Source organism: Lacerta agilis, chromosome 6 (assembly GCF_009819535.1).
Source record: "Lacerta agilis isolate rLacAgi1 chromosome 6, rLacAgi1.pri, whole genome shotgun sequence".
NCBI lineage: Eukaryota > Metazoa > Chordata > Lepidosauria > Squamata > Lacertidae > Lacerta > Lacerta agilis.
Window position 1 is genome coordinate 3,934,460 of NC_046317.1, and position 143,961 is coordinate 4,078,420.

A 143,961-nucleotide genomic window follows, 5' to 3' on the forward strand; every position below is an offset into this window, starting at 1 on the left:
GCTCTGGTTCGCCAGAAGCGGCTTTGTCATGCTGGCCACATGACCTGGAAGCTGTCTGCGGACAAACGCCGGCTCCCTCGGCCTATAGAGCGAGATGAGCGACGCAACCCCAGAGTCGGACACGACTGGACCTGATGGTCAGGGGTCCCCTTACCTTTACCTTTTACCCTACCTATTCCAAACCCTTCCAATCTGGATTCCCCCAATGCAACTCCATAAGTGGCTGGGGGGGGGGAAATTGGTGAGGCTTAGCATAACTAACTAGACCCATAGGACTCTCTGGCACAACAGCGAGCTGAGGTTCCAATTGGGGCAGGTCTGCGCTCCAACTTGGGAGGATTTGGATGCAAGGAAATTTGGTAACATCCCTGTAGGACACATTAAAGTGTCTAGGCAATAACTCCTGATCAACTCTCAAGTTCCTGCAGCTGCCTGGTTTCTATTTTCCTTCTTAAACACCTCAATTGTTTTATGAGGATTTTGACAACTCACATTAGATTCTATAATCAAGACAAACTAGTTATTTAAACAAGGGCCTTGCAGACAAATCCATACTCTGGAACTTTTATTTGCCATCTTCTTTCTCCAACCCCCCCCCCCCGTTGATTATACATATTTTTCCCATTATAATATCTTCTCTCTGCCTTGTCACCTGCACAGCCCATTTAATCAGTTTTTGATATATCATTTGTCACCCTTGCCATCCCTAGTGTCCTCTCTGAAACATGCATCATCACGCAGCGGCAGTAATAAAGTAGGCGATTTTTTTGCTCCCCACCCCCACCCCGGCATGATTATTATACAAACCGATCACTTGCTGGTGGGATAACTAACTCATTGGGTGGTATTCAACTAAGTTTTACTCAGAGTTAGACCCATTGTGGCTTGTGAAAGTGGTTTTTACCTGGCTCCAATATCAGCATAGAGTTTCTCCTTCTATCTCAGATCCACAGTAGCCCATCAGTGCAGACAGGAAAAATGTCACTGTTGGGCCACAACCTTTTTGCACCTGTACCTGACACTGTGTGGCCAAGTTCTCCTTGCAGCTTGGCAGGATAGGAAGGTCCCATTCCCACACACACACCCTTCTCTGGCAGTGCAGGATTCGTTTCTCCCATGGGGCAAGCTCATGTCGCAGCAACAGCCGTGTGTGTGTGTGAACTTCAGAACCACATGCAAGAAATGCATCCCCTCTGCCACCCAGCTGTTACCCCAGGGCTCAGCAAACTTTTTCAGCAGGGGGCCGGTCCACTGTCCCTCAGACTTTGTCGGGGACGACGACTATATTTTGAAGGGGGGGGGGAATGGAAAAATTCCTATGCCCCACAAATTACCCAGAGTTGCATTTTAAATAAAAGGACACATTCTACCCATGTAAAAACACCAGGCAGGCCCCACAAATAACCCAGAGATGCATTTTAAATAAAAGCACACATTCTACTCATGTAAAAACACCAGGCAGGCCCCACAAAAAACCCAGAGATGCATTTTAAATAAAAGCACACATTCTACTCATGTAAAAACACCAGGCAGGCCCCACAAATAACCCAGAGATGCATTTTAAATAAAAGCACACATTCTACTCATGTAAAAACACCAGGCAGGCCCCACAAATAACCCAGAGATGCATTTTAAATAAAAGCACACATTCTACTCATGTAAAAACACCAGGCAGGCCCCACAAAAAAACCCAGAGATGCATTTTAAATAAAAGGACACATTCTACTCATATAAAAACACCAGGCAGGCCCCACAAATAACCCAGAGATGCATTTTAAATAAAAGCACACATTCTACTCATGTAAAAACACCAGGCAGGCCCCACAAATAACCCAGAGATGCATTTTAAATAAAAGCACACATTCTACTCATGTAAAAACACACTGATTCCCGGACCGTCCGCGGGCCACATTGAGAAGGCGATTGGGCCGCATCTGGCCCTTGGGCCTTAGGTTGCCTACCCATGTGTTACCCGGACATGGATATCATAGAATCATAGAATTGTACAGTTGGAAGGGGTCCCGAGGGTCATCTATTCCAACCCCTGAAATGCAGCAATTTCAACGAAAGCATCCATGGCAGTTGGCCAGTACCGTGCTAGGACACAACATGCATCGATATTTGTATAAATAGGGAATATGTCAATAAGAGCTAGGCGGAAAAGCAGAGAAACCATATAAAGCAGGGGGGACTATCCTGTGGCTATCTAGTCCCAACCAGCTCTTGTTTAGTGGCCAAGTATATTGAGAGTCCAAGCATGCCTGGAGCTCCACAGGTTATCTACCCCAATATACAGATATGAAATACTTGCTTTCTCATTAAGCAGCTTCAAACCGAGAACATCTGTTGATGTTCAACATCACTGTTCAAAGAAGATAATTTTGAAGATCAGATTCGATTCAGATGTAACTAGTTCAATAACTGGAGCAGCAGGTAGATTTAACATAACTTTCTTCTGCATTTTAAAGCTTGGACCCCCACCCGCCATCAAACTTAGAGCATCTCATGTGTGTTCTAATTCATATACATTTATGCATGCAAAATAGGTCATTGTAACTTCAAAAGAGACACACACAACTTTTAAAATATTAGGATGGATTAAAAACCATCCTGGGTATGGGCTCTTGCTTTCTACCCTTCAGAACAGTAATCCCAGAAGGCAAATTTGGAGCACACTTATAAATGATTGGAAGGGGGGGGATAAGGAAAAGCCCCCATCCCCGAAACCATTTCAGAATGCCCTCCAACAGCTGTGGCTATTGAGATGCTTTTGCATCCTGTCACCAAAATATAAAATCGTTTGCATAGTGAGATCAGAGGCTAGACTTCAAAAGCTCGGCACTGCAAGACTGATTTCTTGTGGGGGGGGGCAGGTGACTCATGCAATTTGCATGCCATGTGTGATGGTAATGCAGACTGGATTTCTGGATACTCAGCTCACACACAACACATTGTTCTGATTGTGCCAAGGGCCTAGTCCTAACCACCAACACAAGGAAAATGTTGCCGTGAGCCTGAATGCCTGGCGCCACCAACGTTGTGGAGCCAGATGAACCAGGATAGCAGAGCATGGTGAGATCAGGCACATGCGAGGGTCCTGTTGTAAGAAAAAATTCTGCAAAGTCCTCTTGCAAAGTCCTCTGCAGGTTCTCCATTGGTAGGAGTAAAAAACAGAGGCCAACCAGAGAAAACTGAGAAGCAAAGCAGCTAGTAAGCTTGATCTTTATTGAAGCTGTTGCAACAGCGGTGATTTTCAGGGGGAAAGACCCAGAACAAAGCAAGCATGCTCTTATAAAGACATTTCAAAATCCCTCCTGGAGTCTAGCCCACCCCCAGAAACATCACCCAATCACAGAAGAGGTTATCCCAAGACCACCACCACCCCAGATACATCACCTCCACAGTGTCACCATGGTAATTTCACACTTGAGGTCCCTTGAGGGTTGCATGGATTACAAGTGTTGTCCAACACCTAGATATTGGGCTTTAGTTCTTCTACCAGGTGATCTAAGAATAAACTCCCTCTTAAAGCAAGAGCTTCTCAGTTTCCTGCCCCAATGACCAAGGATTAAGCACAAGAAGAGGAGCATTCTTTTCTTGTTGCAAAGATTTGTCGTAACAGCCACCAGAAAGCTCCAGGGCATTTGACTATCAGAAGCTAGAGAAGACCCTGGGGAGTGGCATGCTGAACTGAACATCTCTTTCCTGTTTGTGCTGTAGGGAGGGTGTGTGTGTTTTTCTACCACTAGACGCTAGTCCTGCCAAATGTATTAGAAAAGAAGTGAAGGCCTTTCCTCTTTCAACAATATGTTCATTCTACTGGATTCGAGTTTTTAACCCGATCCCTTTGAAAAGCAATGTGGGTGTACACATGGTCAGTTGGCCTTTGGGAGAAAAGATACGCATTTCCTTTCAGGCCAGGTGAGGCCTCTTTCTCTCTCTACTTCATTTCATCCTGTAAGGAATTGCTATAAACTCAGCTTAGCATCCGTGCAAGATTTAGGGCACAGGTGGGGAAGCTGCAGGCTGGCTTCATTTTCTGCAGGCCCTTAAACCCCCATCCTTCTACCTTCTCTCCTGTTCCTTTCCCCTTAATTTTTCCTGCTTGGCAGGGGGTTGGACTGGATGGCCCTTGTGGTCTCTTCCAACTCTATGATTCTATGATTCCTAAAGTGTTTCTCCCCCTCCCCCTATGTACTTTCTGAACTATTTTGGTTTAAATTATATTTTCCCCCTGCCAATGTGGATTGGGAGTGGGGAGCTTTCCCACTCTACCCACACTGTCTTTAAAATCAGAAACTACTTCCACTTGCTTTCCAGAACACCAAACCACAAAACAAACAAACACCCCTATAGACTTACCTGAGGCAAATGCATCAAAATCCAGTGGATCCTTTTTTCTGATCTTGGGTAGCCAGGGTGGAGATTGAAGCCCTCTTTATCTGGATCAATCCAAACCCTTTTGTCTCTGGCTTCTTCCGTTGGCCCCTTGGCCCCGAGGGAATCCAGCCAGCTCTCAACAGAAAAAAGCCCCCCTCTCTTTTGTGCATCCAAGGCCACCCCTGATATGTTGGAGAGGCTGTCAATCAATAGGGTCATATAAACATATATGGTGGGATTGCTCTAAAGTTTGGGTTACAGGTGGGTAGCCGTGTTGGTCTGCCATAGTCAAAACAAAATCGAAAATTCTTTCTAGTAGCACCTTAGAGACCAACTGAGTTTGTTCCTGGTATGAGCTTTCGTGTGCATGGTATCTGAAGAAGTGTGCATGCACACGAAAGCTCATACCAGGAACAAACTCAGTTGGTCTCTAAGGTGCTACTAGAAAGAATTTTCTAAAGTTTGGGGTTGGTGGTTTTGCTGAGATTGCTTGATGCGGAGTTGGATTGTCCTTGTTTTGCTTTCATGGAATCAAACTTGGAAGGGACCATGAGGGTCATCTAGCCCAACCCCCTGCAATGTGATTCTTTTGCCCAATGTGGGGCTCGAACCCATGACCCTGAGATGGGTACCAACTGAGGTATCCTGGCTCACCAATTGTTTCATTTGGAGGCTGAAGAGCAGGCTGCTAAACCTCTTAAACACCAACAGATATATTTGTGCAACTTCCATTTGCACATGTAACTACAAATGCGCAGAAAAAGGCCCTCCAGCATGTTTGAGTCAGCTGTGCTGGAGAATCGGCTAGATAGAAGTGCCTAAAGAAACATTTAGCAGTGGAGATGGATGAGGCATAACAATACACAGAAATAAAGGATCCAGGTTGTCTCCAACTCAACACTATTAAGTCAGGCTCCAAACATGATGCGCATCGTGGAAGAAAACAGCATCCCATCAACTTCCTTTTTGCTTGCTGCTGTGTATTGTTAGAGTGATTAAAGGCAGTCAGGAAAAGGAGTGGTAAGATACACAATGGAAGTGGTGACAGAACCAACTTCCCAGTAATTCTCTGTAGTCTTTTTTTGTTATTGTTAAAAAATATTTGAAAACAAAGACAGGCAGACCTTCATTCCCATTCAGTGATTGTCATCTCTTTTATCATTATCCTAAGTTTTGGGAATTCATTTGGGTAAGGGTGTAGCTTTCGTTGAGATGGACAAGAGGACCATCATTCCTCTCCAAAGAAATAAAAATAAAAATCCTCTCCGTGGAGAAACTAGCAATAGGAGTATAGCATCTAGATCAAGGGAAGTAATAGTACCACTGTATTCCGCTCTGGTCAGACCTCACCTGGAGTACTGTGTCCAGTTCTGGGCACCACAGTTCAAGAAGGATACTGACAAGCTGGAACATGTCCAGAGGAGGGCAACCAAAATGGTCAAAGACCTGGAAATGATGCCTTATGAGGAACGGCTTAGGGAGCTGGGTATGTTTAGCCTGGAGAAGAGAAGGTTAAGGGGTGATCTGATAGCCATGTTCAAATATATCAAAGGATGTCATCTAGAGGAGGGAGAAAGGTTGTTTTCTGCTGCTCCAGAGAAGCGGACACGGGGCAATGGATTCAAACTACAAGAAAGAAGATTCAACCTACACATTAGGAAGAACTTCCTGACAGTAAGAGCTGTTCAGTGGTGGAATTTGCTGCCAAGGAGTGTGGTGGAGTCTCCTTCTTTGGAGGTCTTTAAGCGGAGGCTTGACAGCCATCTGTCAGGAATGCTTTGATGGTGTTTCCTGCTTGGCAGGGGGTTGGACTGGATGGCCCTGGTGGTCTCTTCCAACTCTAGGATTCTAGCATGAGTAATGCATTCTAGCATTTTATTCTGACCTTATCTCTGCAAGGAACTGATTTTTATGGAGGAGCACTCAGTGCTGGAAGACCCCCAGCCTAAAGTCATACAGATCAATGTAGACAGTTACCAGCCAGTGAAAATTACTCCTAAGCAAAGATTGCCACCTTCTGTTTACAAAAAAATAAAAAAAATAAAATCCTGGGACTTAAGGATGAGTGACTGAACAGGAATTGGGAACTGCTGGCCTGCCAGGGGTCTGAATTTGGCCCCTGGGCCCTTTCTTCCCCCGACATACTAGTCCTAATTCCCATGGGGGGCTGATCCCTGCCAAGAGTGCAGCTTGCAGTTGGCACCAAGTGCAAGCCTGGGACTGGATGAATCCCAAACCGGAATTAAGATTGCCGGAAGAAATATCAACAACCTCAGATACGCTGATGATACTACCTTGATGGCAGAAAGTGAGGAGGAATTAAAGAACCTTTTAATGAGGGTGAAAGAGGAGAGCGCAAAATATGGTCTGAAGCTCAACATAAAAAAAAACTAAGATCATGGCCACTGGTCCCATCACCTGCTGGCAAATAGAAGGGGAAGAAATGGAGGCAGTGAGAGATTTCACTTTCTTGGGTTCCATGATCACTGCAGATGGTGACAGCAGTCACGAAATTAGAAGACGCCTGCTTCTTGGGAGAAAAGCAATGACAAACCTAGACAGCATCTTAAAAAGCAAAGACATCACCTTGCTGATAAAGGTCCGTATAGTTAAAGCTATGGTTTTCCCAGTAGTAATGTACGGAAGTGAGAGCTGGACCATCAAGAAGGCTGATCGCCGAAGAATTGATGCTTTTGAATTATGGTGCTGGAGGAGACTCTTGAGAGTCCCATGGACTGCAAGAAGATCAAACCTATCCATTCTCAAAGAAATCAGCCCTGAGTGCTCACTAGAAGGACAGATCCTGAAGCTGAGGCTCCAGTACTTTGGCCACCTCATGAGAAGAGAAGACTCCCTGGAAAAGACCCTGATGTTGGGAAAGATGGAGGGCACAAGGAGAAGGGGACGACAGAGGATGAGATGCTTGGACAGTGTTCTTGAAGCTACTAACATGAGTTTGGCCAAACTGTGAGAGGCAGTGAAGGATAGGCGTGCCTGGCGTGCTCTGGTCCCATGGGGTCACGAAGAGTCGGACACGACTGAACGACTGAACAAGCAAGCCTGGGATGCACAAGGAAGAAGGATGAGGAACATTCTTTTGAAGTTTGAATCACCTGATGTCAGGTAGATGACCCCCAGCTACCTATCAAAAGTGACCTGGGGAGACTTGGGGATAGTATTGCTCTGATCCGGAAATCAGTCATGACATGAAAACTCTTATTGGCTCCATCTTCTTTTTCTTCTTGTTGTTTAATTGAATTGACTGCGGTGGTCAGGGTGGATAAAAATAAATGATCTGCTATAATGTTATTGTTTTAGTTAAATAAATTGTTTAAATTGTTATCAAAGAAATGATTATTTTTCTCCTTCCAATGAAGTACAGCAGAAAAGCTGTCCAAATATAAACAATTAACCTGTTAAACCTCACAATAATTTCATAATTATCTGTCTATGTATTTCTAATAGTATAACCAAATCAGTAATTTTTCATATAACTGTAAAAACTACTCTGAAAGTTTATTATTAATTTTATCATTCCAAAAATGAAACCTTCATCTGGTGGTAAATATTAAGCTTTTACCAGCAATAATGAGTCTTTATGTTAAAAAAATGTTTTAAATCAAGTATTACTGACTAGTGATTTAAATCAAATCCACTCTGGTGGTGGTCCAAGTAATTTTGGCGATGTTACAATCTTCATGATGTTACAGAATCACATGGGTCATAATAACTAATCTGATTTTACAGCCATGTGAGCAAATATGGGGGCAAAGAAGAAACGTGGTAATGCCAAGCTGGGAACAGAAGGCTGCTGAATGGCATCAGAGCAATGAAGGTAGTTTTGTAGCTTGTTCTTCTACAGACATGCTGCTTTTAAAGTGGATTTTTTGCAATAAAATAGTTGACGCAGCTGTGTTTTAAATTTAAAGGACAACTCACTCTCAGGCTGGCTGGCACCACTAGTAGAATGAAAGCCACCTTTTAAAAATTGTGAACTTTAAACACAGAACAAGCTGAGGACCGGCACCTAAATACAGGTGAAACTCGAAAAATTAGAATATCGTGGAAAGGTTCGTTTCTTTCAGTAATTCAACTTAAAAGGTGAAACTAACATATGAGATAGACTCATGACATGCAAATCAAGATACGTCAAAACTTTATTTGTTATAATGTGATGATTATGGCGTACAGCTGATGAGAACCCCAAATTAACAATTTCAACTTTGGGGTTTTCATCAGTTGTGCGCCATAATCATCACAATTATAACAAACAAAGGCTTGACATATCTCGTTTGCATGTCATGAGTCTATCTCATATATTAAACTCCAGTAGCTAATGAAAACAATTGCTTACATAAATGGACTTTTCCACGATATTGTAATTTTTCGAGTTTCACCTGTAAATGAGAGAAAACTGATGCTACTCAAGAGAGATAATCATGAGACAAAACTGGAACTTAAAAGAACTCTCACTTTAACCTATCACAAAAACTGCATTAATGAATGATTTCTAGTGACATAACAGCGTTGTAAGCATTGGGGGGTTGGAGATTAGGCTGTTTGCCCAAGTCCCTTCCAATTCCATTGCTTGACTAGTCAGGCCAGTGTCTTGGTAATGGCCTACGTATGGGTTGTTAAGGCAACAAAGGAAATGTCTCTGTGCCAGAGAAGAAATGGGTGGACTCCCCTCCTTCAACTGGCTGGTAGTTAGAAGGACCAAACGCTAGGTTTGAGAGGTGTGTGCTAGAAGCAGGTGTCAGGCTGAAGCCTGCGAGGGAAAGACATGCTTGGTTTCTGCTGGAATCCAAGGTTGTGGCTACGGGAGAAGCAAGACCTGGAATACTGTGTCCAGTTCTGGGCACCACAGTTCAAGGAGGATACTGACAAGCTGGAACGTGTCCAGAAGAGGGCAACCAAAATGGTCAAAGGCCTGGAAACAATGCCTTATGAGGAACGGCTTAGGGAGCTGGGTATGTTTAGCCTGGAGAAGAGAAGGTTAAAGGGTGATATGATAGCCATGTTCAAATATATAAAAGGCTGTCATATAGAGGAGGGAGAAAGGTTGTTTTCTGCTGCTCCAGAGAAGTGGACACGGGGCAATGGATTCAAACTGCAAGAAAGAAGATTCCACCTAAACATTAGGAAGAACTTCCTGACAGTAAGAGCTGTTCGGCAGTGGAATTTGCTGCCAAGAAGTGTGGTGGAGTCTCCTTCTTTGGAGGTCTTTAAGCGGAGGCTTGACAGCCATCTGTCAGGAATGCTTTGATGGTGTTTCCTGCTTGGCAGGGGGTTGGACTGGATGGCCCTTGTGGTCTCTTCCAACTCTATGATTCTATGATTCTAATACCTCCATGGGGTGTTAGGGCTGTGAGCCCTTCCATCATAGGCTATGTGCCAATAAGCCACAGATCATGAAGACCCCGGAGTCTCCGCTGTCCCTCATTCCGAGGAAACCAAACCCTGGGGAAGGGCCTGGGACCCCTGAAATCTTGCATCTCTCGGAGATTGGGGTGGTTTGCAACAATACATTGATTGCACCTAAAAGGAAAGGGAATTAAAAGGGAATGCAGATGAAGACTTGCCACTTCTTAAAAGAAAAAGTTGTCACTTTGCTCAGGGAGCGCTGCACTTCTAATTACAACCAGGCACTGAAATTTGCATGTAGCTTGACAGAGAACAGAAATGTATTAGAAATTAAAGCAGCTTCCCATTTAATTTTAATTTGAGGAGCTTCCTCAGAACACACTCTATAGCTTTCATCTTCTTCCAGTATCTGTTTTGTTAGAGTAATTGAGAATTAAATAAAGACACTAGCGGTGCAAAGATAAAGATGTTGCAGAGCTGGAGAAACAATTGCGAGCTTATCACACGCACAAACACGGAAATTTACTACTATGAGAGCCAAGAAGCACACATTGTTATGCTCCCAGTGGAAAGCTTGTTGAGGAAAAATGGGAAGGATAGAAACACGTTGGCAAAAGTAAGTTGCAGAAAACTGGAGCAGAGCAATGATGGTCAAGTCTCCACACTGAGACTGCTTTGCCCATTGAAGATGGCTTAAGGCTGGCATCTAAAGTCATGAAGGAGAAAAAGAGAGAGGTGAGAAAAGTCTTGGTAGACCACAAACTTGACACGAGTCAACAGTGTGATGCAGCAGCTAAAAAAGCCAATGCAGTTCTGGGCTGCATCAATAGGAGTATAGCGTCTAGATCAAGGGAGGTAATAGTACCACTGTATTCCGCTCTGGTGAGACCTCACCTGGAATACTGTGTCCAGTTCTGGGCACCACAGTTCAAGAAGGATACTGACAAGCTGGAACGTGTCCAGAGGAGGACAACCAAAATGGTCAAAGGCCTGGAAACGATGCCTTATGAGGAACGGCTTAGGGAGCTGGGTATGTTTAGCCTGGAGAAGAAAAGGTTAAGGGGTGATATGATACCCATGTTCAAATATATAAAAGGATGTCATGTAGAGGAGGGAGAAAGGTTGTTTTCTGCTGCTCCAGAGAAGCGGACACGGGGCAGTGGATTCAAACCACAATAAAGAAGATTCCACCTAAACATTAGGAAGAACTTCCTGACAGTAAGAGCTGTTTGACAGTGGAATTTGCTGCCAAGGAGTGTGGTGGAGTCTCCTTCTTTGGAGGTCTTTAAGCAGAGGCTTGACAGCCATCTGTCAGGAATGCTTTGATGGTGTTTCCTGCTTGGCAGGGGGTTGGACTGGATGGCCTTTGTGGTCTCTTCCAACTCTATGATTCTATGATTCCAAGTCACAAAAGGTGGCAAGAAACTGAAAGATTTGAATTGCTATTTTGCCGAGTGCTAGTACCATATAGCAGATGGCTGAATTTGTGCTTGGTGAAGTTTTCTTGAATATCCACACAACTGCTTTAACGAGTAATTGCTATTTTACTATTCTGCAACTCAGTCTGTAGAGCTGGTGGTTTTCAGATTACAAGATGTCTGATGCACTAATCATCCACATTTTCCAGACTGCTGGAATCGATATGCTAGAAAATTCTGAAATCTGGTGCCATTTCAAAGGACTACCATGGAGAAACAGTGTAAAGAATGAGATGTTTCCTTCCAGACTGACACCCATTGCTTGGCTAATTGAACCTTGAAGGCAACTCTGAAATTAGAATTTCTTCCTTGTGAACGGGCTTTCCTTTGCTGATCATCTAAATGTATTTCTTAATTTCAAGTTCATACATGGATGGTCACACCTCATACCGAAACCCAGAAAAACTGAGAAATGCAAAGGGTGTTAAATGTCATCTGGGTCAAGGTGGTCTTGAGAATCATCTTTCCTCATAAGATGTGGGGGAGCAAAAGCATTAAAAAGACAAGCAATTTTCATTCATTCCATTACACATGTTCAAATCAAGATCTAACCCTTGTCCCAGTCTGGAAGCTATGAACACTGCAACTAAGTATCATTAGGGGCACTGTTATACAGTGGTTCCGCTCCTTCCTCCTGGGCCGTGTTCACAAAGTCGTGGTGGGGGGTGAGTGTTCAGACCCCTGGGCTCTCACTTGTGGGGTGCCTGAGGGTTCTGTCCTCTCCCCCATGCTTTTCAACATCTATATGCAGCCACTGGGAGAGATCATCGGGGGGTTTGGGCTGTATATTGTATGGGTTCATCAGTATGCGGATGATACCCAGCTCTACCTCTCTTTTAAATCAGAACTAGTGAAGGCGGTGAAGGTCCTGTGTAAGTGTCTGGAGGCGGTTGGAGGATGGATGGCGGCTAACAGATTGAGGTTGAATCCTGACAAGACAGAAGTACTGTTCTTGGGGGACAGGAGGCAGGCAGGTGTGGAGGACTCCCTGGTCCTGAATGGGGTAACTGTGCCCCTGAAGGACCAGGTGCGCAGCCTGGGAGTCATTTTGGACTCACAGCTGTCCATGGAAGCGCAGGTTAATTCTGTGTCCAGGGCAGCTGTCTACCAGCTCCATCTGGTACGCAGGCTGAGACCCTCCCTGCCTGCAGACTGTCTCGCCAGAGTGGTGCATGCTCTAGTTATCTCCCGCTTGGACTACTGCAATGCACTCTACGTAGGGCTACCTTTGAAGGTGACCCGGAAACTACAACTAATCCAGAATGTGGCAGCTAGACTGGTGACTGGGAGCGGCCGCCAAGACCACATAACACCGGTCTTGAAAGACCTACCGTATTTTTCGCTCCATTGGACGCACCGGACCATAGGGCGCACCTCATTTTTAGAGGAGGAAACAAGGAAAAAAATATTTTTCTGGTTTTCCTCCTCTAAAAGCCCTGGGTGTTTTTTTTTTTTTTTGGTTTTTTTTTAAGGATCAGCTAAAAGTTTTGCAGCTGTTTTTGCAAAGGCAAAAGGCCTTTTTTTGGATCAGCTAAAGGTTTTGCAGCTTTTTTGCAAAGGGAAAAGCCCTGGGTTTTATTTTATTTTTGTTTTTTGAGGATCAGCTAAAGGTTTTGCAGCTTTTTTGCAAAGGGAAAAGCCCTGGTTTTTTGTTTTTTTTTTTAGGATCAGCTAAAGGTTTTGCAGCTTTTTTTGCAAAGGGGGAAAAGCAAAGCTCCTTTTGCAAAGGGGGAAAAGCAAAGAGGAAAAGCCCCATTTTTATGGGGTTTAACTCACATTTCTGAAAAACATCTTAAGGAAAGGGAGCCATTTCTACTGTTTGCAGACAGATAATCTAATCAGCCAGTCACATGTCCTGGGGAAACAAACAACCTCCCTCTGCAGCACATTCAACAAAGGAGGGCGTGGCTGAAAGGGAGCCGGGACTCTTATCTCTCTCCCGATCTCTTGCTGATCAGCTGCTGAGCGGGGTCCTTTCAACACTCCCCTTTCTCTTTGTAAAATAAAAAGCACAATCTGCTTTTGGCCCCTGGGCAATTCAGCTCCAGGGACCATCATTCGCTCCATAAGACGCACAGGTATTTCCCCTTACTTTTCAGGAGGAAAAAAGTGCGTCTTATGGAGCAAAAAATACGGTACATTGGCTCCCAGTACGTTTCTGAGCACAATTCAAAGTGTTGGTGCTGACCTTTAAAGCTCTAAACGGCCTCGGTCCAGTATACCTGAAGGAGCGTCTCCACCCCCATCGTTCTGCCCGGACACTGAGGTCCAGCGCCGAGGGCCTTCTGGCAGTTCCCTCGCTATGAGAAGCCAAGTTACGGGGAACCAGGCAGAGGGCCTTCTCGGTAGTGGCACCCACCATGTGGAACACCCTCCCACCAGATGTCAAAGTGGAAACCAACTACCGGACTTTTAGGAGACACCTGTTTAGGGAAGCTTTTAATGTTTAATAGATTATTGTATTTTAACATTCTGTTGGAAGCCGCCCAGAGTGGCTGGGGAAACCCAGCCAGATTGGCGGGGTATAAATAATAAATTATTATTATTATTATTATTATTATTATTATTAGGTGATGAGGAATAAGTGAGTATTCAAATGAGATCTAATTGTTGCTGTACCTCTCTCATTTGGCCACCGGCCTCTCCCCCATTACCTGCTTACATTATCATTACTGCATCACGCACAGTGGAATAGTTGTTAGTGTACTGGACTAGGACGAATCATGTTCAAATCCCCACTCAGGCATGAAGCTGGAGAACCATGGGCCAATCACAGACTCTCAGCCTAACTTGTCTTACACAGTTGTTTTGAGGGCGAAATGGGGGCGATAACCCTGTACACCACCCCTTGGGCTCCTTGGAGGAAGGGGAGTATATAAATGTAACGAAATAAATAAATGATAGCACGCTTTCAGTTGGAAAGAATACCATAGTGTTCTCTGTCCTTGGTTAATCTTTCACTTCTTCCAACTCTTTGGAGTGGCAGCCAGAGATTCTCCCATGTTGCTATGTCTAGAGAGATTGAAAAAGCAGTCCCCCCAAGTGACCGATGGCAACAACAGAAGGGAGTAGCGTCATGGGTAGGCTATCACATTTTGCAAGGCTGCAATAGTTCAGTCAAGATGGCCATGGCAGTACCATCAACACAGCACCCTAGTTTCCACTCCTGGATTTTTTTTTAAATCAGAATTATAAAAACTGATGCTTTCATTAAAAAAAAAAAAGTTCACATGGTTGAAGAGAGAAAAAACTGAATCAGCTATTTGTAAGCAATGATGATGATAATAATAATAATAAATATACCCCGCCCACTCTGGGTGGCTTCCAACAGAATATTAAAATGCAATAATCTATTAAACATTAAAAGCCTCCCTAAACAGGGCTGCCTTCAGATGTCTTCTAAAGGTCTGGTAGTTGTTTATTTCTTTGACATCTGGTGGGAGGGCGTTCCACAGGGCGGGTGCCACTACCGAGAAGGCCCTCTACCTGGTTCCCTGTAACCACAATTTGAGCATGTGGTTTACATGGAAGTAATGCTTTCATGTATGTGACAAATACCAAAGAAATGCTGGAAGACACGTTGAACTTAACATCATGTGAAGTTATTTGTTCCAAACGGAAATCCCCCTCTACCCCCAGAAAGCCAGGTCAATATCGTGACGTGAAGGTGGCCTTCTCCTCCTCTGAGTAAGGGTGGGTAGATGGAGTGGAAAATCACATGTAGAAAACTCTGCCGTGACCATGAGAAAAAGCCCGTTTGTTTCTAAATGAAAGTTGGGGTTCTCTGGATTCCTGGCCAGGAAATGAGATTTCAGTACAGCATGCTGTCCACATGCTGCCATGCCCTTTTCACCAGAACTGCAATCCAGCTAAAGAAACTGGAAATAAAATTGGCAATCAGATTAAATCATGTGTTTTGGTCAATTTGTCCACCAATTAAAGTTCCATTTCTTAAGCAAGAAGCATATTTTTCTTTTTTTTCCAGGGAATACACACATGGCTTTGTGTGATTTATTCCATGCAACGCGAGAGAAAAGGTGAATGCCTCTTTTCATGTTTGCCATCTGCAGTTTTTTTTATATATATAAATGCTTACATGAAAAAGATTGTTTGGAAAAATCTGCTACCCAATTAACTGGAAACCCTTTAAAAGTTTCTTCTGATTAAGCCGACTAATTAATTAATTCAACTATAAAACAATGTAGCCCTATTTTTTAGGGGTGTGAAGTCTTCCGAAATGCCAACCCCACCACCCTCCCCAAACAAACAAGCCTTCATTTTTTTTGGCTGACAAATTAACAATATGGAACATTTGAAATCACAGTTTATTTCCCCATTCTCTTCACTTGTACAATTAAGTGTATGCATGGTTATTAAAAAATAAGGCTACCATAGCCTGTCCCCAAAATATATTACAACATTCAGAATGCTTGGCTTCTACAAGTGACACAAATGGGGGACGGGGTGTTTAGTGGCAGGGAGGGGTTGAACAAACTGGACCGTATGTGGACAGGCTTTGTGGCCTTTCATCTCCAGTTAAAGAATTTCAATATAATTCAGATCAGAAGGGACAGAAAATCATCACCGACAGTTTGGTGGCCTGTCAAGGAGATAATGGTGTCAAATCTGCTCCCAAACAACACATGTCCACACCACTGATGGCACCCTGATTTAGCTGGCAGTCCAGAGAAGTGGCCCTGCAGAAAGTGGGCTTGGAGACTGAGCTGCTTGAGTGGCCTTAGAAGTGGTCCCCTCACATCAGGATAGAGGAATTAATGTTTTGTTAAACAGACTGCTCTGGTAGGCTTCAGCGTTTGGAAAAGCAAACTTGCCCCAACTCATAAATCATTTCAAAAACAAAAGCAACTAAACCAATTTATACTTGATGGCCTCAAATTAGAAAGACACATGTCAGGATAACAGACGTTTCCCCGCTTCGTGGGAATGGGGAGTGGGGGAAGAAAAGAAAAAAGGACAGACGTGGCGATCCAGAAGGTGGCTCCAAAGCACAGCCCTTGAAAAAATCCTGGCACAAGGGCAAACCTGTCACCATTGTCTATCATCAGAGGGCCATCTGCTTCTATGTGTGGCTCAATGAACTTTTGACTATTCATTTTTCAGCATCCATTTTTATTTAAAAGAATCCGCCTCTCTCTCTCTCCCATCATAAAAATTAGACAAGCAATAGAACCAGCAGCAGCAAAGTCTGTGGAGTTAATGTTGGTGGTACTGAATTCCCAGGTGCTTCCCAGATTCCCACAGTGTCCTAAGAGTGTCCCATACATGAAAACAAACCCCCCAAAATGTGATCACTCTGAGACGGAAGAGCCGTTTTTGTGCCCCAGTGAGAATCCCCGATGAAAGCAGGATCAAGTATTCAAAGCCTTGAGAGAGGACATCTTTCATACTAGCTCCAGTACCTGGTTAAAAGAAAAGTAGGAAACAATTAATAAGGGAAAAGCAGACACCATTTTATTGCCTTATTCACAAACAACCTTCTAGCTTAGGGCTAAATTTGAGGTGGTGCAGGCAACCATATTTGTTGCTTACATGGCTGCATGCATTAAGTGGGAGGCAGGTAGAAAATCAATTTTTATTAACAAGACACAGATAAAATGGATGAACAGAGGTAGACCCCGATACCACATGATTGTGCACACACACACTATTTCTGGCGCACCTCCGGGTTGGAGGAGCACTGGAAACAGCTTGTGCGCATGCGCACAGGCCTCCTCCGACCCAGATGTGCACCGGAAATAGCGTTTGCGCACAAGCTAAGTGGGTCCCCGTGCCGCACCGTGCCGGTAAGAGCGGGTGGTGGTGTGGTGGCCTCCGAATGCCAAATAAACGAGTCCCTCAGGCCTTATCCGGCCCCCGGGCCATAGGTTGGTGACCCCTGGTCTACTCCCTTTCATTCTCATGTCATTTAGTACTGCAATACATGAAGGTATTGCTTAAGGAACCTTTGGCACAAGGCAGAAAGTGTTTCTATGTACAAAATGCACATAGGGTAGAATGTTACAATCTCAGTCTTTCAAAGGTTCCCTTTAAAGAATGTTAGAAATGACAGGTGGTAAGCTCACAACCAGCTCTCCCACCAAAATCTGTACTGACTTCAGGCTTAATATAATTACTGCAAACCAGCAAGTTGAAGCTGGATGACCATCTCCCAGTACAGATTTGCACAGCAAATATGTGACAGCCTTGTGGACTATAAAGGGAGAAACTCGAAGAATCATTTAAATGGTGCTTAATAAGAATAAAAAAGGGAGCACTTAGGGCAACCCCATTCAAGGTTGTTTTCAAGCTCTGAGCTTCTTTTCCATAGCTACTTTAGGGATTTGTAGCTGGCCAGAAGAAAGACAGATTATCAGCAGGGAAATAACCTAGCTTTTAGCTCAATTTCCTTTTAGTCTTATAATTTACCCAGCTAACCAGCTCAATTATTCAAATTGTATCTAGATGCACTGTAACAGAGATGGAGTCAGCTTCTGAATTTTTGTTTCCAATTTAAATGAAAGAGGAAAGACAAGAGATCGAACAAGTCCAGAAAGGGCACAAGAGTGCTCACCAAGGCAATGGGATGCCAAGGTTCAAAGTGCTGCTGCTGAGTGGGGTCGTCATTTTCTCAGATGGTCTGGGAGTATCTAGCACATTTCCAGAACTCTAAGCTCCAGAGTTCTTAGCTGTGTTGGTGCAGCATTCTTCATGTGCAATTTGCACAGAGACCATCAAAAAAAGTCTCACATGAAATGGAACAGTCTTCTCATGTTTCACTGGCTTTCTGAGAGGCCCTAAATGGCCTTCTGGACACTGTTACACTCCACACCTTTTTCTTATTTAGGCATATTTGATCTCCAATCTCACTCTATTCCCACACCCCTAGCCTACAGCAGATGTAAATAAATCATTTCACATTATAAACACTTGGAGTAAGGAAGAACTGCAGGAATGGGGTTTTCCAATTTTCAGTTACCTTGTGGCTACCAATGTTCTTTAAAATTGAGTACAGCAAAACAAAACAAAACAACACCACCACAAACTGGCTAGTAAATATAAAACCAAATTTACTGGAATAATAGCTAGAATAGAGATAGGCTAGTAACCATTCAAACATACTAAGATGCCACGTGCAAATCAAGACCTGGAAATACTGTAAACACGGAATGGATAAAACTACAAATATATCTAAACAAATGACATGCCCAGTAAATGTTATACAGACTGGATTAATGAACCGTTCAACAAGTAGTGTGAGTCCAAACACGGAACGGCAACCCAGTGCCGCCACAACGGTGAGGGTAGCACATAAAAGGTAAAGGGGCCAATGACCATTAGGTCCAGTCGTGTCTGACTCTTGGGTTGCGGCGCTCATCTCGCATTACTGGCCAAGGGAGCCGGTGTACAGCTTCCGGGTCATGTGGCCAGCATGACAAAGCCGCTTCTGGTGAACCAGAGCAGCACACGGAAACGCCGTTTACCTTCCCACTGGAGCGGTATCTATTTATCTACTTGCACTTTGACGTGCTTTCGAACTGCTAGGTGGGCAGGAGCTGGGACCAAGCAACGGGAGCTCACCCCATCGCGGGGATTAGAACCACCGACCTTCTGATCAGCAAGCCCTAGGCTCTGTGGTTTAACCCACAGCGCCACCTGCATTCCGAGGGTAGCACATAGGAGAATATAAAAAATGTTCAAAGCCGCTTATCAAAGCTGAACTAGATGAAATGTTCTTCAATGGGTCTTGTGTTGGAAACACAAAGCTGTATATATGCATCTATCATGGGAAGGTGAATCAAAGCCACCACACTGATGAGAATAACACAGGTAGGCAAAAGAAGACCTGTTTTCCGAATATATTACAGGTTTCACTACACGCTTCATCAGTCCAAAAAGCCAATCATACAAAACAGTTTGCTCAGGATAAAGAAAATATTCACAGGCACAGCTTCTTTAAAATTGAGTAGCATAGACTAACTTACCTTAATTGTACCCTGACTGTTAGCAGCAATCAGCACATTGGACTCCTGCAAAACAAGAAAAGTCATCAGGGTTATGCTGCAGGCACTAGGACTTGTATACTTAAATCACTTTTGATTCTGCAATTCAAACTTTAAGGAGAAGTTGATTATCTGACTTAGCTTTTAAAAACACTGCACCTGAAAAAGTTAGGAAACCATTTAGAGAAAAGCACAATGTATTTCAAAGTAACATACAAATATGAAATCACAACCAGATCTGTTTGTGTGGGAGCTAAACAAGAAATACAAAGTTTACTTTGTTTTTTAGCCACCAGTACAAAAGTTCTCAGGTGCCTTGTCTAATCTCACCAATTGCCAAACTTAAAGAGATGCTTTCAAAATTTACTGCAACAGAACACAAAACAGCATAGAAAATGCATGCAAATAAAATGATGCTATGACTTCTAATATACCAACGATTCCTTTACTGTTCTGTCAGAAGCCAGTCACTTTATGCCTCAATGAAGCACTTGTAACTGTTTAGGTAGATTTCAGTTTATTCATCCAACTAGTAACGGACCACATTTACCCAGAGACATGGCCCTCCAGGTGATGTTTGTTGGACTGAGTCTGTCATCTGAACCTGAGTTCATCATTCATTCAAGAACAAATGTTGGATAGATTTCAAAGCTAAGGAGGACACAACCACAATTTCATCTTTCATTCAACTGAGAAACTTTTGGCTTCCACTTTTAGATTTCTCAAAAGTCTAGCTCATCTTCACCTTCCTATTATATTCTAGCCTAGGCATATCATGAATTTAATTTGTAGTTAGGCGCAAGATCTCTTGTCATATCAAACATTATAAATTTCCCTCTCCTCTTTCAACTTATGCCTGGCATGCTCTTTTTGAATGTATTTGTCACTTTCCCCCCTCTTCCTTTAGAAATGGCTCAAAACACGTCTGCTTTTCCTTCTAAAGCTTATCTTTTGTAAAACATCCCTGCCTAATCGCATTAAAGCGATTCTTGTACACCACAAACAACCAGATGAGTGGCTATGAACTGATGTTAGGAGCTTCAAGAAATAGTGAATTGACTGATCTATATTCCTTTAATCCAAGCTTCTAACAAAGCTATGTTGGACCAGTTTGAATACGTACATGTGTGTGTGTGTGTGTGTGTGTGTGTGTGTGTGTGTGTGTAATAACTCAAGGATGAATCTTTTGAGACATTCCTAACTTGGCCTATGAGCTAAAAATAAATCACAGCTTTGTAAATTTTCCATATTCTAGGATCAGTGCTGTCCATACGAGTAAGATGGATATCGCAACTTCTGCTTTTTGAATTAGATATTGATTTAGAGGATATTTTAATGTCCCATGTACAAACACATTAACTTAGAATGTGATGTGATGGTTTAATAATATTCAGTTTAAAAAATTTCTAGCATTTATATCCCTCCTGTAGATTGCCAATGTGCCTTATAAACTGTAAAATATTATAGAATAGTGAAGTTATGGGAAAATATTAAAAGAAGTAACCAATTAAAAAAGCAGTACCCTGAAAGCTCCACTGTGATAAAAGTTTCACTGCTTATCTAAAAACAAACAATGATAGGGTCAGACATACTTCTCTAACCTAGGGCTGCCATATTTTGAAGAGCAAAAATGAGTACACATTTGCCGACTTTTAGCTATGGATTGCTATGATGACTCTACCTATGAAAAAGAGGATGTGTCTTGGAAAAAGAAGACATCTACCCCCCTTTTTTACCAGGGTAAGGGAAGAAGAAGAAGAAGAAGAAGAAGAAGAAGAAGAAGAAGAAGAAGAAGAAGAAGAGGAGTTTGGATTTGATATCCTGCTTTTCACTACCCGAAGGAGTCTCAAAGCGGCTAACATTCTCCTTTCCCTTCAGAGAAGTGTGACTAGCCCAAGGTCACCCAGCAGCTGCATGTGGGGGAGTGGAGACGCGAACCCGGTTCCCCAGATTACGAGTCTACCGCTCCTAACCACTACACCACACTGGCTCTCAGGGAAGGGGCTATCCCTATACCCTGTGCAATGTGGTAACTTCATTTCAGTTCGTGTTTTTCTCCTCTACAGATTTTCTTTCTAGGCTGCAGAAACCACACCTCAGTCATGTAAATGATACTCTTGTAATGGTTATCCAGACTATTTGTGAATATTCTCCTTTCCTCTTCTCTCATAATAAACAATATTCTCTTGTATAACCCTCTCCTCTTCTCTGAAAACCCGGAATTTTTCTACCCTTAATTCACTAAACCTGCCCCCACCCAGCACAAGGCTTTACCAACAGCATTTCTTCCCGGAGTTTTATTTTTTACTCCTACAGATTATCCAACCAGTCAGATGGGTGGGGTACAAATTACTACTACTACTACTACTACTACTAATAATAATAATAATAATAACAATAATTTGTTTCACCTAATTGTTCTTTAAGAACACTCCCGATTCTATCACTTGGCCCTCTTGTCTCAATTTTCCCCTCAGGGAAATCTATAGCTGCTGTTTATCATCCTCTCGTTCCTTTCTGTTATTCCTTTAAGCTATGTGTGGGAACCTTTGGCCTTGCAGATGTTGCTGAACTACAATCCCCATCATCACTGGCCACTGGCCATACTTGCTGGGGTTGATGGGAGCTATAGTACTTCTCGGGGGCCAGCCAGCATACTGTCCTCTCTCAACTTATTTCTGAAATTCTCAAATGTATTGTTGCTTCTTAAAAACTCTAGTTCTCTTTTTGACCCCTTTTAGAGCCATACTAGAGTGTTGTGTAGTGGATTAGTGAATAAGACCCCCCACTTTAAAAATGTCCAAAAGGGGTCACTGATCAATTCTTGCCATGTAATTATCTTAATCTGAATTATCCTCACTCTGAAGATGCCCTCTGGGTTAAGTTTAAAAAGTTGGAGATGCTATTCATGAATTTCCTGAGTCATGTCTAGTTTGGTTCTCAGGTCTCGTGCATGCAGCAATGAATACAGAACAAAAGCAGGGTGCCCTTGACCCAAGAACACTTTTCAGCATGTCTGAAAGCATCACATTTCAAAAGCATGAACTGACTCATATTTGAGATTATATCACTGTTTTCATTAGCTATCAAGTTCTTTATTTTTTCTTACCTGCTGACGTCATTTTTAGAATCTCAACGAGACCTATGGAACCGATCCTGAGTTTTCCAAATGAAACATTGTCAGGAAACCCCCCTCCCCGCGGCAGGTAGCATCCCGGGATCGTTTGCAGTACAGGGAACCACCCCCTTTGTTCACCAGTTCGTCATCCCCCTCCTCTGGAGGAAGCGAACGTTCCACCAGTGGGGAGGGGGAGTTGGAGGCAGGAAGTCGGCGCAGGGGCTGTGAAAGGATTGCAGAGCCTGAGCACCAAGGGGGAAGCGGGGAACAGGGACAGGTTCCCGCGCCCCGAGTTCGCAGACAGGAAAGACATGGAAGGGGGAGGCGGGGGTTCAGAATCCCGCGCTTCTTTTGCTGGACCAAGAACCGGAAGGGTTCATTCCCGGACTCTGCGGAGGGATGAGACGGACGTTTGAACTTTTGCTCCACTGTAAATATCTGCACAATAAAGAACTTAGTTTTTAGAAGTTCTGCGTTCGGCTGATTTCTCATGAGCAACCACTGAACGTCCTTACAAGCATTCAATTTGTTACCAAGCCCTGTTGGCCCAGCAGAAACTCTTAGTTGTTCCCACGTCTCTTTTTATTCCCCTGAATATTCCATCTACCCATGTGTTAAAATGCAACCTTTCATTCTAGCTGCCAAGCCTTATTGATTTTTTTTAAAGAAAGAAAAACCAGCTACTGTTTTGCGCAAGTTATAAAATAGTACTGAAAGCATTCAAATTGTCTCTATAAATAGGCAGCATTTCAACATTCATACTCATGCCCCTGAGTAAATGGCTGCCATTTTCCCCAGTGGGAATGCAGTCACAGACTGCTCTCAGGAAAAGAGCAAAGCATTAGCAAAACAGGAGCCTTATCTATAATGCCTATCAACACCGGAACCTGCTGACAGGCAAAAAAATTGTTCAGAACACAGAACCAAATGGTAGAAACACCATATATTCATGCAGAACAACTGTTTTAACCTTTTAAAAATCTGCTTAAAAGCATTCACTCACTCATTGTACAAATGGACCACTCTCTCAATAAAAATTAAAAAAGGATTTTTATTATGTACAACAAGGACTAAAATCCCTAATGGAGTTGGCAGTAATATCACATAGCCTATCACTAAAGGAGAAACCATTATGTTCCACAGAAGTGATGTTACCATGCTGTGGGGAGTGATTAAAGGGCTTTCTTTGTTGCAATGCATGCTGTTTGAGCATTAGTGAATAATTGAAGGTATCAACCTAGAGTACAATAATTCTCTTTTGGATGAGTTGCATAAGGGAGATGAAATAAAGACACTTCTTCTTTAAGGAGATAGAATGGTTGAGATAGTTATCAAGCGAAAATTCTAAGTCTGATGGCCATAGGATTTCAAGAACAGTCTTTTCAATTCAAGGTAATGGAGAGTTAGGGCAATTCTATTTATGAAAATGCACAATTAAAATAATTGTGGGAAATGCCTAGTGTTTCAGTTAGTGAATCAGATGAAGGGATAATCTCCATATATATCCTCTGAAAAACTCTTGCGAGCCCCACCACTGATATATTTCACCTTGGGGTAAATCAGATGGTCTGCTGATCTGTGGCACCCAAATATTCCTGAACTACCTGATGGAGGCCCCTCTACATGGCTGAAATTCACAACGTGGGTTTTGGATTCTCTCATGAAACACACTGTAATAATTTGAAGCATTGTTTTTTTCTGATTGGATAGTTAATTAGACATGCACATATAAATGATTTATTGACATGATGAGACTGAAATTTAATAATGTGAAGTATTAACGCCAAGGTTAACTCAATTGAGAACCTGCACCATCATCCTCATTATTGGATGGAACGTGAATTGGAACGAAGGCAATCAAGCTAAAGAGGAATTAGAGGAGACAGTAAAGGGCATGCATTGACACCATCTGCCTATTCTTCCCACACACTTGGTGACACTAACCCAAATGGTACCAGGGCAGACTGGAACTTAGTTAAAATAAACATCAATTCCCAATGGTGGCAGCTAACATGCCATAAAATGCACAGACAAGGAGACAAGTCTTCGACTGGTACCATAACACTGAAAGCATCGGTGTCAGATATGCTTCCAGTGGGAGGCCCTCAACAAAGAAGAATGTAGATTTGCAAATTGGGGGGGGGGGGGGTTGGCTAAGCAACTGGAGTTTGAAAGAAGCTGTGCATTTACTACCTTCTAACACCCATTAGATTTAGTATAATTAGCAGTAACTCTTTTCTGAAAGAACATTACCTCTTGATACATCCTTTGCTTTATCCACTTTGTTCTGTTAAATAAAACTTTCTTATTTGTTCAACTTCTGCCTGAGTCTCCAAGTATCTAAGATCCCTCACACAAAACCCAAAATATAACCTGTGCTGGTTATTATAGAGTGTTATATGTAGTTGGGATCTGCCGCAATTGGTATAGAGCGGGGGCATCCACTACCGTATGCCATGAGATTAAATATCCCCTCCCATTCATTAGGCAAGGATGTTTCACGATTAGAAGGGGAAATGACACTTTCCCAACTATCCAGCCAATAGATAGGAAACATTCTGGTTCTGGGCTACAACCAACCCCAAACCTGAGTCCTCTAATGTTGCATAGCTCCCTGCTTCGGGAATGCTCTTCCCAAGGGACATGGCTGGCACTCATTCTCTGTTTTAGGTGCCAGGCAAAAACATTTTACCCAGGCTGTCAGTCCTTGATTGGGAGGGTAATTGGCTATGTATATGGCCTCTTTTGTACACTTCCTTTTTAATTGGATGGATAAATACACACTTTGGATGGGTACTTTAAGTCTTTTGTTGCTGTTTTTTTACACTGGGTTTTAATCTTTCATGCCATTTAGATTTTCATTCTGTAAGTTGCTCAGAGTTACTTTGGTCTAGGTACTGATGACAGGCTATAATATTCTGTTGCAAGTTACATTTGTTATAATGTAATACAATGGAAACCTCGAGGATGCTCAGAGTTAGAAAATCTGGGGATTTAGTTTAAAGTTTTCTGACTATTCCAGACTATTAGCTGAAATACTATAAGAATTCTGTAGAAAGAAATAGGAAAGTCATGCCACTATGATGATGGCATTTAAAAAAAGCTAAAACCAGCTATACTTAGCCCTTCGCATGAGAAGAGCAACGTCTGCATGGTTCTATTCTGCTGTCCTCAATGCCAACACATCACTGCAGACCAGGCTATAACAATGCCTTTAGAAACAGGGATTGTGCAGAGATTTTAAATATACATAAAGGGGAACAATCTGAATCAGTTGGCTCTGCAAAACCAGGCAGAATCCTTCATTTTACTCAAGGAAGGCTGAAAGTGTAGACAAAAGACATTTTGTTTGCCCATGTTGGAGGTGTATTCAGCTTCCAATTTTACAAAGAGCCATTATTAAGAGACCCTTTATTACATCCCCCTTTGCATCCCAAGCTCCTGGCTGCATTACACCTTAAATTAAACACATGTTAATGCATATAAAGAAAGAAACGAAAGGAAAATTAATTAAAAGGCAGGTTTAATCCAGGTCAGAATTATTGTTAGCTCAAGCAGAAATTTTATTTTTAAAGAACACACAGAGTGCAGGTCATTTAAGGGCTTCTGCAATTAAGTTAATTTAGGGAAAGCTTGTTTAATGCAGCTTGGTTGTTCTTGAGTAACTTCTAACTGAACACTAGCTTGAAACTGCCCACCACACAGATTCCAAGTTGGATTCAAGAGAAATGTTATTCCTGGTTACAACAAAATGTTGTAGTGTAGGGTCTGCCTCTTCAGGATACTCCATTTCTCCTCTTTCGTGTTTTTCCATTTCCTACCATTAAGGGTCAGTCAGCATTCTGTGGTCACTGAGCATGCTCAGTCTGCACTGGGCTGTTTTGGGACCCTTCCACTTTAGAAACATTTCTTCTAAACTTATTTTGTACTTTTGCAAACCTTGAGGTTCTCCAAGTCTGCTGACATCTCCTTGTGTGTGGACACAAGGACCAGCACTTGGAGAATCGGGTTTGCTAATATAATTAGAAATACAGATTCCTACTGTTAGGAGGGAAAGCAGAATTCCATGCAAAGTTCTGTGACCTCATCTCAGGGGAGTCATGTAGCTTCAGTTACGAACCTACCGTATAATTTTGATTTATTGCTTGAACTACACTCAGCATCAACAGAACTGGTAACAGCTTATTACTATTTCTTAACAATGCCATGGGTAATGGATTAAATAATAGAATACCAAAGCCACAATAGTACAGGAGGAGGGGGACTTCGGGGATACTATACAACGGCAGGGAGGGATTTGGGGATTGTTACAAGAGTTCTGTAAGAACTAAGAACTCTCTGTCACACCGCTAATGGCTTCAAAGCTAGCAGTGAGGATCAGAAACATGACCTGACATTGCTTCTAAGAGAAGTTTTGGAACCTATGTTGAAAAAAAACCTGTGTGTTTTGAACATGGCTCACTTGATATTATAAGATACACGAATTAACCCCATGTATTTTAGAAGAGAGATGGTGCCCAATGCGCACATGCGCGCACGCACGCACACACAATATGATAAAGATGTTTATTTATATCCCGCCTTTCCCCCTGCCTGAGACCTTTCATCAATTAAACCATGATATCTGACTTTCATCTAACAGAATTTTTCCAAAGGCTATAGGCATTGTAATTTTCTTCCACTTACGTCCCTAATTCCTTTATCTTGCTAACTGTGCCTCAACAGGTTGCATTGCAGTGGCAATATTGTAAAACATAACGCTGATTCTTTCCCCAACCCCTCAATATCAACAGATAAACAGGAAAGCATGCCTACTCATGGGACAGCTCAGTAGGACACATGCCATATGGAGAAGCACATGGAAGCTTTTAGAGATGTCATTTCTCAACACTGCCAAGTAAAAATAGCTTGACAACATCAGACACTGAATGAGGTTGCCTCATGATTTTCAGTAATGAAAATAGGGAAAATAACTCTTTTCGGTGTTCTGGGATGAGTGCATCTTCACACCAAATTTGCAGGACAAGGCGAATGAAGCGTCCTATGGGAATTATAGAATCTTACCAGAAAGCATGTCCTCTCACAAATAGCCTTGGACAAGCAAGTCTAGATCTGATTTTTATTTTTTATTTTGTGGATTTCAGGACTGTGGGAACCACCCCTCTTTAATGGAATAATTAAGTGCTTCCAAGACCCATCCAGATAGACTTTATGCAACCAAGGTGGGCAGGCATACAGCAGGTTGGTCTCGCATCTCCCTACCCACAAGCTCCAAATCAGCGAAAGCTTTTCTACCTTCAGATCATCAGCATCCTGCCCTGTACACACCACCAGGATGGAAGGGTGTGTGTATCTGACTAATGGAATGGGCCAATTATAATCTATGGCATACACAACAGACCTTTAAAGCATATACCCATCTGCAAAGAATCATGGGGACTGTAACTATAGCTTATCGAGGGCACTAGGAACTCTAGGTCTGTGTGGGGTAAATTACAGTTCCCAGAGTTCTTTGGTGGGTGGGTGTATGCTTTGAATTTGCTTTAATGGTTATCACAGGGAGGCCATCAAATCTTAAGCCATACCTGACACGGAAGACTTGACCTCGATGCTAAGGTCTCCCAAAACAATGGTGTCGTCAATGCCACCTCTGAGACTTCCTTGTAGACCATAAGCTGGAGAGCCTCATAACTTGAGTAATTGCTCTAACCTTTTCTGAAAATCAAATTCTCTTTGCATTTTTCAAGTATTTATTTGACCCCATAAAAATTCTGGTTATACTGCATGCTTCATTGTTCCTAGTGCATTCCACTTGTCATAATTCAAGCTCTTCCTCTTTCCTTTTAGTAGTTTCCCCAATATACCATGGAATTCTACACCATTATGACCTTTTCATCCAATATCCATGGCATTTTAGATTCTCTTCTTACAACTGGGCCCATCTGCAGGAGCGTGATTGGTCATCCCAAGTGAGTGAGGCTCATCTGACAGCAACAAGAAACTGAGGCATCAGTATCATCAGTCCAAAGATTCAGCAGGAGTCTTCTGCTTTGACCTTTAAATGACTGTGGACATTCCTCTGTGCCACAAAGCTTAAGAGGGCAATTAAGAAAATGTCTTTCTCTGTTTTATTTTATGCTGGTTCTATATATGCATTAATTAATTATTTAGTAAATCACTTTGAGGCTTTTTGGGGGGGAAGCAACAAATATGTTTAATAACAATTATAGTATTTCTGTTTTCACAGAATCATAGAATTGTAGAGTTGGAGGGATCATGAGGATCATCTAGTCCAACCCTCTGCAGTGCAGGAATCTTTCACCCAATGCGTGGCTTGAACTGACAACACTGAGATTAAGAGTCTCATGCTTTACTGACTGAGCTATTATTCCTGTTTGTTCCATCATTCTTGTTTCTTGATTTTAAAAATTTACATGGTTTTATTTTATAATTATATTGTTATAAACAATATTTATGAATATTTCTCATAAATAAACTTTGAATCCTCTCTGATTACAACGTCTGCAATAGAGCCGGGACAAGAGTACATGGTCTTAAGGGTCTGGGCTGAAAGTTTTCTACATTTCCCAGCTTTGGAGTGAAAGTTTTCTGTGTTTCCATTTTTGTGGATAACATTTAATAATACTGTTTATTTGAACTTAGTACCGACCTGCTGCTTTCAAAGAGAGATCCACAAAAGGAACCTCCTGCACAAGCCCAATCAATGGAAGAAGCAGAACTGCAATATTTAGTTACATTGCATATATGTACATACATACATACATACATCCCACACAAAACATACATACACATCCAATGGCATAGAACTGCACCACAGTGAAACTCATAGCACACACAGAAAGATATGTTTATTTTGATATTGTTGTATCAAATTGTATTTCTGGCATGGTTAGGTTTATTCATACCTTTTTAATATCATCCTGAAGGGCTTTTTTTCTTCATAAATAAGAAGAGCATAGAGACTCTATGTGAATTCATTTCAAGAGAGTTTATACATAAGACATGCCTGATCAATTGTGCCCTGTGACTAATAATTTCCCCTGCTTGACAAAAGCCAATTCAGGAACCCCGTGCTAATTAATACTAGTTAAGCTCTTCCACTTGCCTTGGATAAAAGGCATTTTACATCTTGCATGCTTTCTAAATTTTTCACTCTCTGCATCCCTTTCAGGTTTATTAATTAACAGGACAATATACTAATAAGATAAAGTAAGTGATTTCCATGGCGGCAGGAGAATGTATTTTACTATCTTGAAGGCGAGTGTGACGCTGGGGGCTGGTTGGCACTACAATTTGGGTCAAAACAGATCTGAGGCCCCTGAGACTGGCATGGATTATCAATCTGAATTGGAGAAAAACAATTTTAACACTAAAGTCCATCAACAGCAATTTGTGTTCAACTAGTGTTTTAATCCAGGTAATTACTATTATAATGATACAATTGCTGATAAGTGAAACACAATGCTCTTGAATCTAGTTTATAAATATATGTCTCAGAAAACGTGTGTGTGTGTGTGTGTGTGTGTGTGTGTGTGTGTGTGTGTAGTTACTGCTTTAGATGTAAGCACATATGGAGTGCGGCTTAGGACCCTCATACCTAAGGGACCGCCTCTCCTGGTATGTCCCGGGTAGGACGTTAAGGTCATCAATAGATAACTTTTTGGAGGTCCCGAGCCACAAGGATGCTAGGTTGGCTTCAACTAGGTCTAGGGCCTTCTCAGTACTGGCCCTGACTTGGTGGAACAGTCTATCACAAGAGACCAGGGCCCTGCGGGATTTGGCATCTTTCCGCAGGGCCTGCAAGACGGAGCTGTTCCACCTGGCCTTTGGGTTGGTTTCGGTTTAACCCTGATGTTTCATTCTTTTGGTGTGATTGGTGGGCTACTTAAAAATGAGGCTGCAGTATAAATTAATTTTTAAATTGTATTTTAATCTGTATTTTAATGAATTGTTTTATGTTTTTGTTGTGATTTTATTGGTGTTAGCCGCCCTGAGCCCGGTTTGGTGGGGAAGAGCGGGGTATAAATAAAATTATTATTACTATTATTATTATTATTATTTGCATACCGACATTTGCATATTATTTTCTGAATTGGATGCGAGAAGAAAATCACCTCTCCAGAAAACTCACATTTTAAATTGCTATAAAAACTGAGTACTACTTCTGCTTCATTGACTATGCAAAAGCATTTGACTGTGTCGACCACAGCAAACTATGGCAAGTTCTTAAAGAAATGGGAGTGCCGGATCACCTCATTTGTCTCCTGAGAAATCTCTATGTAGGACAAGAAGCTACAGTTAGAACTGGATATGGAACAACTGATTGGTTCAAAATTGGGAAAGGAGTACGACAAGGCTGTATATTGTCTCCCTGCTTATTTAACTTATATGCAGAATTCATCATGCGAAAGGCTGGACTGGATGAATCCCCGGAAAAAATATCAACAACCTCAGATATGCTGATGATACTACCTTGATGGCAGAAAGTGAGGAAGAATTAAAGAACCTTTTAATGAGGGTGAAAGAAGAGAGCGCAAAATATGGTCTGAAGCTCAACATCAAAAAAACTAAGATCATGGCCACTGGTCCCATCACCTCCTGGCAAATAGAAGGGGAAGAAATGGAGGCAGTGAGAGATTTCACTTTCTTGGGTTCCATGATCACTGCAGATGGTGACAGCAGTCACGAAATTAGAAGACGCCTGCTTCTTGGGAGAAAAGCAATGACAAACCTAGACAGCATCTTAAAAAGCAAAGACATCACCTTGCCGACAAAGGTCCGTATAGTTAAAGCTATGGTTTTCCCAGTAGTAATGTACGGAAGTGAGAGCTGGACCATAAAGAAGGCTGATCGCTGTAGAATTGATGCTTTTGAATTATGGTGCTGGAGGAGACTCTTGAGAGTCCCATGGACTGCAAGAAGATCAAACCTATCCATTCTCAAAGAAATCAGCCCTGAGTACTCACTAGAAGGACAGATCCTGAAGTTGAGGCTCCAGTACTTTGGCCACCTCATGAGAAGAGAAGACTCCCTAGAAAAGACCCTGATGTTGGGAAAGATGGAGGGCACAAGGAGAAGGGGACGACAGAGGATGAGATGGTTGGACAGTGTTCTCTAAGCTACTAACATGAGTTTGGCCAAACTGCGAGAGGCAGTGAAGGATAGGCGTGCCTGGCGTGCTCTGGTCCATGGGGTCACGAAGAGTCGGACACGACTGAACGACTGAACAACAAAAACTGAGTATACTTGCCCTAGATTATAATATATATTTGTAAATGTCAGAAAGATACTGTATACACTACATCCCACCAGAAAACAATATGTAGAAAGTCAGGTCACATGCCTTGTTTTCAGCGCTACTGATGTTAAAAAGGTGGGTAATTAACAATTGGCAGACTTGGAAGAGGCAAACCCTAGCGAGGGGAGACTACAATTAAGATCAATGCCAACATACATCAACCACAATTTGCTTTCAACTTTGGGTACTAAAAGTCAGGTATTTGAATGAATTTGCAAATTGTGGAGAGGTGGGTGAAAGGGTGGGAGAAATATGCTACAATCCAATCACAATCTCATATTCGTACTTAAGGAATAGGAGCTATGACATCTATGATGACCAAAATAACCATCTGGCATACTTAAAACATATTTTGTGACACAGGCAATAAATCTGAAAAGCTGGATCGACTGCACAAAAAGAAATAGCATGGTTTCATATATCACAAGTGGTGGCAGTTATGCCATTCTGAAAGAACTGCTGTTGGGCTTTGTCTTCCCCAACCCTGCAAAACAACAACAAAAAACCCAACTACTGCCTATCTATTTTACCATATGCAGTCTTGGTTGACTCTGCTTTTTAGCCTCCAGATATTTCAAGCCCATTCTCAAATTTAAGAAACAAATCTCATTCGCCTCTGCCCGACTATATCGAAGGTATAATAGTAAGAAAACAAATCATAACAGGAGTGAAAATCAGGACCCAAGCTTTTAGGAAAGCTGTTTTCTAGTAATTTTCAAAAAATGAATGGATGGAACATTAAGCAATATGGTACTGCACAGGGCAATAAAGGCACAATTGTTTTCTCTGATATAATTTTAAAAAACCCAAAAACAAATCATAAGCATTGTGGCTGTCCCTCTGCCAATCTCACAAAGTTAAAAGACAATTAAGATGTGGTTGGTTTTGTAATTAAGACTACGCAGAAGCGTGCTGAAGAGTTATTCTGCAAACTTGACTTCTGAACTCTAGAGAAACATATACCTGCTAATTGCAATAATACCACACAGACTGAGGAATGGTGGCATGGGACGTTTTCCTAGATCTTCTTTATGTTAGTGAGAAACAATTTCCTGGACAAGAATCTCTAGAGAGCCCTACCTGTGGTAAGAAGGTAGCAAATGGGAATTGTGATGAGCCTGCTAAAAAAGGATTCAAAGGAATTCTAAATCCTGCACTCTGCATAATCACATTATCCAAAGGGCCTTGCAGAAGGACTGAAGTGTCAAAACACTGAAATTTGAGTCGGCAACTGTGCCACTAATAACAACACCATGGCAGGCTCATGTTGATTTCAAGAGTGGGACTCCTGAGGTGGTAATAATGAGTAAAGAGTTGCTACAGTCAGCTGGGCACCTTTTCCAATTATTCACATAAGAAACAGCATCCACTGTGGGGATCTAGAAGGTGATAGGAACCGTACTCTTAATAAGTATTATATGCAAATACACACTGGCACAATTTGCAATTCTTTTAAGAAACTGTGACATTAAAATTACTTGGCACAAAACATCACTCTTTTTCAGTAGCATGCACTTGCTTGTAAATGTTACACGAACGGCTGAGCTTCTTTGTCTAACTCATAACAGGCTAAGCAAGTCTCTTCTGCTGTTTAGGGACAAAACTGAGCAGGAAAGGCAGTCCAAGTGCATACTGGCATGACTGCGATACAGAAAACTTTTCACTGAAAGCAGACTGCACAGAAGGAAAAAAATGCAGTGACCAGGTACCGCATGTCCCATCTAAAATCAAAGGAGCTTAAGAGCAGTTAACTTCAGCTGAATAATATAATATAAATGTAGCAAACACAATACTAACGGCCACAAACATTGGTGACATAATTCTGATTGTCTCAGACATTTTACGCAAATTGTACATCAGAGGTCAAGGGAATAAACAACTACCTGACATTCAGAAAATACCTGAAGGCAGCCCTGTTTAGGGAAGTTTTTAATCTGTGATATTTTAAATGCATTTTAATATTTGATGGAAGCCACCCAGAGTGGCTGGGAAGACCCAGCCAGATGGACAGGGTACAAATAAATTATTATTATTATTATTATTATTATTATTATTATTATTATTATTATTATTATTATTATTAGCATTTTTCTAATTAATAAAATTTTAAAGCTGAGATGACATTTCACATATTTAATAAAGTAAGGCGTTACCGTTAACTATCTACGGTCTAGTGCTACATGCCTTGAAGACATTCAAGTCATCCCCAATTGAAAGGATGAAGAGGTCAGAATAGTTACAAGCCTCTAGCCTTCTCTGGGATTTTGAGGCCAGTTTCATCAATGAGAGGGATGATTCTACCATTTCCCTGTGGCTAAATTCTTTCTAAAGCGATTATCCTGGGTAAGATGCGGATTCAGAGTGTGACTTAGAAGTCAACACATGGGAGGTGACTAAACCTATTTCCCCCAAATTTACAGTAATTGATCTTGGAACTATCCATACGATGTATTTTAGAATATCCTTTGCCATGCCACAAAGCAACACGCACTTATGATAAATAGCACAGTATGTCAATTAGGGATAGGTGGATCAGTCTCCACCTTTGTTGGTTCCATGCACCTTTTCACGTTAATCTGAAATCCCCCTCCCCCAAATTTACATATATACACACCTAAACACAGCTTCATCTCAAAATATGCATTTCCAGTGTTTTGACTGAGACGAGAACTGCACTGAACATTTGGGAAGTGTGAAAGTTGATGGATAACTAAGTTCATATCTGCACATTGGTCTGAGAAATGCGATCAGGTCAGTTCATATCAATCATCCCCAATGCCAACTTTCCAACAACAGTGAAAGCAACATAGGAAATTGAATTCTGGATCTATTTCGAGCAACAGGTGCTAGGTTTGGCAGCTCCAGGATACGCTAACGGCACACAACCACACAAATGGGGAATGGCACTTCAGCTCCAGTTTCCTGATTTACTTGGATATTCTCACAATGCCGCACAAAGACTACACAATTAATTGTTCTTGATGAAGGCAAACCGGCAATTCTGGCCCCATCAGCAGAAAGCTAGATTCACGAGCTCTTCACAATCCTCTTATATTGCTACTATTTCCTGGCTTCTCTCTGAAAAAGATTCTAGGTTTTTTCCATGGCTGATTTGCATTCCATTTTCTCCCAACATCCAGAAGCCTCTGGCTTTTCTACATGGCATTTCTACTTAGCAAGTCCTTTCCAAGCCAACCTACTTATATACCAAAATGAACACACACAAACAGGCATGAAAAGAAATGGCTTCATTATAACAATACTGGTAGATCGAGACCATGCTGCCTAATCTACATAATCAAACTGTGTATGAGTCCACAAGCAATAGCTTTTTTTGCTTTCCTCTAAGTAAGTGCTATTACTAGCTTCCAACACTGTAGCTGAGAAAGTGTCTAATACTGGGGTGGGAGAGCTGAGAAAAATGCCAATATATTTCAAATCTGGCAACCAATGTGCCACTTTGGTTTTAGATAGTATATGGGTAAAGGTAAAGGCACACCTGACCGTTATGTCCAGGTGCGGATGACTCTGGGGTTGCGCGCTCATCTCGTTCTATAGGCCGAGGAAGCTGGCATTTGTCCGCAGACAGCTTCTGGGTCATGTGGCCAGCATGACTAAGCCGCTTCTGGCGAACCAGAGCAGTGCACGGAAACACTATTTACCTTCCCGCCAGAGCAGTACCTATTTATCTACTTGCACTTTGACGTGCTTTCAAACTGCTAGGTTGGGACCGAACTACAGGAGCTCACCCCGTCGCAGGGATTCGAACCGCCGACCTTCTGATTGGAAAGCCCTAGGCTCTGTGGTTTAGACCACAGTGCCACCCGTGTCCCTTGGTCTAAAAAACCTGGGACAAAATTTTCATGGCCCTCTAGCAGCTTTGTTGTTGTTGTTCAGTCGTTCAGTCATATCCGACTCTTCGTGACCCCATGGACCAGGGCACGCCAGGCACCCCTATCCTCCACTGCCTCATGCAGTTTGGCCAAACTCATGCCAGTCGCTTCGAGAACACTGTCCAACTAGCAGCTGTGGTGGCTCTTTTACCAGAAGTAATGTATTTATTGTTAACTCTGGAAGTGTTACTTCATTCTGAACAAGCTAAGCCACCTAGAGCAAAATATAAATCAGTATTTTGCAGCTGTTATTCTTTGTGGCCACTAGGACTAGTTTCTTTGAAGGAAACAGGAGTAAAAAAATCTGTTTGATTACATGTTCCCAAATCTCCATCACCTGCCTCTAAAACTTGCATTTTTATTTGCTTTAAATACTTCAATACAGAAGGTCGGAGGTTCGAATCCCTGCGACGGGGTGAGCTCCCATTGCTCGGTCCCAGCTCCTGCCCACCTAGCAGTTCGAAAGCACGTCAAAGTGCAAGTAGATAAATAGGTACCACTCCGGTGGGAAGGTAAATGGCGTTTCCGTGCGCTGCTCTGGTTCGCCAGAAGCAGCTTAGTCATGCTGGCCACGTGACCCGGAAGCTGTACGCCGGCTCCCTCGGCCAATAAAGCAAGATGAGCGCCGCAACCCCAGAGTCGTCTGCAACTGGACCTAATGGTCAGGGGTCCCTTTACCTTTTACTTATTATTCTCCCTTTGACATCCCTTATCTGTACCTATTGGTCTTCACTGATGCAGAAGCATCCCTGCCTTCCTTTGCATTGTGCTTCCACCAACTTCCACTGGCAGCTATTAGGTGATCAACCTGCAAGGTTTACTTTTGCTTACTGGTTGCTCTCAACTCACCAATTCAATATAGGTGAGCTTCCAAATTAGATTTGAAGAGTTGTGAATGACCTCCCCTTATTTCCTGTTAAGTGCCAACTATTGTTTGTTGTGATATCTAAATCTTCAAACGGATCCTTTATCGAGTATCAGAAGCCAAATGTAAATAATGATTGTGATTCTGGTCTGTAAAGAAAGTCCTAAACACAATTTGCCAATTTGGACACTGCAATATTCAATGTTATTTATGTATGGAACACATTTATATAAACTTCCTTCACTGAAATTGGTACCAGGAGTTTACACAATTATCGTATTTTTCGCTCCATAAGACACACTTTTTTCCTCCTAAAAAGTAAGGGGAAATATCTGTGCGTCTTATGGAGCGAATGGTGGTCCCTGGAGCTGAATTGCCCAGGGGCCAAAAGAGGACCGTGCTTTTTATTTTACAAAGAGAAAAGGGGGTGTTGAAAGGACCCCACTCAGCAGCTGATCAGCAAGAGATTGGGAGAGAGATAAGAGTCCTGGCTCCCTTTCAGCCCCTCCCCCTTGCCCAGGCCTCTTTTGTTGAATGTGCTGCAGAGGGAGGTTGTTTGTTTCCCCAGCGACATGTGGCTGGCTGATTAGATTATCTGTCTGGAAACTGTAGAAAAGGCTCCCTTTCCTTAAGAAGCTGCAGAAATGTGAGTTTCCCCCTTTGCAAAAAAACTGCCAAACCTTTAGCTGATCCTAAAAAAACCAGGGTTTTTCCCTTTGCAAAAAAAGCTGCAAAACTTTTAGCTGATCCTCAAAAAAACCCAGGGCTTTTCCCTTTGCAAAAAAGCTGCAAAACTTTTAGTTGATCCTCAAAAAAACATGGCTTTTCCCTTTGCAAAAAAGCTGCAAAACTTTTAGCTGATCCTCAAAAAAACAGGGCTTTTAGAGGAGGAAAACCAGAAAAATATATTTTTTTTTCTTGTTTCCTCCTCTAAAAACGAGGTGCGCCCTATGGTCCAGTGCGCCTTATGGAGCGAAAAATACGGTAAAATAAAACAACAGAACAGCACAAAACCACAAGCTAGCAGTTAAAACAGAACTGATAAAAAGACTGAAAATGTTTAAAACTTAAAATCCCAAGAAAAGAAAATGGATTTCAACTGGTGCCTATAAAAAGGCAGTGTTGGTGACAGGTATAATTGTAAGGATTTTCCCACAGTCATGTCACCCTTCTCAGCTCTGACAAGGAAAGAACGGAGAGAAGGACCTTGGCTGATGATCAGAGAGTTACTATTAACCTGGAAGGTGAAAGAAAGCTACACTTTGGGGGGGGGGCTGCACAAGCCCATGGAGCATTCCAAGTCCTCCAAACAACGGTTGGGAGCATTGCCTGAACTGAGCCACTATTTGGAAACCTCTAATTGTGAGCAGGATTTTCTGCCAAATGATGTGAAATGCAGTTTTACGTCAGCATTTCAAGGAGAAGAAACATCATCCTTTGGCTCGGTGGCAATTAAAAGCATTATAAAAATAGGCATGCTATGGCCTAGTGCAGGGGTCAGCAAACTTTTTCAGCAGGGGGCCAGTCCACTGTCCCTCAGACCTTGTGGGGGGCCGGACTATATTTTGGAAAAATAATAATGAACGAATTCCAATGCCTCACAAATAACCCAGAGATGCATTTTAAATAAAAAGCACTCATTCTACTCATGTAAAAACATGCTGATTCCCGGACCGTCCATGGGCCGGATTGAGAAGGCGATTGGGCCGGATCCAACCCCCAGGTCTTAGTTTGCCTACCATGGCCTAGTGGCATGACACATGTTTCCAAATGTGTCACAAAGTGTTGCTAGTGTAACACGCAGAAGAGGAAGGTGGTTGCTATAATTGGAGGCCAAGACAGAGTAGAAATAACAGAACAGTCTTTCCTGAACCAAAGAAAGATGCTCAGGGTTTTTTTGTTTTCATACATAAGCTGAAATAAGGTATGCTGGTTGTCATAGGGAAAACTGAAAAAGAAAAAAAAGCCTAACAGTGAGCCAGGAAAATGGGAAGAAAGCAATGAAAAGCAAAACGAAACAATGAACACCATTGACCAAAACAATATTCTCAAAACTGGGCATGAGGCAAAGCTTGCACTCTCACCAAGCTCCAATTATCCACATGCTCCACAGAAGAGGATGTGTTTTGCATGGTGAAAGTCCCAAGGATTGCGCCCGGGTCCTTTAATTAAGAGAATACCAGACAGGAGGTCTGGAAAAGACCTCTGCCACTGGCAATCAAAGCAAACATCACCTAGCGATATGAACCAACATCTTACACAGTGTAAGGCAGCTTAATATTTGCTTATACAACCAACTTCCACAGGATACACATTGTGGATGACTAATACAGTCTCCATAAAAATGCAGTGAATTTTGCAGCACCAGTAGTTTAGCAGCCCTGGTGAATGTAGTAGCCTCCAGATGAGGCTACCACAGGACAGGGACACAGCTCATGTTGTTGCAGTAACCCAAATTTTTGTTGCTTCTTTACCCAAAAAGGGAATCTTTCGCCATCTTTGCCACATCTTTACCTTTTTAACCACTGGACCCAGATAAATGACCTGCTAAACCCACACTAAGATACAACAAGAAGGGAAAATGAGCAAAAAAAATGTTTACCCCGTCTGGCAGTGCCCTCCAACACACAGCACTGACAAATTCATTTGTATCATCTTCCTTACGGTCCTTGTCCAGGACGCTTTTGACAGTGTCAAATTTGAAGGTTAGCAGTGTCTTTGAGAGACCCTTGTAGTACAAGTAGAGGGAATTATTTTCACTTCCTGCAATCAAAAGCAAAAATAAAGAAAGAGGAGGCAGATTGGCAATGTGCAAGGATTCTTAAATATCTGTTTCAGATAGCTTTTGATGGGGTATGTAAGTGTGGGTTGGAGGGTAACTGTTACAGCTATAGCAGAGAACTCCAAGGTAGAAGTAAGATCACTGCATTGCGTAACATTACGCTTGCCAAACACATAAAATTCAGGTAGTGTAGAAAACAGTGCAAGGCAGTGGTTCTGAAGGCTAGTAAGAGTTTTTAACTGTACTGTAGAAACATAAGCACTATTTCCAAGATGTCCTATTATCACTCTACCATGCAGTGGCGGGACTTCATATAAAGACTTCTGTGCTCTGCTCCAGGCACCAAGAGTTCAAGAAGAATGGTAACAAATTGAAAAGGATTCAGAAGTAAGCTACAAAGGTGATAAAAGGTCTGGAAGGGACATCCTGTGAGGTAAGACTGAAGGATTTGGCTTATTATTCAGCTACAGGAAAGCGTGGCAAGGGGCAGCTATGCCGACAGCTTTAAAGAATCTCAGAAGAGGGGAGAGATAATCACTCACCATATTCCCCAGTGCTTTAAAAGTTTTCAGTTTTTATAATTGGGGTGTAAGTCACAATGTGCTGTGGCAAATCAGGTGCTTTAATTTCATTGTGCCACACAAGCATGTGCTGGACCCTCATACAACTTTGCAGGCAGTACATGTTGGCCCCATAGCTGTCAACCCTCCCTGCTGTTTCCCAATGCTATAATAAGGGAATTTCCTGCGAAAAAGGGAAAGGTCAGCAGCTATGGTTGGTCCCCTTTGCTGAACAGTTGTTTCACTTACCGCAGGCAATATAGTCTCCATTGGATGCCAAACCCACAAAATTTTTCTCATTGATGTGACCCTTAAAGGAACGCAGACAGTGTGGCTTTCCTACATTCCATAGCTTTAGCTGACTGTCTGTTGACCTGAAAAAAAGATGGATGAATCACTCATAAGTCATTAGTTTGCACTGTATGTCAAAGTGCTAGGAAGGCCCTCCTAAGAAGACATGGACATTTGTCAGGGCGGGCAAAACCACTGCACAAGTGGGTATCCGTGTGTGGCTTGAGCAGCCAAGAAAGCAGATTCCCAACATGATCTCTCAATAGAGTAAAACAAGGAAGACGCATTCCACAGAACTGGCCTAGCATATATCCACCAGGGTACACAAAGTGCTCTTTCTGCTAACCAGCCTAAATCAGATTTTTAAAATGTAAGTTGGATTTTGGTTTATTTTAAACTTCAGCTATATTAAATGTCACTTTAAAGCTAACATGTCTTAAAATGAAATCTGAGTTCAATGCAAGCATGTGAAGTCTATTTGTACACTGCTTTAAAACTGCAACTACACTACGGTAAAACCAAGGTTTTTAACTTTTTTTTCCTGTAAAAACTCAAAATGAGGAACATACCAAACTTTTGTGGTCAGTAATCATCAATAAAACATGTCATAACATACTGTGTACTATTGAGACAAATTATGAAAATGTTTGCTACTTCAGTGTTTTTCAACCTTTTTTGGGCAAAGGCACACTTGTTTTATGAAAAAAAATCACGAGGCACACCACCATTAGAAAATGTTAAAAAATTTAACTCTGTGCCTATATTGACTATATATAAAGTAATTTCCCACGGCACACCAGGCAACATCTCGCGGCACACTAGTGTGCCGCGGAACAGTGGTTGAAAAACACTGTGCTACTTCAATCAACTATGGACATATGCTCTTGCTTCTGGAAAGATAAGGGAAGAGGCAGACAAGTCAATGGGACCACCTAGTACAGCCTTTCTCAACCTTGGGTCCCCAGATGTTTTTGGCCTACAACTCCCATCATCCCTAGGTAGCAGGACCAGTGGTCAGGAATGATGGGAGTTGTAGGTTGAGAAAGGCTGACCTAGTAGGTGGTATGTACTTGAAATGTGTAAGCTATAGCTTCATCAAAATACGGCTTTCAGAGCATAGAAACTTAAAAATCTATAAATACAATATGAAACATAGCAATATTGTACAATTTAGAGGAATAAAACGATTTAACTAGCTAAAAATACCATAATTTTAAATGCCTAGATCAAGAAAACTGATGAACCCTGGTAAATGTTAAAAGTAAAGGGACCCCTGACCGTTAAGTCCAGTCGTGGACGACTGGGGTTGCAGCACTCATCTCGCTTTACTGTGGCCTGGAGGTCATGGGGCAGATTTAATCGATGTGATCCATAAAACAGCTTACATTAGAAAAAGCAAATATTTTCTTACAATTTTTAAAAATTGCAGTTAACCACTGATAAAGCTCTTCCACTGACTGCAATGTTACAATACAGCACACTGTGTTGGGAGGGAAGACGGAGAGAAGAGAAACCAACATCTCTGCGCAGCACACCCTTGCCCAGCTATTGCTTCATCTGAATTGGACAGCTCTGTCAATATAACCTAGGGCTATGGAACAAGCATTTTCAAATGTCTGCCTCTCAAGTAGGACAGGCCTCTTTTGTCCTTTCAAGGTCCAACACATGACGTCGCCATCTAATTACATAGGCAAAATGCTATGTGGTTTTGACACTGCCCATGGTTTAACCATTCAGTTTAATATAAATAAGTTTGACAAGCACTGCTTCTCTTTTAGTTGCCAAACCTCTGTAACTTCAGTACAGAAATTGTTTAAAGTATGACTTCAGTTAATCTCAGGTGGAAAAAAATAGATCTCTTGTGTCATTTGAATGGCAGGAGAGTTCAAGTTGGCTAAGGAAGATATATCTTTTTATATTTTTGAAATGAAGCAATATTTTCAATTTAGTCCAACTGTGGGTGGGCTAAACTTTGAGGACGCTTGTGAGAACAGTACCATAATGTAATCCCCAGGGACAGTGTGTGTCAGGGATTGCCCGGCTCCTTGCAAGGAGAGGGAGAAAGGAGGCACTACTCGGGAGGAGAGCCGAGGCAAGGGTTTTCCTTGGGAGGAGCAAGGGGAGAGAGGTCCTCCTCTCGAGGAAGAGAGGGACAGGAGGACTACTTGAGAGGAGGGGCTGGTTTGAGGTCCTGCTCGAGAGGAGGACTGGCAGCTCTTTGCGAGAGGGGGGCTCCCTACGTTACAGGGAACCCCAGCCGCTTCTGTCGACAGACTCCTCCTCCTCTCCCAGCCTCTCGCCTGAGCTCTCTCCAAAGGAGGGGGATCTGTGAAGGCTTGGAGACTCTGGGCAAAGACCCAGCACCGCCAGCCAGAGAGGATCTGAGGAAGAACTGCCGCTTCTGGAGCCAGCACAGCATCGGGGGGTCAGGGGGTACCGCAGACGTCGTTTTAGGGTGCTGAGACTTTGGTGTTGGGCGGCAAACAGGAGAAGGGCACTTCCGGATTCTGCAAGTGACTGAGCGGTCATGTTTTGAACGAGCTCTACACTGTAAATAGTAATGCACAATAAATAGTCTTAGATACTGAAGGCTCTGTCGTTGCTCATGAGCAACACTTGGGAAGATCCTGACAGTGTGGAAAGGGACACTTCTAATATGGCTGGAAAAGAAGGAGTGGGCTCTGTGTTCCTGTTCATCAAGGAAGTTTGAACCATAACTCCCATAACCCACCCCAAATTGATGTATGTATGTATGTGATTAAGAAGTCCTAGAGTAGCTAATGCTTTGAGTAAAGGTAAACGGGTTACTGGCCAATTTAAACTGTCTCCCATGGTTCTGGTACCTATATCTGCCTCTGGAGTAGCTCCAGCTCCCAAATGTTGTGTTCTCCTCATGGGATTTTATGATTCAGGATTTGGGATGAGGACCTGCTGTGCCAAAGAATATGGTCCCCTCTTTCACCAGCTCTCTTAGCATGGTATTCCAGACAACTATAACTCTGTACATGACCCAAGACTGTGAGATTTGCCTTTGCTCTGAGTCTCTGACAGTAAAGGATCATTAAGGTGGGCAGGGGAAGCCCTAGAACGTATGTCAGAAGCAGGAGATTGCACCAATTAACCCCATAATCCAGGATCACATCTAATACAAGCAATTATTTAATTCAGTAAATTTTCCCTCACCGAGAATAAAATGAATACCAGGCATAAAGCAATAACACATCCTAATTAAGTATCCCTCCACCCAATCCTTAGAAGTCAGTCAGCCTCCTTTCAGCAGGGTGAGGGCACATTGCTAACAACATCGTGGAAAAGCACTCCTGTTGAGATAGGGCAGGCACCCACTACCTGCACTTTCTGGAGGGAATGAAGACATTTTTGTTCCAAAAAGGTTACCCAGCTAGAGGAATGGGACTCTGCCATGGGCGCACATTTTGCATTGCATTTTTTAAATCTCCAGATTTAAAATGCCCCAGATTAAATGCCCAATTTTGTTCTAATAATAGATTTGCTAGTCAATGGTGAAGATCACTGCTAGTCTGAATAAAGGGTAAGATTTTGGAAGACTCTTAACCCTAAATTTATTCCAGATATCAAGCAAGTTCTCTCTCCATTACTGGTTCTCCCTCTCTGATTAGATGAAATGACACTCCATAAGCAGCAAAATGGCAGCTGTATGTTACCACCAGGGGACACTCCTGCAGCTTTTGCAACATCTGCCATTAAGAAGAATCTTGCATTGAAGCAGAACATGAGGTATTAAATAGAGCTGGGTGATATCTGGTTTTCAACATGGCAATATATCACCAGCTAAACATCATGATAAATCAATAGATCATGATGTCTGAAATAAGGATGGAACTATGGCAGAGATGAACAAGTATTACTGTACCGCCTTTCGATTATCACCTTCACATCTGATCAAGCTTTTTCAGAACTTAGTGTTTGTTTCAGCATGCTCTCTGCTCCTCCTTCTAAAGAGACTGCTAAATACAAACTTTACAAATTTACAAATAAATTCAGGTAGGTAGCCGTGTTGGTCTGACGCAGTCAAAATAAATAAATAAAAAAATTAAAAATTGTCCAGTAGCACCTTAAAGGTAAAGGGACCCATGACCATTAGGTCCAGTCATGAATAACTCTGGGGTTGCGGTGCTCATCTCGCTTTATTGACCGAGGGAGCTGGCGTATAGCTTCCGGGTCATGTGGCTAGCATGACTAAGCCGCTTCTGGCGAACCAGAGCAGCACACGGAAATGCTGTTTACCTTCCCGCGGGAGTGGTACCTATTTATCTACTTGCACTTAGACATGCTTTCGAACTGCTAGGTTGGCGGGAGCTGGGACCCAGCAACAGGAGCTCACCCCGTCACGGGGATTCGAACCGCCGACCTTCTGATCGGCAAGTCCTAGGCTCTGTGGTTTAACCCACAGCGCCACCCGCCTTAGAGACCAAATAAGTTTGTTCTGGGTATAAGCTTTCGTGTGCATGCACACTTCTTCAGATGCACTGAAACAGAAGTCACCAGACCCTCTATATAGTGGAAGGTGAAAACTATGGAGAGACCTGGTCTGAATAGAGATACTGGATTCTTGTCTCATTACATATGGTCATCTGCATACTATCCCTTGGCTTTTCCTGTAGGACTAATTGCAGTGGTTAACAGTGCCATTGAGTCAATCACCCATCTCCTACTACCCTTCTGAGAAAAAACCCACCCCACCCTCCCACCCTCTAAGGTGCTAGTGGACAATTTTTAAATGTATTTTACAAATAAAGCAAATGTCTGTTTTAGCTATTTTTTTCTTGGACTCCTTTGAAGCCATAGGCTATGGAGCCAAGGGAGGTGTGAAATTGTCCTTTATTTTTGTTCTATCAAAAGCACAACTATCTGTTTAGCAGGATGATACTTCATAGCAACACATGGTATGTGCATGTACCCCCACCCACAAGCCATATATTTTAATGTCTTTGAAAATGCACCAAGCAGAATCAGTAAGCACAGAGGTTTTTCACAAACATCAAGGAAAATACTTACGCAGAGACTATTTCTTCTCCACTAACGAACTTTGCATATGAAACAGCCTTGCGGTGCCCTTTGAAGACCATGATTGGTTGCTTAGTGTTCCTAAGGTCATAGTAGTGAACACAGTGATCTAGGGAGAGGTGTGACAAAGAAGGAAAAAAATAAATCTGTGTATGCAAAGTGCTACTAATACTGCTCAATTATTTGTTTATCAAGCACCTTAATACAAAGAAGTATGGAACATAATGCCCAAGATCAAGAATATGACTATTGTTCTAATCAAAGGCCTGCTAGTCAGGGATGTGGATCTCAGCTATTCATTGATCTGGCAAGCAAGGAGCTTTGGGGGCTGCTAATCCCACATTAGGGATGCGGGTGGCGCTGTGGTCTAAACCACTCAGCCTCTTGGGCTTGCTGATCAGAAGGTTGGTGGTTTGAATCCCCGCGACGGAAGTGAGCTCCTGTTGCTCGGTTCCAGCTCCTGCCAACCTAGCAGTTTGAAAGCACGCCAAAAAGTGCAAGTAGATAAATAGGTACCACTCTGACGGGAAGGTAAACAGTGTTTCCGTGCACTGCTCAGGTTTTGCCAGAAGCGGCTTAGTCATGCTAGCCACATGACCCGGAAAAACTGTCTGTGGACAAACGCCGGCTCCCTCGGCCTGTTAAGTAAGATGAGCGCCGCAACCCCAGAGTCGTCTGAGACTGGACTTAACTGTGAGGGGTCCTTTACCTTTAATCCCACATTTGTTCTAGTTAACAAGCAAGCTGCACAAGTGAATCCGCTAATGCAAAAGTCCCCAATGAAGAAGTGTTCTGTTTTCCTACATTTGAACTTACTGCCAAGTTCACTACCATATGAAGAAACCAAATGCCACCAGAAACTAGCAGGGACCAGTTAGCTGTTTCAGATGCAGAGCAGCACCCATGGTTATGAGACCAGGAAGGACTGGGAGTACACGGCAATCCCCATCTCCTTGGAATAGCTCTTGCCTTTCTCCTTCAGAGTTGTACTATTATGCTTCCACGTGCCAACTGTGCTTATTTTTTGAAATTAGGGTATCAATATATTGTTAAACCAAGGTTTGAAAACCAACTATGACTAGCTTAAACTTCAGTGCAGATACAACGCTATACCACTCTTAATTATGTGGCTTATGGTAGTTGGTATGTGGGCTGCACAACTAAGTAGCCAGCGAAGTGGAACCAAATCCTATTTAGGTCAGAGTAGAAAACACAAGGAACACTAATGGGGGGGGGTCTCCTCAATCGAAAAGTTAGGAAAGCTTACTATTGCAGGCTAGCAGCAGAAAATATGGTGTTTGCATATATTTAAAACAGATTTGATGGTCTCAGAAAGTATTGTTTAATTGAGGACCATGGATTTCTCTCCTATTACAGGTGTTTAATTAGTATAGTAATGCTACAAATTGCTGACAGCGTAATTACCGGTACTATTGTAGGAAAGGTGTTCTTCTCTTCTATAAATCTGAGTTTTGCACAGGAAACCTGTACCTCTAGTATTGCATGGATTTGGGGTCTCACTGCTGAGGATAACACTTCACATATCTGACAAAGTGGACTCTAGATCATTTAAGCTTATACTTTGGCAAATCTGCTAGAATTGTAGTATTACAAACTATATTCTTGCTGCAATAGACTAAACCTGACTACCTCTCTGGAAAAAGGTTGTATTAGTAGATTGTACTGCAAGATAACAGTTGATTGAATTCTTTTGAAAACTGCAGCCTTCTTTCAAGCTGGAGCGCTTCCATCTATTCAGTAGGCACATTTGGAATGCTGCAGACTTCAAGTATCAACAGAAGAATGATGAGAGGAGGGAATAGATAAGAAACTGGATTGCTACAGACAGGGAAAAGGTTGCAGCGGGGCAGAAGCATCTGCTTTCAGCTTTGAATTCCCCTTCCAAATTCTGCAGTAAACAACTCCAAGCCTGATAGCATATGGCCCCATCACAGCAGGCCTGCTTGCATAGCCTATGCGATCAATCAACTTCTGTTTTGGTCAGTATGAGTCCAGGAAAACTGTATGGCCCTTGCGTTCTAAAATTAGCCACTTAATAACTGATTATTACAGAAACTATTGTCTGTGCCAATAGAGGACTCATTATTATTTTCATTAATTCAAACTTGCATTGTTTAAGTAGCTACCTCATGTCTAATGCTCATCACATCATTAATGCCTGAACAGGTGGCCATGTTCCTAATTAAAGAGATTCTCTCTCCCCTTCTCTTTTTCAGACCATATGGACCTTCACAGAACAAGATAAAGTGCTACCAGCTAAGGAAGCCAAGATTAAACCGGGCTAAGTGAGAGGAATAAATATCCCAAGTACCCAGGCAGAAGCCTCTCAAATTGATTTATGATGGACTGAAACTGCTCACAACTAGCCATGCTCCTGGCAATCCTATACATCTTGGACTCTATATTTAAAGCACTCTAAAGAAGCCAGACAATTCCTCAAATAATGAGCACCAAGAACAGACCAGAAGAACAATGATAGCTTTGCAATACCCCTTGAGTCTAGCCTATTAGTCTTCCTGCCAGGCAAGCAAGGAAATATGACTCAAAGAACATTCAACCCTGACTTGCAATGACCTCTTGATACCCCAAAATCCAAGGATTATAGGAATCAAATATCTTGAGAAGTACTATACAATAGGGAACCAACAGAGAAAAGTTTTGAGATACCCAAAACCAAAGTTCTGCTAGGATTTGTAACATCTGTCCATCCTAATTTCAACCGAAGATTTATGTACTTCTGGTAACCACAGCTCTATGGAATCTGTAAAATACTATATATTCTGGCGTATAAGACTACTTTTAAATCCAGGAAAATCTTCTCAAAAGTCGGGGGTCGTCTTATACGCAGGGTGGAGAATCTGCGATTGAGTATATCTCAAACTCTATATTTTAACTGGAAAAGTTGGGGGTCGTCTTATACGCCCAGTCGTCTTATACGCCGAAAATACGGTATAAGGCTTTTGCGACTGAATCAGGGTGGGGCCCTCCTTATAGCTAGTGCTAAACAGAGAACAAGAGGCACCGCCTTAGGTCCCTATATTCCAAAGCTGAATATCTTTAGTGGTTCAGCCGTTCACCCTCTTCCCTGCACAATGAATAGAGACACAAGCTATATATTGAAAAGTAAAATGGACTACCAAGCACCTCAACACATACCGATCATACCTTTATGGTCTTAAAGCCCCAGCTCTGAAAAAAAGCAGGGCTCCACCTGGAACTAGCTTTTCAAAAGAGTTGTTCCACTGGTGAACTAGCAATCAGAATGCTGCAAAAGTATTGTGCATCTTAAAACACACACAGTACTAAAATATTGGTAATCCAGCTCATGAAGACACTGAGTGAAAAGGTAACAGCCATTTTAAAGGTAAAGGTGAAGGGACCCCTGACCATCAGGTCCAGTCGTGTCCGACTTGGGGTTGCGGCGCTCATCTCGTTCTATAGGCTGAGGGAGCCGGCGTTTGTCCGCAGACAGCTTCCGGGTCATGTGGCCAGCATGACTAAGCCGCTTCGGCAAACCAGAGCAGCGCACAGAAACGCCGTTTACCTTCCCGCTGGACGGTCCCTATTTATCTACTTGCACTTTGATGTGCTTTCAAACTGCTAGGTGGGCAGGAGCTGGGACCGAGCAAGGAGCTCACCCCATGGCAGGGATTCGAACGCGACCTTCTGATCAGCAAGCCCTAGACTCTGTGGTTTAACCCACAGTGCCACCTGGGTCCCAAAACAGCCATTTTACAACAATTAAATAACTATGTCAGTTCCACAACGTGATATGACTACTAGTAATCTGTCTGCAATGATGGTTGAATATTACCTATAGAACATTCATTAGAAACAATTAAACAGCCTTACCATATATCCATAAAACAGATCAAAGTTGCTTTTAAGGGAAGTGTAACTCTTTTGATATTAGCAGCGGTTTGACAAAGAAGACGTCAGTAAGAGGTCTTCCATATTATCAAGACCATGTACTTATTTTCGCTACTGAATTTCATTTTTATTTTTACTCACTTTCTTTGTATTTGCAGGATAGGATTCCCATGAGAAGTTCCTAAAATAATTTGAAAACTGTGTCTTCCTGCAATATTCAGGGGAATCTAAAAATGGGACTGAGTTCATCAGTGTAAGCACATCGGAAGTGCATGTGGTAGAGAAAAGAGCCATTCCTATCTTTATGTACATGCACCCATATATTGGTATATCATATGATTGGGATGGACAGCTTGCATGTCATGAATACACATTTTGGGTGCCTTGACTGTCACCATTTTGCAGGAGGGATTTAAAGCACATACTGGAATTTAAGATTTGCCCGGTTAAAGCGGAATAAACGACGCTGTTGCTCTGGTGAAACAATTCCACTTTTTAAAAAGGATGAGAATTTCTGTGGTTTGGAATGATGAGGAAATGAATTTAAAAGTGTGGGATGAACAAATGACTATGGGAAGACGTGACAAGCAAACCAGGATGAATGCAGGACAAATGCTTATGGCCTCGCAAACGAATCAGAACAAATGAAGACCAGATAAATCTAACCCCTGTGGAAGCATATCAGGCTGAATGATGAATAAACAGGCTGTGTGAAGGGCCCTTCATTTTCATGTACACGATTAGAAATGTAATGAGTATGCAAGATAGTCCAAAGTTACAGTTTAAGAATGATGCACATTTATGAAAAACTACAAGGAACTTTGTAAGCACTTGACTGTGCCAGAGTCCTTGCTTTCAGGGGCCTAGGGAACATCCATGACAAAAGTCAGAATAAAAATCCAAAGATTCTGCTGGAAGAAAAAAAAAAAAAAGACTAGATTTCTGTCTGTCTGGTTCCTGGTTCTCTCCTGACAAGATCATAATCTTGCATTCCGAAGGATCTTTTCACTTATGCTCTTCTGTGGAGCAAGGGCTTGATCCCACACCAAGCTCTTCACAGCTATTTCAGCATTATTTTTATCAGCAGTTTACTGCATTATTTTTAAGTGGCCATTCAACAATAACATTTCTGAGTGGATTTATTACTCCCTGTGCAGCATTAAACAAGGGGGAATAACAACGAAAAAAACAAGTGCTAGCCTTTTTTCTATTTAAAAAAAACCCCTTTGCATTGAACAGTCTCTCTATGGCTTGAGGTTACAGATACATTCATCAGGATATGGGGGACAGCCTGCACATGCCAGGGACATTTTATTGACTTTTCTAAAGCTTGTCATGGAGCAGCCTGTAAAGGCTCCATGAAATAAACTTCTACTGCATATCTCATTCAAGAACTTAATCAGTTTGGGTAAAAGAACCAGTTGAGAATGAGTGGAAGAGTGAATGAAAGGTAATTTTTAAAGTATGTACAGTGGTACCTCTGGTTAAGAACTTAATTCATTCTGGAGGTCAGTTCTTAACCTGACAACTGTTCTTAACCTGAAGCACCACTTTAGCTAATGGGGCCTCCCGCCGCCACCATGCAATTTCTGTTCTCATCTTGAGAGCGTTATTTTCTGGGTTAGCGGAGTCTGTAACCTGAAGTACCACTGTATGTGAATCTGCTATTCGTTATTGTAAAGAAATGGAGTCTGAAGACAGATACACTGAAGTCAGCTATGTCATCTGTGCAAGTGACATATACTTTTATCAGTACGTAGGTTCTTAGGATCATGGGATATATTTGGCAAAAAAGATGGACAGATCCACATATAATATCAGAAATAAATTTTCCTTTAGCCAGTGTAGTCATTAGTGTGGCACAATGGGCCAGTGTGTCTGGCTCGAAACCAGAAAATTGGTGGTTCGAACCCACCCAGGGATAGCTGTGGTCAGGAGTCCTGCATTGCATGGGGTTGGACTAGACCAGGCACGTCCAACAGGTAGATTGTGATCTACCGGTAGATCACTGGTGGCTGCAGTAGATCACTGGTAGATCATTGGCTCCCCCCAAAGATGCTGAACAACTGTGGGTCTCCTAAAAAAAGCTCAACATTTCACCTCCTCCCTGAAAAAACTAAACAACTTTGATCCAACCCCCCCTAAAATGGGCCTTCCTCCTTCCTAAAAAGCTCAACAACTTTGACCTGAACCCCCAAAAAGGAGGGTAGATCACTGCCAGTTTTTAACTCTGTGAGTAGATCGCAGTCTCTTGGGAGTTGGCCACCCCTGGACTAGACGACTGTCAGGATCCTTCAAACTCTGCAATTCTATGATTCTAGGGCCACTGTGGAATCTGGCATGGGTGTGCTAAAATTGGGATCACCAGAGGAAAAACAGGGAGGTGGTCTGTTGCTGTATATGTAGCTTATATTGATCACAGACATTCATCTCACACTAACATCTATGCTGTAACTCCCGTTTTTCTACCAAACAGGGTAAAACAGGTATATTCACTTTTTACCTGTTCAGATCAGTCTGCACAAAACTCTTCCTGAGCTGCTGTAAATCTTAAGGAACATTTATCAAGGTAAAACTAAAGGCACGACACAGGGTATCAAATTATGTAACAAGTTTATCTCTCACACAAGCACATACAAAACTAAATAAATCACCTACTTCCCTCAAGAGCAGGCATAGGCAACCTCGGCCCTCCAGATGTTTTGAGTCTACACTCCCATCATCCCTAGATAACAGGACCAGTGGTCAGGGATGATGGGAATTGTAGTCCAGCGCCGAGGGCCTTCTGGCGGTTCCCTCACTGCAAGAAGCAAAACTACAGGGAACCAGGCAGAGGGCCTTCTCGGTAGTGGCGCCCCGCCCTGTGGAACGCCCTCCCATCAGAAGTCAAGGGAATAAACAACTGCCTGACATTCAGAAAATACCTGAAGGCAGCCCTGTTTAGGGAAGTTTTTAAACTGTGATACTTTAAATGTATTTTAATATTTGATTGGAAGCCGCCCAGAGTGGCTGGAGAGACCCAGCCAGATGGGCGGGGTACAAATAATAAATTATTATTATTATTATTATTATTATTATTATCCCAAAACATCTGGAGGGCCGAGGTTGCCTATGCCTGTTCAAGAGCATTGAACTGCTATAATAGGAAATATTGTGTCATTTATACCAGATCTACACTTCTAATAACATGAATTCTATTTTACTCTTTCAGCAGTTATAAGATAGCCATTTTAATTCCTCCTCCACCTGCTGAACTTTCTATTACTCTCAACTCTTTGCTTTCCTCCAAATTTGGACTGTGAGAGTCAGGGAGACTGTGTGCTTATGAGCAAGCATGAGAGGCGCATGCATGTCTACGACTTTATATGTTGTGCATTGAGGGTATGTGTGTGCGCACAAGTGTGAGTGTGGTCACCTTGTATATTCTCCCTGGTAAGGCTCCCTCCTGTTAGACAGCAAACAGCATCAGACACGGAGAAAGAGAGGCAATGTGAAAGTGAAGATCAATATCAGAACCAGCAGGACGTAGCTGAGGCGGAAGTGGCAATGACTGTAGCCTCTACTTGTGTACTGCACCATGCCTACTCATCAACCATTTTGCGATTGGTGCCCACAGCACTTTCTCTCAAAATTCTCTGATCCAAAAAGGTTGACAGCCCCTGCCACACGCCCTAAACAGTGTTTACTATATAAAGAGATCAAGACGGTGTGTGATAAAAAGCTCCTCTGCAGCAAAACAGGCAAAAGGCAAATGCTCTTTCATTTCAGGGGGATGGGGACAAAGTTCAGTGTCCTGCTGGAGCAAGTCAATCTCTGGACTCAGCTTTATCTTCCTAACTCACTGCACTTATCAGCATCATCTAAGGCTTAAATTCAAAGCCAGCTACCAACATGTTGACTTGCCCACCCCCTGCTTTACTACTTGTGGCAACTTTTATTTGTGGATTTGTCCAACACAACAGCAAGCAGCAGCAGCAGCAAGTGAATGATGCAAAACCCTTATATGAGGGGTGCCCAAACTTTTTTCAAAGAGGGCCAGATTTGAAAGTGAACATGGCATGAGGGCCAACCAAAGTTGTTGAGCTTTTTTTAGGATTTTGCCCCAGGACGTATACTGCCATGGGGGCCAGATTAAATCAATTGGTGGGCCAAATTAGGCCCCCAAAATGGACTTGGACATGCCTGCCTTATATATTTGGGGGCTGTCACATAACTGTGGTTGCAATGATTGTAGTCCCTGAAGGACCAGGCCCGGGGAGAGGATCCCCCATTTCAACCCAGGGAAGTGAATGAGAAGCACGGAGAGTGACAACTTTTGTGGAACTGGTGTTGGGGCAAAGTCCACCTATACCAAGATAAAGACAGCTGCACTTGCTGTTTGTGGTGGATCCAGATCACAGAGGGCAGTGTCATAGCCAAGGCAGAGGAGACACCCATAGTACCAGTGACGGATATGCAAGCAATCAGCCCAGCCATCATTAACATATCAGTGGAACCAAGGCCTGGATAGCTCAGTTGGTTACCTTGGCTGATAATGCCAAGGTTGCAGGTTCCATCCCTGCATGGGGCAGCTGCGTATTCCTGCATTGCAGGGGGTTGGACTAGATTATCCTCAGAGTCCCTTTGAATTCTACGATTCTATAATGCCCACGGGGCCTTTGGTCCCCCCCCCCAACTCCTCTGCCAAGATACACCAGTGAAAAATGAACTCTGAACAACCACTTGAAAGAATCATGGACTTCAACAATTCTTCCCGACTCCAAAGTAACTTGCTCAAAAAGCAACCCTGATATTTATCAGATTTTTACCTTTGGACATTATTTATTTAACAGCCTTCATGTAAAGCCAATTTTGCGCCCTCAGGGCAACACAAGTATTCCAGATATAAAACACTGTCCCACAAATTTTTAGCTTGGGGCATCAAGAAAAAAATGCAGAAAAGGGGACTCTTGCTCCAGTGCCTTTTATCTATTCCTCTGAATGAAAGGTGAATGCCTAATACAGCAGTTTAAGATATAAGAAATCATTATAATAAAAGGGGCTTTAATATATTCAGAATGTTATAAGAAAACCACAAGAATAGAATGAACACACAATGTTCTTTGTTGCAGGGTGGGTAGGAAAGACAGACAGATGAATGTAGAAATGTACTTTCTACATATTGCATAGAAATACAGGCATGAATAGAACAAATGCTGAAGGTCACTTTCTGTAAGGAGGTCCGGACTGCCAATGAGCAGAACTGCTAGGGTCTGGTCCAAAAAGAGAAGAAGGAGGAGGGAGGAGGAGGAGGAGTTTGGATTTGATATCCCGCTTTTCACTACCGAAGGAGTCTCAAAGCGGCTCACATTCTCCTTTCCCTTCCTCCCCCACAACAAACACTCTGTGAGGTGAGTGGGGCTGAGAGACTTCAGAGAAGTGTGACTAGCCCAAGGTCATCCAGCAGCTGCATGTGGAGGAGTGGAGACACGAACCCGGTTCCCCAGATTACGAGTCTACCGCTCTTAACCACTACACCCAGAGCTAGGGAGCCAAAATGCAAAATCAAATATATCTGTATCATGCAATACTACCTGTTCTATTTACCAAGATTCGGAATTACCATATTGTTGTGAAGAATTAGGACATTCCTTGATTTAATGGGCAAATATGGGATTCAACCACCACCACACAGAATTAAGGGCACAATCTTCATGTGTAGACTTAGGCAAGGCCAGCCCAATACATTCTGGGGTGAACCCCAAATCTGCCCCCCTCCCAGTAGGGAAGAAGGGGTAAATCTACATCGGGAACAAGGGGGAAAGGAAGACAGACATCTGTATCCACTGCCCCCGTGGATCATGCTGCCTGAGGCAGTCACCTCACCTTGCTTCATAGGTGGGCCAGCCCTAGACTTAGGGAGTCACCAAAGTTTGGGTTAATTCCAGTGTGTCAGATCAGCCACAGCTTAAGATGAGGTGTAACAGTTTGACAGAGATGCATAGCACAGCAGAGAAATGGGCTGGGACAATGCTCAACTGGAAATAGGACTTCCCGAAAAATTGAAGATACTTAGCCATTGCAACACCACAAATCTACCTGACAAATTAACACATGATATATGTGAATGTCCTATGTGAGTGTCTGGAGGCTGTTGTAGAATGGATAGCGGTTAATGGATTGAGGTTGAATCTCAACAAGACAGAAGTACTGTTTTCTGGTGGGTGTGGGGGACTTCTGGTCCTGAGTGGGGGTAACAGTGACCCTGAAAGACCAGATGTGCAGCCTGGGAGTCACTTTGTACTTACAGGTGTCCATGGAGGCACAGGTTAATTCTGTATCCAGGGCAGCTGTCTACCAGCACCATCTGTACGCAGGCTGAGACCCTGCCAGCTTGCGCACTGTCTCACCAGAGTGGTACATCCTCTGGTTATCTGCCGCTTGACTACTGCAATGCATTCTATGTGGGCTACCTTTGAAGATGATGTGGAAACTACAACTAATCCAGAATGCAGCAGCTAAGACTGGTGACAGAGCAGCCAGGATCTATGACACCGGCCTTAAAGAATCTACGCTTGCTCCTGGTATGCTTCTGAGAACAATTTAAAGTGTTGATGCTGACATTTAAATCCCTAAACAGCCTCGGTCCTGTATACCTGAACGAGTGTCTCCTCAGCCCAGACACTGAGGTCCAGCTCCAAGGGCCTTCTGGCGATTCCCTCACTGCGAGAAGTGAAGTTACAGGAAACCAGGCAGGGGGCTTTCTCGGCAGTGGTTCCCTCCTTGCGAAATGCCCCATGATCAGATGTCAAGGAGATGAAGAACTACACAACTTTCAGAAGACATCTGATGCACCCCTGTATCAGGAGGTCTTTAATGTTTCTTTTTTATTGTGTTTTTATATGTGTTGGAAGCTGCCTAGAGTGGCTGGGGCAACCCAGCCAGATGGGTGGAGTATAAATGATGATGACGATGATGATGATGCTCTGTGTACTTTTGCAGCTACGAACAATTCTTAAGAACGGGGTGTTAAATGAGTCTTTTATTTAAGCACTGGACTGATAACCACTGACAACCAGAAATTCCATGCAGAAATCTGAGTGGAATTCCCTTCAGACGAGTCAGTTTGTGAAGGAGGGACAGAGCACAGTTTCTCCTACTCCAGTCTGCTGCACTTCTAGTTTGCAACACATTTACCTTTCTGTATTTTGCATTATATATTTTTCTAGAAGCCGCTGAGAGTGGCTGGGGCAACCACCAGCCTGCTTTTTACTCATACTCTTATGAGTAAAAAACAGGCAAGCAAACTTTTTGCAGGTTTAAGTAACAAGGCTGTGCTAAACAACACATTGAATGCCAAATAAATCAACGGATGCATGGCATAAACCGTTAGTACTGGATTGTAGCGCTAATCTCCACTCAGACATGAAACTCTCCATGTGGGAGGAGAAGTGGAATAAAAGTGTAATAAAAATTCACTTGTCTTGGGAAATGCTGGGATGCAGGCTGCATTTACCATGCAAAACTAGCTTTTATTATTATTTATTATTGTTGTTTATTGAATTTATATACTGCCCTATACCCGGAGGTTGTAAGAGCTGGATAATGTTCTTATATTCCAGGAATGAACCAGATCAGTGCTCTATCACAATCTGCTATGGAAAATCTCATAATTTAGAAAAGTGATCTGCTATGCAACATGTAGGGACTGGAACTGGCATTTCTCAAGTCCTTCTTGGGCACACGGATTCAGTTACATGGTTCTTTGGACTGCAGCCCTAGTCATGCATGCCCTAGACATTTAACCCAACAGGTTTGTTCCCCAGAAAGGTGGGGAATATGCAGGCTCACCCACACTGCTAAAGCAGATTTATAAAGATACTTTCAGAATGAAAAGTTTTCATCTTGAAACAATAGTCATTACCAGCATTTTATATTCAGTTGTGATTACAGTTTATACTAAAGAATGCTCCAACTCTGACAGCATACCAATAGAAAGCTGTAGGCAAAACAATTTCCATTTTATTTTCACAGCTGAATAAACTTTGCAGTCAATCCTTAAGTTTCAGCCTCCAATTCGATGTGATGCAGTTTTCTCCTTTCTACACCATTATTTGTTTATCCATTTTTAATATGAAGTGTAAGGGCTCTGAGATACAACCCTTTCGAAAAGTTATCACAAACATTTCCATTTGCCTCTCACAATGTGAAACGACTACAACTAAGCTCCTGTTTCCGCAAGTTGGGAACAGCTGCTGGCCTGACCCAGGAGTGGCGAACCTGTGAACCTCCAGATGTTGATGGAGTAAAATCTCATCCTCCCTGACCACTGGGAAATGATACCTGCAGCTGAGGGACCCCTGGTACAATTTAAAGTTAATGTGAAGCCAAGTATGCTACCTTAAGAACTGACATTGAAGTAAGGTCCTTTGAAATAAATTGACCGTAGGTCTCAGCTCAGTTTCCTGGATGTCATAGCAAATTAGATTGGCTTTGGGGTACCCAGATAATGCATGCCCAGATAACCAAAGATCCCCATTTCAGTTTCCTTTCTATGTGGTCGCATAATCTGGGGCAGGGCTGCATTGCGGGAGGGTGGGGGGGTGAGGCTGAAAGAATGTTGTTGTTCAGTCGTTCAGTCGTGTCCGACTCTTCGTGACCCCATGGACCAGAGCACGCCAGGCACGCCTATCCTTCACTGCTTCTCGCAGTTTGGCCAAACTCATGTCAGTAACTTCGAGAACACTGTCCAACCATCTCATCCTCTGTCGTCCCCTTCTCCTTGTGCCCTCCATCTTTCCCAACATCAGGGTCTTTTCCAGGGAGTCTTCTCTTCTCATGAGGTGGCCAAAGTACTGGAGCCTCAATTTCAGGATCTGTCCTTCTAGTGAGCACTCAGGGCTGATTTCTTTAAGAATGGATAGGTTTGATCTTCTTGCAGTCCATGGGACTCTCAAGAGTCTCCTCCAGCACCATAATTCAAAAGCATCAATTCTTCGGCGATCAGCCTTCTTGATGGTCCAGCTCTCACTTCCGTACATTATACCAGATGGAATTAGAATTAGGGAATATGAAGACTGACTTTTTTAAAGCATGTGTGGACCGGTTACACATGTGAAAACCACTTGGAACACCAGTTAATTAGTGCCTCACCCCTTAAGCATCCAAACACATTTTATAAATATTGCTAAACAAAACATTCACTCTCAGAAGTTCCATTAGCTTCTCCCACTGACTATATTCTTGGCTGTCACACGCATTACTGCTCCACACCTTGTTTCCTTTTATGCTCCCTCTAAATCATTGCCACCAAGAAATACAGACAATTAATAAAGATAAACACGCAACGAGTGCTGGTAAAGCACGGAGGTAAAAGGCTTATAAATAAAAAATAGCATCACTCTCTTAATTCCAGAAGCTGGGCAGACAAAGCTAATATGCGGGAAAGTGCCAAATTATTTCCTATTTCCACTTGTGAAAAAGAATACATTACTTGCTCATTTTCCACTTTCCCTCCCACTATGTCTGCAGAGATATAGACCTAGTTCTCACTAATGTGGTAATCCTTTGTCAAGACTGCAACCACAGGCAACGGTTCTCATTGCATATAGAATCATAGAGTTGGAAGAGACCACAAGGGCCATCCAGTCCAACCCCCTGCCAAGCAGGAAAAACTAGTCTCATTCCTCAACATCTACCGGTAGTTGTTTGCGCTTTGTATCCAACTAAGTTCTTATTGAGCTCTACCATTCCATAACTGGCCCTGCATACCCTTGTGAACCTCTGCCTATGCGCTGAAGATTTTCAAAGAGCTGCTGTTAAAAAAAAAAATCTCACTCTTTCCACGTCACCAAATGGGGCAGAAAAAAAACGAGCCCAGTATGGAAGAAAAATTGAATTCTCTATACTAAAAAGATGCAAAAGTTAATTGTGATGAAAGTAGCAGTATGGCCAACACATTTCAATCAGACAGGAACAGTAGCTGTTGACAACTCTAATTGAAAATGACAGTGCCAAAGGGTTTTCTGCCTGGCTCCTGCTCAGATGTCAGCCCTTCAAATCCAATCCTTTGATGGATGCACGTATCACATTGTTTTCTGTAATGTCCCTTCTTACATCAAAGATGCAAGGAAGAATCTCTAGTTTTTAAGAACATTAACTCTCAAGGACCTTTGGGACCTCACAAATGTTAAAAATTAAAACTTCTCCAAAGAATGGTGTTAGCAGTTTAGGGTGGGGTGGGGAGTTAGCATGAAAATCTATTAAAGCTTATGCCGATACATCCATTCCATGATCTGACTCAATAAATTTAAAATGCAGTATGTAAGGTTGTAAGATTGAAGACCTGTTACTTTCGTGTATGGATACATGAAATCTAGTACAGCCGTACCTCGTGTTGCGTTCGCTGCGGGTTGTGAACGCGCCAAACCCGGAAGTGCCGGCGGTTCGCACATGCACAGACGTGTCAAATGACGTCACGCGCATGCGCAGAAGTGCCAAATCGCAACCTGCGCATGTGCAGAAATGGCGCTGGGGGTTACGGACTGCTCATGATGCGAACGGGGCTCCGGAACGGATCCCATTCGCATCCAGAGGTACCACTGTACTCACTACTATTACTACTTGCTAAATAAATTGAGAACTCAGTCCTAATAGGGAGCTCAATACCTTCCTAGGGAGGTATGAGCAACAATGAGGGAGAGGATCAATCATCTCTTTATCCTTTTCCAGAGCATCTATCTTGATTACAGGAATGGCTCAGTGCATTATGCAGCCACCTCATGTCGCAATGGAGGCAGTATACAAGAGCTTGGCTTTCTGTTGCATCAATGCTGAAGACTGAGGAGGCAAGAATGTCTTGCAAGTTTTTTTTTTAAATTCTAAGGGCCCACCCTTCAGGAATCTTAAAAGCATACCGTATGACAGGGATGGGGAACCTCCAATCAGCTGACCAAATCAGGCTTGCCAGACATATTAATTTGGCCCAATAGCCTATGATTCCAAGCCAGGCCTACCTGCCCTCCATTGGAACTCATACAACATCAAATGTGGGGCAGGTGAAAATGCAGCTGCAGAGGAACAATCAGAAGACTTCTGCAAGTTAAAAGGTGCATTCAGCACCTTTTAACACTGCCATCAAATGCAACCCTCACTGGAATCGGTTCCATGGGAGCCAATCCCTGCCAACATCAGGACTCATAGCCAGTGCTAAATTTAAGATTTGCACCACTCAGGAGGAGCCACTATTGGGATGCTTTGCTCCCAGCTCACCAGCCCTTGTGTTCCAATGGCATGTTGGGAGTCTAATTCTTCAGTAGATTTGCTGATTCAAACAGGAAGTGTCAGGAGGCTTCTCTTGGATTGCAGCAGCCTGCCTCTTGTGCAGGAAAGGTCGCTGCAAGCACCACTGCTGGCAGAAATGTCTATAGCAGGCACGTCCAACAGGTAGATCACTGGACATCTGTGGTAGATCACTGGCTCCCCCACAGAAGCTCAAAAACTTTGGCTCCCCTAAAAAAAGCTCAATTTTTTTTTTGCTCTGCACCCCCCCAAAACAGGGGGGTTTGTCCTGAATGCCTAAAAAACGGGGCTTTCCTCCTCCCCAAAAAAGCTCAACAACTTTGACCTGAACCCCCCAAAAGGGGGTAGATCACTGCCAGTTTTTAACTCTGTAACTAGATCACAGTCTCTTGGGAGCTGGCCACCCCTGGTCTATAGCGTCTCCTACCAGTCATGCCACTACTTCTTTTTCCATCCTTTCCCAACCATAAGGATCAGCATGCAAAACCGAAGAAGTGCTGCTTCCACAATGATCCCAAGCTGCTGCTCTCAGCTACTGGGAGGGGGTGGCATTAGTGATCTGCGTGAAGCTTCCACTTTCCAGTTATTTGCCAAACCAGCTGGAGAAAAGACCAAACTCACTGAACAGAATGGGATTTACTTCCAGATAAGTCTGCATAGGATTTTAGGCTTGTATACATGCTCCTGCACTATCCTGTTATGACAGGGTGTGGGCAGGCAGAAGAAGCTTTGACGGCTTCTTCCTGCACAAACCCTATTGTTGTATATTCCCAAACTCAGCTCCTTTTCAGGAGAAGGGAAACCTCAAAAGGGGAAGTAGCTGCACCCAATGACACTCTGAAGAACGCTGCAAAAATGCTGTTCTCTGACCAAAAGACAGGGCTGCAGGAGTATATAAAATCTGCCCTCTGGTCACCTGGGAGAGATCAGAGTTGCTGCATAATTGGACCCCTGATCACAGCTTGGCAATAGACAAACAGCCCAATTAGCAAGTGCAGTCTGGAAACACAAGTGATTCTGCCCTTTCACACAAAACGGCAGTTCATACACCTACCTGCACAACCAAAGGCCAGATGGTACCTAGATGATGGGCTGAATTTCACACAACATACATTTGCCTTGGCCTCAATACTAGCTACTGAATTGTCCAGGTTGGTTGACCACAGCTTCACTGAAGAAAAAAGAGAGACACAAACAAAATAGACAGGTTAAGCTGCAGTGGGTTTCCTATAAAGTTTATTTAGCCCTTTGGTTCTTTTACCACTAACTAGGAATCTAACAGTAGAAATAAATGACACCTACTACTAATATTCTAAGGCAGGCAGAGGGAAACTTGGCCCTCCAGATGTTTTGGGAATACAACTCCCATCATCCCTGACCACTGGTCCTGTTAGCTAGGGATGATGAGAGCTGCAGTCCCAAAACATCTGGAGGGCCAAGTTTGCCTATGCCTGTTCTAAGGGCACACAGCAAGTATTCTGATACACCCATCCACACAAAAACAGTCTAAGAGGTTCACAATTAGAAGGCAAGTCAAAACATCAAATCCCAGTATTGAGATGTTGTGCCACGTTTATCCCCAAATCAAGTTCTGCTAATATGCTCATATTTTTTTTAAAAAAATGATTGGCCATTTAACTCACAGGTATGATCAATACACATTGTGTTTATTATCAAACGGAACCTGTTTTATACTTGGGGGGGACGACAAGCTGGCAGGAAGATGGAGACACCCCACACACACCGGAAGAAAAGAAAGAAAAATTAATGTTGTTGTTCTAAAGGCATGGGAGAGGGTGGTAAAAGTATGTATACATGCAGGAGAACGGGACGAGATCAGGGGGAAAGAAACACAAAAACAATCATCAGGACACACCAACACTTAGAATGGAAGAGGAGAGGCCAGGTTTTTGTTTTAAAGGAAAGAACACTCAGAGGAAAGGCTCATGCAGAGATTTTCACAAACACAAAGGAAAGACCCAACCAGACAGAACCACAGGCAGGGTAGGTCTGGATGGCAGGACAAATCCTCCCCCTTGAAGAGCCAGCAAAAGTCTTTGAAGACCCTGCCTACCAAGTCCAGTAGGAGGAATCATCTTTACAACCGAATGTCCTCCGACCGAATCTGGCAAACGGAATCTGGTTTATATTTCGAGTGACAGAGATTCCACCTTACAGTAAACACATTGTGGATTGAACACACTTCAAGCCTCTATTCTAAAATGATGGGAACCTTTCCCAGGTGCATAAATGCATTTTAGTGCCGAAGGATGCCTGGGGGGTGCTAAATTCAGACTTCTATAAGCAAGAGCAATAGATCCTTTGTCACCCAGCTGGATTCTGATGCACTCACACAAGTTGATCTGCCAGCACCTTACCAATTATTCATAAGAACGTCAAACTCTGCTAGGGAAAACTGGCGTTTTGAGCCTTCATTTCTGAAACTACATAGGATCCTCCATATGAATTTAGCCTAGGCATGTTAACTGGGCAGGGTGGGAGAACGCAGAAAGAAAATCAGAGTCATACCTTTTGCATCATCAGAGCCTGAAGCCAAAAGTTTAGGATCCATCAAATTGAAGTCCACACTCCAGCACCTTTTCTCATGCTCCTGTTATTAGGTATAAATGAAAATATGTTTTGGTTAAATTAATATAGATGAAACTTTACTATACTTACTGAGACTCAAATGGAGTATTTTTTCTACTCAAACAAACCCAAACAAACTGCCTGAAAGCAGCTCCCAGAGAGGGAAGCTAGAGAGCTACATATATTTTGATTTATTTTGAACAGCTGCTTATTTGCATTTTGAGAAATGAGAAGCTCAGATTATTCTCACTGTGAAAGTATGTGATTTGCCTTGTCACTGCTCTCTAGTGGGCTTTTGTCTTTTTTAAAATAAAAAAAACCCAGAAAAATCCATAAATGCTAAGTATCTATAGTTGATTCTAAATGTATATATTAACCTCCTTGTAGAACGTTCAAAGCAATATGCTGTTCTTTAGATACCAGTATTCTCAAGAGCTAGAAGAATCCCATTTAATTTCTGCTGAAAGATCCATTTCCACAACTCTATTCTTCTCTGAGCGTTGGGCACATATATTTAATTCCATCTAGTTAGAAACACACTCTGGAGAACTGAGTTTTCAACTCAGTACAGAACAATTTAAAATGGTTGGGACAGTTATGGCCAAAGAACTGAAGAAAATAATCTAAGAAGTGCTCCATATCCTCTGCATATCAGGCATTTCAATCAAAATCAAAAGGAAGTCCCCTACCCCCACCCCAACCCAAAAAGGGAATCTTGCTCCCTTCCAAAAAGTTGGAATCTTACCCAAAAGCACATCTACTCAAAAGTAAGCACTCCAGGCAGGCATTTCAAGCAGCAGGCCATTATATGCCTACTCCAGAGATGCTCAGGAAATGATTTCCAACCCTCTCTGTATGGCCCTTGGGACTCTCACAAGGCCACACCTCCTGCCTAGTCCACACCCTGGACCTGCTTGAAGCACTTCTTGAGTGTTTTTTCCTGGCTATGATGCAGCCTTGCTTGCCTGGATGGAGAGCCTGTGTAGAAACCGCTGACTTTGGTGTGGCTGTAATGTAGTCCTTCTGGCCATGGGTTAAGAGTCACAGCTGTAACTCCAGCCATTCCCCCCCACCCACCCACACTTTGCTGCCATGCAGCCACCTGGATCATGACCCTCAGGTTGAAAAAGGTTCTGCACTCCTGATCTACTCCAAGCACACTCACCTGCCCCTAGTTGCAACTCCTGCTCCTACATTCATGTATTATTTGCAGGTCATCTACTAGCCATTTATGGAACACATGAACTAGCTTATCTGCAATTGCTTGAGAGAAGTCTTAATATATGGATCAAAATGTTAAAAAAACCAACCCCAAAATTACTTCCCCATTTCTCTCCCCTATATTGGTAAATGACAGAAAGGTACTAATAGTCATTTGTTGAAAGCCCACGGTGGTCTTCTGGTAAATGTTTGAAATGGCTGAATTATGAGGCTAGTTTTTTGCCCTTACCCCAGGGCCAGGAGAAATGTCACCCTCTATCGTCCATCATTAATAGCAGAATAGTAATTTACTAAAGACATTTCATTTTCCACTGGAGGGGGGGGTAGAGAGGAATGAGACTCTGATTTTAATTTTTTTGCCTGTAAGTATCTACTATTCTGACATTTATCATATGATATATAATGAAAACCACAAAACAAGCTGTTGTATACAAATCAGGAAATCAAATTTCCCTGAGATCGGATTTTAAGAGACTCACAGCACCATATAATTCTACATCTGCTTTTAGTTAACCCAGTCCAACAGCTCCGTGCACCTGCAGAAAGCCTAGTACTCGGAGCTTCTACATGCAGAAGAGCTTTCGCAGAGACTTAGAGGGTAAAGGCCCTTATATGCATATTTGTCATGCATTGTCAAAGTAAATGGGGAAACCTGCACCCATAGAAGATCAAGTGTTTTTAATCAGAATAACTATGGTCTTAGCCACTTCTAAGACAGGAAGGACTATAGAAAACAATGGAACTACACTGCCTTTTTCACAAATTATTGACTTCAGCAGCATTTACAAATAAATGTTGACAAAGTTGCAATGAAAAAGAAATTGACTAGATCCTTCTTTAGCAAGAAACTTGCATTAGGTGATGGCAACCACTGTTTTTCGGAATCAAAACACAGAATTTCTTTACCTGGTAGACTTTTGAACGTTGCCCTGTGAACCCATCCCACAAGATGACGGTACCTTCATAGTCACTGCTGGCCAACAGGTTTTTGTGGTAACTACTCCAGCTGATACAGCTGTAAGAGAGAAATAATCCCCGAATAAGAAAGCATCTTCCTTTAAGCTACAACTACGTGGATGACAAAATAAGTATTCCAATATAGGTCAGGGTACTTTATTTATCAAAAACAACTGTTGCCTACTTAAGGCAATTTTCACTACTTATGTGCTGATCATTCTATATTCCAAATTCTTCTTTAGGCCAATTACATTCTAAATTCAAGAAGACATAAAGCTATAACTAAACAGTGAGTTCCACTTAACTTTTATCGTAATAAACAACAGAAACTGAAGCTGAAGCTTTTCTTTCCTCATTAAAAACAAAACAAAACACAGAAATTACTTTTTAGTACATTAAACAGAACTGGTGAAAAAACCCTATTCACTCTCATAAATCTGTCTGAAGTGACAACGCCATACCACTGGAATGAAAGGTACAAAATCACCCCCAGGGTCTGCATGTGGAGACAGTTCAGTTTGCAGCTCATTTTGAAAAAGGGAGTGCTGCTCATAGAACTGCCCATGATCTGGCAAGGTCAAGCATCTCAGCAAGACACCGATCCTTGCTCCCTACCTATAAGCTTGTTCTTATTGCCAACTGACAGACCCCACTAACCAGAGTCACCTGTCATTTATCCGTATGACAGGAAACTATGTGTCATATGGTCTTGTATTATCCGTATCTGAGATTTCAGAATAGAGACATTTAAAGAGTAGGGAAAATAAAATTGAATGTACGGGTAAGGTGTGGGTCAGCGTAATTTAAAAATACAATAAAACAAGGAAAAGCAAAGGTGACATTTCAGTTCTTCATTGGGCAGCACAGTAAAATCAATGCAGCACTGCAATACCAAGGAGAGCAAGTAAGAAAGATCTTTATAGCTATAATGAAGATCTTCCATAATCCTTCCGTTTTACTCTTCCCAATAAAATTGTTTGGTAAAGTGCAGACATAAGAGCGTCTTTGGAACTTTTAAATCACAAAATAGAGGACAGGGTCTTTCCTACAAGTCCTTTTTCCTCTATCGCAGGTGCCATTCCGCAATGGGCCACCCCCTCTCTGTGGGACGAGAGGATAGGCATGCAGCAGAAATCTAGAGGCGGAAGCCAAGTCTCTTTCCTTCACATACTGAGTAGTTTCCAAATAGTATGCACTGCTATCAAGATATATTTCCATTTCCTAACAACAAAATATTAACTATTACAGTTTAAAGCAATGTGTCTCAATCACCAGTGGACACAGGAGATCAATAACCCAAACTATTTTCAGGGGGAAACTATACTGATTAGCACCTCCCAAGTCAGTATCCCCATTTCCCCAAGGAGGTGTGTGCCTGCAAGCTTCAATGATTCATTATTCCAGCAGAATAGACTAGGGTGGTATCTTCAGATGAAGTTCTTCATTCTCTCCTCCTTCCACATGTTTCCTCTCAATACTGAATTTTACAGTAGCAGTCACCACCTAGGGTGGGATGATTAAAAAGAGGCTCTTGATCACCCTACAGGAACCAGCAACTGGGTCACAAACAAACAAACAAATAATTTGTACCCCGCCCATCTGGCTGGGTTTCCCCAGCCACTCTGGGCGGCTTCCAACAAATATTAAAATACATTAAAAAGTCACACATTAAAAACTTCCCTAAACAGGACTGCCTTCAGATGTCTTCTAAATGTCAGGTAATTGTTTATCTCTTTGACATCTGATGGGAGGGCGTTCCACAGGTTGGGCGCCACTACCGAGAAGGCCCTCTGCCTGGTTCCCTGCAGCTTTGCTTCTCGCAGTGAGGGAACTCCCAGAAGGCCCTCGGCGCTGAACTCTCAGAACGATGGGGGTGCAGACGCTCCTTCAGATATACTGTTTTCAAGAACAGCTTGAAAAATGCTACAGCCAAAAACAAGCTCTGCTGAACCAATGGTTCAATATTACAAAATACCCATCAAAGGTAAGGGAGCCATGTAGGCCTCAGTAATGCACCCATTGGTCCACACAGAACTGGAAGACATGAAAACAATCTCTTTTATTTACCCCCACCCCCATTAACCTTCTCCTAAGGGATGGGACAAAGAGAAGGTGGGATGAGTTCCCAAGCCCCACGAAAACATCTACAGTGGTGCCCCGCTAGACGAATGCCTCGCTAGACGAAAAACTCGCTAGATGAAGGCATTCGTCTAGTGGGAGGCTGCCCCACTAGACGAAAAAGTCTATGGGGCTGCCTCGCAAGACGAAAATTTTTCGTCTTTTTTTTTCATCTAGCGAAAGCGCGGTTGTCATTGCCGCTTCGCTAGACGAAAACCCCGCTAGACGAAAATTTTCGCAAAACGAATTATTTTCATCTAGCAGGGCACCACTGTGCTGAATTTTTGGAGAACCAAAAATGAGTAACATTGGCTTTTGAAATAATGCACAAATCTAAACTGACAGTGGGCTTAGAAACCAGAAACTCCTAGCCATGGTAACAACCACCAGAGACCAATTCAGGCACAGAGATGTGGGGAGATTGCTGGTAAAGGTCTTGAGCACTACACATTTTGGTTCCCACAGTGACTAATGCACCATTGGAGGATAAACGAAGCAGATTTCCCTTAATAACCCAAGAATGTGCAGATGCAATTATATCTTGCCTGTCAAATAAAGGGGGAGGGAGAATCCTTCTTGTGTGTACAAGAGCCAATACAGTAGCCTAGTTATCTTTATGTTTAAGAGATTGATTTCAGGTCTCTGTCATCTTTCAAAAATGCTGAAATAGGCTTAATTTAGCCTTAAGTATGGATGGAAGTATGTATGGAAGTGAGAGCTGCACCATAAAGAAGGCTGATCGCCGAAGAATTGATGCTTTTGCATTACGGTGCTGGAGGAGACTCTTGAGAGTCCCATTGACTGCAAGAAGATCAAACCTATCCATTCTGAAGGAAATCAGCCCTGAGTGCTCACTGGAAGGACAGATCCTGAAGCTGGGGCTCCAATACTTTGGCCACCTCATGAGAAGAGAAGAATCCCTGGAAAAGACCCTGATGTTGGGAAAGATGGAGGGCACAAGGAGAAGGGGACGACAGAGAACAAGATGGTTGGACAGTGTTCTCAAAGTTACTAACATGAGTTTGGCCAAACTGCGGGAGGCAGTGGAAGACAGGAGTGCTTGGCGTGCTCTGGTCCATGGGGTCACAAAGAGTCGGCCATGACTAAATGACTAAACAACAACAAATGCCTTAAGTAGATCAATATTTTCAGGTGCACACCAGACAGGCAAACTTAAGGCAGGTAAGAACCATACATTCTATTTGTGGGACCTCTGCACACAGCTCTCAAAGTGTCAACTATTTTGAGAGTTAGCCTAATGATACTGCACTATAGAAAATTTGTTGTGGGGGGGACCATAGCTTAGCAGGAAGCCACATGCTTTGCATGCTGAAGTTCTCAAATTCAATTCACAGTATCTCCAGTTAAAACAATCTCAGGCACAGTCAATCAGAGCAGATAGCCTTAAGCTATATGAGCTACTGGGTCGATGTGGCTGCAAAAAAGGCTAATGTAATTTTAAGCTACACTTAAGTTTCCAAGTATTCAGCACGAGTCAGCCCTCATCTGGAGTACTGTGTCCACCATGTTGTACAACGTTGTAAAACAACAAGAAAAGACTTGTGAATGAGGCAGTGCTTCATGTCTTCGAGGCAGAGAGTTGTGAAGAAAGGGAGTTACTTTCGTGGTTCAATGTTTGCTCCTAGTTCCTTCTCGAATTTGGGACAATTTCTCCCTCTCACAGCACTCTTACGACAGAGCCCAGAATATGGCAGGGAGACTGCTGACTTTTCAAGAGAAGCTTTGTGGATAGCACGGGAGAGAGGTTTGGTAGAGCAACCCAGGGTTTTGTATTGTGCCCTCCCAAATTTCATATCCTGACTTCTGGGCTATGGTAACTGTCTCTCTTTAGAGAACGGTCAGGTGTTTGACCCAAAATTGAGAATTATACCCTTAGATTCATTACAATACTTTTTCTAAGCAAAGCCAAGATATTAACTATGTTTGTTGCCTTGGTGCATCCAAACATATAGGCGTTCTGAGACTTAGTTCATGTAACAGCTTTCTAATACATGTTGCCAGTGAAAGTGTAAAGAACTATAAAGCAGTATAATGTGGTTCACTAGCAGCGATAAATGAAACTCTTTAAGAGGTTAGGGCTCTGCCAAGATGAACACAGATATTTTTATAGCAGTGTACAGAGTGTTCCTTCCATGAAAGAAGGAGCAAGTTTTAAAGAATATAATGGGTAAGGAAGCATGCCAAAGGGAAATACGCAGGATTGCTAAGCACTAACTTTCAATTGATTTCTGTGGTCATTATACTTAGCTATTCAGGAGAACAAAGCAGTCTGGTTCTTGTTTTCTTACCAATAGCATGTGAGCAATAATAACTAGCTTTCTGCTGTGGCAAGTGTAGTCCAGAACTATACTTTGCCAATATTGATTTTGTATGCCGCCATACCCAGTTATTGCTTTCATCACTATATCATCAAGAATTAGAGTAGAATAGTGGGTAGCTTAGAAGGACAGATCCTGAAGTTGAGGCTCCAGTACTTTGGGCACCTCATGAGAAGAGAAGACTCCCTGGAAAAGACCCTGATGTTGGGAAAGATGGAGGGCACAAGGAGAAGGGGACGACAGAGGATGAGATGGTTGGGCAGTGTTCTTGAAGCTACTAACATGAGTTTGGCCAAACTGCGGGAGGCAGTGAAGGATAGGCGTGCCTGGCGTGCTCTGGTCCCATGGGGTCACGAAGAGTCGGACACGACTGAATGACAACAACAAGTGGGTAGCCAGAATGGAAGAGTACGGGAGCATGCCAACTCAGCCATGGCGTCTTTAAGCCCTTCACTGGCATCTCCACCAAAGCCCCAGACTCTGACCTTGCATTTTTAACAAAAGACCGTCTCTAGATCCCTCCAGAAAGAAAGTTATGCAGCACAATGTGCAGCTGCCCTTCTAAGCAATTTCTGTGAAATGAGTCAGACTTGATGCTCCTGCCCGTTAAGTGTTTTTAGCCAATAAGTGAAGTGACTGATAAATGAGTTGTTTGGACAACTGGCAAAAGGAATCCCTGGGGGCCTAAACAGCTTCTGTATTCTCCTCCCATTTAGCGGTTTAGGGTTGACACTTGGGCGGAGGAGTTTTTATGCGTTTAATAGCTGTACAGCAGTCAGAAATTCAACAGGCTACAGCTTTTCTACTACGGAAATACAATTATGGGGAAATGCTCAGGTTAGTACAATTGATACTTACCTGAAGAATGGATTTATATTGAAATTAAAAAAAATCACTGGGTTTGGTTCTGGCTCAACCTGGTAGTCAACAACAGGAGAAGAAATGCTCTGGCAGCCTAAAGATCCAGCATGTGTTTATGGACAGTGTGCGGCCATACAGAGATGTTTGACCAGCTGAAGAGGAAAAAGGGCCAGCCGCCTATCACCATGTTCCTCCACAGGACACCAGCGCTTCTGACCCACAGCCAAGCACTTTGGGGTACCGGTCTATCCCCCTTGTTGCTGTTTCCACATCACCCTCCAGCAATGAGGAAGACAGAGCCACCACTGCCGCCAGACTGTCAAAGAAGACAAACAAATAGAAGGCTGGAGAGCCCTTTTCTGTTCTTCCCTTGGGAGATATGCATACAGGGACGGATTTGCCCATTTCTCTAAGCTACTGATTGTATAATGCTTGGTCTTCATTGTACAGCTCTATGATTAAGCCCCTTTGTGGGAAGAAACACTTGATTGTACCAAAACAGTGTCTGGGTGTTGACTCACGAGTTGATGTTGCTTCTATCAAATACACGAGTGATTGTAAAGAAAAAGACTACATCTGTGATTTATTAGTTTGCTTGTTTATACTCCTTATTGTGGAGAAGTCGCCCTTGGTGATATCCTTTTGTCTGACTTTGCAAACTGTTAAGTGCTGCTGGCCTTTTAAAAGGTTTTTGCAAGGTTTTCCAGAGGTTTAGAGGGTGTTTGCAGGCTTTTCCAATGGTGTTTCAAATATACGCGATTTCACTGACACACGCAGGCTGCCCTGTCCTGTGAGGTTTTGTTGATGTGTAGTTGCTTGTTGTGCATGATGGCCCACTGGTGAGGTAGAAGGGCCCCATGGAGTAGTTGAGCATGATGCTTGGCCAATGGGGTTATTTGAGATGCCAACATGGACAGCCCTAGGTTCCTTTACATGAGCTTTTCTTCTTGCAGGAGAAAAGTAGCTTGGCTGCTGTTTTCATCTTTATGATGTGCTCTGGAGAGAGGGAGATCAGACTCTGGTATGTGTCTATGAAGCCAATGAGTTAAGCCAGTTGACACATTGGAACAAGTTGATTCTTCTCTCAATAGGTTACAAAGCCATGAGCTTCCAGGGCTGCTATCATGCTGGTCAGATGCTGCAGTGCTTCTTCCCATGTTGGAGACTGGATGAAGAGATCGTCCAGGTATGGGTAGATGTGGATGCCCTGGAGATGGGCACCAGAGCAACCATGAAGAGGAGGCCAGACCAAGCAGGAGGGCTTTATTTTGAAAATGGCGGTGTCTGACTGCTTCTCTTACAACTGTCTGCCAGTATTCCTTTACACCTTTATTATCAAGACTTAGAATGTTTGCAAAGATATCATGACACTTCAGCATTCCAGAGAACAGGTAAATGAAATGGAGGGACTTTTACACAAGCAAGCAATACAATGGTTCCCAAACCTTTTTACTCCACAGACCATTTGGAAATTCAAATTCTAATACAATAAAATACAAATAAGCAACGATACATTTAAAATCAATGTATTTAATGGATACACACCAAGGACCACCTAATCAAAACTTTAGACCACATTTTGGAAGGGAGCTAGAGAAAAGTTTTAAATAACTAAAAAGTCCCCAGAACTTTGGCAAAGGCAAGAAGAAATTGCTGGATGAGCTATGAAGCAAGCAATAGTAATAGGGAGGTCATAGCTCGGTTCTCTAGGAGCTAACTTCCAGTTGTAATCTTGATGTCACTGACAGTACATAATACAGGAAAAACAGACCAATGGTCTGACTTCAGAAAGGCAGCTTCATATATTCAAAGAGTGGTAGCAGTTCCTATGAAAGTACACCCATTCCCCCTCTCTCCAACTAGAACAGCAGGAAAAGAAGAAGGGGGGGGGGAGAATGGGAAAATAGTTCTTTCCCACCTGACTGTATCATGAGGAACAGCACTCCAGCAAGATAGAACAGCTGGAGAGCTCAGAGCAGGTGAGGGGGGGCAGGGCACAAATATGAGATAAATGTCAGGCCCTTGAGAACAGTGTGTTGGCATCCTTTCACGCAGCTTTATTGTTGAGACACAGACTGCTCAGGTGAAATTAGAAAACATCCAAATTGAATATTGTACTTTGTAATCACTAAGTGGTCCGTTAACATCTATTCAAGTCTCTTCACACACCATAAACCTTTAATACTGTTTTTAATTCAAATCAAATTATCACAAGACTGAAACAGTCTCCTTCCTGTTTACTGATCTTTGTCAACCTTCAGCCAACTAAAAGTGTTTGTAACATGCAAAAACAAAAAACCAGAAGCCACATTTCCCCAAAGAGCATACTGAACAGCTTGCATTAAATCAACACTACGAGCCAAAAGATACAAGCTACTTTTGTGTTAAAAGTACCATTTAGCTTAGAAAACATGCTCTGTAATGCTATTATTGTAATGCTAATAAATAGGACCAATTTAATTCTTTAGCAGGTGCACTGCATTTGCCTAATCACTACTTGTCACATTTTACTATCACGTAAACAGAATCTTAAAAGAAATGAGATTACAAATTTTAATAATTTTAATAATACTACTACTAATAATAATAATATTTTACTCCAGTTTAAAGTAATAAGGTCCTAATTTGACTCCAAGGCTGTTTCTCCCAAAGCCGTGCCCACTTGCCCCACCTGACCTAACACTTCCTTTTACCAGTTATGGCTGGTATGTCAACTATGTCAATTCTGGGACAGGGACAGTCTGGCCCCAGTGATTCATGTACTGGTAACCTCAAGACCAGATTACAATGTGCTCTATGTGGGACTACCCTTGGGGCTGGTCTGGAGGCTCCAGGTTCTTGTGTTCCTTAATGACTTAGGTCCAGAATATCTCAAAGGACTGCCTAATCCTTTCTATCCCAGATCTTCAGTGAGTCAATGTTAGTGGTGCCGCATGGGTGGAATGAGCCTTGCATTCAGTATTGCAGGCCCAATGGTATGGAACTCCCTCCCAGTTGAGGTCAGACAGGCCCCCTCAGTTAAACTTCTGGCACCGGCATTGTGTTTCAGCAAGGACCTAAGTTTTAAATTATTTTTACCCTTTTCTGCTTAAAGATGATTGTAGTTTAAGTGTATGTAAACCATTTAAATAAAATAAATAAAAGGTACTTTCTAGGTATGCAGGCTGTTTCTCTCCAGCAGGGGAGGGTACAAAACTTTGTTTAGCTTACACTCTTTGGCGAGCAGAAGGATGCAAGCACTAGGGCAAGTAAAGCTGTCTTACCATTCATTTCAATTGCTTTAACTTACCTTGGAACTATTAGAAGGTTGTAAAAAGTTTGGTATCACCGTAGCATTATCCAGGGTCTAGGGCAGAGGTGAGCAACCTGTAGTCCCTAACACAGGCATAGGCAAACTCGGCCCTCCATATGTTTTGGGACTACAACTCCCATCATTGCTAGCTAACAGGACCAGCGGTCAGGGATGATGGGAATTGTAGTCTCAAAACATCTGGAAGGCCGAATTTGCCTACGCCTGCCCTAACACCTGGTTGCACCATTGTTCCATCTCATCAGAATTCCTTCCTTCCCTCTTGTTTATGTCCTCCTGATTTTCCTTAGCTTTTAAATGTGTTTCCCCCTACAGTGGTACCTCGGGTTACAAACTTAAATTCGTTCTGGAGGTCCGTTCTTAACCCGAAACCATTCTTTACCTGAGGCGCGCTTTCACTAATGGGGCCTTCCACTGCTGCCACTGCGCAATTTCTGTTCTCATCCTGGGGCAAAGTTCGCTACTTCAAAGTAACTACCGTATATTGCGGCGTATAAGACAACTGGGCGTATAAGACGACCCCCAACTTTTCCAGTTAAAATATAGAGTTTGAGATATACTCAACCACAGATTTTCCACCCGCCGTATAAGACGACCCCCGACTTTTGAGAAGATTTTCCTGGATTAAAAAGTAGTCTTATACGCCAGAATATACTGTACTTCCGGGTTAGTAGAGTTTGTAACCCGAAGTGTTTGTAACCCGAAGTGTTTGTAATGCAAGGTAGAAGTTAAATATTTCTATTTAACTTCAGAACAATTGGAAAAGTTATTATTTTATCTGATAAAAATTATCAATCAGAATTTTTTTTGTATGACATCCCCTTACCCACAGTCTGAGAATAATTTAGTAGGCTTCTGCCACATGTAGTCCATTAAAGGGGTCTTACTTTGAAGTTGCTTACAAACAGTACACACCTTACTTCCCACCCCCCAAAAAACGAGTCTCATAAAAGCAGCTTACAAAATATCAAACAAACATAAAAATTAACTATACTCCATCACTAAAAATACAGTTGCCAGACTAAGCAGCATCATGGAACAAGAACGGAAAGGGGCCATACCTAACAATCAATAAATTGAATTTAGCAACAGTGGAATCAAAAGCTTGTTTTCTTAGAAGGGTCTTCAATCCTGGAACACAAATAAAGAGGAAGATAACCTAAACTCTTGAGGCAGGGACTTCTACAGATATGGCACAACCATGGAGAACCCTTTGATGCATTGCTAACAATCATGTCTCAGAAGGCAGCAAAACACACAAGAGGAGACAGCAGCTATCTTAAAAGGTGGACAAATTCATGCAAGAGGAAACAGTCTGTTAAGGAGCTTGGTCTGAAGCTGTTCAGAGCTTTAAAAGGTAATAACCCACACCCGGAATTGCATTAGAAAATGGGCTGACAGCCAAGGCAGCCAACATTATAAAAGGATGGTGTAATCCCTGCATTTTGCCTTAGTAAATTCTATGCAATTTACTAAGTTTACTAAAATAGTTTGAGGGGTTTAAGTATCTTATAATGGAGGGGGAACTTTGTATGCTTGAGAGTAACCCTATCAAACCCAATGGGCATCCTTTTGAGTAGCCATGTTGAAAATTGAAGTCGGGCAGTTTTCATTCCTAATCAGAAAACTTTTGTCTTTGGTTCCACCTATCCTGGATCTGATTCCACCTACGGCCGGCATGCAATCCTCTTGGCCTAAAACTAATTAGTCACTTCTCACCACTGTGCTGAGCACTTCCCCCAGTTGCTAGCCAACCATGCATGGTTTCTGATCTGCCAAGAATTGCTCAAGGATTTGCACAATCAAGTACTGTGCAGGAATCTCAATTATGGATTGGTTTTTCAAAAGGAAATGTTATTGTAGATTGACCAAATTTATACAGGTAAGAGACTGGCATACAGTTACAAAGGTATAAAATGCAGTTTCTCAAAAAGCAGAAAAATATGCATTATTATGCACAAAAATAGAGACAGGTACAGCTTCCCAATGAAGAACACAGTAAAATAATACTCTGATTATCCTACAAGGATGGCAAATAAGCAGGTCTCAAATCAGGTGCACCATTTCCGATTTCAGTAAGGGGCCAAGTTTTTCAACAGGGTTTTAAACAACCTCTCTTCATTTAATCAAGATTACCTGCAATGCTTTTAATAAATATTTATTGTTGGAGCTGTATTCCTCATAATAAAACTGTAGTAATGTTACCAACATGGAAATGAGTGCCCGTTTTTGGAAGTAAAGGAATCTGTGCTTTTCACTTAGCTACCTAGGACACAGGCTAATTCCAACAACAACAAACTGACCTGATAGGTGCTTATTGGGAATAATGACATGCAATCAGAAATATGGGTTGGAGGTGGTTATATTACCATATATGAACTATCCCTACTTGGTCAAGGGGCAACAAACACATACCTGATTTTGGAATTACAGGTCATTTCATTCTCAGGATAGTGAATATCAACTGCATCCTGGATGACTGTGCCATATTCATAGACTTTAATCTTCTTTGTCACCCCAGCAATAGCAAAATAGTCACAGTCTCGATCAAACTCAATACTAAGAAACAAAAATGCAACCAGAAAGAAATGCATAAGACACAAATCAAACAAAGCATATTCCTAGATTTTTATTATTATTTTATTTAAATTTATCAGAACAATAAAAAACTTTCAACATTGGCATCATTTAAAAAGGCAACAAACCTTGTATCTCCTCCTCCTCTCACCTATACCATTAACTAGCAAATCCTTCCCTAAATGTAAATACACTTAATTAAAAATGGTGAAGGAAGTTGAACCAATGGAGAAATAAACAAGATGCCATGAGGGTGATGGTGTAGGGAAAGGAAATGTTGTTCTGACTTGGTCTACTCTTCAGCATTATATAAAATGACACCATAGCAGGCCTACAGTGGTTGCTGGAGAATATCTGGCACTGACCTGACTAGGTTAAGCCATGCCAGGGCATTGACTGCCTTCACCTAGCCAGTGACTCTTTCTGAAATGCTGATTTCTCCCACTCTGTGTGGTTCCGCAATAGTTCTCCTGCAGCTGGAGAGCTTTATGCAGATGCTCCGGTGTTTTTTTCTTTCTTTTTTCAATTCCTTTTTACCTTCCACATTAACAAATACCCAAATGTCAAAGCTGACAGCTCACACTGTGAAAGTACAGGGGAGGATTTGACCTGTGGTGTTTGAATAAATATGCTGCAGGGCAGCTGCCAATGGATTTCTTTTACAATTAAGAGTCCAAGTACACCTCCTCACACACACACCCCACACCCCACAAAGAGAATGCCACTTTTAAGCTGGAAGAGCTATGTGTTAATATAGGGAAAGGAAAAAAGGAGCAACTTGGGTAGATTCTACACTTTAGCCAGAGAGGTAAAATCAATTGCACCAAAGCTTCAACACATGACACCCAAACCTGCAAGTGCTCTTCAAAAAGCAGAACCTTCTTAAAATAGTTGTATTTTGTGTAGCATGAAGTAAAAGGCAAAATAGGACATTTCCATAAACACATACAGTGGTACCTCGGGTTAAGAACTGAATTCGTTCTGGAGGTCCATTCTTAACCTGAAACTGTTCTTAACCTGAAGCACCACTTTAGCTAATGGGACCTCCTGCTGCCACTGCGCCGCCAGAGCACAATTTCTGTTCTTATCCTGAAGCAAAGTTCTTAACCTGAAGCGTTCTTTCTGGGTTAGCGGAGTCTGTAACCTGAAGCATCTGTAACCTGAAGTGTCTGTAACCTGAGGTACCACTGTATTCTACATCTAGTTTTCCCCTTTCCCCTTTGTAATATCTCTTAGGACTTGTCTAACTTTCTGATAACGACATCCCACATTGCCCTGCTCCATGCTGTTGGCAGTCAGGAACGAGGAGCAGGTAACACTGGAGTGTTTTGATTTCATAACATGAGACAAGTTCTACTAAATGGGAAGAGGAAAACTCTACAAAGGGAAGCTTTTTTCCTTGGGGGAAGTTGTGAGTTTATTGTAATGTCTAGTTTGGCTATGGTTAATGCACAGAATAGCACTGTAGCTTTATTTGGTGTAGGGTGAGTGTTAGGGGAGGGGTAGTACCTCTGATGGAGGGCATGTCATGCTCCTTTTGGGGTAGTTTGCCCACCTTTGGTCCCCACCCTGCACTCAGCTCTCACCTGTGGCTCCTAGAAGCTGCCAGCATGTGACAGCAGCCACACCCCGGGAAACAGCTTTGACTGGCTGGCTAAACCAGGTGAGCGGAGCTGATGGGTCTCAAATCCTTACTGAGTTAGGGACTTCCCCTGCATGCGAAAACAGGCTCCGGCGGATTGAGTGGATGAGACAACATATTGAACCTCTGCAAACATACAGGTCTTTCATGGTCATTCTCCATCATGAGATGAGAAAGCATCCTTGTGGCTACACAACGTTCCACTGAACCAAATTACTTGGCCACACCTCTGAAGTGGGAAAAATAGCCACCCAGTCTTGGTTACTTAGCTACAAGCCCGGGGTGCCAATCGCAAGTGAAACACTTGTTCTCCAAGTTCTGATCTTGAAGATGAATGGTGCCATTTGTGAGGTACAGATTAATGCCTCAGAGAAATAACAATGATTACAGTTCAATGCTGATCAGGGAAAAATTAAAGGGGAGAGAGGTATGCTTTCAGGATTAATTTGTAGAAGCTTCCTAGCAGAATTGCATTTTGCTGTGCACTTGATCGCCTCGCAGTGTTTTTCCTTGTCAACTTACACTCTGAAAGGGTTTTACAACCAGGAGCCTATTCTACCACAATGGATTTATTTGTACCACAATCTTAATTGAACTGCTGTGTCAGCTACTGTTTCTTGCCCTGTGGATTGTGCTATGGCATAACTAAACTGATGTCAGCTATTCATCTACTTGGATTCAATTTATACCCTCAGCCTTCTGCTGCTGAAAGAGAAATATTACCATGTCTGGTAAAGGTCCATGTTATTAGAACTGAAAATCCTCTCTTACCTGAGGAGATTTTGTTACTGTTAGACATGTAAGCTTTGAATAGTTATATTCCATGCTCTGTATTTTCACTCCCTAAGAAGATATAACTTGTCAATATTAAAATCAGCATTTAAATGATGTGCCTGCAAAACTTAATGGGCTATCTAAAATTATTTCTAAGAATATAAATAGTGTGCGTATTAACCAATGACACTGTTTGCTTAAAGGTCAGAAGCCTGAGAGTCAGAGACATTGCAGGGGTAAAGTCAACACAGAGATAAATAACTGCCATGCCAATATTCATCTGCTGTGTAGAAGAGAAGAAAAACCTTTAGTATGCACATGGTAATATTTGACCATTAGGTCCAGTCGTGCCCAACTCTGGGGTTGCGGCGCTCATCTCGCATTACTGGCCGAGGGAGCCGGCGTACAGCTTCCGGGTCATGTGGCCAGCATGACAAAGCTGCTTCTGGTGAACCAGAGCAGCACACAGAAACGCCGTTTACCTTCCCGCTAGAGCGGTACCTATTTATCTACTTGCACTTTGACGTGCTTTCGAACTGCTAGGTGGGCAGGAGCAGGGACCGAGCAACGGGAGCTCACCCCGTCACAGGGATTCGAACCGCTGACCTTCTGATCAGCAAGCCTTAGGCTCTGTGGTTTAACCCACAGCGCCACCCACGTCCCAATGCACACAGTAGCTTATTTTAAAACGGAGGAGCTACTCAAAGTCCCAGTTATTCTGCCTCTATATATAAATAGAAGAGAATTAAAGGTAGCAGTTAGGTCCATTCACAACAGCATAATGCCCTGAAGGAAACTCTACCTGCATAACCTGTTTTGCATAAAACAATACATTGGAAAAAGCATGAGCCAAAGAGACATATTATGGGCTGGCACAGACATAAGAACCCTTGACATGCCAGCTTCAGCACTTGCATAGCCTCAGAGCTGAAGGACTGTTTGCTGACTGATGCCACTAATAGCTGGCACATGATGCACTGCCACAATAACAGTTACAGTTATATTGGTGGTTCCACAACAATCAGGATATGTGACGTGTAGGCATGTGGCAATTCTATGAGGATAAAAAAGCACAGAACTTGATACTAAACCTAACAGGCAGTTTTCTGAGAATCTCACCAGCCCTTATTTTTTTTAACCTTGTTTAGTCCTTAACACTGCAGAGAGAGAGAGAGAGAGAGAGAGAGAGAGAGGATGTAGACAATATATGCTGAAGTAACAGAAATGGCAAAATAATAGTTTTATTGGTTGGGAGTGAGGCTTCTGTCCCTCCCACCATTCGTAGGGCCAGAACAAGTTATGAATAAAGAGCAAAAATTGAAGAGCAAATGCAAAGTTAGCAACTGGGCAAGCTTGGTAAATCTGCATCATTTATATGGGGCACAGAATTTTAAATGTTCCTAGTGGAAAATTGGATTGCCTGGGAACATTTTTCTTTTTTAAAGAACACAGCATGGTGGTAGTTACAGTCCAAGAAAGAAGTTTGTTTTGCAAATTAGCAAGCCAAAGTTCATGCATTATACAAGGACCATATTGTTTCTTGGAGATGAAAAAGATGTCCTCCTCCAAATGAACATCTGCAGTATCTTGATATATACTTTTAAATAAAAGGTAAAGGTAAAGGACCCCTGACAGTTAAGTCCAGTCGCAGACAACTCAGGGGTTGTGGTGATCATCTCGCTTTACAGGCCAAGGGAGCCAGCATTTGTCTGCAGATAGTTTTTCCGGGTCATGTGGCCAGCATGACTAAGCCGCTTCTGGCGAACCAGAGCAATGCACGCAAACACCGTTTACCTTCCCTCCGCAGTGGTACCTATTTATCTACTTGCACTGAATGCTTTCAAACTGCTAGGTTGGCAGGAGCTGGGACCGAGCAACGGGAGCTCATCCCATTGCAAGGATTCGAACCGCTGACCTTCCGATCTGCAAGCCCTAGGCTCAGTGGTTTAGACCACAGCGCCACCCGCGTCCCATACTTTTAAATAGGCTACAAATTAAGATTAAATGTTTAAAAAAATCATTTAATTATCTGCAGATGGAGATTTCTTTGAAGCTTTAACAGCTTTAATGGGAGATGGCATCTCCTAAATATCAGGGGCTAAAAATTATCAGCTAAAGCTAAATAAAAGAGGTCCCACTGGAGGCTTAGTGGCTTACATTTATTAACTTCCTGAATTCAAAGTATGCAAATTTTATCCCTAAAAATTAAAAATCTCTCAAGCATACACAATAAAGCTATTTTTTAATTCATCATAGAACCATTATAAGCAATGCCAGGGAAATCCATAATGAGACTATTGTTTTGACAATCAAGATGCAAAATACCAGAAAACAATTCAAGAAGACATTACAAACACTCTTAAGAATTGCCAAGCCAGTTCTGTTAATTTTATGTTATACTTTGAAGTGTGAGCATGCTTTAGGGCCACTGTATTAATCTACACAATACTCTAGAATGGAGGGGAGGTGTAGTCTTACCAACTGAAGCCTACATAAATGGCCAGGTCCCATAAATTTGGCACCATCTAGAAGCAAGGGCTTCACAATAAACTACCGCTGAACACAGCACTAGACATACCGTAACTGTCAGCATCTACATACTAACAGAAAACTCATTCTCTGAGCATGAACCATTTTGCGGTCAAAGCAGTACCATTCACACCTAAGCACTGGCAAGCCTGGGTGAACAGACCCTGTAAGCAGTGTCCACAAAATTTGGCTAACAGCTAAAGATTTGAGGTTGCCAGGATCTTGTCCCTCTTTCTCCAAACAGTCAACACACAAACAAATTCAGTGTCTCATTTAGACCTTTATGGTCTAGGACTAGGTCAATGTTGAGGAACCTGTGACTAGGGCTGGGCAGTATCTGCTTCCCAACATTGTAATATATATCACCATCTAAGCCTCGTGATATCCCAAAATAGTACAATGTCGGAAAGGGGGAAAGAAGGTGCCAGCCATGCAGATGATCAGCATCACCATGATCAGTTTCTGCCACTTCCTGGCGAGGCTGTGCTGACGGCACTGCCCCAGGTGGAGCGCATCAGCCAGGGCGCCACATGGCATAACACTGCAGAGCCCTGAGGCACCGCTGGGCTCCCAGGAGCTAGCAGTTGTGGCTTGCCCCAGCAATAGCCTTTCGCTGTACAAATGGCGGCTACCAGGAGCCACCCTCCAGAGCATCACGTGAGGCACAGGAGGTGGCCCTGTTCCGCTCAGGGCTTGGTGCGAGGGAGGGAGCAGCCCAATGCCACTCACGTGGCCAGGGAAAGAAATGAAGGTCTGGCAGGCAGGCAAGCCTCACAAATGTGGCAGACTCCTAAGGCCAGCGGCTGGCCAGCGGAGGAGGGAGTGGGCAAACATCAGGTGGCCTGGTTGGGGTCTCCAGATTGAAGCATGCGGTGCGGCTGCAGCCGGGGACAAGCAGGGATTCACGATACATTGCCTGCTCTGAAATTCTGAAATCACTCTCGCAGTTTTAACTCTGAACCAGTTTCAGGCAGTGTAATGATACATCGTCCAGGCCTATCTGTGACTCTCCCAATGTTATTAGACTACAACTCTTATCATGTCCGACCATGCTGGCTGGAGTTGATGGTGCCTGCAGCCTGGGCCACAGGTTTCCCACCCCTGTCCTTCCTTAGTAGACCTTTGTGTATCACAGTCAAGTCAGTTGCTCTTACTAAACTTCAAGCGTCTCTCTTATTCTGGCCCAAAGACAGTTATTTCAGGGTATTTTTCTAGCTATGCTTCAAGACAGCTCTGGCAAAACATGTATTTCAAACTAAGCTATTGAAATCAATTAGAAATCTGAACTGAAAGACCTGACACCCAAATCCACTTTTACTACATTATAAGAAATATGATGTGCCCTGGGGTCATATAAACAAAGTTGGAAGGGACCTTCCTGCTGCTCCTCAGAAGAGTCCTTGCCCATCTTTACATCCTGGCATCCCCTAGAGCAGAGGTTTTCAACTTTTGAGCCCACGGCTCCTATGACCAACCATAGTCTTTCTGCGGCTCCCCTGAGGAATACGAGGGAATCCCCACTTACTTTGGAGTTCCATTCCAGGCTACCATGTTGGGATTCCCTTGTTCTGCCCCTGCCCCTTTTGTGTGCCATTTCAGTGTGTGTGTAATTGGGAGCATGTGTGCCAGTAGTTCACAAGTGGGGACTCCCCTGTACTTGGTTAAAATTTGGACTGTTTTGTCATTTAGTGGTTTTGCCTATCCTTTTATTAAGAATTAAAATTTAAGCAGTACAGCTTTGAAAAGGCTGTTAAAAACTTATGAGTCATTCCATCACCCTGCTCAATGTTGCTTTCGTAAGGTGGCACCCAATTAAATAAAAACTGAAACACGACTCCTGAGCAGGCCCAACTGGCAGTGACTCAGGCCTCCCTTCAGCAGCTGGGATCATAGAGATGGGCTAGAGAGGTGCGCACACGAGCAGCACTCTTTCAAAGACAACCAACATCACATAGCACAGAGATACCTGTACATGAAAAAGTAGAGAAGCACATCTTATTTGTCTGTTCGAGTAGGGAGTTACCGGCTTTGCATTGGAAGCCGAGTTTTGTTTTCATCTGAGGGAGGGAAGGAAGGAGGAATGGGGGCTGGTGCTGCTCATGGCACCTTTGACCATCATTCAAGTCACCCCAGGGTGCCACGGCAGGCTGGTTGAAAACAACTGCCCTAGAGTTATTTGGCACCACAGGTCAACTCTGACAGGTGGGTGGGGACTACCCACATTTGAGAATCCAGGGTGCCATATTTCATTTCCAATGAACTCTCTTGCCTCCCCAAATTGGCTTCACAGACCAAGCCTGGCCCACAGGCTTGAGGTTCCCCACCTCTGCCCTAGAGATCATATGACAGATGATTAGCTAATTTAGTATTAGTGCCCCACTTTTATCACCAGGATAACTGACCATATAGAATAGCCCGCCCAATTATTAGCTACCTCCATCAACCAATACAGAGCATCAAAGGCAAAGGTGTAGGGTAAGACACTACTGTTAATCAGAATCCCCTTGGATCAAAGCACACCCACTGTACTTTTATCAAACTATTTGATATTTTAACAAAATATGCAGAATCAATTTAAACAATTAAAGGTTGCTCTAACTTTTGAACTTGCCCTAACTGCTAACAGAGGCAGGTAGATTCTCTTCGCAGGAAGAATACTGGGGGAAAGGAATATAAGAAAAGTTCGAGCATTTTAGGTATTTTCCATAATTTAACCCTTAGCTTTGTAACTTCCAGTGACAAGGAGGTATGGAAACAAGGAAATCTGCACCAGACGCAAGCCAAGCACAGTAAAATGAGCCTGAAGAAAGCAGTCCAAGAGGAGATAATGGATTTCTCTCATGCATCTTCTACCCTATTATGAAGAAGTTAAAATCAGAAGTGAGAGGGGAAAGGCTCGTGTCATAGCCTGTTTTTAGGTACTATGGCAAGAGGCTGCCATCGTATCTTCCTTATTCCCACATGGAACCCTTTCCCAGTACCATGGAGACCAAAACAGAAAAATGTGCCCATATGATGATGTAATTTTAACGTTCTGTATTTCCCCCCTCATTATGGAACTCACTGAGTTCTCCAATAGTTCTCCTGTCTAACCACTGAGCAGACCCAGACCTGCTTAGTTTCAGAAAGGTGGTGGTGCCATATCCCATCAGAACACACACCTCAATCACAGCTCAAGCAATCAGTTCTTAGTGTAGAAAGCATAGCAAAGAAAAGGGGAAAACCATGCATGTATTGCCAAGACTGAGAAACATGCCCTGATGGGGTGCCATGTCCTTTCTTTCTCTCTCTCTCTAGCTCACTAATGAGGCTGTGGTTTTCTGAGCAGCTCTGAAACAAAGTTTTGCCATGTGGCCTTTAGGCCAACCTAACATTCTGCCTATGCAAGAGTAACCATGTGTATAGTTGAAGAGGCCAAGCACTTATTGAAAATCACTGTAAAGCTTCGCAATGAGTTTTTAATCCTTTTTGTAGGTTATATTACTCCTACCTAAACACACACTTTTGACCTCCTATGCCACACACATTAACAGCTACTGAGAACATTCTTAACCACTCTTAATAAATACAACTTGCTAGTATCAAAGGACATCACAGTAGACCAGTTATGGACCTGTCTATCAGTTACCAGTGCAATTTTAGAAATAATTTAATTCTGCCTTCGACTAGAAAAACACCAACATGTCAGGGGGAAACGTAATATATGGGAAATTATGGACATAAAATCCACACAGATACGATTTTTTTCGGCTGTTTTATCTCGCTTGGGAACAATTCAGTGGCGTGAAGGAAAGAGGGAATGAAATACTGTTGGATAGAATGACGGACAACATCAGAGGGGAGATGGGAGACATCGAAGGGCTGTGGAAGGCAACGGAAATAAGAGGCGGACTAAAATTCCTGAAAGCTTGAAGCGTGGGAAGTCTTAAAAATTAATAATTCGGCAGTTATTTGGATCTATTGGATTATATGGATTATTTGATATTTATATGTAAAATTGAAATATTGATGTGATTGGTATAATTGGAAAATCTAATAAAAATGATATTGGCAAAAAGAAGTATTTAATTCTGCCATACCCTTGCACATCTCTACTTCAATTATTTAAATAAATTCCTAAAAACCATTGTCATTCAAACATAGCAGACTCTTTATTCATCTTTTATATGTCTTAGTACTGACATTCACATGGGGGAAAACATTAGAAGTTGTTTAGCTGCATTAACTGTAGACCAGTATCCAAATAAGCTGACATTTTTACTCATTTATCAAATTTCTGAAGACTGCCAGTGTGCTCAGTTATCAGTAGGCCAAATTGTCTGTGCAGACTCTTATTTTCAAAAGTTGTTTTACATACATGACATAGTAAGGGTGTGTGCCACCATAAATGCTCCTAGTGAGAACTCTCAGCCAATTTCTGGTCCCTGACCCATCTGTACAATACATGTGTTTGGTACAGCCAGATATTTTTGTCCATACAACAACAAAAATGTAATGTGTGAAATAGCTTTTAAGACCAATTCCCCCCCCCCCCACTATTTACATATAAGGTGTTCACCACATCTTTCTAACATTTTATATTGATTTTATATTATTCTAGGTAAACCTGAGGACGCAGTCTAAACTACTGAGTCTCTTGGGCTTGCCAATCAGAAGGTCGGCGGTGAGACGTCTGCGACTGGACTTAACTGTCAGGGGTCCTAAATTACCTTTACGTAAACTGAAGCATATTTCTATTGATTAAAAACAACAACCCATTGTTGATCTTTATTTAATATCAACATTTGCTAAGATGCTCATAGAATAATTCAGAAAGAAAGAATGCCTCAAATGTTCCTTTGTTGAGCCAAAGTGCTATGGATCTGCAACAGCATGAAATTCTACTGAGAGGCTGGATACAGAACTCATATTCCAAACAATACAATGTTGATTCCAAAGTAAACAGAGGTTGCCACCTTGTGGGCTGGTAAACTACAGCTATTAATTAAATGATATATTGTTGTTATACTTCTTGTGAGATCTGATACAAAAGGTGAACACATGTTTTGGGAATATTTTAAGAAGCATTAAATAGCATCCTGCCTCTTCTTGTGATTTATTTGAAAGGGACTGAAAGTGTTTGCTGCCAATAAAAGCAGCATGTAACAGATGTTATCCCATTTACTCCATCGTTCCAAATTGGCTGGGGTGACCAATGCAACTCCAAATCCAATGCAGTAATCAGAAGAAAATCACAGCAGCAAAGCAATAACAGCAGACAGGGGGAACTGGAAGTAGTCAGAACTTAGCAGGGGAGAGAGAAGAGCCTTATGATTTAGCTTTTCCATAGGAAATAGTAACTCCTCTCAAATGCATCTTCTGATCTCAAAATAAAAATGGAAGAACATGCTAGTGCAAGCCTTCTTGAGAGTCCTGGAAGACCTGATCCCTGCCTTGCAGGCCTTTCCCCCCTGTCCTGGGAGAGCAGGACCCTGGCTGACTCCAGCTACCAAAGTGAGGCTGCTGAACAGACTCTTGGGATGAAGTATTGTTTTAAAATGTTTTGTTGGGGTGGGGCGGGGGTGTTGCTGTTATTGATATTAATTCTTTGTATCTTTATTTTAGATCTTATTATGGTTTATGTGAAAACTGTTCAATTTGGCTGTGTACTTTTTGATGTTTTATTTGTTGTTTGTGACTACTTTGTTATGTTTGTAATTATGTAATTTTTTATGTTGTAAGCTACCTTGAGCATGTTTTTAACTAAGGAAAGGCAGAATACAAATAAATTATGTATGTATGCATGCATGCATGCATGCATGCAGATTCACTTGCAATACTGGTGCTTTCTGTTAATATACTGATCTTCTTAGTCCCTTTTTGGTCACAACTTGACATAGTTTGTGGTTGTGCCACATGCCAGCCCCATCTCTATCCGGAGGAATTGTGACTGCTCTGTTAGCCAGCCCTCAGGCTTGAGAACGCTGCTTTAAAATGCCAGGTTGCTTTTACATAATATCTCTCTCATTCATGATTTGATTGTGGATGAGGAGGCCGACCTGGTATGTATTACTCAGACAGGGGTTGGTGGGACCTTTTTTCAGCCAGAACTCACTGGAACTCAGTTCCGGCATCTCTTTTTTCTAGAAAAATAGCACTGTGGCTGGGTAAACAGAGTGGGTTTGGTCTTACTCAGCTGTGCCTACCCGGGTTCTCAATGCAGCATCAGTCTTGAGGGTGGGGGTGGGGGAAGGGCTGTATCCCATCTCTCTCTCCAAGCTTCCTGCCTGCTTGAGTGGGAATCTAGAGTGAATGTGCCTGGCATTGGGCAATCAGGACATATTAAGGATTCTGCTGGTTTACCACCCACCACACTGTCCAGCAGTCTTGCTGCCTGCACTGACAGAGGTGGTCTTGGAAGTGGTCTTGAAGACTTCTAGACATCTATGCTGTGGGAGCTGAAAGTTTCATGGCAGCCATGACAAAAATGGGGCTGTCTCAACATGTCACAGGCCATACACACATGGGAGGCCACACCCTGGATCTGGTTTTCTCAACCGGACAGGAAGAGTGTGATCTGAGAGTGGAAGGATATTAATATCAGTCTTTTATCATGGTTGGATCGCCTCCTGAGGAGTTTTAGGTGTCCAGCAGCTTTTCCCCTCTGCAGAGGTAGGGGACCTATTAGGATGGTGCACCCTCAAAGGCTCAAGGATCCAGTTGGTTTCCCCATGATTCTAGGGAATTGTCCCATCTAATATGACTGGGATTCCTGTTGAAACACTGCCTGATCTGCAGAATATACAGATGGCCCAGGCCATTGACACACTTGGCCGAGTACCCTTTCCCACTTGACAGAGCCTCGCTGGCTCCTAGGTGTAGAGCAGAGCTGAGGGGAATGAAACAGACTGGGGAGACAGCTAGAAGGTGGCCAAGAAGACATACTTTTGCTGCTTCCATTACATCCCCACTGGGTAATCCAGCAGAGCTTTTCTAGGTAGTATGAGGACTTTTATAGTCTGACCCAAGAAGGTGGCAGAACAGACAGTGGCCAACAGTGACTTGCCTGCAAAAAACTGCTTGCATCCATCCAAACCAGCAGAGCAAATGGTCAGGGATGATGGGAGTTGTCAGTCAGCATCATGCTGAGTTATCGTCCCAAATGTACCTGTTTCATTTTCTATGTGCCCGTTTAATTTTATTTTCCATTAGTTTTCTATCCAGCTATTTGGTCATATTCTGTTATAAACATGTCATATTTAAAATATTATTCGGCAGTTTATTTGGATCTAGACAGGAGGTGCATAGACAGTAAAGAATGTAACCAAACTAAACGTTTTTAAAATTTTAATTAGTATGTCCATTTATCTAAGTAATGGACACCACAGCATTTTTTTTAAAAAAAGATGTCCTTCAAAAATTTATGATAGGCAAGCTCTTTCAATCATTTTTCATTCTTCAATTTCCTTTATGAAGTTTCCTTATCTTTGTGAATTTCTACACTAGGAATTGCTAATTTATTCGATTGCAAACCAAAATAAATTGGTTCTGCGACTTACCGACAAATTATGGATTTAACAAAAAATAATTTAGTTGCCATTAAACCATTTTCTTATCAATGTAACTTCATCATGTCTACATTCACACCTAATCAGAAAGTTACCGGTATACGCATTTGTTTTAACAGCATGTTTGGTTCAGCACTTAAGATCCTGAATCCTCGAAGACAGAGCTATTACTGAAGTTGATTATATTACTTCCCAATGCCTAATTTAGCATCTTAAAAGAATTCAACTGCAAGGTGTTCAGACGTTATGAGAGAGAAAAAGCTCTCCCAAGATACTCAGCTTCAAGCTGCGTCAATTTACCTCTTCTAAAATAAAGTTGACATTCTAATGGAAATGATCTACTTACGGCATAACAGGAAAGAAAGGCAAAAACAGTGAGCTGTTTAAAAAATCCTGAAGTACACTACAGGCCAATTATGTCTGTTTCTGACTGCAGGTTAAACATGTTAAACCAACTATATTTATTTTTTATATATTCTTGCTAGGTAGATTGGAATTAGAGGAGATGGCATCTTTAAGAGAGTGGTGAGTGGTGTAGTGGTTAGAGTGGTGGACTCGTAATCTGGGGAACCGGGTTCATGTCTCCGCTCCTCCACATGCAGCTGCTGGGTGACCTTGGGCTAGTCACACTTCTCTGAAGTCTCTCAGCCCCACTCACCTCACAGAGTGTTTGTTGTGGGGGAGGAAGGGAAAGGGGAATGTTAGCCGCTTTGAGACTCCTTCGGGTAGTGAAAAGCGGGATATCAAAACCAAACTCTTCTTCTTCTTCTTCTTCTTCTTTAAGATTTCAGCGTTTTAAACCATTTGTATGTCTTTAATACACAAAACATTCTTGAATATCTCCAAATACTCAAGTTTCTTCCTATATTCACTGGCCTCCCAACTCAATTCAAACATACAGCATTCTTTCATGGATTATGCTCCAAACTATTCTACTCACAGCAAGTTCCTGCTGCATGCCAGTGCCTCATTGGCAAATTTAATTTCAAGCCCACCCATTGATTTACCAAGCTTAAGAAGGAGACCAAGAAGGAGAAATTGTGGGCAGCATTCATGTAGGCAAAATATTGAGGCCAAAGATAGACCCTCAAGTAAAGGAAGAACTTTGCCCGATCCTATGAAGTCCCATTTTGTAGAATTTCCAGCATTTCAACAACATTACGTTTATTACCTGGATACTATGCTGGATCCATTGTAGAGGTCACTAGCATACGACAGTGTTGCGAGGGGTCGGACAGAATTGTAGCGAGTGAACTTGGATAGACACTCCTGAAATTCATCCAACTGGCTTGAGGTTCTGCTGTCATCTGGAAAGGTAGGAGTAGGGGGGGAATGAAAAATAGGGATTTTTAGATGGCAGAACACTCGATAGCCTCAGCAATTAGTGTAACTGGCACATTATTCAGTGAAACATGTTCTGACTTCCCTAACCACACTAACATTCTGGCAGCCAAATTCTACATCACTTAGTTTCTGAATAGTCTTCAAAAAAGGCAGGCACACACTAATCACATCGCAGCTGTCTAACCTGGATGTTATTAGCGCATGAGGCCAGGCCCATCCTTTCCAGAAGGAATCACAGCCTAAGCAGATACTACTTTCGCTGTTGGTTCAGCAATGGCTGAACCAGCAAGTTCTTCCACCTCCTCCCTTCCTGTCCCATTTTAGGAAGGGAGGAGAAGGAAAGCCTTATTGGTGGTGCAGGACAGATGACAGGGTGCCCTACAGGACCCCCACAAAAAGTAGTCACCCTAATTCATACACCACTTCCCAGGACAGACATTAATACAGGGACAGATGAAAACAGAGTAGGAAAGGCCACGGAGAACTTTGAAGTTAAAGAAAACTAATCTACCGGTATGTTGATTGCAGATAGGGACAGCAACCTATGTAGGGAATTTAAAAGAGGAGCCCAAGAGGTGAATGCTGTTGGCAGTGAAGTTTTAGATATAGACATAGGTAAGTTTTAGATATAGACAGAGGTGGCACAAGAGAAGGCAATTAATATATTATTTTTCAATGTTTTAGAGCATTTATTCTACCATATGGTTTCTCAAGATGGTTCTGGTAGGTTTTAAATATACATATAAAAAAAATCAATCATAATGAAAAGCTGCAATAGTCAAGGAAAGAGAAGACTAGAGGTTTATGCTGAAGTAATTGTGGGTGGGGGCTGAGAGAAGTCTGCCGTGCTGTATAGTAAGTCAGACTGAATTTGGGGGACAAAGTAGGGACAAATTAAATAAAGACAAAGCTTTGTATCTGGTTGCAGGGTGGAAGGCAATAATATGAACCATGGAGAGAATTAATAAGGAAGTGGAGGCCAGACAAAACTACAAACCAGAAACAAATCAATATTATGGCAGTGGGTGTCATTATCTTGGTCGCCTAGAGAGAAATCAACCTTGGTGAGTGGCAAATTGCCATGCTGGACAGGAGAATACAGGTAACTGGATTATGGTAAAGACACAGTTAAGTAGCCCATTCAGTAGCTAACAGGTATTCTACCTGATACTCGAGTCATCCTGGTGGAAAAGTAGCATTGCTCCAGATCTTCAAAATGGGCTGTAAGCCTCTTCCTCCTTGATGCTAGCGTACTGTTATACCAAGGCTGCTTCTTAGCCTGAAAGAAGGCGGGGGAAGAGAAAGGCTGTATGAAGAAGCAACTCCTTTGGCAGATTCTACTGCTCAACGAATAAACAGTAGATAGACATTCAGATATGCTAAGAATCAAAGAAGGGTTAACATTTGTATTTGCTTCTGATTTGTCGGTGGTCCACACGGGACGTCTTTTACCTATAATCCTTTTTATATGAAGGTAATAATGACAACAGATCTATATTCATGCCTCCGGCATAAGATTTGTAAGAGAAATATCACACAAATCAAAGATCACAGTATTCCAGTGAACAGATGATACAACAGCAACTTCTCTAATTCTTGTCATACCACTACAAAAGAAATGCTACCCCGGCAGTCCAAGTTGGGGGGAGGGAATGGAATGTGTAAAGACTACACTAATCATTTTCAAGGAAACAAATGACCAAGAAATACTTCTTGAGTTCCCTTTCCCCCAAAGGCAACTTACAGAACTACAGTACTTCAGAGCATTCAAATTTCAGGATTAACTGCTATCTTGAATCTTTCTATGCAATTTCTTGTTGCTAATACAGCTTTTAGTAGAAACACAACACTTGCACACTTACAACTCAACATTTTAAACTCAGATAAGTCTAAATAAGCAGAATAGAATTCAAAATTCAAAACTATAGGCTTACACTCACAGAGGTGAATCTAAACAAACAGAATATGGTTTAAAATTGGGAGGTGGGGGTATGCAATGCTAAGGCTTCACGTTTTCAATATCCAAACTTTACCAGACAGGATAAAGTTTGTGGGTCCTTCACATTTCCATGGCAGTCCTGAGTTATGTATAGATCTGTGGCATTTATGGATAACTTAACTATACATTTTCTTGGAAAGCGAGAATCTTTCCTGCCTTCTCATCCCCAGCTGATTTTGCAGTCACATGCTACTTAATTATAACGGTACTCATGCAGAACTCAAATTACCAATGTAAATTCTAGAATATGTATACCAATAAAAAAATAATGATTACATTTTTGAAAAATGTTAACAAGACTGTGGACTCGCGACTCTGCATTTCATATACTAACATCAAAAATCTAATAAGAATGAACGATGAGTAGGTTCCACTTTGATTTGTATGGAATTTGGTTTAAGGTGTGCCCATTTAGAACAAACCTCAATCCGATTCTATCTGTACTATGGTATGGGTTCCAGGACCACTTCCAAATGAAATCAATCCACCCCTTTGACCCATTAAGGATATAGTTTTAAAACAAGCTGATGTCACACAAAAACTGAACACACCTCCAAAAAGATTACTAGGTGTAGTTTGTTCAAAAGTCAAAGCAACACTGAACTCTAAGTGAACCAGAAGACTGCAGCTGCCAACTCTTGCATGATAGTATTGTACAATGTACCTTTGTATTACAACAAAACTAAGAGCCTGCTCTGTTACTAAATGATCAATCTGCCATGATGCATCTTTGATGAAATTAAGCTGCTTCACATCACACAGCCTGTTTTCTTCAATGATCTGTTCCCTCTCTTGCTTACCATGCTATCTCAAGTAGTTGTATTCAGTATACAGCAGGAAGTATTCAGAAAAAAACTTCATTAGGGCCAAGCTAAATACAATGCAGGAAATATACAAATCTCTTGCAAGTATCTGAAGGGTCAATAGGGAAACCCATACTGGATGAAGATTAGGGCACCAGATTTCCCCACTGCACTGTTTTCACGATGAAAATATCCCCAAATCTATTTGCTCCATGAGACAAAATATATACTCTCTGCCCCACAGGGTAAACAAATTTGAAGGGTGCCAAAATAGCTACAACTGTGGTTAATTGTAACTATGGATAAGGAAAACAAACCAGCTTCAAAAAGTATGGTTTGAAGTTTGTATGCTTTTACTTGCCATATTTAAGACTGTCTGGGTATAGACAGCACAGCAAGCTGTAGCTAATCAAAAATTAACTTCTCCTTTTAGCTGCATCAGAGAAGAGGAGAACTGTGTAAGTCTAGGAAGAGACTAGGCTTATTCTTGTAACTATGGTTTAGCATTATATCCTGATCAGCATATTTGAAAACTGTAAATGCTCTGCATCTAACCTACAAACTAGTTTTGGCTCCTCACCATAATTATTTAAGAACATCCATATCACCCTCCCAGATTGAGCTGTCTGAGGTCAACTTCCCTGTCTTTGTGCATGGCAATGTTTTTTTCTTACCTGGGAAGTACTGCTAAATCCAGGAGGTTGGCTATATTCTGTAGAATCAATAATGCTACTGAAAAAAATAAAGAAAATAATCTACTTAAGGGGTTAAAATATATAGTGCAAGTCATATACATTTTCGCCAATGCGCAACTTTAGCAGCCAGAAAAGTCACAGTGTCACCATTTGTCACCAAGGAACATCTCTAACTCAGTCTACCTTCTACCTACTCTACTCTTCTACCTTTCTAGAAGCTAGTAAATGGCATCCCAGTGCATCTCCTAATACTTAAAAGAGCAAACATTTGCCTTGCAACTGGGGCTTAAAGCTCACTACAAGCTATCATCACAGTAACGTGAAGCTGCCAGGAAAGCAAATCTTAAGGCATTTAAAGGGAGGTAGTATTACACCTTGTCGGACATAAGAGGTTGACTTTGTTGCTGATTTTATTGTGGTTTGCTGTACCATACACCTTCCCTTGCACTACACTCCCCATTCTGCCCTGCTTGAGCATGCCTCCCCTCCCACACCATCCATTTTGTATGGAAATCATATAGATTACTATTTCCTTTCACCATTCTTCTATTCTTCTAATCAATAAAGTGTGATCATTAATCAAAATGTTGGTCTTCATTGGCAGAAAAGGTACGGTTAAGGTGGGAAGGAGGGGCAGTTTTGTTACCTAGTTGACTTTCTGAAAGTGCTTACTGATTATCGGAATTGTGTTCAAGTGGGGCTGCTACACAGGTAAATTTGCTGGAGTGAGTTTGGGTGTTTTGCCATTGGAAGCTAAATGTAGGTTTCGGGACTTTGATTACTAGTGACAAGGATCTTCTCTTCAAGGTGGGAACAACAGAGGCCCTAAGCCATTTCTTGTTCCATGGTGATGTAAGAGAGAGAGTTTTCCCTTTGGGCAAGTATATGTTTGGGTAATTTGTTGGACTGCAAAAAAAAAAAAAAAGTCTCCCAAGGTTTTATTCTTCCTCCTGGAAGATTCAAATTCCTGGCAAAATGTACTAGCCCCAAAATTTTGGGGAGAAGCACAAAGTGAACTCTAGACAGTTGCTCCAAAGGGAATCAAACCCTCGGGCTGCAAAATATTTCCTACCCCCATAGGGGCCATTCCATGAAAAATGAGCCTGATAAGAATGCTAGATGAGCACTGGACTTTGGTGAGGAAGATTCCAAATGTGCAGTCTAACCATTTTTTTAAAAAGCTAAAGACAAAAGAAGTTTATTTTATGGACCTTCTTTTCAAAAGTCCACCCATGTAGTCTTCACAGAAGTGTTCAAGTTAAAAGTTTTCTGATGACTGTCCCACCGATGACAGCATTTTTTCCTTAATTTTGTATCGTTAAATTTCTTAAACTTAATTCCTGATTGCATAGTTGTAAGCAATAAACATTGATTTAAACAGATATGCTGAGTTTATCATTGATTCACCTCCCAACTCACAGAGTTTTTTCCATAAATCAAACTTATCTCAAGCTCCATGTCCTTTTTTTTGTCCCACCCGTGACAACACTTTTAACATTTAATAAAATTGTCAAAAATATCCATAAAAATAATAAAAAATTAGTAAAATGTTCAGTATCTTATTAAGAACATAGTTTTAATTTTGGTTGTTAATTTTTATGTATATTTACATTGTTACACATGTGTGAATAGCAAAAAACATGGTCAAAGTGTCCCACCCGTGACAATGGAATGGCCCATAGGACACAATCCATTCCCACTACTTCTATACAAACTGTATTTCCTTCCAAAAAGACAGAAACTTTAGTAAAGCAAATGAGTGTAGACTATGGCAAGGGAAGGAGGGAAGGGGGGAAGATAAGGGTGGAGCAAGTTTTGTTTTGGTTTTATTAAGTGTGTTCTATACCAGACATCTCAGCAAACAACAGAGCAGTACCTGTGGGAAGGTGAGGGAGCTTCAAACTGAGGCACAGTGCTGTCCTCACTGACTGGTGAATACAAGCCACTCATTTCCTGCAATATAACCAGATGCAGCTGAGTAATTATACAAAGGAAGATTTACACCCCCATTAACAGCAGGCACCTTTAGGAAGGTATCACTTAACTCGTTATTTTCATTTCAACTCGGCTAGTTTCCTAGAACATTCCTAGCATTTTCTGGAGAAGCTAATGCTATTTTCTCTTTTTATGGTGCTGAAGCAGCTAAGCCACACTGAGCTTATCATCAAAGTGCTTTATGCCAAGAGCAGGCTGGTACAATTAGGACCAACAGCTTCCATCTGAGCCTTTTAATATCAGCCCAGATGGAGGAAGTCAGCTGTTATCTCTCAAAATGTCCAAACACTTTTATAAGCTTAATGGTGAGACAGGAGCTCTGACATATGATGATGCATTTGAATAAATAGCAAGTTCATTCCAGCATTTCTAAATTAGCTTCTCAAGATAAGTGAAGCCTACAGGGCAGCCTACCTGAATAGGCTGACAGGTAGCAAAACTCTTAAATTGGCAGGGTCAAACTGCTTCCGGTTGTTTCAAAGTCCAAAACTAAAACTATGGTTAAAAGGTTATTATGTTTTTTGTGGAGAAAATACATACCTAATGTACGGTACTTCTGGAAGCTAACTAGACAGGATTACTAAGCATCTTTTCTCTTACTGGAAGAAATTTAACAAGCACCTGAATATTAACATCTACAACAGAATAGGTGGCAGTTCCCTGTAGTCTTACACAGTTACATTACTTATGTAAATATAAGCAATATGTGGGCACTGCTAATCAAACATGTTTTTCCAAAAAGAGTCCCCATGGTTAGCCTCAGTCCAGTACTTATACATGCTGCGACCACATGGGATCAGGAACTGCCACGCCACTGCAGTAACTTTCAAAGCGGGGCTCTTATTCCAGAAAAACAGAGGGACAAAGTAAACAGAAGGGGCGAGATCACTATTCCTATCTACTTGAATGCTGCCACTTGGATGCAGCGTTTTCTTTCTGGCACTATCATTTTATGGGCTGAAGGGAAGTTCTTGTTGTTGGTATCTGTCTCGAGAGACAATGGGGTCCAAAATGCTGTGTTAGCAGCACCGAAGTGACCCGTCTGGGGCTCAAACCTGGGCGGTGTGTATGGAGGTCCTGGGTTGCCCAGACAACAAGACCCCCTTCTCGGCCTTGCTGATGTGGGCCAAAGGAAAGCGGAGTAACACATTTGGCACCAGCTTGGCGTACAAGGTGCCACCCAACTGTCTTAGGAACTTCACTCTGAATTTGTGTAGGTTGCTCATTGGCTTTTTCCTCTCCCGAAGATAGCCCACAAGGCAGCAGAGGTTTAGAATCAGAGTTTGAAGTGAAGTATGACCCATAATAATTATTATTTTTTGAGCCATCTAGGATTATGATGCAACTCCCAATACCTCACAAGCTGAAGCACACAGAAAGCGACACACAGAGAAATAAATTCTGAATACACTGAAGGTATACATGTATTTGAAATGCCCTCTCATCAAGCAGAAACTCAAGCATTCAAGTGAACAAATTAATCAGAAAGCTTAATCTGTTCATCTTCCTCATTACTGAAGTAACTGCCATAAACTTAACACAGCAGCTCACAGCGATGCAGACAGCTTAATGGAAATGAAAAACTGCTCAAGTTGCAACAATGGCTGGGTTGCAACCTCACCTCCACTCGTTTGATATCTTCTTCCAGAACACTCAGTTCCTTCTGGATCTGCTCCAGTTGCTGTGGATGAAAAAAGGGATAAGCAAAATCTAAGCCAATCTGTACTGGAAACACTGACATTGGCATAAAATAAATCATTTTCCTTAAAGAGAAGGGAGCGCAAATGGGTTAGGAAAAAAATACTCATCTCAGGTAGTCACTGTGCCCAAAGTAATGTGCATTATATAAACAAACAAAAATGTCACAGGCAAGAACATTATGTTGCATAGCTTCAGTAATAAAGGGGCCCAACATTATTAAACGTTAATATGTGGTACTCTTAACATCCAAGGTTCTTAAAGTGATTTTAAAAGCAATTATGCTTCACATAATTAGAAAGTCACTGATAACCTACCCAGCACTTGTACAGTATTGCTATAGCCTGTAAGATACCGGTAATAGCAAATAGGCAAAAAGAAATCCTTCAGAAACAAGTAAAATAATTCAACTTGAACCAAGCTGAATTTAATTTGCCTAGTGATGAACATTCTGTTTATTTTGGAATTGGCAATGCATCGATGTTAACATTGGGAATTTCAAATCTTTTGAAAGGAGCAGCTAAAATACAACTAGGCATTATATCAAACAACTAGCTTATATCAAAATATGTCACGTCCAGGGCCCACTAAATCCACTGAATAAAAATCAAAACAGACTAATTACTAGTAAAGAAGAGGAGGAGTTATCTAGACACCATCAGATACTTGAATAGTGGTATCAATCCATACTGCAGAGTAGCCACAATACTAAGGCTGCCACCCATCTCTTAAAATGCAGAATCGTCTTGTATTTCAAAGTAAAATACTAAGCCCTGTATTGATTTAATATGGGATGCAGTTTGTCCCGTATTTGAAGTCATCCTCCCATCCTCCATTCCCTCTCCCTCTCCACTCGCTGGCCCTTTAAGGCATTTCTGTCCTGCCTCTCCTCCTTCCACCATTTTTGTCCCTGCCATGTCGGTGGGCAGAGCTAGCATGGGCAGAGAAGTCCTAGCTTTCTTTGCTTCATCATCTCCCTGAATCCATAATGTCCCAAGTTCTTCACAAGGATGGGAACATCCCCTCCCCCATCCCCAAAAGAAGGACCTTTGCATTGAGGAATTTCCCCCATCTCTCTTTCCACCAAGCACTTTTCCATCTATGGAACAGCCCACCCTCCCCAAGAAAACAAGTCTCCAAGTTGTCTCTAGTCCTCTGCCTCTTCATTGCTCCCTGCGTCGTTCAGTTCTCTCCCCTTCCTTACACCTCTACTCCCGCATCCCCCAAAAGAAGCTTCTTCCTTGTGGCATTCTAATCCTCCCCCCTCCCATACTTCAAATAGCCTCTCTGGGTTTCTCTTTCTTTGCACCTGTAAGAACCCCCCCCCCTACACCTCCAGCCTTCCCTCAGTCCTCTTTGGTCTCCTTCTCATTTGCTTTCTCTCCCTCAATACCCTGGCCGGCTCCTCAGATCTGTGGGACCTGCCCTGCCTTACACACAAACCCTTTCCCCCCTTCTTAACCCATCCTGACACCCCACCCCCATTTTCGTTCTTGGGGTATATATGTGTGCAGTCAGCACATCCCAAATGGGAAGGGTCTGTCCGCTTCCCTGCTGACATTAAGCCTCCCCTCTTTGTTTGCCTGGCAACAGCCCATTCTGCCTTGTGTGCCCCCCTACCCTGGCTCTGCTTTTTTTGCTAACTGCAGCCTCTGTGATGTACCTCTGCAACAACTTGGGGAGGAAGAGAGCCTGCCAATGCATGCAAAACTCTCTATCCATGCAAAGAGATCGGTGCCTGCTTTGCTTTTTTTCTCTTGCAGGTCTTTTCAGGAAGGTAGACATGATGGAATGGCAGGAAGGGTCCTCCTGGCAGGCTTGCAAGAAGGAAAGGGAGTCTCTTTAGGCAGCAAAACTCCCTTGAGTGGTTTTCCCTTCCCTTCCCTTCCCTTCCCTTCCCTTCCCTTCCCTTGTTTCTGCCGCATGTAATGGGCTCTCCCTTTTTAGTGTCCAATAAGCCAGACCCTTTTAATAGGATTAAAGACCAAAGCTGCGAGACAAAAAGCAACAAGCACTGGAGCCAGGTTGAGGTTTCCTGCTCGCCCCCCATTTCCAAGCCCCCTACACAGACCCATTTCCCCCTCTCATTAGTTAGCTGTCAGGAGGAGGACAAAGGATTGAGTCGGCTCCTTATCAGCCAGGCATATTTCAAAATTGGAGCACTTTGACTAAAACAAAAAACAAAACTGCTTCAATTTGAAAAAAGGAATCACATTATACTATTTCCAAAGTTACTCTTACAGCTCTTGGGGTCAGTCCCCCCCCCCCACAGAGAGAGAGAGAGAGACAGACAGACAGACAGACAGACAAGACAACTTTCTTGTGATGCAGAAAAGCTTTTGTGGTCAGAGATTTTAATTGCGCCTGCAAATGTTTACAAGCAAGCAGCACTCTCACTCCAGCAGCTAGCCAGTTTTAATGGCAAATCTCAATCAATGGCCGTTAGATTACTACTTTTGTCACAGAAAGATCTTTGCAAAAATGTGGCTGCTGAGAGTTGCCCTCAACACTTACAGGGCACAGTGTCAATGGACGCCTTCAAAACAATCAATAAAATCTCCAGGTTTTATTATCAGCTTCAGCACCAAACTACCAGCATGAGAGGTAAGTGTGACCCTTTGCATTATTCGTAGGATATGTTTATCTGCCAGGAATGCTTTGATGGTGTTTCCTGCTTGGCAGGGGGTTGGACTGGATGGCCCTTGTGGTCTCTTCCAACTCTATGATTCTATGATTCTCACACAATGTTTCATGCCACACTGGAATGTTACAACCGATCATCCACTAGTACAATAGGGTGTCCAAAGACGCATCATGTGACATCCAAACCCACAAAGTATAGCATACAATTCCTAACTGTATCACAATTCCAGATCCTGCGTTTATAATACAGACACACATGAGGAAGGAAAGAAGTGCTCCAGCAATATGAAACAGGCCACACAGTGTTTTAGAAAGTAACATTACATTTGCAGGGTTCTGGATAGACTAAAACAAAGTGATAACTTCTTCACCAAAGGACCACTCACCAGGGAATTAGACAAGAAAAACCTGACTCAGTTTGGCACATTGAAAAAAACGAACCAGAAATTACCCCAGACACTCTTGCCCAGAATTTAGAAGTACCATCAATAAGATATTTAGTTTTCAAGAAGGTTTTGCAGTGTTTACTTCTTCAGTAAACACTGTTGCAATCTCGGACCAAGATTCCAAGCCAGAGATCACTCTCTATTACCCGATTCTAACCTAGTTTTCTCCAGATGTTTTGGACTACTATGCCCATCAAACTAAGTCAGCATGGCTAATGGTCGAGGATGGTGACAGCCATAATTCAAAATATCTAGGGCACCAGTTTGGGAAGACTATTTTATTATTATAAAACTCAAGGTGCTGCGAACACCTGTAACCAGGTGGTCTCAATATGCAAAATCAAACAGCGGATGATGATAGTTTTTCTTCATTTTCAAATATTGGGGGGGGGGGGGGCACAATGCCTATGAAATCTTCAGGCTGAAAAACCTAGGATGATGTGAACATCCCAAACAGCATCTCTTCCTATGAGACCTGAATCTACCCTGGATTAAGTGACACATCCCCAGCTTGTCTAAGACATCGAGAGGGGTAGCTTCACAACTGGTAGAACCCACTACTGCTGCCAACAAGGAAAACCGAAGCTATCATCTGTGCAGTAAATGCAATAATGGAAAAATCATACCAAATATATGCTTCAAATGATTGTTTCATTTGACCTACTCATACAGTTGTGAAATGTGATGGGTGTACTTACATAGGCACCATATGCTTAGGTTACAAAGTCTATAAAATGTATTGTTGCCAATAATTCATTTTATGTTCCAGAGTGGCATCAAATCTGCCCCCAGTTATATGAACACTTTCCAACAACCATAAGGATTATAAAAGCACCAAAAAGAAAGCTGATCATAAAGCAACTGTAGTTTTAAGTAATCAACTTCAGAGCATTTCAATGCCACATTTTTCAAAAGGCAAACAAATGGATGGATGCTTATGTAAATGAGCATTAAACCAGCAAAAATCCCTGCTGCATGCTATTGTAGCTATTTTCATCTAACTGAGCAGTGAAATTGCTGAAACATTTTTTTAAAAAATAAGGATAATGGAAAATTTATTACTGAAGCTAAAAGCCTACCTTGGGAATACAAGAAATAATCAACTATCTGTGATCTGAATGGTTTTTGCCTTTGTCATTTCTCCTCCCCTATAAATCAATCATCCTATACACATGTGTAAATGACCTAAGCAACAATGTTTGACATGAAAAGTGATTAGCAGGAGCTAACAATGGCACTGGAGAATTCATGCTTTTATTTGTCCACAATTACCACACAATAACTAGTGACAGTCTCTCTTTCGCTACTTAACATCTTCATTATGTTGACGGAGGACCAGCAGTTGAATGGATATATTGAGGAAGATGACAACTCCAGAATGTTCAGCATAAGTACTCAGCTAAATAAAGTAACGCAACACTTCCAGGGTAGCTGCCTTTGTAACTGCTGCCTTTGTCTCTCCTTTGGGAGGAAGGGCACCCTATAAGAAACTTAATGAATAATTTTCAGCTACCCAAAATATTTTTCATAATGTGTATAAAATAAGCTTCACTTAGGTGAGCAGGCATTATAGCGATATGCTCCTGCTCACTTAAAGGAGAGGGTTAGGCCTTAACTGAATCACAAAACTGTAGAGTTGGGAGGGACCCCAAGGGTCATCTAGCCCAACCCCCTGCAATATGAGAAACCTGCCCTCCTTGGTATATCCGGAGAGGATTTTAGTCTATGTCAACCCAGAAGCAGCAGAAGAATGCAGAGCTTAGGCCTTTCCTAGCTATTCACTCCTCTTGGCAATTTTACAGAATGCTACTACCTTATCTTCTGCAGCCTTGGAGTCACTGTACTGAAACTGAGATGTACACCAGTTCCACACACCTCCCCCAAAATTATTCTCTTGCTGCCTCACTATTACCAGCTCTCTCTCGACATCCACTAGACCATGGCAGCTAACAATTGGGTACTGCTAAGTGGAAACCTTGCTCTGTTTCCAGGCTTGTTAACACTGCCAACTTTTTAAAGTTAATCCTTTCAAGCTTCTTGACTAGAGTTTAATTATGTCAATTTATATATATTGTTTTACAGATTTTTTAAAATAGCTGCATTTTTACTCTTATAATCTATCCAAGGAAAGCCAATTGGCTATTTAAAGTTGGGCTATACATTTCAGGAACAAATAAAAACGTATTTCCACTGTCACACACCTTTTTGTTTTCTTATGATATTTGGGAGATCCTTCCCAAGGGTTCCAAGAGACCATTCCAAGAAGTCTTATGTCTTAAGAAGTCTTAAGAAGTCCCTGTGGTTACTGCTGGCCCACAACAAAGTTAAAGTAGCCAACTAACTTTAAATCCAATTTGCCATTCATAAGTGGGGTGTTCAGGGGCAGGACAAAGACTATTTGCAAAAAAAACTACAAGATTTGTGACCAAGAGGAAAGGCTTTTATATACTATGGGACACAGGAAAAGCAATATAAAAATAAAAATGGTATGATGATGACAACATCTAAAATTAAACAGTCAATTTTTGAACGTGAGTTTAAGAGTAAATATAGTTTATTTATTCTAGGCTAATCATCATTAGATGCATCACCAATACTGAGGGGCAAGGACAGAGTGAATCTGAAAACACACATGCGCAACCCCATGGCCCTAAATGCGCACTCATTTAAGTTGGAAGGAAGAAGGACAAATATTCACACTGGCCATGTAGGGTAACTTCCTTTCCCCCCACCTAATAGGCCAACAAGTCTGCTATAAACCTACTTGCATCCTTTGAGATTTAACCCTTTCCCCCCATGCTAAATCAATTAAAGCAAAACTTCATGTTTTCGCCCTACACTAAACAGATACCATCTCCCCTTGTCCCTCATTTTATAAAGATGGTGTAAGACCTATCACAATATTATTTCAGCAAAAAAAAATATTTTTAAAATCACCCTAGAATCTATAGTATATGTATGTGCACGGTAACAGGCTTTCCATATTAAGACTTTTAAAAAACTTTGTTAGAAAATCATTTTTAATGCTGCCGAATTCTAGCCCCAGCTGCAATTTGCTCCAAAAGGTTCCTGTAACTGCCAACAACTATGTCCTTGATGGTCTTCTCTCCCAGCATATTAAAAGTTAAGCAAAAGAAACACCCAAATCAAGTTGAAACACAAGAACACAAACCATCCTTCACAGTATGATATAGAACCTTTCAAATCCATGTGTTTTAAAGACTCTATTGTAAAGGATTCCCACCCCACCCCACCCACCTCTTTATTAACACAATGTGATATGCCAACTCGCATTATTAAAAATAGTGCAATGGGGGGGGAGAGACATCAATAGTAGTAAATCAAGTAGGTTGTGTTAAGTAGGTCATGTTACCTCTCTTTTATTTCTCCTGGCAACCTTCAGGAATTCCATCAAAATCTGTAGCTGGGCAGCATGGGATTCCTGTAACAGAGGGTTTAGACATAAAAACATGACTATGTGCCAAATAAAATAAATTTCTAAGATACATGCAAATATTTTCTCTCTCTAAAAATATGCATATACAAGATGCTAATGTGATACATGACTACAAATGGAAATACGTACAAAAACCTGTACAATAGGAAAGCTAGCATGTACATTTTGTACATTACATGGCAATGTACAAAACTGCATGGGTGGCACCTTGATAATTATGGAATGCCCTGACCTTTCAGATTTCACTGATGCTGACTCTGGTGGATTTACAGCACTAGTTAAAAACCCATTTATTCACCCAGACCTTTTTGTACATTTGTTTACTGGCAGAAATGGGAACACCTGTCATTACACATCCATGTGATATTCAGCTTTCAAACATTATTGGTTTTATAGGTAAAAGGTAAAGGACCCCTGGATGGCTAAGTCCAGTCAGACTTGATTATGGGGTATGACGCTCATCTCGCTTCAGGCCAAGGGAGCCAGCATTTGTTTGCAGACAGCTTTCCAGGTCATGTATTATAGAACCAGCTTTGGGAATGCAAATACAGGCCGTTTTCACTTCACTCACAATCTGAAACCCACTCCAAATTAGATTTTCAGATCCTGCAATAAGGAAAATCTTGGTTGGAGACAATTTGCTCCACAAAGTAGATCAGTTTTGGCTTCGGGTCTTATATTCCTAAAACTGGTTCTTTACCCAGTACAGGTATTTTATCTGCACCAGCCCAATATCCTTTATTATCAATGCTATCCTCCCCTTCTAAAAATTATATTCATGCTGCTAAAAGACAATGATACAATTACCACAAAAGTTTCTGGAAAATAAGCAGAGTAAACTGTTAGTGGAGGCTATATACATACTGTATATATACCAGAATAATTTCTCTGAGGAACTGAGAGTCTAAATGTAGGCATACAGATATTTGTTCCACTTTATTGTGTTTTTGTTTGAAGACTAAGTTAAGGGAAAAGGTTGTGCAGCTGAAAAATACCACATCAGACTTCCCCAACCCAATTAATTAGATCTCCATTCACTATTGGTTAGGCAAATATTAACCGAGCCTACATATCCCTCTAAAAGTACTGCCCTTTTCAGTGGCCACTCAAATTTGACAAAAATGTTTCGTAAGCAATCTCCAATATTGTTAGTTCATACATTTATGCATATCTGCGCTACAGGCCATAGTTACAGTTAGAAGGCACATCATGTAGCAACCAGTGCTGAATATAAGCAGCTTTGAGTTTGCTAAATGCATGGATAGGAGACATCCTGGTAACTCTCCTGAAGGTGGAATATAAGTGTAATAAATACAATAAATCTGTGCAAAAGAGGCCTTAAAAATATCTAAAGCCATATAAACATACAAAAAAGCCTTTAAAAAGTTCAATAGCTTTTAAAGCCAAGAATTTATGCACACCAAGGTCATTAAATCAGTTAAGGTGCATATGTACCCACTCCACACAGCAGTGGAGCAGGAGGAGCGGGGAGCGCAAGTAGTGTCCTTTCAAAAAAGAAAAAAATGATTTTAATGTTAGTTGTTGGCATCCATCTGTCTTGAGCAGGCATAGGCAAACTCGGCTCTCCAGATGTTTTGGGACTACAACTCCCATCATCCCTGACCACTGGTCCTGTTAGCTAGGGATGATGGGAGTTGTAGTCCCAAAACATCTGGAGGGCCGAGTTCGCCTATGCCTGGTCTTGAGAGACAATGGAGTGCACCTCCAGGGGTGAAGTCAAATAGCTGCATTAAAAGCACCAAAAAGACCTCCCTGGGGGGCAGGCCAGGGCAGTGTGTATGGAGGCCTTATGCTGCCCAAACGACAAGACCCCCCCCCATCCTGGTTGATGTGGTCCAAAGGAAAGCAGAGCAATACACTTGGCAGCAGCTTGGCTGCAGAAGTTGCAGGAAGGAGGCCTACAACGTGCCATCCAACTGTCTTAGGGACTGGTGTTAATGTAGTAGAAGATAAAAGTGCAAATGGCTGTGAAAAGGTGAAAAAAGCAAGAATAAAGGCTTTGTTGACCTTTTTTTCCAGACTTTGCAACAGTAGTTTTTGCAGCAAAACCCAATCACATTCATTTAATCCAGTACTAAACCCAGAAATCTGAATGTAGCCCAGCAGTTTTGCACCCTGCTCCACCAGATATTAACAATCCCAAGCAAACAACAGGTTTACCATATTTCTTGTAGCTGACCAATGGCTCTCTTGAAGGCACTGCTTTACATGGTGGGTTACAAGAAGTGCAAGCTTGATTTGTTACACCATGTTGGGCTGGGCAGTATCTGCTTTTCGACATTGTGATACGCCACCAACTAAACGTCGCAATATGGTGAGGCATCACAATGTCGGAAAGAAGGCGAGGAGAAAGACGGCAGTTGCCGGCCATGGAAACAATTAGCATCACTGTGTGCGGCTTCCGCCTCTTCCCAAGCCGCTGCTGCCTCCAATGCCCATCCGCAGTCTGCTCACCCCATGCCCGCGTCAAAGGGGGGCTTGTTCAGCTGAGAAGCGGGGAGTTAAGTAAGTCCGCTTCTCAGCTGATCAAGCCCACGGCATCCAGCTCACGCAAGCTGGAGTAGGAACTTTGTTAAACTGCTTGCTGTGGTGCAGGCAGCCACAGGCCCTCAGCGAAGCAGTTTAAAGAAGCCGCCTGCACAGTCCCTCTGCGGTATGAGGGCCAGAGTGCGTTGGTAGCTTCACCCGGCTCTTATTGCAGGTGAAGCAGCCTCACTCCGGAGTCCCTCTGTCACATCGAGAAGAACTTTCTGTTGTTAAGGGCTGTTCCACAGTGGAATGGACTCCCTAAGGTGAAGGACTCCCCTTCCTTGGAGGTTTTTAAGCAGAGGTTGGATGGCCATCTGTCATGGATGCTTTAGTTGAGATTCCTGCATTGCAGGGGATTCAACCAGATGACCCTCAGGGTACCTTCCAACTCTACAATTCTATTATAACTCACCACAAGTTACCAGGTAAGTGGCATTTACAAGCTTTTCTACTTGCATTAAAATGGCTAAGCAACAATGCTAAGCAACTGTCAGGAAGTCACCTTCGTACTGTACAGTGGATCCTTGGTTCCGTTCGACTCCCCAAACCATTTGAAAACCAAGACGCAGCTTCTGATTGGCTGCAGGAGCTTTCTGCACTCAAGTGGAAGCTGCGTCGGACATTCGGTTTCCAAAAAATTTGGAATTTTATTATTTATACCCCGCCCATCTGGCTGGGTTTCCCCAGTAAGTGTTCCCCACCCAGAACACTTACTTCCGGGTTTTCAGCATTTGGGAGCCGATTTGTTTGTCAACTAAGCTGTTCGAGAACCAAGGAATGACTGTATTAGAATTTCACCAAACAAAAAGTAATGTTTCTTAATGGATTTATTAACAGAGAGAAGGGGAAAAGCTTACGGCTTCCAGCTGTTTCTTCTTCTGGACCAGGAGTTCCAACATTAAGTTAACATTAGCCAAATCAAGGTTATCTTGATCTGTTCCCAGCAAATCTTGAAATATCTGCCACCTGTGGCCATTCTAAAAGCAAGCAAGCAAACAGACAGACCATTAAGGTATGTGTTGGTGAAAACAGGCAAATAAATGTTGCAGCAGTTTATAGATTACAGACATGCCCCACTGTATAAAGAGAATGCATTTCTCACAAGAAAGAGCTTCACCCATCTTAAGTGCAGTCCACCCCACTGTACACTATTCCACAGCTTCCATCTAACCCTCAGGAGAGATAATAGGAAAGGAGCAGAATGCCCCACTGAATGAGCAAAACACTGCCTGTAGTTATTTGGATCCAAACATTGGAGTTGTACAGTGGAAACTTAGGTACAGATTTCAGGGGAGACATTTAAGCACACTGTAGCTTTGGTCAAGTTGATGTCTTAATAATAATTCTTAAAAGAAATATAGTTCCCTATTTTCCAGGGTAAGGTTTAATTTAAAAAATTGTGAATCATTTTATTATAAGCATGAAGAATGAACTTTTTACCATTTCTACTCAAAACTGTATGGGGCGGCTGCATATTCCTTCCAACTCTATGATTAGTCCAGGATTGTATTTATATAAATTGTAGTTATATGGTACACTACATCAATTTGTTTTCTCTGAACACCTGTGACTATTTACACACATTCCTATCTCCACTCAAATCCAAGCCTCCATTTGCAACAGAAAAAAAGCTGAATATGTTGAACTGCATAACTGATTCCTAGAATATAAAAATCTATCACAAAATCTAAAATAATAATAAAATTTAATTTTAAAGAATATTTTTGTTCCATTTTTTCATCTCCACATCCATCTCTCCTACCATGATGACCTGTGGTTTTAAGCAATAAATCTGAACAAACAGTACCCATAACTAAAATTATTACCCAGAAGAAAAATGAGAGTAAGAAATTTGGACATACGGTGCTACTCACTGAATGGTCCAGTTTGAATCTCTTTTCCTCAAATCTTTGCTTTTGTTTAAGGATAAGTTCATTCACTAAACAAAAGGAAAAGAAATAAACAGTGAATTTTTACGTGTGTGTGTACTGTCTTGAAGTCTTAGTATGCAAATCAAACAAAGGAATCTTTCCAACCTCTCAGTTTTACACATTTAATGTGACTGAATTAAAATAATTTCACAACTTTTTCTACAGTTTGTCTATTTTGTTTACACAGTAACATTGCAGAACACGGTTTAAGTATGTGCAAATAAGTTGCTGATAAAGCCACACATTATGAAATAAAATATTGAACAGCTGAAAATGAAGTAATGTTGGACAGCTAGGCCATAAAGGGAATAGTTAAAGGCAACCACATAAAATCAATTTTTAAGAAACTGCACTGGATGCCAATGCATTTCCAGTCCAAATTAAAGGTATTGGTTAAGACTTACAAAGCCCTGGACAACTGGGCTGAAGTAGTGTCTCTCCCTGTATTGTGCTTGAGCATTGAGATCTTCTGAGGAGGCCCTTCTCAACTATCCCACCTTTGGGATTTACACACCCTCCTGTGGAATATCTTCCCATCTGAGATCTACCTGATGCCAACTTTGTTTGCGTTTCAGCATTGAGACCTAGTTATTTTCTCAGGCTTTGGGGAATTGTTGATCTTACAGATTAAATTATTTTCTGTTTTTATCTGCTGCTTATTTTTAATTAGAATTACTTTTAGATATATATACTCTACCCTGAGATCATCTGATGTACAGCAGGCTTTAAATGTTTAAATAAATAAGATCTGAATAATTAAAACAAACACTTTAACCTATGTTCTCTCCAGAATTTCATTCCACGTGTAGTTTGTTTACATATGCAAAGTAATAAGAATCACAAACACCACTTAATTTTTTCATAGCAAAGGACCTTCCTGTTGAGCACAAAAAATGTTCTGCAGTAAATGAGTCTTCCCTACAGCATAGGGTCAAGAACATTCACATTTAGATATTCCCAGCTGGTTACCACACTTTCTCAAACAGGAAAGTACCTTAGATTTCCTAGAGCAAAATATCTAGAAATGTAGTAAGAGAAAAACACACTAATCCAGACCTCTTGGGAGGATATATATTTTTGTCTAAAACAGAATGAGCAAAGTAGAAGAACACATTATTTAAGTACCAAGCATTTGACAAGTGGGGGGGGGGAGGAAAGCACATTTAATACACTGGAGTACAGGCACCCCCCTACTTATGTGCAGAAGTCAAAATGCATAAAGTGGTGAGCACTCCATTTAAATAGGGAGTGGGGGAGAGACAGAGAGAGACTTACCCTGGAAATCACTTCGGGCTACTACCTAGCTGGTCCTGAGCCTACCTGTCTGTGAGGAACCAGTGTGTGGCCACGGGGGGGGGGGGGGGTGAGAACCAAGAAGGACGCCAGCAGAACTGCTGCCAGGATGGGAGCCTCCTGCCCAGTGCTGGCTGATCAAAGGCCACCTCCCCTAGCTCAGGAAGCAACCCAAAGCAAGGGAAAGCCTATCTATTTTTAATGAGATCATGCGCGAGTGGGATGTGCGTAAGTGGGGGGGGGTATGCCTATAATCAAATGTAGGCATTTCACTGCACACTTACATAAGGCTAATTCTCTCACTGATCTAGACATAATACAATGGGGTATAAAGTGCACTGTTACATTTCCAGGGGAATACATCTTGGGTCAAAGAAGTGGGGAGGAGTGTTAGAATCATCTTCAAGGATACCCCCAACCCCCTATCTTTTTCCATGCCAGTTCACTGCCAAAGCACCATTTGTTTCCAATTAACCCCTTAGTAGTAGTGATATTTTCACATAACAATTTAGATCATTTGACATTACTGATACTGGAGAAAAGGTTACCTACATGAAACCTAAAGTGGCACCTGAGCACTATCTAGTGGGGACATTAAAGTACTGGAGCTCACACTTGAGCATCGCTGTCAGGTACTTGGCAGCAGAGCTGTCAATGTGTGTTAACCTGGCAACTAATGACACATTTTGGGGTGGTGGAAAGTCAGTAAAACAGGCAGGCATATTTTCCTGGAGGAGACAGTGCTTGTGCAAGCCACCTACATCCTTGATTCTGCTTGGCGCTAGCTTGTGTGTTATGCTATCTTGGCACAGCAAATATGCATCCAAGGTTCATACTCCACTACAAGGGATCTTGTATTAAATTATTGTAAAGTATCCCTGCACAGAATGCTCTTACTCTGTATTAGATTAACAAGACAGGAGTGCATGGTAAGGACAGTTTGATAAATGTGGCACACACAAGGGCTCAGGGGCAGAACAAGTTACAATAGCCTAGTAAAAAAGTGATCTAAAGAAGGAACACGGCAGGTTGATAGAAGGACAATAAGATATTCCATCATGACAGACGGTGTCGTGGAAGTAAGAAGCAGAACAGAAGAAATAACAGCAGTGGAGCAGTTCTGAAAGATCTTAAAATGCTTTCCAGTTTGCATCTCTAACTCACACAAACATAACCCAACCAGAGATCTAAAGTCTGTTGCCCCTCAGTAGCAAAAATTAGGCATACTTGCTATATTCCAAATGTTTTCCTCATCTATGGCAAAATCCAGTATAAAACCTAGCTTACTAAGCAAACCTGGCTAGATGATACCTAGGGAGGGTTACAACAACTTAAAATTCAATGTCAACAACATTTTTTTAAAAACATACTTTCCAAATATTCCATCCTTGACACAATGGTAATTTATCTATTTTGAACAACGCTATATCCAGGTTCTTTATTACAGCAACATTCCATTCTCTATACATCATGCCCATAAGAATTAAGCCAAATCCAGTAAACAAAGTGTGCTCTAAGCACTTTGTCAGTATGTCAGACAACATGCTGCTTGACTAGAAAATGTATTAAAGTACAACCTGCTTACAGACTGCATTCTATGAAACATTGGGTGGTATCAACTAAATTTAACTCAGAGACCCAACTGAAATTAATGGATCTAACTTATTCACGTCCATTAATTTCAGTGAGTCTACTCTTGAGTAAAATCTGGCTGAATGCCACCAAAATTGAAAAGTTAGCAAAATGATGTTTAGGGTGATAAAAGGCGATAAAAGATCTGCTCATTAAAATCCAAGCTGAAATATAATTTATTCAATGCTGCAACACCAACAAATCCTAAAACTTACCTAAAAAGTTGGGGTAAAGATGGTCAATGTTATCTACAACATAATTACATTTGGGACATCTGTTGTTGTCTTCCAGGCTTTGATGAATACATTTATAGCTGTTGAAGGGAATACAAACCAGAACCATGAGAAAGAAAATACAGCAAGCAAGAGCATGTGTACAACTTGGTATGTTGTACCACATTCTTTTTTATCCCTTGCTTTCTACTTTCATATCGTAGTATACCAGAGACCTAGCAGAAGTAGGCCTATGGCCTAGGTGGCTTCAGGTAAAAGACCAATCAAGATCTTCAAGTAGATAAAACATTTTGGATAGTACTAAAAGCCACCAAGAGATCAAGGAGAATCAATACCTTCCTTCACAAAATAGGTCATTACAGGGTAACCAAAACCCTGATTAAAATGGATCTAGAATATCAGTTTTACCCAAGAGAGCCTGGAGTAGGTAAGCGACTACCCATTCAAGATGCATCACCTGCAACTGGCCTATACTTGTTAAATCTCCTAGTCCAAGATGGAGCAGAATATTCTTAATGATTCATCTCTCAGAAGGCCTAGGACCACTCTCACTCTCAGAAAGGCATTTAATTACCACCTTGGCCCAGGCAGCAGTTACGGTTACCACCGAAAGCCTGGGGCATGTAAAAATCGCATCTGAGAACACCTCAGATCAGGCAGGAAGTCAGCAAGGCAAGTGGTACCTCGACACTATCCATAATCTGCCCCATTCATCCAACAGCAACCATGTGCAAGTATTTTGATCAAGCGCTCAGGGATTACAAAAGGAAGATGAGTAAAAGTAGTTTAAAAACATTCTTGCAAGCCTATATTGGGATGACAGGTATAATTAATGCAATCTCTTTAACCAGATTTTTAGAAGAATTTTGTTATTTTATAATGTAATCCTAATATATCTAATTTGCTTCAATCCCCAATTTGTTTATTGATTCAAAGGGTTAATATCTCACCAGAATAAGAAGGTCCATAAACATTTAGGAACTACCAAGTGATACTCACTTCTGTGAGTTTCACCATTTTCCCCTGCATTATGCAACATCCCAACTGACTTATGCTTTAAAATGTCCTATGCAGAGAAGATTATACATGCAAGCCCTTCGTTTCAGGCTAATATTAAGAGCAGCTGAAGTCTCTCCCCATCATGGTTATGTGGACTGGGAAGCTGCTACACAGATCAGTGTTCTTACGGTAAAAAACACCACTTCAGATATTATACAACAGATGACATTCCCCAATGCAGATTGACAAGTTTTGTGTTAAGAAATTAACTAGGAAAATCCTCTAAAAGCAGGTTCTAGTACAGTCTTCAGGATTTATCTCTAGGAAGTATCCATGAAAATGTTCATTCAGACCATGTCATCCTGTGCCACTTGCTCAGAAGCTACCCCAGCCACAGGGTGCACCCAATAATCCAACCCCAGCCCACAACACTTAATTTTATAAATAAATAAATTTATCATGCTATGCAGTTTGGTCAACAAATCTTACCAAAAGCTGTGCCCACATTTTGTCATGTAAGCTTCTTCAATCATATCAAAGCAGATGGGGCTGGAACAAAGAGGGGAAAGGAATGTAAGTAATGCATCACATAAGTCAAACAGGCAACCTTTCCATTTACTAGAGAGGGGGAAGAGAAGAGGGAGAGAATGAACAGCACCTAAGGAACATTAAACAAATACCAACAGACACTGGTCTGGTTGAGAATGGTTAACGATGTTTTAATGGGAACAAGCAGCACACTAGTGCACACAGGTGAAATCGCAGAGACTTTGTTGTTCCTACCTAGCTCCTGCCACATAAAGGAGGAAACTAGTCAAAGTCTGGCTTTCTGTTGCATCAGAATCTGGGTTCGTGGTTTGTTTCTCAGTATGGCTTGCTTCCTTCCAGACACATAAGCAGCAGCAGGGGAGGATTAAAGCGCCACAATTTATTTTAAACTATGGTTTAATGTGGTGTGCAAACCAGCCCATTGTTAAAGCCTATATTAATTTATTTGGAAACCATTGAACTGTGCTGAAACCAACCAGCTGATTCAAATAATCTCATGTGCAACAACTTTAAAAACCTTCCCCCCAAAAATGGCATAAAAGCAGTAAATGCAATAGTTCCACCTAAAGTATTCTGCTTAAATATGTTGAGATGTAAGATATATCTGGAATAATATATTTGGAATGATATTTGAAATTACATAAATCAAAAGGCACCTTTCATTGGGAATTGAACTTCAAAAAGATTAAGTGGTGGAGTTAGCAAAACATCTTCACTACTTCCTAGGCATTTTCTTCTCAAATTCACTTTGCCTCCACAACAATCTTTTCATCCTCCAAAGTGGCACTCTAGAACTGGAATATGACTGCCACTCTTTCTGTGACGGCTCCAGTAAGTCATATCACAGCTTTACCATCTTTGGCTGCCTTCTAGTAGTCTGCAAAAGGAGCCAGCTGCTCCAATACCAGAATCTCTTCCACTGTTGCCACCTGCCAACAGGCCAAAGTTGGCTTAGCAACTTTCATTGAGGGATTTTGTCAAAAGCTGTATGAAATCCCAAGTATAAAATGTTTATCAAATTGCCTTATCTACATACATAAGTGTGATCCTCCTAGAATAATCCACGTCTTCTTTAACAGTGTTGAGAAGGAGAGCTCACAATTAAGTCTCAAGCCTCACAAGTTAGGAAAGGTCAAAAAGGGTGCATCAATCTCTTTTAGTGTATCAATCCTCAAAGTAGAAACATAATGTTCACAGTATTTGTCATAATAACTCTAGAATGAAACTCAAGACTCCAGATCACTTTTGGTTAAAAGCCAGATTCAACAACAACAAACAAACAAAAAATAGTATTTGAACTAAAACTGCATAGACTATTTTCCTCTAGAAAAGGAACAGCAAAAAACTGCCCACCCCCAAGATAGGCAAGTATTTCTAAAACAAAGGTAGCAGTCACTTCAGTTTTCATGCTGTTTTAAGAGAAAGTAAGCATGGTGATCTAATATTTTGCTTCACCCTGCTCTGTATCCTTAAAAAGCTTACTGAATTCCACACTGCATCTTCTGCCAGGACAGATAGAAGTCACCTACTGCCCTAGGCTACAGTCCTGCCAGTGCCATATAAAATATAACCTTACAGTCAACATTACCTAGGTCTATTTCACTGTCTACACAATGTTTTCTGAACATATTAATAAGGCTTCAGTTTTAGTTAAGTAAATTTTTAGCTAAAGAGATTCTGAGAGATCATCTCTTACTGGTTTTATCCTTACAGGTAGGTAGCCGTGTTGGTCTGCCATAGTCAAAACAAAATAAAAAATTTAAAAAAATCCTTCCAGTAGCACCTTAGAGACCAACTAAGTTTGTTCTTGGTATGAACTTTCATGTGCATGCACACTTCTTTAGATACCTGAAGTATCAGTATCAGAAGGATTATTTTTATTTTTATTTTTATTTTTATCCTTATGCATGATAATGGAAGCCAATGATCTACTTCTCCAAGAGCTGGGTGGATAGATAATAGAAGCTGGCAGGATTGTAACTGGTATTTATTTTTTATAAATATTTTTATTCAAAGATTTACAAAATAGTGTTTGTTACTAAGGAATTTATCTGTCTAACAAGAAATAGAGTCACCATAAACTGTTGTACATCCTAAAGTCTTTCCAAACAGTCTTTCAAAATCACCATGGTTCAAGGGAGGAATTGTAGTGTGGCTCGATTTATTCACATAAGAAATAAAAGAAGAATATATTGTCAAATCCATCTTTTTTTACCGTTCAAAGCCTTCTATCTACCTGTTAATTCCTCAGATAGGGAAATTTGCCAAAAAAATACCACCTGTACCATCTGAAATTAGTTAACCCTAAGACATTTTTGAGTGTTTAGCGATCAGTTGGTGAGCCACCACACACTTGAAAACCTTGTGAGGTAAATCTGCACTTTAATTATCAAACAGACGTAGCAACCGAAGCTGAAGAGAACAAATTTTTGATTAAAATCTTGCCAGTTTTCTCAAATCCTTTTTGCCAAAATTAGCTATAGAGGTACTTGTGCATTACAGTCTTTCCAACTTTCCAATAGCAGACCTGTCTTTTTCAAATCTGGGACATGCCTCAGTCATCTACATAGGAGAGATGAGTTCAAAGGTGCTGAACTTTCCCCTTACCTATGGTTTAGCACCCTACATACTTACTCCTAATGTCAGTTTTTCCTCAGCTAGGCTCCAAGTGAAATGAGCCAAACTGAGGGAGAACTACCTAACACATTTGTAGCAGAAACCTTTCTTCTATGTGTTATTTTTCCTCTTTAAGTCATGGGCCCACGTTATATATATGCTTGAAACAGAAGCACATCTGGGGTGAAGCTGAAAATGAGTATTTAGCCAACATGAAGCCATGATCAGTATTTAAGTTTCAGGGAGGTCTAGTTTCAAAGAGTCAGCTTTTTTTAAAAGGACCAGCTCTCTTAGAAAAGGCCGGGAGAGGTACCGGTAACTGGAGTTCGCTCCCTTGTTTGTTAAATTCTGCTCCATAGGTTTTTACTTTGCTTAAGTTCTGTGAAACATTCCAGCTAATTATAAACACATAGCTGCATCATTTAAAAATAACAGCATTTTAAGATACAGTAAATGCTTATTGATTGAAAGATTAATACACAACTCACATAAGTACTATGAGAGTGGCTAATAAAGAATGAAAGCAATACACAAAACAATAAACAGATCAAATTTAAAAGCAGACAGCAGATAATTGTCGTTCTCATTTAAAGTAGCCTGAGATCATAAAAAAGTCCTCACCTCACTCTAAGAAGACATAAAGGAGTGAGCATCAGACAAACCTCCCTGGGGAGAAGATTCCATAAATGGGGCACCTTAACTGAAAAGGGCCTTCCAACTCTACAATTCCATGATTTTATGCTCTACATCAGTGTGCACGTGTGCAGCCTGCCACCACTGTTGTTGTTGTTGTTGTTGTTGTTGTTGCTAGCATCCGAATCAAGTCATTTTATTACGGTCAATGGCCAGTACCAAAACAAAACACCAATTGGAAACTTTGAAAGCTCAGTACAAAAACAGAATAATATAAAGACACCTCGACATGAAAGAGCCGTTCTGGGTGGGCATTTACCTGTCAGAAAGGAAACCCTTCTGGCCCAGGAGTGTCACCGCTAACAGGGATTTCCCCGCCATCACCGTCGCGGCTTCTCGCCCTCCCTCCCTCCCCGCCAAACTCACCACACGAAGTCGTTGCTCTTGTCCTCGTAGGAGTTCAGGAGGCCGTTGCAGAGCGGGGTGAGCAGCGGCCTCTTCCTGCTGCCACTCGCGCCGCCCGCCGCCGCCGCCGCCGCGCCGCTCCCAGAGGCCCCGGCCCGGGCCGCCCCGGCCAACCGCGAAAGCCCCCCGCCGGAGGAGCCGGAGACCACGGCGGCCACCAGCACAGGCCGCGCGGGGGCCCCCAGCCCCGCCGGGGCGCAGGGGGAGGTGGAGGAGCCCGGCGCCGCCGAGGAGGCCGCGGAGGCCGAGGTGGTGACGGAGGAGGCTGCGGATGAAGAGGAAGGTCCCGGGGGGGCCGCCGCGGCGCCAGGCCCCGGCGCGGGAGTCGAGTGCTGCTGCTGGGGCGGCGGCGGCGGAGGCGGAGGCTGCCGGCTCCCTGACATCCCGAGGCCTGTTGGGCTCGATAGCTCGGGCTCGACGGGCCGCCCGCCCGGTTCAGTCAGCGCATCATTTCCCCTCAGCACGGGCGACTGTCTACGGGGAAGGAGGGGACAATAAAGTTTCAACAACGAAAATAAAAACTCTCGCTCGTCGTCGACGCCGCCGACGCCTTCCCTCCGCCCCTTCCACGCCGTGCGCGGAAACCTGATTGGTTCCCACGGGCCGCCTCCCCTTCCAACCCAGAGATGGAGGGGGGGAGAGGGACGCGGGAGAGAAATCTGATTGGTTCCTGGACACCTCCCCTCCCCTCCCGGGGAAAAAAGGAGGCGGGGAAGAGGGAAGGGAAACCACCTCATTGTTGAAACTTTATTAACAAGCGCCCGCCGGTTGACAAAAAGAATACTACCAACGAGATGAACGTCGCCAGTCGGCTTGCGTTCTGTTTTCCCCCCTTCCTGGCAGAAAGCGCAAGGCAACGCGCCTGCGCACAAGGAGCGAAAGGCTGGGTAGCCTAGCAACCGGAGCGGGCCTACCAAACCACCCGCCTCTGTTGGAGTTGGTTAAGCCCCCGACTGACCCCGGGGGTCTCGCTTCAGAAGAAAAGCGGGGCTGCTGCAGGAATCTCATGCAATAGCTTCAGCTGCATCCGTACGAGTATCGCTGACTCTCTGTTTCGGAAGCTGTGTGTGTGTGTGGATCATTCTGTTTATTTCTACCCCGCTTTCCCCCCCTGATAGGACGGGGAGTTCCAGATTTTTTTAAAAGAGAGAGAGAGAGAGAATTGCTTAAAACATAGGGGGGAAACACAATTAAATATTGATAGACTCAAAGCTATTTATATTAAATCTATGAGAGTCTGGCAAATCATTACAATATAAAACAGCTGGGCACCAGTCCTTCCATTGGAAGCAGTCAGAAGCCCCTTGGAACAATGATGGTCTCCCACCTGCCCATGGAAGGACAAGGAGAGAGAGATCCGGTGTAGCTTCTCCAGAGAAGGGATTTCCAGAGTCTGGGAGCAGCCACCGAGAAGGCCCCTTCCTGGGTGCCTGAGAAGGTGGCAGGACCAAGAGAAGGGACTGACTCCCAGCGTAGCACCATCCACACTCGAGGAGGAGATGGCGGCACCTCCAGTCCTCCACCGCCAAAATACTCTCACCTTTTTTTGACAGGGTTCCTGGTCAGGGATACAGCGATACAGGCTTTTCCCAGGAAAAAAATCCGCTTTCAAATTCTTGCCTCCAACCTACGGTTAAATGCACCAAAACTCTGCCGTAGGAAAAGGTTTAAACCCTATGTATCTTATAAATTCCACCTCATGAGAAGGGAAGACTCCCCGGAAAAGACCCTGATGTTGGGAAAGATGGAGGGCACAAGGAGAAGGGGACGACAGAGGATGAGATGGTTGGACAGTGTTCTCGAAGCGACTGGCATGAGTTTGGCCAAACTGCGAGAGGCAGTGAAGGATAGGGGTGCCTGGCGTGCTCTGGTCCATGGGGTCACGAAGAGTCGGACACGACTGAACAACAACAACATCTTATAAATTGCTGAGAGGAAATCTCCAGTGTTATGTATGCAATTGGGGCAGGTCAAAGACATTTTTATCTAATCCAAATAACAGCCTCCTCTTCAACTAATTAATAGGAGACGCTATCTACTCCAAAGTCCCTCAACTGTCATCAAATGATCAGTAATGCCCTTTTGCAGCTTCCATGCATCTTGGTAGACCAAGATAACCTCCCAGTGGCTTGTGCCTTTGAGCCAACTCTGACTGTCACAGCTCTTAGTGATGCCAAAAATCCCAAGCCCCTTCCACATTACTTCATGGTAAGGCTAGGGCTACCATCTGCACCTTTTTAGCTGAACCATTCCTATTGAGTCTATAGAGTGTCTGGCAATTTCACTATCATATTGTTACAGGATTGAAGGGCTTGGTTGCTTGGAATGAAATCTCTGGATCCCTTCCAATCCAGTGGTTTTGTATTGCATCTGTAAGATGGGAGTCTGTAGCAGAAGGGACTGCTGAAACAGTCAAGCCAGACTCTGTTAACTCAGTGGACCAGCCTGTTAAGCATCCTTTTAATATGTCTAAAGAGCTGGTTAAATACAGCTATATTGTCATAGAAACAGCTAGCTAGTGATGCTTCCCAAAGAAGGGGGCAGGCCTTACTCCCTCACCTGGCTGGATGACAAGTCATCCTTGGAGTAGGAGAATAATAGGCCAGTGGCTAGCCTTTGGCCAATCTCACCCATCCAGCTGTGAAGACACAGGTGCTTGCTTGGCATGTTCTCTTCTGCAACCAGAACTGTGGCTTTGCATGGCCTTGGAAGGAGGCCTTCCTGGGGGAGCAGGATCTGTTGGGAGTGTTAATGCTGTGAGCTCTTCCATCTTGTGCTCAAGTTGTATATGGAGCTATGTTTTGGCACACCCATGTTACAGTTAAATAAGTTGCCGGTAGTTATAGTTATAACCATGTTATAGTTAAATAGGCCTCCCTAATTTTGTAAAATAAAAAAATAAAAAGCAAATTGCTGCATTCTGAACTTTAGAATTTTTCAGGACACAGCAACTTAGGAGAAGACCACCATCATGTGAATATTAAGGGAGACACATTGTTTGCTGTTGACAGAATGGGCTTATCCACACTTCTGCTTGTGCTGTGCCTAGAAAGTACAGGCCCAAGTGGTTTCCCCCTTGGCCTGCTCTTTTCCTAGTTAAACCCTTTTGGGAGGCTATTTACAATGAATTAAAGAAAATTTTTAAGTATACATTCCCAAAAAAACAAGAGGCTTTCCTGATCGGGTTGGTAGGGGAAGAGATTGAAAGAAAAGATCAAAATTTTTTCTTATATGCCACCACAGCAGCAAGAGTATTATTGGCGCAAAAGTGGAAATTAAAAGAGGTACCAACAATAATTGATTGGAGGAGGAAGGTATTGGAATATTCAGAATTGGCGAAATTAACTGGGAAAATAAGAGAAAAAAAGGATCAAAGGTTTCAATTGGAATGGGGTAAATTTCTGGAATATGTAAAGGACTATAAGGAGGTGTAAGCACTTACGGGGTATAATGGAATTCTTGTAACAGGACAAATGAGAAAAGAAAATATGAGGGTAACAAAACATGTGAAAGAAGAAAAGAGAAAAGAAGAGAAAGCGTAGGAAAGAGTAAAAATTAGAAAGCCAGAGAAGAGAGGGGAGGAAGTCAATAAAAACTCGGCGGAGTTTGGTAATATTGTACAACTTTATTTGACATGCATATTTGTGTTTTGTAAAATGATGAAAATAAAAAACATATTTGCAAAAAAAAAGAAAACCCGCTCTTTAGCTATGGTTTGGAACAAATGGCAATCCAGGGAAAACCCGAATTGCCATTTGCTCCAACTGAGCGCTAAAAAGCTGTTTTCCCTGGGGGAAAGCTGTGGGATGAGGTGAAGAGTGGATAAGCCCAATGTCTTAATATCTCCTGGAGTAATCTATGTGCCCTGGTGGACTCAAGGACACTGATTTTCATCCAATCCCAGTAAATCTCGGAGAAGATGGCAAAGCTTGGTCTCCCCACCCACCCTGGAGGGAATACAGAGCTGGCCCTTCCATTAGGCAGAGTAAGACAACTGCCTCAGGCAGCTGATACTTCAGGGAAGTTGAGGTAACTTTAATCCGTTTTATTATTTTAAATTGCTTATATCTTAAAGTAGAGTTGTATTTTTTCCCTTGATGTTACTGTTTTATGTTTTGTAAACTGGATTGAGAGGTGTGTGTGTGTTTTTTTTGTAGTCAACGGGTGTACAGTATAAATTTTACAAAATACCGGTAAATAAAAAACAAAGAAGATTGGTGACAGGATTATTACTGATTGTCATTATTCTTTCTCTCCGCTAGAGGGCAGACTTAGCTCAAGAGAGAATAAGACTAAATAAATAAATAAACAAATCAGCAAACAAGCAAACAATATCTGGACATGAAAATGGAAGAGTTTTAAGGTTGTGGGAGAGATAGGGTAACACAGCTATGAGAAAGGGCCCAATCCAATTCAATCACTTAAAATGAAAGGGATCTTAAAGGGTTCCTATAATATCCTACCCCATCCCTTTTTTAAAAATGGAACGTTCCCATAGCTGTCAACCCTCCCTGCTGTTTCCCAATGCTATAATAAGGGAATTTCCCGCAAAAAAAGGGAAAGGTTGACAGCTATGACGTCGTTCACAGCCTGCTGAAGAAGGGTCTGTCAGCCACTTATTTTAAACTTCAGAGGTATTGATGTTGATCTTGGGAGGCAAAAGCACGAAAGAATCCTGCAGCACTTGTTAGCAAAAAGCTAACAAATCTATTGTGGCATGTGTAATGAGCACCGTGAGTGTTTGCAGGGACCAGGCCCTGGCCATGCTTGCCTTGGGGGAATCGGATGCAGGCCAGCAGGCGTGGTCAGATGATGTGATGTACTGCCCCTGGAGGCAAGCTCAGGAGGACCATATAAGACCTGCATTTCACTGTGGGTCTTTGCCACAGCAATGTGGTTTCTTGCCATGCTGTGGTCTGCTCCTGTGTTCCAGTTATCCTACATCCTGGCCTCCTCTGGTCCCTGATCTCTGTTGGACTTGCTCCTGACTGTGGACCCGCCACTTGGACTGCTACCACCACCCATACCCTGGTCCTGGTGCCGGTCCTGGACTCTTGGCGCCCACACCCTGGATCATAACAGCATGAGCTTTTGAGGCCCAGTTTGGTCACCGCAGCATGCCCTACTTGGCTATGAAGCTTGACCCTGAGCTCAGCTTAAACTATTTTAGAGTTGCTTTGAGGATGAAACAGAAGGGAGGGAACATGTCGGCTGACTTTAGTTCCTTGAAGGAAAAGCAGCAGCAGGAGGAGGAGGATGTTGTGTATTACATTTGTTAGTTGCTATATACTTTTTTATTTTAAAAAAATCCTAAAAAGCAGCACAGCAAGATAAGCTGAAGGCAACAGATATTTGTTTCTTTACCTCCATGTGTGCAAGCAAATGCAACTTGCACGCGGAGATGTCTTCCTTGCTGCAAGTGGGCATTTTCCTTCCCTCCTCCCAACTCTGAAAAGGCAGCAGAACTCTCATGGCCCAGCATTCAGTCCCACTTGTGCCTTGGCTTGCTGTGTGGCAAAATGCTGGCTTCTACAAAGAGGTAAACATTGACTGCTAGGTGCAAAAATGTCCAGTTCTGGGAGTGTGTTTACTTGTATCTTGGGCTACATGGCTGCAGTCTTCTAGGTGGTCTGTCAGTGCCTTGGTCATTTTGGGGTGCATTTCATGCCCTCTGCTTCTAATGAGAGATGTACAGATATAGCCTTTTCAATGCTGATCCGTGGGTCTTGTGCTGTACATCAACCACATTTCAGCTTTCTGAGTGGCCTGGCAGGGTAGTGCTATAATACTTCTTGTCCCTCATTTCTAGAGATAGACTTTGAAATGGTCTCCTTTCAAACTGTTTTAATGATAAGAATTATGTGTATTCCAGATTTCTGGGTGGTCTAGAAGTAAGCATATGGGACAAGCTTTTAACTCTTTCAATTTGACACACAAATATCTGGATGGGTATTTCAGACCCTCCAAGTGTCCCTATTTTCCAGGGACGTCCCTGATTTAGAGAAGCCGTCCTGGTTTCTGATTTGATTCCGGAATGTCCCACTTTTCCTTAGGATGTCCCTATTTTTATTGGAGAAATGTTGGAGGGTATGGTAGGATATCCTTATTTTCACTGGAGGGTATGGAGTTATCCGACCCCCCGAGCTGTCTGAAGGCAATCCTGTACAGGGAAGTTTAAAAAAAAATGTTTAATGTTTCATCATGTTTTTATATATGTTGGAAGCTGCCCAGAGAGGCTGGGGCAACCCAGTAAGGTGTGTGGGGTAGAAATAGTAAACTTATCATTATGGAATGGGACGTCCCTATTTTCATTGGAGAAATATTGGAGGGTGTGGTATTTACAAGCTGAGATATGACAAACTTCTAACAGGTGCTCTAAGAGCTTGGCCACTTTGGGAAGGGGGCTGTGGATAGAGCCCCAGCTATTGTGTGACAGTGAACTAGTCCCTGCCTCATGCTGACAAATTCTTGATTAGGCAGAGAAGCGGGAAGTGGTTTGGTGGCCTGGGGCAAAAGAGGACTGAGCTGCTCCTGCAACTTTGCAGAGAAAAGGGGCTTTCGGCAGGTATAGCTTGCAAGACCATTCTTCAAAGTGCCTCTTTTGCATCTAAACGCCACCCTAATTTCCATGCCCGCAGCATTTCGGGATCAGAGAATTCTGAATGGCAAGACTGCTTCCTCCTCCCTTCTCCTTCAGAGACCTCTAACCTTGCCCCTGGGCACTAGGAAATGAATTTGTACTCTGAATTTGTATCAAGCTTTTTCTTTTTTTTAAGAGAGCGCATGATTGTTGGGAAATATATACCTAACTACTGTATTACAGAACGTTCCTGTTCCATAAAATACCTAGGCATTTCTGGCACCATAAAGTCCTATTGAACGAACACACTGATGCCTGCAAACTCCCAGTTCTTCGAAAATGAAAGCCTTCCTCCCACAAAGCAATTCCTAATAAAATTTCACTGGCTGGCTCCTGACCCTGACCCATGATTAGTCAGAAGAAAGTCCCACTCCAGCCTGCAGTCTGGTGGTTCCACCTCTTACAGCCTCTGCTCCTTCAGAACACATGGACTTCTTGCTAGGTTACATCAAGGTAAGAATGGACAAATCTGAGTTTTGGGTTCTCTCCATTTCTCATTCTTCCAAGTCTTACATTCAGTTCTCCATATTCCTGCAGCAATTTGCTTTTTAAAAAAAAAAATCCTCAAAAATTCATCAGCATTTTAGTGCAAATCTTTCCTAATGAACACATTTTTAGTATAGTTTTTTTCACTAAAGTACACTTTTTTGCAAGCAGTTTCCCCTTGTATAAAGCATTAACAGGCATACATAATAAAATTTATCCCCTAGATAGGGGTCATTCTAGTCCAGCATTCTGTTTCCAACATCAGGTCAAACATACCTTTGGAGGTAAAGGACTTCTGGGAGAAAATTTATAATGAACTTTAAAAAGTGTTGAAAAACACATTTACTAAGAAACCAGAGGCCTTTCTGCTGGGCATGCCCAATCATGAGATTCCCAACAAGGACAGAATATTTTTTATGTATGCCACAACAGCTGCTAGGATTTTAATTGCTAAGAGATGGAAAACTGAAGAGCTACCAACAGTCGAAGAATGGCAAATGAAGTTGATTGACTATATGGAACTCGCAGAACTGACCGCGAAACTCCGAGACCAGAGGGAGGAGAAGGTGCAAGAAGACTGGAAGAAATTTAAAGACTATTTGAAAAGACGTGAAAAGTTAGAGATTTGAAATTGAAATCAGTGGATATAATAGGCGATAGCAATAAATTGTTAGTTTAAAATAGGATATAAGTAGGTAGAATTATAATTTTGTGTAATTTGGTTAAGAATAAGATCATAGATATAAGATGATAGATAAGAATTAAGATTAGTTGTTAAAGAAGAATGTAAAGTGGTTATAAAGTTACTATAGTATATTTGAAATGAACGCAGAAGAGAGGACGTGAGGAAGTCCCCCAAGAAGATTTAAATAAGTTTAGAATAGTTAAATAGATGTTTGATTGTGAGGTGTGTTTTTTATTGGGGTTTTTTTTAGTTATTGTGTATTAGGTCTTAGTTGTTGTGTATTAGGTTTTTGTTTTGTATTTGTATTTGTATTTTGTATGTATTTTTTTCTTCTCTTTTCTCTTGTATTTCTTTTTAAAATACCAATAAATTCTTACAAACCTACCTTTGGAAGCTTACAAACAGGACATGAAGGTAATGGCCTTCCTCTGTTGCCTTCATGCAACAATGGGTATGCTACCTCTGGTCATGGAGGTTCCACTTAGCTATGTCTCAGTGGGGTGGAGCCAACTCAGGGCACAGGCTGATACATGGCCAGGTTGGGAACGCAGCCTGTCTGGTCGCTCAGATGGAGTTTGATGAACAGGGGGAAAAGCTAAAAGCAAGAGCTCTCAGCCAAGCACAAAACAGGTTGCTTGCTTGCTTCACTCCTCTCAGTAGGAAGAGAGAGGAGAGGGGCCCTTAAAGTTCAGACCCAGGCCCTTTGACCAGCCAGGTTTATTGAGCTATCCTCATGACTGACAGCTAATTCAGGAGGCAATGCTTTTCAAAGAAATGGATAAAAATGTTTTAGCAGACAAAATCTCTGTCAGACTGCTGTGAAAAATAGGGGGAACAGCTTTAGCGGAACGTCACGCCGAAGACATTTCTGTTCAAAAGAGAACAGCTTTATTTTAGGCTAGCTACTCAAAATAATTGAGCAAACATTGCTAGGATCTGGCACCTCTGGACTCAGGAAGCTCCAAAAGGGCAATGCTAATATGCTTCCTTTCTGCGTGCAAAAGTGGGCCTTTTTCTCTTGGTTTCAAATGCGTAATGTGCAATGCAGCCACCAGGAGTACTTGCCCCCTTTGGGTTTTTAGGGGGGGGCACTGCTGCTTTTCAAAGAGGGGCAATTTGGAAGGCTGAAGCAGATAGGTAATTAAGTTTGCCTCTTCTGTCAAAGGAATAATGAAACCCAGTCACTATTCATCATCTTTTCCTTGAAAGCACACAGTACCACTCTACTGCAAAGGGGCCATTCCATGAAAAATGAGCCTGATAAGAATGCTAGATGAGCACTGGACTTTGGTGAGGAAGATTCCAAACGTGCAGTCTAACCATTTTTTTAAAAGCTAAAGACAAAAGAAGTTTATTTTATGGACCTTCTTTTCAAAAGTCCACCCACGTAGTCTTCACAGAAGTGTTCAAGTTAAAAGTTTTCTGATGATTGTCCCACCCGTGACAGCATTTTTTCCTTAATTTTGTATCGTTAAATTTCTTAAACTTAATTCCTGATTGCATAGTTGTAACCAATAAACATTGATTTAAATAGATATGCTGAGTTTATCATTGATTCACCTCCCAACTCACAGAGTTTTTCCATAAATCAAACTTATCTCAAGCTCCATGTCCTTTTTTTGTCCCACCCGTGACAACACTTTTAACATTTAATAAAATTGTCAAAAATATCCATAAAAATAATAAAAAATTAGTAAAATGTTCAGCATCTTATTAAGAACATAGTTTAAATTTTGGTTGTTAATTTTTATGTATATTTACATTGTTACACATGTGGGAATACCAAAAAACGTGGTCAAAGTGTCCCACCCGTGACAATGGAATGGCCCAAAGGCTAAGCACCTCTGGTCCTTGTGATCTGCTGGATAAGCTTGACAGGATGTGATAAACCAATCAATCGAATACACTTCTCTTAGGCAAGAGGGGCTTCAGTGGTCCTCAGGAGTACTGGGCCTCTACGCCAAGTGTTTTTGTGCTTCTCTGTGTATCGGCCAACGGGCATGGAACAAGGAAAGTTGGCCCAGCCTGTTGTGCAGCCTCCTGAAAGGTTTCCCAAGGTGCATTCCTGTGAAGCTGAGTACACTGTAAAAGCTGCCAAGCCCACCTCTCACTGAGGTCCAGTTTGTTTTGGACCATCTTCATTTGTCATTCAGAAGCCCTCATTTGCATGGGCCTCTAGAGAAATCACATCTGCTCTGCCACACACCCCGCTAGGCCTGTCAGGGAAAAAGTGAGTGAGAACCAGCTTCAGAAAAAAAGGGGGGGGAGCAAAGACTGCTTTGGAAGGACACAGGGACATAGGAGCCTGCTGAATCTAGCCAATGACCCATCTAGTCTAGCATCCTGTTCTCACTGTGCCAGCCATATCCCTATGGGAAGCCTACAAGCAGGACCCAAGTGCAACAGCACTCTCCCAACTCATGATTCCCAACAACTGGTATTCAGAGGCAGTGGGTATAGAGAACAACCATTGTGACCAGTAGCTGTTGATGGACAACCATAGATAGTGGATTCTGGTCCCGCAATGTACTCTTATATAAGTCATCAAACACTTCCTCAAAGAAAAGCATGGCCTCTGTACTGTAATGGGAAGGGAGCTGCCAGAACACTTGGGCTGGGCCTGAATTTCAGGATCAAGCCCCGGGGGGCTGGGAGCTTGGGAAGAAAGTGGGGCAGAAGGCTGCATGAACCCTCACAACAGGTTTCTGAAAGAAACTGCAGGGGCTTCTCATGCTGAACTTGCCAGGTCTCTACACAAAGGGAGCCGTTGGCTCCGTAGGACTCTAGTAGCTGTAAGTCACATGTGGCATTCTTGGGAATGATGGGAAGCTAGCATCCCACCTCCAAGTGTTCTCCATGCAAATGCCACCCTGTGCTTTGGGCCATCCCTTGTTTGTCCTTTTGACAGTCATAGAATCATAGAATTGTAGAGCTGGAAGAGTCTTCTCAGGAGTGAGACAGCAGTAAATCACACTGTTCAAGTTGGAGTTAACTCTTTCTTAGCAAGAACACGATCTGCACAGACTCGGTTGAGAGTCAGACCTAATGAACACAACAGCTCATCCCTAGTAGGTCTCACCCCATTAATCAGTTGCCAAGACTGAATGTCCCCGCCACCCCACACCCTTGCTCTCCATGGCTTTCTCCAAGCAATCAGAGACTGTGCCTGCATGAAGCCAACCTCTCCTCCACCCTTTACAAGCCTCTTCTGGTTCTGGGAGACAAGGGGGGAGGGAAGCATGTTGCAGCAGGAGGGGGAGACACCTGTGACTCTTCAGCAGCCTGACTCCTCTCTGCCCCTTGGCCTCCCTCTTCCCCTGCTTCTCCCACTGATTCCGGACTTGTATCTGCCACAGACTCTCCTAGCTCACTAAGCCTTGTTCCCCCCTTCAGCTTCTGACACCTCCTCTTCCCCACCTGACCAGTTGTGCTGGCCCCGGGGGTTTGTTCGTGAAGCGAGGTCCAAGTCCCGCCGATCGCGCACGGCAGCCCCATGAGCCACCTTTTCGTTCTGCGGCTCAAAAGGGGGCTGCGGAAGCGGCGGTCCGACGAAGGAGTGTGCCTGCTGCTCCCGGGGTGACGGAGGGAGCGGGGACGCGTGGGAGTGGCGGGAGGGGCTGCCGCTTGTCACCCCCACGCGCCACCGTTTCCTCCGTTGCCCTGGGAGCAGCAGCACCGCACACGCCGTGCGCTGCGGCGCCAGTGGCGGCGCGTGGGGGTGACAAGCGGCGGCCCCTCCCGCCACTCTCCATGCGCCGCCGCTCGCTCCGTCGCCCCGGGAGCAGCAGCGCTGCACAGACAGGGTGCTGGGCGGCGGGGCTCCCCTTGGGGAGTGGCGGAAGGGGCCACCACTTGTCACCCCTCCCCTCCCCTGGCACTGGGGGCATACCACCCCCACCGCCCCCCCTAGCGACGCCCCTGCTTTGTGGTCAGACTCGAGAGCCACTACTGCCAAACTGGGGTGAAGTAGCCAGGACTGGTTTCTCTTTCTTTCTGCCCAGTCCACCTTCATTAGCATTAGACTTCAACAGGATGTGGTCTGAAAATGTCTTGGTAGGTATCTTGTGAGCCGCACCTGGAAGTTCTCCAAGGAGCCCAGTGTCTCCCCACCTCTATTTTTCCACTGCCCATTTCCTTTCTCTGCAGGCTATGCACCTGACTGACCAGATAAACAGGTACCTTTAGCAATTGCATCCAAGAGCAGATTAAAGTTTTCCCTTCCTTGCATAGCAAGCTGCACCAGCCAAAATTCCATTTTCTATACATGATGAAAGCCCTGTCCCCCCCCCCCGCCTTTGCCAGAGCTAGCATTACCATTAGGTATGGTGAGGCAGCCACCTAAGGTGACCTGTATTGAGGGGGGTGGGATAAGAAGTGGTGGCAAAACGTTGGAGGTGCTGTGTGTTAGCTTACTGCCCTCAGGTGCGGTGCAAGATGCTGGTCCATCACTAGTGTCAACACAGATTCATTTTTCAAGAATAAATGTGATGTTTTCCATCTCTGTGACATACGTTATTCCCTTTTATTTTGGAAATTGGTTGGTCCAGCACTCTTCTCTGCTCCCCCAGTAATGATTTAATTGAGTTTTGAAATAAAAATGAGCAAAACTGAGTAACAGTCTGCCCCCTTCCAGCTGCTTTGCAGAAAATATAATGATAAGTCGCTCTGAGTTGGCTCCAAACAACTCTAAGTAGGACCAATTGAAATCAATGGGCATAGCTAATTTGTCCGTTAATTTCAGTAGGCCTCCTCTGACTAGGAGTTACCGGTATTTGGGTACAACCATGTATGTCCAGTCTGCTCATTTTCAACTCCTCCTTACAGCAACAGCTTAATTGGTATCTCTGACACTGTTTAAGGGAAGGGCTTAACACTGCCGGAGGAAGAGGAGTGCGGGGGAGCGCACCACCCCGGCAGTGAGATCCCGGTGGGGTGCCATCACAGCTGCCCCCCCCCGCCTGTGCTGGGCGCCATACCCCGGGACGCGTGCCAGCCCCGCCCGCGCCTGCTCTCTGCCCCCCCCCCAGTGCCGGAGCATGAAGCTCCGGCACTGGGGCTTACACACATGAGCAAAGATCAGGAAGGAATTCTGGTGCTGCTCATTTGTCTTTCTCTAGCTTTCAGATGTTGGCGACAGAGTCACCCAGATGAGATTCTCTGCGGCTTAAAAGGGGGCTGCGGAAGCGGTGGCGGCACTCCGCCGTGACGTCACAATGTGATGTCACGTCGCCCCGCCCCCAGGGCATTTTCTTTCGCCACCCAGGGTAGCGCAGAGCCTTCCTCCGCCACTGCCACAAAGCACTGCCAGATCCATCCCTGGGGCACATCCTTCCATATCAATTTACAGGGCCTTTTTTTCTCAGTATCATATGTTCATGTACCCTTGCTAGATTTAATGTATTACCATCTGCCTTACTGCAGGGAAGATTTGCAGGTAAACCATATGCGGAACGAGTCTGCCCCTGTGGCCTGCCGGAGGTAGAATCTGTTTCTCATGTTTTGTTACGCTGCCGCTTTTACAACGACATACGCCGGGTTTTTATTTCCCCAGTCTTACAAAATCCTTTATTTCCCCAGTCTTACAAAATCCTTACAAAATTCCTATGCCTTAAACGCCTTGTAGAAGATATGGACCCTGAGATTACCCTGAAAGTAGCTAAATACTGTGTAGCAGTCATAAAGCTCAGAGAACAAGTGGTGTTATCGCTATGAATAGGATATTGATCAACTTAAATTACATTAGTAAAGTGCACAAGATACACACTGCGAACGTACTGGAAGAACAGGAAAAAGAGCTCCCACTTTGGCCATCTTTTTAACATTTAGCAACAGGAGCTGTGTTCATGTTTGTGCTTAAAATCTGCTTATATTGGCTGGATCAGGAAAGGGAGATTAAATTTCTATTTTCTAGATGCTGGCAGATGAGATCAACAGAGTGTTTTACACACAGGCCCAACTACATTTGCTCAATCAGGTGGATGGCATCCAAAATTACAAATCTAGAATGGGGAAATTAATGTACAACTGGAGAAAAGATTATAAATCATGGGGCAGAGGGGAGGAAACCATAACTCATTAATTGGTCTACTGAATTTCAAATCACAAAACCTGTTGCAGCAGATTGGATTTTTAAAAAACGCAGCATTTTAGAATTATATCAGTGGCAAAAGGAAATCATGGAGGGACCTGGGTGGTGCTGTGGTCTAAACCACTGAGATTTTTGGGCTTGCCAATCAGAAGGTCGGCGGTTCAAATCCACGCGACAGGGTGACCTCCTGTTGTTCTTTCCCAGCTTCTGCCATCCTAGCAGTTCAAAAGCATATCAGCGCAAGTAGATGAATAGGTACCACTGTGGCAGGAAGGTAAATGGTGTTTCCATGCACTCTGGCTTCCGTCACAGTGTCCCGTTGCACCAGAAGCGGTTTAGTCATGCCGGCCACATGACCTGGAAAGCAGTCTGTGGACAAACGCTGGCTCCCTCGGCCTGAAAGCGAGATGAGTGCCACAATCCAATCGTCAGCTTTGACTGGACTTAACCTTCCAGGGGTCAAGTTTACCTCTTTTTTACCTTTAGTTCCATCAACAACCATGTTGTTTAACAGAGCTTCTATAAGCAGAGACAGTAGACCTCTTGAGCACCCAGTGCTAAGGACCAAGATCAGGCTGCTGCCTTCTAAGCTTCCCAGGTCCCACCCCACCATGACCACTCTTGGTAAAAAGGCTGGGCTAAGTGAACCTTTGGTCTGGTCTGGCAGGGCTCAAAACCTTAGAATAGAATAGAATAGAATAGAATAGAATAGAATAGAATAGAATAGAATAGAATAGAATCATAGAGTTGGAAGAGACCACAAGGGCCATCCAGTCCAATCCCCTGCCAAGCAGGAAACACCATCAAAACATTGTCTAGGGCTGCACACAAATTAACCAGGCAATCCTTTACATGCCTAGTCACTGGGATTTGCTCCTAGAAACATAGAGTTGGAAGAGACCACAAGGGCCATCCAGTCCAACCCCCTGCCAAGCAGGAAACACCATCAAAGCATTCCGGACAGATGGCTGTCAAGCCTCCGCTTAAAGACCTCCAAAGAAGGAGACTCCACCACACTCCTTGGCAGCAAATTCCACTGCCGAACAGCTCTCACTGTCAGGAAGTTCTTCCTAATGTTTAGGTGGAATCTTCTTTCTTGTAGTTTGAATCCATTGCTCCGTGTCCGCTTCTCTGGAGCAGCAGAAGACAACCTTTCTCCCTCCTCTATATGACATCCTTTTATATCTTTGAACATGGCTATCATGTCACCCCTTAACCTTCTCTCCTCCTTGCTTCTCTCCAAGTTCCTGAAGTGAACTCCCATCCATGCTGACCATTGGGCCATGCCTTCCCCTGCCTGCTCGGTCCCCCCTCACATGGTTTCCTCCTCTCCCATCAACCCATCTGTACCTGTTCGTCCAAATGGAGCAGCTGGTGTTGGGAGAGGGAGGAGGCACAGGAACAAGGTTTCCGAAAAGAAGCCTGAGCCCAAAGCAACAGCAGGCATTGAAGCTCTTTGAATATTGGATTAAGGCTGTCTCCAGCCTTATTGATATTCCCATAAGAAAGCAGCCAGCCAGCCAGTCCACTCACTTTAGTGCCCTATGAATATTTCATCACTTGAATTAAGCTCTGCGAGAAAAAATAATTTCACCACTCAAAGAGCCTTTTTGGCTCACGGAGTTCGTTCCAATCAAGCACTCGGCACTCGCTTCAGCAATGAGGTCACCATGGCTGGCCGCTGGAGCCACCCAACACTTAGCGCTCCACATATCTGTCTAACCAGGGTGATCTTTAGGCACAAACAAAGGCAGAGATTTTCAGGAGACAGATAGCTGATATAGCTTCAAAATGCATTAGCTGCTGACTGAATAACACAGGCAAAGGATTCCAGGAAGAGCCTCGAGGGTCAGGGCAGCCAGGGCACTCGCACCAGGCCTCACGCCACAAAACTGCCTGCCACAAATGGCGGGACAGCTGATGGTCAACAGAAGCACCCGACCCTGCCTATTCCTGCCCCCGTTCAATTTGCTTGGGTGCAAATCAACAGCAGTCCCCTCCTCACCAAGGCCTTTACCTACAGGTAGCTGAGTGGGTACCAGAGCAACGCTGTTGGCTGGTGTATGATATATCCTGTAATGTAAGGCTAAGACTCTGAGAGGCTCCTGCTCCAAATGTTGCCCCAGGGCCTCTTAAGACATTGCAAAGGCTTCTGCCATTAGTCTTTAAGGTGCTTTATTTTTCAGCTTTTGCTGCACAGACTAAGGTGGCAACCTCCCCAAATATACCTCTAGGTGTACAGGTGAAACTCAAAAAAATTAGAATATCGTGGAAAAGTCCATTTATGTAAGCAATTGTTTTCATTAGCTACTGGAGTTTAATATATGAGACAGACCCATGACATGCAAAGCGAGATATGTCAAGCCTTTGCTTGTTATAATTGTGATGATTATGGCACACAGCTGATGAAAACCCCGAAGTTGAGATTGTTAATTTGGGGTTCTCATCAGCTGTACTCCATAACCATCACAATTATAACAAATAAAGGCTTGACATATCTCGCTTTGCATGTCATGAGTCTATCTCATTTATTAGTTTCACCTTTTAAGTTGAATTACTGAAAGAAATGAACCTTTCCACGATATTCTAATTTTTCGAGTTTCACCTGTATATTTAAAACGTTTAACTGTATATCTAAAATGTTTAAGTATACATCTTAAACCCATCAAAAGTGAAATTGTCAGGCCCAAATTTGCTATCAGGCACAACTGACAGGTGCATTCAGCTTGAAACTGCCCTCAGCCTTGAACTGACGAGTTGGCCTGAGCTACCTAACACAGTTGTTGTAATGATTTCAAGGCAGTGGTTTTCAACCAGTGTGCCGTAGCACCCTGAGGTGACTTGAATGATGGCCAGGAGTGCCACGAACAACACTAGCCCTCATCCCTCATTTTCCTCCTCTGATGGGGGGGGGGGAAATGACTTCCAACACAAAGCTGGAAACTCCCTACTCAAGCAGTCAAACGAGATGTGTTTCTCTACTTTTTGATGAATATCTGTGCTATGTGGTGTTGGTCATCTTTGAAAGAGAATGCACTGAACACATTCCTAAAATAGAACATAGCCTGGAATGGAACTCCTGCATAAATGGGGATTTCCCCTGCACAGTATTCCACAGGGACTCCACAGAAAGAATGTGGTTGGTCAAGGCAGCCATGGACTCAATATGGTTGAGAAGAACCTCTGTCTCAAGGTAATGTACGCAGAGCACACAGAATATTCAAAAGTCTGCAAACTCAATGATGGCTGACAGGCAATAGATTACCATTCAGAATCTGGCAAACAAGTTAAAATCCAATGTTATCAACCCAGATGAAAGCTCACCTGTGTTCATCCTTCAAAGCAACTCCAAATTTTTGGACAACGCATGTTACCAAAGCGCATCTTGGGGACTTGGAATGCACAATATGACATTTGTTTTCTACAAGGTGCACCACAACATCATGCATCATGACACATCCCTCCCCAATTATGTTGTGCTTCAAGCAATGGCCTCCGAAGTAGGAGGGTTCCATCCCAAGCATCCCATGACAGGTGTTCTGGTTCTAGTGAAGAAGGCAGAGACAAGGCCAAGAAGGGAAGTTTTCAGGCTCCAGCAAGGACTTGGCAGTGCACAGCAGGGAACTCTCATCATGATGAGGTTCAGGATGCTTCCTCAGGAGCAGAGGAGCTCTCTGTACCTTACTCAGTGACCTCCTATCTAACCTATAGTGGCCTGCCACCATTCTCTGCCTCAGAGAGTGAGACGTCTTGCAGGACTTCTATCCCCAGAGCCTTGGAGATATTGAAGACTGAAAATTAATGGATGCAGAGCTTACCCACACTTCAGGTCTTGCCAGGTTTGTAAAGCTTCAGTTGGGTCCCGCTTCTTGCTGACAACACCTTCGTGTACAGGTAACTGCCTTACAAGGAGAGGGCTTCAGCCTTGGGGCTGTCCAAGGTCCTGTTCTTGTTCACTTTCTGCTTTGCCCTGACTAAGCTTCAGTGGGCCCTTCCTGTTTACCCTGTAAGCCTCCAGTGCTCATAAACCAGCCAGCTGTTGAATCCAGTAGAAGCAGCAACAATGGCAGCTTGGCAGAGGACTCAGTATGCTGCCACTGACAAGAAGGCGCCTGTAGCTGTCTCAATTCCAGCCGGAAGAGCCTGACTCCAGCAAGTATTGGATAGTCAACTCTTTCACTTCCTTTTGAGCCCAGCTATGTTGCAGGAGACTGGTGGGGGGTTGTGTGGCAGTCCAAATACAAGCAGCTGCAGGCCTGCCTATCTCCCACAGCATATGCCAGTCAGAACTTAGCAAAAGTAAGTTCTACAGTTTAGTCTCCGTTATTCATTCATCTCCTGTCACTATTCTCAAAGAGCAATTTGAAACAAAACACTTTATTTGTAACAAAATAGAAAATTCTTTCCAGTAGCACCTTAGAGACCAACTGAGTTTGTTCTTGGTATGAGCTTTCGTGTGCATGCACACTTCTTCAGATACACTGAAACAGAAGTCACCAGATCCTTAAATATAGTGAGGGAGTGGGGAGGGGTATTACTCAGAAGGGTGGAGGGAATGGGTGATCAGCTGATAGGTGTGGAAAACCTGTTGACGACTCTTAATGGCTGCAATTGGTCTTGCAGGGAAAGGCAAGGGGTGAGATGGCTAAAGATAGCTTTGTTATGTATAATGAGATAAGAATCCAATGTCTTTGTTCAGACCAGGTTTCTCCATGGTTTTAAGTTTGGTGATTGGTTGCAATTCAGCCACTTCTCTTTCCAGTCTATTTCTGAAATTTCTTTGTATTAAGACAGCTACTTTGAGATCTTTTATAGAATGTCCTGGGAGATTGAAGTGTTCTCCTACTGGTTTCTCTGTCTTGTGATTCCTGATATCAGATTTATGTCCATTTATCTGTGTTTATTTACTTTATTTACTTTATTTGTGTTATTTTATTCCCCAGGGGTGAAAACATGGGGAAAGGATAGTAACCATGCACGGCAATCATGTACTGCATAAATCTCAAATCCGAAATCATTAATAAAGATCAATACATTATGGTTCATCGTGTGTTAATTCATGCTGCTTGCAATTAACATGCACATTCATTTTGTGCCCATCTGTCAAGGAGCTTGAGTGACGTTCAGAAGCAAGGAGCCAGTGGCTGTGTTGAAGGCTGCCCTGTGTAAAGGTCTTCCCAGAAGAACGTTATACAAGCAAGTTTTTAAAATTAGCAGAAATCTGATTGAGCTCTGCTGTTTTGTTTTGTTTTGTTTTGTTTTTTGCCACATGAACAGCCAAGCATGACGCGTCAGGCAGAGGAGGCCTCAGAGGGGATCACTGATGTGCCACCGTGAAGGTGATGCACCTGTAGTATGGGATGGAGTCACAGTTAATGAGCTGGACTAGCGCTAGATACAACCCATCATAAACACCGCTTGAACCAGCTTGACCTGAGCTGACATGATGATGTGAATACTGAAATGTATTTTAAATTATTAAAGTACATTGTTGGCAAACTTCCTCTGTAAAGAACGGCTCTCTGAAGAAACTGCTCGTCTTCCTCTTCCGCCTTGTATTTCTCCTCCATGTCTGCTGGCTGCTCCTATGCATCTTGACTGGATTCTCCTGAGTGAATGGTGTCTACTTGACCCAACCAACCCCAACTCTTGTTCCAACAATGCACGAGGGGCCATTTGCTCTTCTTGCTTGGTTCTGTTAGGATCTCCTACACATGAGTAGGAGCTTGGCAGAGACACATGCCCGACTAGCATGTTTCCTCCCTCCTGTTTGATTGGGAGCTTTATAAGCTTTCTTCAACCTGAACATCACAGCAACTAATGCCAAGAGACATTAGCACACTTAGGGATCTGCAGAGTTTGCACAGTTGCCTAACAGACCTCAGAAACTCAGCATTTAGGCTAATCTACTTTATTTACACATGGAGCACTGCAACATGGCTCCCTCTCTCTCTAGCATCAGACAGCAAAGAGAGAAAACAAAGGACAATAGTCCCACTTCAGGGAACACAATAGCACAAACATCCTGTCTTTGTCACTTCCCACTGTGAAATGAAAACTCCGTCATGTGATAGATAATAATCCCATGACTGCAGACACGGGAAATGAATCTCCAACAGGTTCCTGCTTGCACTGGCTTAGCCTCTCCTATACAAAATATACCTCCACATTTTGTTGGATGGTAGAATCAGACATCCACACAATCTTCCATTTTGAGCAAAGCTTCTTTCTGTGAGTGGTCAACTGATGGTGGCAGAGGAAGGGCTCTCTTTTTCAGCTCTTTTAGGTGTGGCAGCCATTTTGTGTTATGTCTCCCAAGTAGTCATTTTGTGTTATTGGTTGGTTGTTACTTAAATTGTTCACTATTTTATTTTATATCATGTTTTTATCATGTTGTAACCCATCCTGGAAAATAGGTTGAACAGTGGGTAATAAATATGCTAAATAAATAACTAAAACATAACCACTACAAGGAATTATTTAGAGAAAAGTTCTTAGGAGAGATAGACATCTCTTCATCAATTCAAATAATCAACACTTACAGACACAATACAAAACCAACAATCCTGATGAGAAATATCATATATACCATAAAAATACTAGATGCCTCAATTTTTTTTACATGAGATGCCTTACATTACAACCACCAAATTATATATAAAACATTTCCATGCTCCAAAATATGCATCATTTTTTAAACATAAGCCCACCTCATCAATAATTCTTCACCTGATAATATTTCACACAAAGTTAAATGTAGTAGAATATCTGTCATTGTCCAGATTACATATTCTCTTCCTAAAACTGATGAATGGCAGTCAGCTCCCATAAAACATCCCTATCAATTTCATTTCCTAACTTAATGGGGTATTCAGTCATTTTTTGCCATCTCTGCCATATAACACACCTTAGAACAGGTACCTCTGACCTTTCCAGACCCAGCACTCACTTCTAACCTGTCAGGGAACTGCCCTCGTCCCAGAGTGGAGAGGTGTCAGGGCTTTCTCAGTATCAGGAGCCCACACCTCATATGTTGAGCAATTACTCGTCACCCAGTGGGGGAAGCGGCGATCCCTCTAGTGGGGAGGGGGAAGCTGATCACGGAAGTGGGAATCAGGGCTCTGGCAAGGTAGAAGAGCCATTGCACCAGGCTAGGGCAGGGGAAGGCACACCTCTTCCGTCGCCCCACTTGCGCAGAGGGGGTCGGCGCAGGGGTGGTAGGCGGGGGTTCCGCATACCACGGCTTTTATGCTGGTGAAAGAACTGGAAGGGTTCATTCCCGGATTCTGACTAAGGAGGAGACAGGCGTGAACCTTATGCTCTGCACTGTAAATATCTGCACAATAAAGACTTTTAAAAAAAGGAACGACGGAGTCGGCTTGGTTACTCATGAGCAACAACGGAGAACCTTATATAACCCAAACTTGTTAGTTTTTCACCATAACCTTCCTAGGTGCTGGTGCTCCTGCTGCCCCCCTCCTGGGATCAGGCTGCCCCGAACCACCAGCTGAAGACCAGTGCCTTAGACTGGCATGTTTTCAGGAGGGTGTCTTATTATGTCTGTTTGGTAGGAAGTATGTGCTTTGCTGCTGTCAGTAATTCCTAAGGTGATTCACAATGCAACTCACTTAGCTCACATTTTACATAATTCATAAACCAATTTGAGGGTTGTTTTTGTTGTTTTTTTGGTACAATCAAGTGGTATATAAATTCCGTGAAATAAATACTCTAACAGCGTGACTGAAGGAGCCAAGAGTCCACTTGTGCAGCCATTAAACTAGTTGTACCCTCTGCACAATTTTGTTCTCCAGCAACTGGTATTCTGGGACACACTGCATCCAATATTAGAGGTGTTACAGAGCCCTTGTCACTAGTAGCAGCCATTGATTAGCCTTGTTGTTGTTGTTGTTCAGTCGTTCAGTCATGTCCGACTCTTCGTGACCCCATGGACCAGAGCACGCCAGGCACGCCTATCCTTCACTGCTTCTCGCAGTTTGGCCAAACTCATGTTAGTAGCTTCGAGAACACTGTCCAACCATCTCATCCTCTGCCTTCCCCTTCTCCTTGTGCCCTCCATCTTTCCCAACATCAGTGTCTTTTCCAGGGAGTCTTCCCTTCTCATGAGGTGGCCAAAGTACTGGAGCCTCAACTTCAGGATCTGTCCTTCTAGTGAGCACTCAGGGCTGATTTCTTTAAGAATGGATAGGTTTGGTCTTCTTGCAGTCCATGGAACTCTCAATAATCTCCTCCAGCACCTCCCACCCCCAGTAAAGCCATCCACCTTAGGGACCAATGCTACAACTTATGGTAGCAAATTCCATAGTAACTTTGCTCTGCGTGAAGAAGGACGTGGGAGTTGCAGCTGCTTTCTGTGTCACTTCTGTCCCAGCCTGACCAGATAAAGGCATGAGCAGGCAGGAAGCAGTGAGACAGGGTGGCAGTAATTTAGATGCACACCCGCACAGGTACACAACGACCGCAAACAAATCCCCCTTTTAAAAACTGATGTTACATGCCCACCTCCCAGGCACCTTACAGGTGGCTCATTAAATTATCTATATTTTGACAGGAGATCAGCAATTTAAGAACTTAGCGGCTCCCACCTGGACCTGGTGATTTGTTCATTTGTTAAATTTGCCAATAAGTTCTAGAACTTCAGCTTTAATGTAGAAAGTATAAAAAAATTGCAAAGGTTTTGTATAGGTTGTTCCACAGGGCAGATCTACACCATACATTTAAAACGCATCCAATGCTCATTTAAAGCACATGACTTCATCCAAAGAACCCTGTGAACTGTAGTTTTTGAAGGGTCCTGGAATTGTAGGGCTGTGAGTGAAAACAGATGGTTCCTGGGATTCTTTGAGGGAACTCACATGGTTTAAATGTACCTTGAATGTATGGGGTTTTCTCATGGCTACAGTGTGCTGGTTTGTCCATGGATTTCATTCTCATATATATATGAAATCCATGGATTTCATATATATATGTATATGTGTGTGTGTATGTATGTGTGTATATACACACACACACACACAGAGAGAGAGAGAGAGAGAGAGAGAGAGAGAGAGAGAGAGAGAGATGGTACATACATACATATACAAATATATATACATACATACATATATACATATACTTACATACATACATACATATAGTTCTTTATTAATTAAAATTACATACTTATACAAACATTGTGTAATTATCACAAATTAAATAAAGAAAAATAAAAAGGCAATTTTAAAGAAAAAAATATCAAAGAAAAAAATTAAATAAGCCAACTATGAAGAAGACTGAAATAAGACAAAATTGTATACATAACAAACAAAGCACACGAAGTCCTTCCAATCATTCTCATTATACTGTTTGTTATTGTTATGAAACTGAGCAGAGCAACTGCTCTGCAGAAGACATGCTGAGGAAACTACATGTATTGAACAAAATTAAGAGAATGCAAAATAAGTCCTTTTCTTGGTTTTAATTATAGAAAAGAAAACAACAGAAGAAGCAGAAGCAGAATCAGTAGCAGGGGATAGTGGTGAGTCTGAAGACAAAAAGCCTGTTGAGCCTAGTGATTTATTTGAAAATTTAAAGTCACAGACACCCGAAGGGAGGTTAAGTTCTTTTGAGTTTTCTGATTGTAAGAAAAGTCCGCAGGAGTTTCATCAGTCTGACAATAATAATTTAAAGTCTGAGGCTAGTAGTCCAATTAGTTGCACTGATTCTGTAGAGTCTAGCTCTCCTTCCGTACTGAGACATTCAAGCAGAAAGAGACAGGAACCAAAACCAAACCAATGAGGAAAATTTTGAGCAAAAAACTACCATGTTGTTCAAAAGTTACCTAAGCATCAAGCTGTAAATTGGTACAAAGCTATGGATTCTGAGATAGCTTCTTTAAAAGAGCATAACACTTGGTCTCTTGTACCACAAACCCCAGATATGAGAGTTATTGATTTGAAATGGGTTTATAAAGTTAAAATGAATGACAAGTATGAAGTTGTAAGGTACAAGGCTAGATTAGTAGCTAGGGGTTAGTAGCTAAATGTTTTCTGTTTCAATAGTCCTCTAGCTGATCCCATCAGTTTTGCTAATTGTAGATATGCTAACATACAGGTGAAACTCAAAAAATTAGAATATCGTGGAAAGGTTCATTTATTTCAGTAATTCAACTTAAAAGATGAAACTAATACATGAGATAGACTCGTGACATGCAAAGTGAGATATGTCAAGCCTTTGTTTGTGATGATTATGGCGTACAGCTGATGAGAACCCCAAATTAACAATCTCAACTTTGGGGTTCTCATCAGCTGTGCGCCATAATCATCACAATTATAACAAGCAAAGGCTTGACATATCTCGCTTTGCATGTCATGAGTCTATCTCATATATTAAACTCCAGTAGCTAGTGAAAACAATTGCTTACGTAAATGGACTTTTCCACGATACTCTAATTTTTCGAGTTTCACCTGTAAGTATCTGCCATGGATTTCACTACCACAGCAGGACTGAACACAAGTCTCCCATTTTGTCTCAGCCACCACAATCCGCTTGAAAAGATTACCTGAACTGATTAGACGGGGGTGGGGCGGTGGTGGAGACCACATCTTTCCCAGATTCTTGCTCCCATCTGTCCCTAGTTCTTCTCACTAAAATAACTACCTGCCTCAACCAAACATTCTCCTTCCAAGGCGGGGTAAGAACAAGTACCTGCTATTAACAAAAATATATATGATACAACCCATTGCTTTCTGTTCCCCACACCTCCTAGGCTCAATTATGCTCTCGCTCATAAAAAGCAGCAGTGTAGACAGCAGGTGAAGGAGCAGAACATGAATATGTATTAACAAGGAATTTGAAACTGAGGTCCTTAATTACCTTATCATGGCAGCATCTCAAGCATCAACTTGTACATTTGTGGCTGGGTCATTCATTTCCTTGGCAACACCAGAGCGTTGCAGTATGGGAATATGTGTTTTCGAAGAGGAGGTGGGGAAATTGACTTGTGTTTTGAACCGTTACGTAAGAAAGATGTTAGTATAACAGCCATTTTTGAACAGAGATGTTATGAAGCAAGGTGTTGAGGTGCAGGTCATCTTCAGAGAACGTGATGTGGCCCCCAGGTCCATCCTGGTCCTTCAGCATGAAGCAAACCTGTCCAGTCAGGCCTTAGACCAGGGGTCAGCAACCCTTTTCAGCCATGGGGCGGTCCACCATCCCTCAGACCATGTGGTGGGCCGGACTATATATTTTCCTATGCCCCACAAATAAGCCAAAGATGCATTTTTAAATAAAAGCACACATTCTACTCACGTAAAAACACGCTGATTCCCGGACCGTCCGTGGGCCGGATTGAGAAGGCGATTGGGCCGCATCTGGCCCACGGGCCTTAGGTTGCCTACCCCCTGCCTTAGACAGTTCTGTAATAGGACAGCTGGGCTCACTTGTAGTGCTCAGTCCCAGAACTGGTTTTCTGTGCCAGGGTTTAGCTGTGGAACATATGAAACAGAATGTTGTGCTTTGCATCAGTATCATGTGCTAATGAAAGGCAACCTGTTTGATAGTATCTGTTCCTGCTGTACTCTGGAATACAGAATGCAATTATCCACTATGCACAAGATGTTCCTCCAGCCAAACAACCAGACCATGTCTTATATCCGAGGCTTATGCAGCCAGGTTGTTTTCAGTTTCCAATTCGCTCAGTGAAAACTGTGTGAGGTCCCCAAATCTGTTTCAGGTGCCAATACAAGGCCCTGGAACCACTCTCCCCACCAGGTGATGTGGTTGTTTATGAAACTCAAAGGTAGGGAAGACAGCATCTCCCCAATGACCATTGTTGCTCATATCCCTTCCAAAGATGTCGCTCCTCTGTTGGGTTGCTACCTAACTGTGCGTTTGTTGGTGTCCATATCCTATTTAATGGTTCTATTCTTTAGTGCTGTGTGTGTTTACAATTGAAGTCACAGAATCCAGATCACAAGAGAATTCTTGGGTCCTGCCAATGTCATGACAGCAGGTATTGCCAGTGCCAGATAGGACTCAAGGAAAGTCATGGTGAAAGTGCTTGGCCACTCAGTTGTGACCTTCCACTTGAAAAAAAGAGACAAGAAAAGCAATCTCCCCCCCCCAAAAAAAAGACTCTCAAACCCAAACCTTACACTTAAGGTGCCTCTAGACTGTCATCATTTTACAGGAGAGATTCAAACACATCCTAGAGATTTGTTCTTGCACAATTAGACAATGAACTGCACTGAAAAGTGTGAGGTCAAGAAATGACTCATGGGAAAACATACAACCACCCCACAATCAAATCAAGGTGAACACTCATTCTCATATAACTCTTAACCCTTTTAACTCCCCATATGAACCAACCTGGACCTTGCAATCATCATCTGAGGTCACTCTTTGTGTATCCCCTCCATGAGAAGTCCAGAGGGCGGCAGCACGAATGTGGGCCTTTTCTGTGGTGGCTCCCAGCCTGTGGAATGCACTCCCCAGGGAGACTCGCCTGGTGCCTCTTTGGGCACCAGACAGAAATGCCAGGCCTTTGGCTGATTAACATTCTATGGCCTTCTAAATGTGTTTAGGAAGGTATTGGTTTGTTTTTGTTTCATTATGTATTTTGTATTCTCCTTTTGTATTTCCCTGCTGTGGACCATCCTGGGATCTTTGGATGAAGGACAGTATGCAAATTCAATACATAAATAAACAGGTTTAAAAGCAGAAGGAAATTATCTGCTGGCCTTAAAGAACAGAGCAGAAAAAGGAAGAACAAAACCCAACAAAATACAGTGGTGCCCCGCTAGACGAATGCCTCGTTAGATGAAAAACTCACTACATGAACGGCATTCGTCTAGCGGAAGCTGCCCCGCAAGAGGAAAAAGTCAATGGGGCTGCTTCGCAAGACGAATTTTTTTTTTTTAGCGTGAAAACCTCCGTGCTCCATTGCCGCTTCGCTAGACGAATAATTCGCTCTACAAAAAAACTCATAGAACGAATTATTTTCGTCTAGCGGGGCACTACTGTATTGGTAGTGGCATCATCCTGAAGGAAGGAGTGAGGATGCCCTGGGATTTCCTGGTGTCGCCCACCAAGTCTGGTGCCAACAACTGAACTGATGGGGTTCCATTGACCTGCCAAGGCCCATGGCCCACAGCTTGAACCATTGGTCTGGTAGCCACTTGTTTTAATTTCCTGCTACAATTCCTGCTGAGGCATTACTCCAGGGCATCATGGGGAGTTTAGCTTGTGGTCCCCAGAAGGCATTTTATCTCCCCACAGTGCTCCAGAATGACACTACATGAGGGTCCACGGAGGGGAATGAAAATGGCAGATGGCTTCCATTCACCTGGTGTG

The 143,961-nt window shown here is 42.6% G+C and overlaps 1 protein-coding gene and 1 non-coding gene across 4 annotated transcripts; both read right to left on the minus strand.

Annotated features, from left to right (window-relative positions):
• Positions 1 to 15,529: 15,529 nt before the first annotated feature.
• COP1 (COP1 E3 ubiquitin ligase) lies at positions 15,530 to 117,274 on the minus strand. Of its 3 annotated transcripts, none has more exons than XM_033151260.1 (20): positions 116,674 to 117,274; positions 112,939 to 112,998; positions 111,433 to 111,530; positions 108,224 to 108,300; positions 107,219 to 107,338; positions 103,728 to 103,796; positions 97,189 to 97,248; positions 95,449 to 95,525; positions 93,552 to 93,609; positions 91,240 to 91,354; positions 89,903 to 90,038; positions 76,078 to 76,221; positions 64,984 to 65,092; positions 62,797 to 62,878; positions 61,322 to 61,438; positions 45,088 to 45,205; positions 40,009 to 40,133; positions 39,020 to 39,180; positions 19,205 to 19,249; positions 15,530 to 16,642 (listed from the first exon to the last, which is right to left on the minus strand). In XM_033151260.1, the coding sequence occupies exons 1-20, from the start codon at positions 117,093 to 117,095 to the stop codon at positions 16,625 to 16,627; spliced, it is 2,211 nt and encodes a 736-aa protein (XP_033007151.1). In that variant the 5' UTR covers positions 117,096 to 117,274; the 3' UTR covers positions 15,530 to 16,624. The 3 variants fall into 3 exon arrangements, with proteins under 3 accessions (XP_033007151.1, XP_033007153.1, XP_033007154.1); XM_033151262.1 differs by having other exon boundaries at positions 93,552 to 93,606; positions 116,674 to 116,792; XM_033151263.1 differs by lacking the exon at positions 76,078 to 76,221 and having other exon boundaries at positions 116,674 to 116,792.
• LOC117049288 lies at positions 25,586 to 25,722 on the minus strand. Its single transcript, XR_004426926.1, has one exon.
• Positions 117,275 to 143,961: the final 26,687 nt, after the last annotated feature.

Excerpts from the sequence above, each read along its gene's own strand:
- COP1 (XM_033151260.1), bottom strand. The coding sequence starts at position 117,095 with ATGTCAGGGAGCCGGCAGCCTCCGCCTCCGCCGCCGCCGCCCCAGCAG. Across the intron at positions 76,222-89,902 it reads GGATCCAGCATAGTATCCAG|TATTGAGTTTGATCGAGACT; the intron begins GTAATAAACGTA and ends TTTGTTTCTTAG. Across the intron at positions 40,134-45,087 it reads GGAGAAGAAATAGTCTCTGC|GTCAACAGACAGTCAGCTAA; the intron begins GTAAGTATTTTC and ends TCTTTTTTTCAG.